This window comes from Macrotis lagotis, chromosome 2 (genome assembly GCF_037893015.1).
Source record: "Macrotis lagotis isolate mMagLag1 chromosome 2, bilby.v1.9.chrom.fasta, whole genome shotgun sequence".
Classification (NCBI taxonomy): Eukaryota; Metazoa; Chordata; class Mammalia; order Peramelemorphia; family Peramelidae; genus Macrotis; species Macrotis lagotis.
Window position 1 is genome coordinate 330,785,141 of NC_133659.1, and position 140,595 is coordinate 330,925,735.

Below are 140,595 nucleotides of genomic sequence, written 5' to 3' on the forward strand. Positions count from 1 at the left end.
GGAGTCAGTCATTTATGAATCGGGATGTTTGTCCTTCAATCTTGGGTTTCCCATTCCCCTCTTAATAGCACTGACCATGGTTCAGTAATCACAGCTTCCATTTCCTCCAGGACCCGAGGATGTCATTTATCTGGGCCAGGTGGTTTGCAGGCAGCAGGGGCAGCCGGGTGCTGGGTTTCCAAGGACCAGTCGAACAAACTCTTTATCCTGGAGCTGTGTGAATAGACTCAGAGACTTCCGGACCCTTTGAACCTCAGGCCCCTCACCTCCCAGGCCTCCATGGGGCATTCCTGCCTCCAGGCCTGAGGAGCCCCTCCCCTGCCAAGCTACCCCTCTGTCCTCTCCCTGGGTGTGGAAGTTGGAGCATAGGGTCTTCCCAACTTGATTATGTAAAGGGCAGGGATGGGAGAAGGGCATCGGTGGTACATGTAAAATGGAGATGTGAAATGTCCCCTAAAAAGAGTTGCATCTGACCTCACTCATAGCTGGGGGGGCAATGTGCCTGTGTATACCCGGGGGTGAGGGTGTACATGCATCCAGCTATACCCGCAGGAGGTTGGCTCTGCTGTCACTTCCCAACCTCCAACCCAGCTAGGTGATAGACACCCCCCCCCCCCCCCCCCGCCCCGGCCCCTTCCCTGCGGCTCCCAGAAGACTCCTAAACTTCTTTCCAGCTCTGCCATTCTGGGAGTCCAAGCTCTAAGTTCTGCCTTTTGTCCCACCCTATTCCCAACAGACAGACCAAGGCCAGGCCCAGGAGGCCAGTAACTGAAACCTTTAATTTTATTATTCTGGATTGCTTAATGCAGAGTTAATAGGGATTGGGCAGGGGACTGGGCAAGGGACTACTGAGATAAATAGGGGGAAAGGGAGCAATAATGCGTTACATGTGGCCGGTGGGCCTGAGGAGTTGGGAAGAGGGGGACAGACACAAGCTACATAGTTTATTCAAACACCATGGGTTGGGGTTGGGGCTGGGGGCTGGGTGGATAGGGTCAATGGCACAAGGGAGGAGAACGTACATATCGATATTTTGGTGTCTCAGGGAGGTCCTGGCTGCCAGGCCAAAGGGGCCTTTGCCTTCCCCGGGGCCTGGGAGCCAAACTCTGAAAGTAGGTTGGCCTGACCTCTCCCATCTGGGATTCTAGGGAACTGGGACGTGGTCAGGGAAGTGGGAACTATTGTGGGGAAAGACATGGGGATATAGGATGGGCACTTGGTTGGGTAGGCATGGCAGGAGGGGCAGGAGTCAGCAATCCCTCCCATTAGATGTTTCTAAATCCTTTCCCCACCTCCCTGGCAGCTCCCCTCCCCATCACTGCCTGGGGTGAACCCCCCCCCCCCCAGTTCATTTAGCAAAGAAAATAGCAGAACAGGAGTCTCTGATCCTTGCTTAGGCTGGCAGTGAAGGTCATGGAACCAAGCCTGTCCCAAGAGGTCCCTCTCTACTGCCCTCCTCTATGTAGAATCAGTTAGTGGTTGGGGGAGGCACCATGAACCTCCCCTCCATCCGCTTGCACACTTGGCTGACCCTCAGGGATCTCTACCTCCCCCACAGTGAGGTCGGGTCCTGAATCTTGGGCCGGTGTCCCAGGGCTTTGTGGGATCCAAGATAGGCTTCCTCCTTCCCCGATGGAGAAAAGCAAAGTCTGTGGGCTCCGAGGAAGGAAAAAGGGCTACCTTGAAGGAGCTGGGCTGCAGTGCCCACCCTCTCCCCAGAACAGTACCCCCCGAGGTCCTGGGTGGGTGAGGCCCCGCCTAGACCAGGACAGGCGAGTGGGGGCTGCTCTCGAGGTAAGAGGGAAGGAGACTCGACAGTCCTTGCCCTCCTCAGCCCCCTCCAGTTTTGTGGCTGACCGCAGAGAGGGGAGAAGGCTGGGGAGGGGGTGCGGCCTCCGGAGGGCCCCTCTAGGGTCTGGAGAGCGTCGTATACACAGGCTGCTCCCAGTGTGTGGGGCTGTGGGACTGAGGCCCCGAGGGACTGGGGTCAGAGATGGCGGTGTAGAGCGGCCGCTGAGAGGGCCCCATGTAGGAAAAGGCTGAGTAGAGGCCAGAGGCCTGACCTGAGTGGCCGTAGTAGGGTCCAGAGGGCTGGTGGTCGGAGTAGTCGAACTGGGGGCGAGAGATGGAAGGGAAGGCAGAGCCGTAGTGCGGCAGGCTGAGGGAGGTGTAAGCGATCTGGGAGGTGGACGGCTGGTCTGCATAGTGGGGAGGGCCTGGGGGGCCCGAGGCCTCCGTCTTCACCTGGGCCTTGGCATCCACACCGGCCGGCGAGGTGGCGGGCAGGGTCACACCAGGGGGCTTGGAGATCCAGGCCGAGTGTCCACTGGCCACTGCCAGGGCGCTGCCCAGCCCATAACCGGCCGTGGCATAGCCCCCCACGTGCCCGGGATGGCCAGCGTGTCCATTGGGGGGCAGATATTGGTCAAACTCGGCCACATCGAAGGTCTCCATGTTGGACATCACCTCGTGGCTGATCTCACCAATGTCCATGGTTCCGAAGTCAATGTGGGGCTTCCCGCTCTCCCCCAGCGAGCGCCCATCCCTCTTGGAGTCTGCCTTGCCCGACTGTAGTTCTGTCTTTGGGGTGGTTGGAGGGGTGGGGGGCCCATGGCTCTGGCCTGGGGTTTGGGGATAGGGGAGAGGAGAGAAAATAGCATTTGTGGGTTAGGAGCCTGTTGGCTCTTGTCCTCTGTTCGACATCCCCAGCCTTCACCCACCAGGCCCCCAAGCTCCTCTTCTCCCTCCACATATGCGGTGGGTCAACCAAACTGGCCCAGGCCCCCATCTCCTCCCTCCATGCCATTGCCCTGGCTGTCCCCGCCATGCCTGGAATGCTCTCCTTCCTCACCTGAATTCAAAGGATCTTTCTCTTTCTCCAAGACAAAGCTCCTTGACCTGAACTCTTGCCCCAAGATGCTAGAACCTTCTCTAAAGTCACCTTGAATTTATCAGGCCTAGATTTTGGATGTAAGGATACGATAGGCATGTCATCTTCCTTGGCTAGAGCCTAAGAGGGAAGGGATGATTTTTGTTTCTGTCTTAGCATCCCTAGCACCCAACATAGCCTTTTACACAGCAGGTGATTAATAAATGCTATTGAATGACAGACTGAGGGACCAGCAATAGAAAACATGTGTTTGTCACTCTTCTGGAGCTTCACTTTCCTCATCAGCCCTTGAACAAGTGAGCTCACAGGCCGCTGAGGCCCCGTGCCATCCTTCCTCTTGCCAGCCTCGCTGCACCATCCTGTGGAGTGACCTCCTGACTGACCTCCCTGCCTCCCATCCAGCCTTCCAGTTCTGGGGTGACCCTCCTTGACTCAAAAACCTCTCCTGGTTCCTCGAGGCCTCTGGTACTAACTATAATGCTGCCGCTCTTCTCAGCCTGGCTCCCACCAGCCTTATCTCCTATTCCCTCCCTTTGGGAGGTCAAAAGCATACAGTAAGCACTTAATGATTGCTGGCCCTTTGGTGGACTACTCTCCACCCTTCTGTTCATCCCAGACTTCTCTTGTTTTTGTGTCTTTGCTCAAACCATCCTCCAAGCAAGCAATTGATAAGCATTTATTTAGCACCTACTGTGGATACACAGAAATAAGTTCAACAATCCCTGCCCGCAAGGAGCTCACACCTAATGGGAGAAGACAGCTAGTGGGCCCTTCCTCACTCTCCTCCTCTACTTCCGATCCCAGCACAGGAATTTTTATCTTTGTAGTCCCAGGCCCTGGGTACAGGAGGTATTTAATAAATGCTCATTTGGACAGAGCTACCACTACTGATAGGCAGGACCTTTTCCTGAGTAACCATTCAGAGACTTCTGAGGTCATGGAGTCCAATTCTCTCATGTTACAGACCGAACAATGAATGTTTATTGAGCACCCGCTGTATGCAGGGCCCTCAGGGAAACAAGCATGGTCCCTGAAACCAAGGAATTGCTGCTTATAGTTCAGTGAGGAAACCGAGGCCAGAGGTAAAGCGGGAGGCCCAGGGTCTGCCATAAGCAAGATTAGAATTCCAGAGGTGTGGACTAGCCTGTAAAATGAGAGGCCCTCTGAGGTCCTTCCAGCTCTGGGCCTCAGTTTCCTGAGAGAGTGGGACTCAATGACCTCGGAGGTCTTTGTGTGATCAGCACCCTAGCAGGAGTCAGTTTGAGCTTCAAGCTGAGTGCTAAATGTTCAGAGTGAGCATTTACACATCAGCCATCCACCAAAGCCATAAATCTGGATGCACTTTACTATTTTGCACATGGCCTGGACTTAAGAAAGTGATGGAGAAAATGTTATCTTTCAGACTAAACTTGGATGTGTGAGCTGATTGTTAAACATTTACCCACACCTCACAGATCTCATGGCTCAGGTAGGAGTTCCCTTGAAGCCCCTGGAACTTTCCTGGCTAAAAACCCAATCAGTCAACACACCCACTGACTTGTCTGACTGTCCGTGACTTCCTTGACCAGAAAGTGTGACCCTCCTGGAGTGCCATGTCTGAGTCTTTCCTATGCTCTGGTCCCACTGGACCTCCAATTATAGATTCCTCTCTTTCCCTGCCCTACTCCACATTTGTTTGTTTGAATCCCCATTAGGAAGCAGAGAGTCCTGTATACAATTGGGGATCAATAAATAATCATTGACTTCTGCCCATTGATTTTTTTTTATTTTTGCAAGGCAATTGGGTTAAGTGACTTGCCCAAGGTCATACAGCTAGGTAGTTATGAAATGTCTGAGGTCAGATTTGAACTCAGGTCCTCCTGACTCCAGAGCCGGTGCTCTATCCACTGTGCCACCCAGCTGCCCCTGCCCATTGATTCTTCAAGTCCTTCTAACATTCACAGTCCTTGAGCTTGGACTCATTTTATCTCCTCTGAGATGTTCTTCTCTTCTACAGACCCTCCCTCCACTGGGGTGGGTCTCCTCCTGCCAGGCTGTTTCCCAGCTCACAAGTTTCCTTTTTTGTGTCCCTGGAGCCACATCCTTCCCCTCCTTGGAGCCCCAGGTAGGAGCGTCCACCCGTCTGCCCATGGCTGGCCCCAGTGAATCACCAGCTGCACAGTTCCTCCTGTCTCCAGGGCGGGGGGCCAACACTCTTCTATCTCTGCTTCTCCTTGCTCTCTCTGGGTCTGATTCTCAGTCTCGCCCTCAGCACTAGCTGGGAGTGAGGAACACTGGCCGAGCGGGCCTAACGCCATGTCTCTTCTTCTCTAACCTAGGTTGGCTTTTATCACCCTCACCTTGTTCAGGGTCTTGGGGATGTCTTTAGCTCAACACTAAAGCATCCAGGGGTTCCCCAGCTTGTCAGGGGGGGTGGGCCACCCTTTTAAGGAAGGGTGCAGGATCTAAGGAAAGGAGAATTGGTTTGGAGCATGTCTCTGCTCAGTATTGGTGTGACCTTGCCAACAATCACTTTGTTCATCTGTAAAATGGGTTGGGAGTAGGTAGTCCCCAAGCAAGGACCCATCTAACTCCCTTCCCCACTGCTTGAGTAGCTCATCAGAGACAGAAATGGGAACAGATGAATCACGAGTGGATTTTTAGAGCCGGGGGCACCCTGTATCTCCTTTATTGGAATGGGTACTCCCCTAAGGGCTGACTGGGAGCACCCTGAGAAGCTGGCTCCCTTCATGTGGGCATCTGCCTCAACCTTCTGGGAGACGACTGAGCTTCCCATTGTCTTGGATCCCCTTAGAACCATCTCGAGGGGGGTTGTTCCCCTCCCACACACACACTCCACCCTTCCAGATGAGTTGTCTAAGAGAGGAGAAGCTGTGGACTGGGCTAGGGGCAGCACCCACCAGACGGGGCTTGTATCTCCCTCATTGACCTAGGCTCCCCAGGACAGGGACTGTGTCCTCATCTTCATCTCATATCTGCCCAAGGGTGATGTTTTCTCCATCAAATCTGGGGTTCATAAAGTTCAGAGATGCTGTCCTATCAGACGGGCTGTCATGGATCCCGGATCTTCCCTCCACCCCCACCGATCCCTCCTTCCCCAGAAGCTCCCTGAGGAGCCAGGTATCCCCAAGCAAGCTGAGGAACCCAAGACCTCACTTCTTCCTCTCCTCGACCTGAAGGGCAAGATCAATCAGATCTTGCCCTTGTGGCTCCTGCACCCCCAATCCCTTCCCTGGGGTTCACTGTCATTCTCGCCCCTTCCCCCAGCCTGTGCCCCCCGCCCCCAGTTCATCACCTGCCCTCCCATCTGCACTCACCTGAGGAGTGCTCTGGGTTCCCATCAGACATGGGGGAGCCCTCGCCAGGGTGCCTGTGATCCAGGTGGGCATTCTTGTAGTGGGCCTGGATGGCGGCGGCCCCTCCGGGCTCTCCATCACCAGGAGCCTCCCCCTCCCCGGAGGTGGCCTTCCCGTTCTTCCTGCGTCGAGGTTGGTATTTATAGTCGGGATGGTCCTTCTTGTGCTGCATCCGCAACCGTTCAGCCTCCTCGATAAAGGGTCTCTTGTCACTCTCATTCAGCAGCCTGGGTGCCCCGGAGGGAGAGAGGAGGGAGAGGAGGAAGAGGAGAGAAAGAGGGGGCAGGAGGAAGAGGAGAGAAAGGGGGGACAGGAGGAAGAGGAGAGAAAGAAGGCAGGAGGAAGAGGAGAGGAGAGCAAAGGAGGAAGAGGAGAGAAAGGGGGCAGGAGGAAGAGGAGAGGAAAGGGGTGGAAGAACAGGGGGTGAGTTGTCCAATCTTGCAGGTTCTGCCTCAAAGGGTTGTGGGAATAAAAAGAAATCTAATGGGTGCCTGACAGTAGCACAAGCCATTGGAAACCAGAAGCCCTGGGTTCAAATCCTTCACGGGGCACCTGCCCCCATATGATCTTGGGCAAGTTTCTTAACCTCTTTTCCTCAGTTTCCTCATCTTCAAAGTGAGAAGGTCGACCTCTATGGTCCCTCAATCTAAAATCCTATATCAATGCTTTGCAAACTTTGGAGTGCTCTAGAGATGCCAGTTCTTGGTATTATCATATTATCATTGCCCCTACTGAGGGTCCGGCCCTCAGTCCTACACCTTGGAATCTGAGGGAATCAGACTCTTGGAGATCACCCCCCACACACACACACAGGGCTTCTCTCTCTAGAGCCTCTGGGGTCATCCAGCATGCATTTGAGGGCTTTGGGGGATGAGCATCACTAGTGACCACTGAGGCAGCCCATTTCCCTTCTAGCCGTTTCATTGTTGGGAAATCTGTCTTCACGGAAGGGAAATCTGTCTCTGTATCTTGTCTGTATTTTGGTATGACTCCTAATCTCCCCGTCGAATCCCTTCAGATCCTTGAAGTCATGGCCCCCAAGTCTTTTCTTGTCTTCTTTCTCCCCCACCCCCATCCCAGGCTGGAATGCTAGGAGGGGTGGGACTTGGCAGGATGTGGGATGAGGTGGCCAGAAACCTCCCAGCAGAGACTGAGAAGACCTGGCTGGGGGCCTTGGTGGGGAGGGCGTTAGGGTCCGGACCCCCGGTCATCTTCCCAGCTTCCAGAGCCTGGACCCATACAGCTCTAAGGAACCCTTCCTGCCTTGGCTTCTTTTCCTTGGAAAGGCAGACCCAAGATGCCCATGGGGACTAGGGCAGGGATCCTCTGGTCACTGCCATTCTCTAAGACAGTTTCATCCTCTGTGAAAGGATGGATCAGTGAGTCCTGAGATGCCTTCCAGCTTGAGACCCTGTGATTCTCAGGGGTCCCTCTCCTCAGCCTCTCTGTTGCCCTCAAATCTAGATTTCCTCTCAGAAAACTCCCATCCCATCTTGGACCCAGGAAGCAGAAATCTCTCTCTCTCTCTCTCTCTCTCTCTCTCTCTCTCTCTCTCTCTCTCTCTCTCTCTGTCTCTTTCTCTTTCTGTCTCTCTGTCTCTCTGTCTCTCTGTCTCTCTCTCTGTCTCTCTCTCTCTCTCTGTCTCTCTCTCTCTCTGTCTCTCTCTCTCTCTCTCTGTCTCTCTCCCACCCCCCAGGGACAGGCCAGGGCTTCCTAAGAACCCTTCGCACCTAGAGACCCCCAAACTCTTTTAACCCATCTCAGCTTTCAGGAGGGAAATCCACCCAAGGGCAAGGCTGCTTGCCCCAGATTTGTCCGGGTTTGGACAGAACTGGTCTTGTTTCTTGGATTCACTGAGCTCCATCCCAAGTGAGACATTCTCTGGCTCCGGTAAAGTGGGAGCCAGACATTGGACCTAGGTTCAAATCCTACCTCTGCTACTTCATGGACCTCAGAAAGTCATTTGCCTCCTTGAGCCTTGGCTTTCCCATTTGTGAAAGGAGGGCCTGACTGGATGATGTCCAGGGTCCTTTCCAGTTCTAGCTCTCTTCCTGTTATGGGGAGGGGAGTGGACTGTCCAAACCATCCAGGGGATCCGGCCCTGGAGTGTCCCGGACCCCCCTCCCCGCCCTGCCGGTATGTCAGCCACTGTCCCACACCGCTCACATCCAACTGAGGGGAGAGGAGGGCAGAGACAGAGGGAGCCGGGGGACTCCTTTCCTTCCCAAGGGAGGGATCTCTTGGGGAAGGGACCCTTCCCTAAGTCATTGGGCAGAGGCTGGGGGCCCCCAAGGAGCAAAGAAACAAACCAGTGGAGAAAATACTAAGCTCTCCTGGAAGGGGCCCACCAGGCAGCCAGGCCTCCCCCTCCCCCCTGGCTGGGTGTGAGGGAGTGGTCATGCCAGGCATCCCTGCCTGGCCAGCATTCCTAGGAGACTTTCATTCCTGAGCCTTAAACCTCTGAGCTGCCAGGAGCCACTCCTCCCCACCCCTGCCCGGCAGGCTGGAGGCAGGAGGGAGTGCCCGGAGGCCTGGGCCGTCAGCTCCAGCCTGCTCGTCTGCTACCTGTTTGACCTTGGACAAGTCGTTCTCCTCTATATGAGGGGGGAAGTGGGCTACAATATCTCTAAGGTCAGCCACTCTCCATCCCTGCTATCTGCTGCCCATCAAAGCCTGGGACTTGCCTTCTCTTCTGACCTGACATCCATGAGCTAAGGACCACCAGGATATAGGGAATGTGTATACAAAGCCTAGGTACCCTGGGGGAAGAGATGGAGCAATGGCATGGAGTCAGGAAGACCTGAGTTCAAATCCTTCCTCAGAAACCCTCTAATTCTGTGATCCTTGACATTTTGAGCCTCAACTTCCCCATCTGTAAAATGGGAGTGATAGAATTGTCAAGAGTAAAAAGGAGATAACGACTTTGTAAACCCCTAAAGTTCTGGATGCATCAACTATTATCAGTGTGACATTCGGATCCCTACTAGAATGGAAGTCTAAAATAATGCTACTATTGCTACCACCACCGCTACCACTACTACTACTACTACTACTACTACTACTACTACTACTACTACTACTACTAATAATAATAATAATAGCACTAACGTTTCTATGGAACTTCAAAGCTTACATATCTTAGCTCATTTGATTCTCACAACAACCCTGCAAAGTAGGGGCTATTACTTTCCACATTTTATAGATGAGGGTAAGGGACCTGCCCAGAGTCATCCAGCTAGTCTATGTCTGAATCAGGATTTGAACTCTGGTCTTCCTGACTCTAAATCCAGTGTTGTAACTCTATACCACCTGGCTGTAGAATTTGGGGGTGTTTATTATAGGAAAATCACAGTCCCAGCATTAAGCATGGTTAGGAGAGCCCCCTCTCACCAGAGACCTAAAGTCTGAGATTTCTTGGGCAGGGTTAGGTGGAAATAGATGGGGACATGAGTCTCCCAGATTGGGGGGGGTGTCCAACTTTGAGGAATGTAATGGGAGGAAAGGATGTCAGCTGGGGGGGGGTAGTTGGAGCATTGCCCTCCCTCCTCCCATACATCCAATCCCAACTCTGACTCCAATTTAACACTAACCTTAAAGCACAACCCCAAATCTCCTCCTTTCCCTGCCTAAACCCCAATGCCCAGCCTAAATCTGTCTGCTTGGTTGGCACCTAGTGGTTTCAGAAGGATCATGGAGTCATACAGCTGGAAGGGACTTTATAGATATATAGTCTGACTGTCCTCTCTTGAGGGCCAGAGAGCAAATGACTTGTCCACGTTCACACAGGACAAGTGGCCGAGCTGGGTTTTGAATTTCAGGAATGCTTGCCAAGTCCAGGCTTCTGGGACTGAACCAGTCTGCCTTGGATTCTCTTGCCCCCATTCTCTTGAACCCTGCCCTTGAGCAGAACAGTAGAAAAAAGGGACCCAAGTTTGGAATCAGGGACCTGGGTTTGTATCTCTGCTCCATCTCCTAGTTCCTTTAGGACCCTGGGCAAATCACTTAAGGAGCCTCATTCTGGGAAAGGAAGAAATTGGGCTAAAGGCCTTCCAGCTCTAGGTTCTCCCAGTTTGAGGTCCTCCTGGCTCTGGATTCTCTCAGCACTAGGTCCTAAAAATCCTCTTGACTCTAGATCCTCCCAGTTCTAGGTCCTCTCTCCCAATGGGTGCCAGCCCTGACTGCTAAGCAGCTAAGATCTCAGAAAATTTGGGGTTAAGAAGCAGAGGTACATCTGAGATCTCCTAGTGGGGTGGTGGGCTGGGAGTAGGGGAGGGAGGTGTCTTCTTTCATGGAAGCTCCCCCAGCCCCACTCCCCTAACAGCTGTCCCCCACTCCTGATGATCCCATCTCATCCTTCCGGGCAAAGGGAACGTTCTAGACAAGGGGATTGGGGTTATCGGGGAGGTTGGAGTCTCTTTCCTACCATTCTCCCCTCACTCCCAAAAAGCTCCCTGAAAGAAGTCTCTGCAGGAGATGTTCCAAGAGTCTCAGTGCTGTCCATCCCCTGGGGTCCTGAGCTAGCAAACCTCTTGGAAGACTCCCTGAGGTGGGGGGCTCCCAGGTGCTCTGGGAGGAACTGGCCAGCTTAGCCTTCCGACCTCCCCCTGAAGACACAGAGCTTTGGTGGGTTGGCCGTGTGTGTCCCCTACTCCCAACCTGATGCCCCAAACACCAAAAAGATTCGCTTCCCTGGGTGTCTGCCCAGTGAAGCCTGCCTGGCAGCCCCCCAGGCCCTGCCTGGGCTAGCAGCCACACCTAGTGCTCTCTCCTTCCTCATTCCCTACCCTTGCTTACCCCAGCCCATCTTCCGAGGCTGGTTAGCAATTGCAGTGTAAGAGACTGAGGCGGGGGAAGGCGTCTTGTGGCCCAATTGGGCCATCCAGGGTGGGGGAATCTGGTGGAGGAACGGCGGGGATGTTGGGACTTGGAATTTGGGGGGGTGGGCAAATCCTCCCCCAGGAAGGGCTGATTTCACAGGCCTGTGAGGGCTCCCCCAGCTGCCAGCGCCCTCCTTCCCCGACCCCAGCATCTATTATAGACTCCTAGCTATCCACAGAGTGGATTCCTTCCATACAGTATATGTTTTTTGAGGTCATTGTACCCCTTGGGTTTAGGACAACGGTTGACTCACAGCAGGCGCTTAGTAGATGTTTTGGGCATATCCTTTAGCATACAGTAGGTGCTCAATAAATGCTTGAAACTTGATAGAATAAGCCCCAGCGGTTTAGAAAGTATTTTCCTTCCAACCATCTGGTGAAGTAGGTAGTAGGTGATGCAAATAGATTATAGAATCCCCGCAACCATCCAGTCCTCATTTCACAGAGGAGGAAAATGCCCTACCCAAAGTCACACAGGTAGCAAGAAGCTGAGGTAGGATTTGACCCCAAGCCCTCTGACCCTCACACTGCCTGGTTAAGATGAAGAAAGAAACTGAGGTGAGATGTTAGTGAAGTGATGGGCTCAGGGTGTCACAGCTGGTGGGGTTCTTGTTTGCTCTGATTTCTGATTTCCTACCACACTTCCTCTGTCTCCCATTCTTCCTCGCCCTCCCCCATCTCAGCTCTCCACTCTCCCCGAAGCTAGTCTGCCATTCTCTCTTTCTCCTTGTCTCATACCCTTCCCTATTCTGGCACCCAACTTTCCTGACCAGCTACTTGGGATCCACCTACACCCAGATTTACATCAGACTCGGAAGCGGGGCCAAGGATCCCTGTCTCTCCAACTAGACTCTGCTATTCATCCCCAGCTTATCCCAAGGAAACTTGGGGCCACTAGGCTTGGCCCAGCATCTCTGAGGGGTCTTTGGATTCCCCTTCTTGTCCTGTATCCTCCAAGCCTTGGGGTTGCAATGGAGGGAAGCTCTCAGATCTGGGTGACTAGGGACAGGGCTCTCAAAAAACCGCCGCATAGAATGGGACCAAGAGACCAAGCCCTTCCAACTCATAACATTTTGGGACTGGCACCCCTGGACCCGGTCATTGGGCCAATTCAGAGGATCTGGTGCTGTGTGTGTGTGTGATGAACGACAGGGACAAGCTAGGGGCAAGAGTAGGGCAGGCTACACTGCGGGGGGGAGCTAGAGTAGGCGATGCTCTTATACTTGAGACCCTCAAAACCCCCCTTCCCTTCCACCTTTGCCAATCTGGGGGGCCTGTGTTTAAAAGCAGAGAGATCTGGTAGCTGGGGCGGGGGGCGAAGTTTGTTCTTATATCCATTCTATTTGGAATTCTAGAACACAGGGTGTTCAAAATTGGTCACAACATTAGAACACAGAATCCCAGAACTTAAAGGACCCTAGAATACGGAATATCTGAGTCTAGAACAGAGAACGTCAGAGCCAGGTCAGCACCTTGATGTTTACAAATGAGGAAACTGTGGTCCAGAGGGGAGGGGAGCTGCCCATGTCCTCAGCATGATGGGTCTGGGAACTGGGACCCCAATTTTCAACTCCAGTGTCCTTGCTCAGCCTTCTATCACTCTCTGAAAGTAAGGCGCATAGTTTCGAGACTGGAATGGAGGGAATAGAGGTGGGGAATTGTGGGACAGGGCATGGTGCCAGCAGGGACCCGCCCAGGTCCCCTGATCTGAAGACCTGCCCTTTTCTAGATACAGATTGGGGGATGGGGCAGATATTGTTTCCTTCTGGGCTGGAGTCCCCTGTTTGGGGAAAGGTGTCTAGAGGCTTGGTGGGATGAGGAGACATATGACCATCCTGGGCAGTGCTGCCCCTGGCCCAGACTTTGGGTAGGGGGGAGCCTGCCAGGAGGAGGAGGGTATTGGTAATCCCTGGGTAGAGTCTCAAGAGGGAAGATGGCGCCAGGAGGGAGGACAACCTGAGAGCGTCCTGGGGGCAGACTGGCTAGCCGGATGGTGGGAGGTCTTGGGGAGAGAGAGGTCAAGAGAGTAAAGCATTGGATGAGGGGATGCCCCATTGATACTGGAGGAACAGGGGCTCTTCCTCTTGGGGCTACTTTTTGGTTTAGTTCTTAAAAGAAAGAGACTGAGGAATACTAGAGAACAGAAGCAGAGATGGGACATGCCGGGAGATAAGGAAGATGGACTTGGGAAGCCTGTGCCAACTGGTGCCATGAGGGACCTGGAACTGGCCATTCTGAGGCCAGGCCTGGGGAAAGCAAAACATGGGGACCAGCGGTATGCAAGGATAGGTCTGACATTTCTCCTTACTGATTTCACTTTCTTTTCCCTGTTTTCTCCTCTCTTAACGCCTTGGTAGCCTGGGATTGGCTTTGGCTCTGAGGACTCAGATGGGAGAAAAGTTCACTCTTCTTCATCCTTCCTTCCCCTCTTCTCCAGGAAACACACACACACACACACACACACACACACACACACACACACACACACACACACACACACACACACACACACACACACACACACACACACACACACGGTTTTCAAATCATAGTCTGTCAGAACCAGTAGAGTTCTTAGAGTTCTCTAGTCCAGCCCTCCCCACAATTTGCAAATGAGGAAACTGAGACCCCAAAAGATTGGCGTTAAACCTCTTGTCCGATGTCCCACAGCTAGTAAATGGCAGAACTGGGCTTTGGGCCCAATTGTCCCCAGGGTTCTTGTTTTTTTCCTAGCTCTGTCTGGGCCCACGGCCCTCTTCTATTCTCAAGGCTGGGAAGTATGGAAGACGTGTCGGTTATGAGGACTCAGTTTCCTCATCTGTACAATGGTGGACTAGATGGATGGGTGGATGGACTGGATGGTTGCTTTCTAAAGGCCCTTCCAAGTTGCGGTCCTGGGATCCTGTATTCTTGTGTATCCACCCATGGTCCCTAACCCAACCCAACGCAAGCTCCTTGTCCCCTCCCTCCCCCCAACAGATACCAACCACCAGAGGGCGCTAGTGGCTCCATGGACTCTTCCCTTGAAGGGAGAAACTACTAAAGAGTCTTGGGTTCAAATATTCTGGGGTACATGTGAGAACGAGGCAAAGAAGGACCCCTTATCTTCTAGCCGTCCTGGGAGGGAGACAACTACATGGCCTAGCAGAGTATTGGATTGAGAGTCAGAGAGTCAGAGGACCAGAGTTCAAATTTGGGTCCTACCACCTTGTACCAATGTGACCTTGGACAAGTCCTTTCCTTTCTTTGGGCCTCAGTTTCCTCACCATTGGAAAAATGATTCCCAAAGTTCCTCCCTTCCAGCTCTAGAGCCCAGGACCCGAGTCAAGAATGGGTGATGGGTTGCCCCCACGTCCCCTGCCTGGCATCCCTTCCAGAGGATGGAGCCCCTGTTTTCCCTAGGTCTGCTTGCCCCCCACCCCCAAGGCACTCACCTCCACAGCTTCCCTAGGGTCTTGCTGAGCTCCGCATTGTGAAGGTGCGGGTACTGGTCGGCCAGCTTCCTCCGGGCAGCCTGTGCCCACACCATGAAGGCGTTCATGGGCCGCTTCACGTGAGGCTTGCTTTTGCTGCTGCCATTGACTCGGACGGGCATGGGCACCAGGGTCCAGTCATAGCCACTGAGCACCTGGCTGACGGCCTCTCGGATACACACGGGAAACTTGTCATCGTCCACCTCGGGGTCCTGCTGCTCCTTCTTTACCTTGCCCAGCTCTCCGGGCCCAGGGCTGGCGTGGAGGGCTGAGCCATCCGGCCCCATGGAGGGGCCTCCGGGGGACAGGCACCCAGGATCTTCGGAGCCCACGGGGCTCAGTTCAACCTCCGAAAGGTCCTGCTCCTCACTCATTATGGCTCCTTCCTCTTCGCCCTCCTCCTCTGGGCCCCTCTGCCAGGGATCCCTTTTGCCTCTGCTCTAGAAGGGGGAGAGAGAGAGATGGAGCCGAAGTGCGTCCCAATCTCCTGCTCCTGGGGAGCACCCACAGGTCCTCCCTTCCCCCAGCCCTGGCTCTCAGCCCAATTGGGTGGCAGAGGGGAGAGAGAGACAAGGCTGGAGCCGCAGGCCAGCCCCCCAGGTCCCCACCTTGGCAGAGAGTGAACACCAGCCCCAGCGGCCCAGGGGATCTGACTCCAACCCTGCAAGTCCCTCCCAGACAGGGAAAGACCTCCTCCCCCTTCCCCTCCCCCCCAACCCTGTCCCAACCGTTTCTTGGTGTGGGTGGATTTGAGGATTTTTTTTGTTTCTCTCTGCTTTCAGGTGGTGGGTTTGTGGAGAGAAAGAGAGAAAAACGGACTCCCTCAAGAACATAATCTCTCTTTGGGAATTTCCCAATTTCTCACCTTTCCCCCTGCCTTTCACTGGTGCCCCATCTGGGAAGAGGGGACCAGAGATGAGGGGAGGCAGGAGAGGGATTGAGGCTTCCATCAGCCTCCCCTTATCCCCCCCACCCCAAGGTTCAGAGACAAGAGCAGGGGCACCAGGCAGGTGGCAAAGAGAGGGAAAGGGCCAAACGCATGTAGCCTTCCGCTCACCCTGGTGCCCATCTGGGTGAAGAAGAATGGCCATGGGGGTGCCACAGAAGGGATGGTGGGGGCTCCCTTCAGCCTCTACCAGACTCCCTTTGCTGTCCACTAGCAGAAGAGAGAGTGGGGTGTGGGGGGGCCGGGAGAGGGGCAGAGGAGCAGGGAGGGAGCTCACCTCAGCTGGAGTCCCAAGGTGGGGCGGTGATGGCAGGGGGCTGGAGAGGCTGGGATCCCTTGGGTTCAGCTGGGGGGCCCAGGGGGCCTCAGGCTGCTGCCATAGCGCAGAGACACCAGCTCGCTGTGCTCACCACCACTCGGCTGGACGGCTCTGTCTGACTGTACGGCTGCTGAGGCTGGGGAGGAGGGAGGGGGAGGGAGGGAAGGAAGGGCAGAAGGTGGAGTCATTTGCTCTTTTGCTCTCCCCGACCCGTTGGGATCCTGCAGGTCTCCCCCAACTCCCCCCACTGCCTCAGACCGCCCTGCCTTCCTGGGGCCTCTTCTCCTTGTACATTCTGGGGAGACCACAGTTTGGGGGGCCAAGGCTGCAGAAGACATTCCACTGGGAAGGGTGACCCTGGAGCTTTGGGGATTGACAAGGGCCCTGTTGCCCTGCTCCCCCCTCCCCCAGTCCTCTTCTGAAAGTGAAGGCCCCTTGGGGCATGGGAATCATGGGGTGGAGGAGAAGGCAATTTCTTCCTGCGTTAAGACTGGGGGCATTGATGCTTCAAGTAGCCGTTGGGTTAAGTGATCACAGACTAAAGGGTGTTGAGTTGGGAAGGACTCAGAACCCCCCAGAATGCTGGTCCGGGGAGAACCCCTCGAACATGGGATGTCAGAGGCCTTAGAGATGGGGCCAATAGAAAAGGAAACTGAGGCCCCCGGGGGCAAGGTCTCCATCCTTGGCCTGTTGTAAGGACCAGGACAAGTGAAGCTAAGAGAAGGGAGCGTCTGACTACTTTAGAGGGTCCTCCCCAATCCTTGGGGATGTGATGTGGAGTGAGGGAGACTACAACTCCCAGGATGCCCCAGGGTAGGAGTGAAGATGGAGGTTTGGTGTGGGGAGGCCCTTCATTTGTGATGGGGTGTCTAAGGGTGCTCCAAATAGCCCAGAGCCCCTGTGAAAAGGGGCTGACCCCCTGCCGAGTCTGGGGTCTGCTGGGGTGGGGGGAGGGAGGAAGGAGGAGAAAGGAAGGGAAAGACCAAGGGCTCACTAAGATGTAGGGTGCAATAAGGAACCCCTCAATCCAATCTTGTACATTGACCATGTTCTCATCTTCCTCTCCAGCTCCGATGGGCTGTGTTCTAAGTTCTGACAAATTCTGGGCTTTTTCTGAGGGCCCCCCAGCTCTGACATTCCCTGTTCTGAGCCCCCCATCTCCGAATCCCCTTTGTTCTAAGTGCCCCCCAGCTCTGATGTTCTGTGTCTCCTATGCGCCTGCTCTGGGTGGGTGGAGGGGAGGCTGTTGAGAGTGGAGGTGGCTTGGAATGGGGGAGCCTATGTGAGACCTGCTCTTGGGGAGGTGGTCCCAGTCTGGGAACACTGAGTTGATTGTTTCTCCTCCTTCCCCCTCAGCTCCTAGCCCCAGTTCACTGGAGGAGCTAACCTGGGGCAAGGGGGACAGGATGGGAAGGATGGGGTGGGGGAGAGGGTGTGGCCACCGTGTCACCCTCAAATGTCTCTTTTCTGTCCGGCTAGGGAATTTAGAGGGGGGAGGGGAGGGGGGATAGAATATTCACCCTCCCCCCACGCTGACAGAATTTCCAGTACCTGGGCCTTGGAGGCAGGGATCCCTGCAAGCTCTGGAAGAGGAAGGGGAGAGAAGAGACAGTCCCCCCCGCCCCCCTAATTCCCTGCTTCTGACGGCCTCAGCCCTGACTCGGCCACGGCGAAGGTGAATGGGAGAAGGAGCATGGGTCCAGGGTGAGGGAGACCTAAGCAGAGAGCTTGGGGAACCTCAAATCCACTAGAATTTTCTTCAGTGTCCCTTCGCTCTAGCCCTGGGCCCTGGTACCGGGGTCTCTGCATGATCTTGGACACTTCATATGTCCAGTTGCCTTTGGGGACTCAAAGGGTCCTGAAATCCCAGATCCAGTGTCTCCATCCACTCGGCTTCCCCAGGGTGCACCAGCATCGTCTCCTGTCTGCTCTGCTTCCCCTCTCTCTTCCTGATTCTAGCCACCTTTCTGTCCTTAGAGCTTTCTCTTCTCATTCTGCCTCCATTTACCTTCCTCATGCCCCCCCCCCCCAATAAGATCCTGGAACCTGGGACTTCAGGGACCATTTAATCCCAAATCCTTTCTTTGACAGTTGAGAAAATGAGGCCCAGAGAGGCTGAGGTGCTTCGGGTCGCACCAGAGGAGGAGCTGAACCTGGATCTGGTGACCCCGGAGCACCTCTCTTCTTCTGTTCTGTCCATGTGATACCTGGCCCCTTCTGGGTTTTCAACGGTGGATCTTTGGGACCCCACCCCGCATCTCTCCCAAAGCCTGTCTCACTCTGGTCTCCCAGCCCAGGTCTTCAACTCTCCTTTCCTGTGGTCTTCAGGCTTGGTGTGGGGAAGAAGGTGGAGGCGGGGGAAGAAGGAGCAGAAGGAGGAAGGAGAAGTGGGGAGGCCCCTTTAAGCTGGAGTCCGGGGCAGGAGAGCAGGGATCCCGGACACCTGAGCCCCAGCAGCAGCTGGGTGAGATCAGATAGCTCTTGGTCCTGGGGTCCTGTCTGGGGTAAGGGGCATAGGCCAATCCATGGCCAGGGAAGGCCAGATTAAGGGGGGGTGGATCACAATGAAAGAGGCACATACAGAGAAGGCTGGGGGGTGTAGTGGAGGGGGGATGGACACTGTAAAGCCACACACACACACACACACACACACACACACACACACACACACACACCCCAGACCAGACAATCAGACCAGTGTGTCAAGGCTCAGGAGACCAATGAATTAGGAGTTTGATAAGAGTTTTTTCTCTTTCTCTCCCTCGCTGGACTCTGACAATCCCCCCCCAGTTTTCCTCGACACCACCCCCAGTGTGGCCAACCCCCACCCCTTCTACCCGCCCTTCTTCCCTGTGCCTGGGCTCGGGTTTGGGGCCTTGAAACAGTGAGCCGTCTTTGTTCGAAATACAGGTGAACGGCAATCATGTGATGTGCACCACACACACTCACACACACACACTCTCTCACATAAAAAGCTTTTTGAGAGCAGCCGGCGGGCCAGCCTCAGAACCGATGGGACAGGCGCCCCACTCAGAGGCAGCCTCCTGGCCTGGTCTGGCCTCCCTTCCTCCCTCCTTCCATCCCTCCTGCTGCTGACAGCCTCCAGCCCCGGCTTCTTGCTCTCGGTGGGTCCCCCTGTTTTCCGTTTCTTTTTCCCCGTAGCTCTTGGGGCCCCTCTGTCCCAGGGCCTTGGGACAGGACAGGAATAGAGATCCCTGTTTGGGGGAGGCTGAGGAAGGAGTGTGTATCTGTCCTCTCCTCCTTTGGGGAGTCCCATCTTCCCTCTCCAGGTCTGGAGATGTGATGGCTCAGGAGTGTCCAGAGCTGGGGGGACTCCCATCCCCGACCATCAGATTGAGTCCATACACTGCCAAAGGTTGGTCTATCTGTTCTCAAAAGGATTGTTGGTCAGTGGAGGTGTGGTGTGTGTGTTTGTGTGTGTGTGTGTGTGTATGTGTGTGTGAGCACATGCAAGTCAGTAGTCAGAGTGGGCTTAGGGAGCAGGGAGTAGACACTCCTTCCTACTCTGCCCCCCCATCCCCACCCCCATTCCTATGCTTCTTTCTCTGACTCCTCACATTTTGACTCTGGAGTTAGAGAATCTGTAAGATTTGGGGCAAATCACTTCACTTCCCTGGCCTCAGTTTCCCTCTCTGTAAAATGAAGGGAATAGAGTGGACATCCTCTAAGGCTTCTTGTGTTTCTAGGTCTTAGATTCTGTGATCTCAAAGTTGTCTGCAGCCCCCCCTATACTTCCCCTCCTGCCAAAATGTCAGGGGCCACTCTGAGGAGGAAGAAGTTATGGAGCTTCTCATTTCTCTTAGAGGCCAGAGTTTGAGAGGTACAGCCTTGGCTCTGTTTTGGGGGGGCAGCTTCAAACTGTGCATCTGTCCCTGGAGAGATCTGAGGTACAGAGGGAAGAGGAGTATGCAACCCAAGAGCATCTCTCTAGGGAGCCCCCACTCCTATTTCCATCAGGCCAACCCAGATCCCCCTCTTTTCTCAGCCCGCCTTTAGCACATGCTCCTAAAAAAGGGCCTGACACATTTATTCAGAGAGGTGTCAGTGGCCCATAAGAGTCTCATGCTCTCTTCCCCACCATTTTGCACTTTAACAGAACACAGGCTCTTAAGCCAAAGGGCTCAGTCTCTAAGGATGGGCTTCTCCTCACCTCCTCCCTGACTGGGAGATGAAAGGAAGCTTCTAGGACCCTCGAGGGAGGGCTCAAATCCCAGCTAACCACTGATTCCATCAAGGGAGCAAGTCATTCCTCCTTTCAGAGTCTGTAGAGTGAAAGTGGGAGACTAGCTGATTTCTATAGTCCCCTGATGTTCCATGATCCTTCCAGCTCTGACAGTCTGGTCTAAGGCTCTTGCTAATTCTGTTGTTCCCTGACCCTTCCAGCACTGCCATTCCGTGTTCTTAGGCCCCTCCCAGTCCTGACATTCCGTGTTCTAAGGTCCCTCCCAGTCCTGCCATTCCATGTTCTAAGGCCCCTCCCAGTCCTGCCATTCCGTGTTCTAAGGTCCCTCCCAGTCCTGCCATTCCATGTTCTAAGGTCCCTCCCAGTCCTGCCATTCCATGTTCTAAGGCCCCTCCCAGTCCTGCCATTCCGTGTTCTAAGGTCCCTCCCAGTCCTGCCATTCCATGTTCTAAGGTCCCTCCCAGTCCTGCCATTCCATGTTCTAAGGCCCCTCCCAGTCCTGCCATTCCGTGTTCTAAGGTCCCTCCCAGTCCTGCCATTCCATGTTCTAAGGTCCCTCTAAGTTTTGACATTGCACATTCTAAGATTTCTCCCAGGCCTGTCATTCCATATTCTCAGGTCTCTCCCAGGCCTATCATTCCATGTTATAAGGTCTCTCCCAGGCCTGTCATTGCATGTTCTTAGGTTCCCTCCCAGGCCTGTCATTCTATGTTCTAAGGTCCCTCCAAGTTTTGACATTCTATGTTCTAAGACCTTTCCCAGATCTGCCATTCCCTGATCTAAGGTCCTTCCTAGTCTTGTCTTTTCCTGATCTAAGGCTCTTCCTAGCTCTGCCATTCCATGTTCCAAGGTCCTTTCCAGTCCTGTCATTCCATGTTCTAAGGTCTCTTGCAGACCTGAATTCGTGTTTGTTTCTATGGTTCTTCTCCATTTACTCCTAAGGTTGGCCAGGCAAATCAAATGTCTGTAAATGGCCTCTCTCGCTTCTTTGGACTGCCTAGGTCAGTCCAGGCTGTTGTCTATCCCCATTCCTTGAGGCTCCTTGACTCTTAACCCTAGAGTTCCCAGCATTTCTCTCCCCCTCCCCTCCTCCCTTCCAAGTCTGTGAAGGAGCCTTTTGTAAATGAAGGATTAGCAAGCTATTGGTCCCCTCCCCTCTAATTTGTTTTTGCTGGGCTTGGCATGCTTAAAGGGAACCCCACCCTGATCCCCATGGACTCCCCTGGGTGTGCCCAGAGGCTGTGAATGGCCATCCTTCCCATCTCCCACTCCTAGAGCATGAGCGTCCCCCCAACCCAGCAAGGGCCCTTTCAGACTAGAGACATGGGGGAGGGGGGGAAATGGCTTCCCCAAGACCGGGTCAGAGCATGGAAGGGTTTTTTTCCAGAAGTTAGAGGAAAATGCAATGATGTTCTGGGGATCTTTTCTGTTTCAAGGAATATGTGGGGGGGAGGCTTGTCAGTTGAACCTGGAGGCATTGAATTAGGGAATACTGGGAAGTGGGGAGGCAGTGTTGTGGACTTTGGGAGTTGTCTAGTTGGGTGTTGGCAGCCTATGGGAGTATATTGTGTGTTCTGTTGCCATCTCCTGGGGTTTGTACATGAGACAGCCAATGGCATGATGAAGAGACCCTTGGAGTTGGCAAGACCTTTCTTCAGATCCTGCCTCAGACCCTAGCTTTGTGGTCCTGGGCAAGTCATTTAAGTTCACTCAGCCTTGGTTTCCTCATCTGTAAAATGGGCATAACAATAGCACCTCCCACCCTGGCTGTCATGAGCATCAAATGAGATAATGGGTGTGAAATGCTTGGCAAAGTTTAAACCACTATCAAAATGCTAGCTATTGTAGTGGCTGTTGTATGATTACTTGCAGGTGTGAGTAGTTAGGGTTTGTAGGAGAGTTTGAGGGCAGAGCCTTGGGGACTTTAGAACCCCAACCCCATGCACACATCGGATGGTGGCAGAAACAAAAGAGAAGCCTTGAATGACACGTTTTTAAGGAGGGTCCCTCCCACTGCATCTGGCACCATTGTACCTTTTGTAAAGTGGGCTTCTCGACTGAAGCAAACTCAATCCAGTTCTCTTCAGTCACTCCTCTGGGGCATGCCATCCTGGGCCCTGTGAGTGAGGCCAGAGAAGTCCTACAGCCTTCCAGGGGAGGCCACATGCCAGGTGCCAACTATAGGGTGAATGCAGCTCTTATTTCCATCATGATTGTAAACCACTTTCACCCAAATGCTCAGTGTGAATATTAGCCTCTTTTACCGATGACCAAAATGGACATGGCTTCCCTAGGGTCACTAAGTTGGGACTTGAACCATTATCTCCACATCTACATCAGTGGCTCTGAGAGACCACAGGATTTAGAGCTGGAAGGAATCTTAGGATTTGTTGAGTTCAACCCCCTTGGCTTTCCAAATAGGAATCTGAAACCCATCCAGGGTCACTCAGCTAGGAAGTGTCCAAGGCGGGACTTCCCCCTCCACTGCCCCTGGAAGAACTCCCTGACTCCTTCTCTGGTTCTCCTTGAGAACAAAGGATCAGCAACAATCTGTGAGTCTGCTCCCAGAGATCAGCTTCCTGGAGGAATGTTCTTGAAGGCCCGAGAGGGTTGGGATCCACAAGAGGAAGAGGCTGTTGACCTCGGCCAAAGGGTGGCAATCAAGTTGAACCTTCTGTGGGCCTGCCGTACCGTCCCCCAACTCTGCCCTTGTAGGGTCCAGGACAGGGACTTCTGGCTGTCCTGGATTCGGGCTGAACACAGACATGCCTGGGCAGGGGGAGGAGGGCTGACGTCTGCCTGTTCTTGGAAACTTGAGAACACGTTGCCACCTTCCTGGATCACACAGCCCTCTCTGTCTCACCTTCCTGTTGTCCCAACAGAATCCCCTTGACTATAATGTTGAGCTGTCCCTCTGCGGACCTTCTTGTCATGGGGGAGGGGATGGAAAACTGGTTCCTTCTCTCCCTGGGAACTCTAGACTTGGAGTCAAACAACTCTGATACCAACCTCCTGCCCTGCCATTTATTAGGTGTGTGACTGTGGACCAGTCATGGCCTCTCTGAATCTCAGTATCCTCTTCTGAACTGAATAATTATGTGCCAGTCAGAATGCTAGAGGCTAGGGTTATACATTTTAAAATTACATTCATGTTTTTTAATTATCAAGCATTTTCTCCTCCATTCCCAAACTGGGAAGAAAAACGCAAACCTCTTGAGCAAATCTAGTCAAACAACCCAAACTCCCATATTGATCATTTCCAAAAATGTGTCTCATTCTGCCTAGTGCTCCCTCTGCTCTCTGTTAGGAAGTGATTCAGGTTCACTTGGGAGTGACCAGTGTTCCTGCATCTTTCAGAGTTGTTTGTCTCCACCTTGTTGTTGTCTTGGTATGGAGTGTTCTTCTGATTCTACTCCCTTCACTCTGAATCAGTTTAGACAAGTCTTCCCTGAGTTTCTCTGAAAGCATCTCTTCATGGCCACAACCCGGAAGCCTTGCGCTTCATTAGACCCCCGCAGCTCCCAGTGGATGGGCTCCCCTTGAGTTTCCATTTCTTGACATTTTTCTGGTAGAGCATCTTCATCTCTCTTCCATCTCTTGGCCAGTGACTGCTAAGCAGCACTCAATATTTATGATGTTCGATTGAATTGGGGTAGAGTTCTGTTAATGACATTACTGGGAACGTGGGGATATCGATGAGAGAAGAACAAAAATAAGCCGGGCTCTGCCTGCATTACATTCTATTAGGTAAAGAGCCCCGGGTCAGAGATCTGTTACCTCATGTCATCTCTACAGGCTCCTCACCTTATTTTGGTGACCAGACCCCTCTGCCAATCAGTCTTATAGACTTCTCTGAATCATATTTTTAAATGTGTAAAATAAAATATAGGATTAAAAAGGAATTCAATTATATTAACATATAGCAATCAAAATATTTTTGAAAACAAGGTCATAGGGGAGGCTAGTTGGCATAGTGGATAGAGCCCTGGCCCTGGAGTCAGGAGGACCTGGGTTCAAATCCGGTCTCAGACACTTAATAAGGACCTAGCTGTGTGGCCTTGGGCAAGTCACTTAACCCCATCTGCCTTGCTAAAAACCAACAACAACAACAAAAAACCAAGGTCCTAGACTCCATCTGAAGAGCCTCTGTTTTAGCCCAGCCTCTTCATTTTACAGATAAGGGAACCAAGGCCCAGAGAGAGTGGTTTCCCTGAGGTCCTAGAGGTTAGGGGCGGCCAAGCTGAGATTTCAATCCAGGCCCAGTGATGTCCTCTTCCTACTGTGCCATACTGCCTCTACATATACACAGATGTACAGAATTTGTGCAAAGTAAGTATAAAGTGATATTTTTGCAAGGGAGGCAGGTACAGATCAGGAAAGGCCTTGGGTAGAAGACAGCATTGGAGCTGAGGGAAATTAGGGATTGTAAACATGGAAATGAGGAGGAGCATTTCAGACATGGGGGGGCTGCCAGTACAAAATCAGAGATGTAGGAGAAGCAGTATTCTCTTTGAAGAACAAGGAAATGGTCAGTTTAGTTGGATTGTAGAGAATATGGAAGACAAAGATATAGAATAAGTCTGGAAAGAGAAACCAGGTTGGGAAGATTTTTAAATGCCAAATGGTTATACTTGCTTTGGTTTCTTGAGCAGAGGAGTGACACATACTTTGTGAACCTCCCTTTAAAGGACTTGTAGGATCTCCTGATTTCCCACCCTTCCAGCTCCCAACACCTCCACTCTTTGGTGGATGATCTGCATGCACCACCTTGTTTAACCAAACTTAGTGCCCACCGGCCAAGCTTCTGGTCATGATCACTGCACCCTTGGCCAGGCTGGATTTGTCTGCAGACTCAGAGAACTGGATCTGGCAATTTGAAGTCTTTCCAGTTTTGGTAAGAGCGACTCCTATTTGTGCTCCCCTTTGAGAACCTAGAGTTGCCGCCATACTATGGAGCCAGACTTGAGTGGAGAGCCTCATCACTCAGTGAAGTCAGTGCATTGCTCACAATTTTTCTCTCTTCACCAACTCCAGCCCTCATTCTAGGGAAGATCTATCTATCTATCTATCTAATTATCTATCATCTATCTATCTATCTATCTATCTATCTATCTATCTATCTATCTATGTCTATCTGTCTGTCTGTCTGTCTAATTTATAGCCTCTCCCTCAAATACTCTATCCATTCAATACCCCAGCCTATTCATTTCTCATTAGCTGCTCCTCCTCATTCATTTCACCTCAACCACACACAAAAATGACTATACCTTTCATCACACAAATGTCCCATGCCTATGGTCAAGAAATCGGGAATTCCCTAATCCAGCCATAATCAACTGACTTTTTGACTTCTTTCTCTTCATCTGCACCGGGAGCACCCATCTCTTGACCACTTCAATTCTCTCCTGCACAGGTCATCTCCCCTCACACTAACCACTCTCTTTGTTTTTTCCCATAATGACTTCTTGGTGAACCATTTCAACTCTACTATCCTCCTCCCTTGAGTCCCTTACTCCCATATCATTTCATCAATTGAGTTATCAGACTTTTGTTCCAATATATGTACTGCTGAAAGAAGATGGAGAAAAATCACACAACTGTTTTAGTTGGGTCCAGTACAAATTTTGTTACCCAACCTCAACTGGGCCCTCAGTGCTGTTCAGCAATTCTACTATATGTACCTTCCTTATCCACTTACTCACCTGTTCTCCATGATGGCTCTTCCACTCTCCCATGGCTTCTCCTCCTCTCCCTCTCTCATCTGAGACCCTTGTCTCATAGTTTAAAGAAAAAGTGGAGGGTAGGTTAACCCCTCTACTTGTTCATGTGATCTATTCTATACCATTTCCTCCAACAGATTGCCCGCTCTGTCATCCCCACTATTTCACTTATTTTCATCCACTCTCTCTCTACTGGCTTATTCCCAACTGCCTACAAATACGGCCCATATCACTCCCATTCTGAAAAATCCTCACTTGATCCTTCTTTCCCCAATAACTATGGTCCTAGCTTTCTTCTGTCCTTTGTAGCTAAACTCCTTGGAAAATCCATCTACAAGAAGCGCCTCAACTTTCTCTCCTCTCCCTTTCTCTCTCTCTGTCTTTTCAAAAAATTGATATTTTTTTTTCCAGTTACATGCTATGGTAGTTTTTCAATATTCATCCATTTGCAAATTTATAAGTTACATATTTTTCTACTTACCCTCCCTTCTCTCCTCCCCTCCCCTTGGTGGTGAACAGTCTGATAAAAGTTGTCCATGTACATTTGTGTTAATATGTATTTACGTATTAGTCATTTTGTGTAAGAGGAATTAGGGCTGGACTAAGGGTAAAGAAAGAAAACTATGAGATAGGAGGGAAAAGCATATGTGAAGCTTTAAAAAAGTGAGCATAGTATGTACATTTAGATTCTGTGGCGGGGTTTCCTCTTCCGTGTGTAGACGGCATTGTCCATAGCCGGTTTCCTAGGACTGTCCCAGATCTCTCCTGCTGAGAGAAGCTGCATCCATCAAGCTTGATCAGCTCACAGTGTTGTGGTTAATGTGGACAGTGTTCTCTTGGTTCTGCTCCCGTCGCTCAGCATCAGATCCTGTAATTCATTCCATGCTTCTCTAGAGTCCAACCATTCATGGTTTCTTACAGAGCAATAATACTCCATAACATTCATATACCGTAAGTTGTTCAGCCATTCCCCAACTGATGGGCATCCCCTCAATCTCCAGTTCTTTGCCACTACCAAAAGAACTGCTATGAACATTTTGGAACATGTGGGACTTTTCCCATTTTTTTTTTTATGATTTCTTTTGGATATAGGCCTAGTGTTGGTATTGCTGGGTCAAAGGTATGAGCAGTTTCTTCCTTTCTCCCTTTCAATCTAGCTTCAAACCTTATCATTTCACTGAAACTCCTCTAAAGTGACCAGCAATCTCTTAGTTGCCAAATCCAGTGATCTTTTCTCCATCCTCATTCTCTCTTTTTTTTTTAATATTTTATTTTTTGCAAGGCAATGGGGTTAAGTGGCTTGTCCAAGGCCACACATCTAGGTAATTATTAAATGTCTGAGGCTGTATTTGAACTCAGGGACTCCTGACTCCAGGGCCAGTGCTCTATCCACTGCACCACCTAACCGCCCTCTATCCTCATTCTCCTTGACATCGCTGCGGCCTTTGACATTGCTGATCTTTTTCTCTTCCTTGATGCTCTATTTTCTCTAGGTTTTTGGGACCCCCTCCCACCACACCCCATCCAAGTTCTTCTCCTACTTACCTGCCGCTCCTCCTCAGTTTCCTTTTTTGGCTCTTCCACGTTACATCTGGTGTATCCTCCACTCAGGTCCTTCCCCTGGTGCCTCAACTTACCACAGAGCTGAACCTGAGTTCATAGAATCATGGTTCTAGGGAGGAAAGAGATGGTAGAGATAACCAATCTAGCCTCTTTTTAGAGAAGAGGATCACAAAATTAGAATGTCACCAGGGCTGGAATTTGAATCCAGGTCTTCCCAACTCCAAATCTGGAACTCTGATTGTCCCACTTTGTGAAGGTTGTGCCAACAGACCCCAAGTTTTGTTAGGGTCAACCAATTTGGAAAGACTTGGAACATGGTAGATTGTGTCTATCATCCTAGGACCAGCCTGTCTGTGTTCAGATAGCCTCATGACTTTGAATATTAATCCCCAGTTTGGGAGGGGGGGGGTGAGATAGGAGTAGTGGCTCCTAAGCCAAGGAGGAGTCACAATCTATGTCCTTTGGTGGAGGGCATACCCAAACAGACCAAGTCACAGATCCTTGATTTATTACTTCTTAATAAGATTTTTGCAGATTGTTTTTGTTTTGAGATGACCCAGATTCTCCCCTGTATTCCTTCCGCCTTCTTCCCAAAGATCCATCCTTTATAGCACAGACTTTGTAAAAAGTCAAAGAAGAGGAAAAAATTTGCTAAACTGATCAGCGTATCGAAAAAAATCTGATATTACATGTAATGTCCTGTGACTGTGGGCCCCTATCTCTGCAAAGGAGCAGGAAAAGGTATCATTCCCTATCTTTAAACTAAGTTTATTTATTACATTCCTTAAATATATTCGAATACATTGATTTGGATGCACCAGGGAACATGGTTCTGGCCTCAGTGGTGTGTGTGATGAAGAGAGCCCTGATTGGAGAGACCCCAAATCTGGATTCCAGTCCCAGCTCTGCTCATTCACTGTGACCCTGGACAACCCTTAGCTTTCTCCTATGTGAAATGAGGGGGTTGGACTCAATGATCCCAAAGGTTCTTTCCAGTCCCCCAGGATGATTATGGGAGTCCTTACCTCTGTATTTATAACTGTTAATGTTAACAGCAGGTTAATGTCTGTCATTAGCCAGAGGGGTTGGCCAATGTTCAAGAGTCAATGTACATGCAAATGGAAGAAAATCCTTCTTTCAAGTGTGGGGAGTTGAAGGCAATGTCAAAATTACAAACTCAGAATTGGAATTGGGCTCAGATTCTAGCCTGTAGGATTCCAGAGCTGGAAGGAGCCTTGGAAGCATCTGGTCCAGTGGGCTTCACCATCTTGTGTGGGTTCTAGATGCGTCCGGCGGTTAGTCTGCTCAGAATCCAGTTTTTAAAGGTATAAACTAAAAGGCAATTACAAAGAAAACGAATTCTATTAAAATAAGTTGTAATTCTTTTTCTACTCAAGTTCATGGACCCTCTTGGTCCATCTGACTGATGTGATTGGCTGAGGTGAACCCAGCTCTCTGACTGATGTGATTGGCTGAGGTGAACCCAGCTCAACACCCAGTGGAAACTCACCTTCACCTGTAGATGATGATGAGGTGGTTGGTAGACAGGGCTCTGAACTGAGAATCAGGAGACTGCTTTGGAGACCCAGCCTTGCTCCTAATTTACTCTGATCCCAGGCCAGCCCTTTCTCTCTGTGCCTCAGTTTCTCCTCTTTACAATAAAGAGCTGATTTCAGAGTCCCTTGTAGCCCAGCGTCAGAATCAGAGATGGCACTCCATAACAGCCAGGATCACTGACCCTCCACGAGCCCAGAGAACAACCATCTGTTTTAAAATATGATGCTCCCCACGGGGTGGAGACTGGCAAGGGAAATGAAAGAAAAACCCATGAAAAAGAGAATCTGGGACATAAAGCAAAAGAGAGAAACAAGAGCTTCCAAGGGCTTTGGAGGAAGGCAACAAGGATGGCTCACTTGAGCCTGAATCAAATCCTGCTTTCTCAGCAGAGGAAGGAAAAGGGGCAACAGAGACAAAGGGGCAGAAGAGGGGCCCAGAGATAGACCAGGAGCCCTCAGGTTTGGGTTCTGGGTTTCACGGTTCTGCTGGAGGCCATCTCTGGGCTGGACTTGGACCATGGAAAGTCGATGGAGTCTCCGAGCCAGAGCTCTCTTTATTATCTGGTGACTAAACAGCATTGAACACATTAAAGAACTGAAGAATGTCAGATCTGGGAGGAAGCTTAGAACTGGAATGTCAAACTAAGAAAAACTTTAGAACGGGAAAAGTCAGAGTGGAAGGGACCTTAGAACGGGACAAATTAGAACTTGGAAAGGTCTTAGAACAGGAAATATCAGAACTGGAAGGGGCCTTAGAATAGGAATGTCAGAGCTGGGAGGGGGCTTAGAACAGGAGGTGTTGGAGCTGGGAGGGGGCTTAGAACAGGGGATGTCAGAGCTGGGAGGGGGCTTAGAACAGGGGATGTTGGAGCTGGGAGCGGGCTTAGAACAGAGGATGTCAGAGCTGGGAGGGGGCTTAGAACAGGGGATGTTGGAGCTGGGAGCGGGCTTAGAACAGAGGATGTCAGAGCTGGGAGGGGGCTTAGAACAGGAGGTGTTAGAGCTGGGAGGGGGCTTAGAACAGGGGATGGCAGAGCTGGGAGGGGCTTAGAACAGGGGATGGCAGAGCTGGGAGGGGCTTAGAACAGGGGATGGCAGAGCTGGGAGGGGCTTAGAGCAGGGCATGGCAGAGCTGGGAGGGGCTTAGAACAGGGGATGGCAGAGCTGGGAGGGGTTTAGAACAGGGGATATTACAGCTACTGGTGAACTGAGAGATGATCTTTTCTGACCTTTTATTTCACATATGAGAAAGCTCGGCCTGTTAGTGGTGGGCCTGGAACAGAGGTCCCCTGGTGTCGGGCAGCTCTAATGTTGGGATGAGAACTGTCCTGGAACGACAGGGACAAAGCTTGGGGATCCAGGCTTGTCCTGGGCTCGACTCTCCCCACCTGGAGCAGACAGATGTTTTTGCTTCAGACAGCAGTGCCCGGGGGGGACCCAGCCCTGAGCACCTAGTGGGACCCAGCAGACAGGAAGCGCCCAGCCCCTCCTCCCTACCTTTGCCCCACCCTCCACCCCCACCTCTGGCTCAGAACACGAAGCCCTGGGGCCTTGGCGCAGACTTCTCCACATCAGCCGGAAGGTTAAGGGAAGAACAGGGGGTGGGAGTGGTGGGGGCGGGGGAGGGGGAGAGACAGGAATCCTGTCCCTGGGTCCTGGATCCTGACCTGGGCTGGGGCTGAACTGGGTGTCAAGGCCTGTTGTAGCCACTGCTCATACAGAACCTGAAATTTGGGGGGCGTCTGGATAAAGGGCCCCCCAAAGATCCGAGCATGTTCTAGATTGCTCGGGTTGATCTAACTCCATCATTGTCTGTTTGGGTGACCTCCCGGTATTGTCAGGGTGTGCCAAAGCGCTTCATGAAGTGCTGTGGGAAGGGGAGATCTCGGCCTTCAGGACCTGCCCTCCCCACTCCCTATGCACCCAATGTGCCCCACATGAATTTCTCTCCTGCTCCCTCTCCCGCTCCAGAAGAAGGATCCCTCATTTTACAGACAAGGATACTGAGGCACAGGGCACAGCCGAGTAGCAGAGATAGAATTTGAGGCAGGGTCCTCTCTCTCCCCACCCACCCATCTTTCTCTCCACTACACCTTTTTCCTTTATCTGTTGTTCTCTTCCTCTTTCAGCCTGTCTCTTCCTAGATCAAATGATCTTGGAAAAGCCTGTAAAGCACTTAGGCCAGGGCCTAGTCCCGAGGATATGGAACATGTGTGTGTTGAATGGAATGAAACTGGTCCTAATCTCATTATGAGATTCTTAGCTTCCTCTCCAGGGGACCCCAGTCCCTCCAGGCTGATTCCCAGTTTCCCATTCTCTAACTCCATTGTGCTGTGGCTCTACAAACTGGCCCAAGGGGGATTTTTCTGGGAGCCTGAGTCCAGGGAAAGTGTCAAAGGGAAAATGAGTTAGAGCCTTAGAGCTGATGGGCTGGCCTCCTCCTCTCTCCCTAGCCCCCAGAAGCCCTTGTGTGGGGGCAGCAGTCTGCCCCCAGGAGCTCTTGGGCTGCCCCATGGTTACTGGAGAGCTCCTGCCTCTGCCTTGCACCTTCCTGGACCCAGGCTTGGGGAGCCCAAGAGTCGAACACCAGCCACTCTTTTCTGGGTCATTTCTTTGATCAATCAACAAACATTGATTAGAGCTCACTTTGTGCAAAGTGCTGGGATGAAAACAACCCTTGCCCTCTATGGTGCTTCCTTTCTAAAAGGCCAGATTGGGGCGGCTAGGTGGTGCAGTGGATGGAGCACCAGCCCTGGAGTGAGGCGGACCTGAGTTCAAATTCGGCCTCAGACACTTAATAATTGCCTAGCTGTGTGACCTTAACCCCATTGCCTAAAATAAAAATAAAAAAGAATTAAATTTTTTTTTAAAAAATACGATCACTAAAAGGACAGATTATAAATAGAAGGAAGGAAACCTTTTTAGGGGAAGATCTGAGTGGTTGAGGAGGGTCCAGTGGGAAGGTGAGCATCCACTAGAGTAGGCAGGGATGTCCAAACTAAGAAATCTCATATTTCTCATGGGAGCTCAACAAAGACTTCAACAGATGCTGAGTATTTCTGGAATACTACTGTTTGCCAGTCTCATCTCAGGGAAGCAGCTCACAGTCTAGGCAGAGAGATGAGACACATCTGGAAGATCATGGTCAGGCTAAGGGATCCAAAAGGACCTCAGAGAAGGGCAGGGCTGAGGAGGGGGCTCCCTAGTCAGGTTGGACAGGAGCTGGGCCAGGGCCAGGCCAGACCAGAAGTGGATCCAAAGGATCTAGTTTGGCTCAGGCAGAGTAGTTGGATCCTAATATCTCTGCCCTCCAGAGGACTGGTGTGTGTGTGTGTGTGTGTGTGTGTGTGTGTATGTGTAGTGGGGGGGAGCAGGGTCTCTTGCACAGACTGAAGGAGAGAACTGGTTTTTGGAAACAGCTAGGAAACCATTTTGTCAAAGAGCCAAGGGTGTTCCTGTGGGAGCTTGAGGTGGGAACCAAATGGGGAAGGGCCTTGAGTGTGGTCAAGGATGACCCATTGCTAAATTTGATCTTCAGGATAGTATTTAGGTTCAGCATTCCTCATGCTGATCTCCATTTATAAAGAGGCTGAGGCCCATGAATCAGAGGATTATAGAGAACTATAAAGCTGGGGTCTTAGAACAGGGGATATCAGAATTTGGAGGACCTTAGAACAGGGGATGTCAGGGCTGGGAGGGAGTCTTAGAACAGGGAAGGTCAGCCCTAGGAAGTGACCATCTAGTCTCCCCATACAGTAAGTGAGGCAGCTGAAATAAGGAGCCCTAAGCTTCTGAAGTGACTTGCGTCCAGACTCTCCTAGAGGAATGTCCTCGAGGTGCCCCGCTCTCCCCCTCCTCCCAGCCTAGGCTCATCAGGCCACGGAAGAGGACTGCCCAGCAGTGGGGCTGAGCCAGGCGAAGACGGAAGTGGGCAGGGCAGGGGCCGATCCCCTGAACCGGGTCCAGGTCCAGTCAGATGGCTTGGCCGTGGTCCCCATGGCACTGTCCTTCAGGTCTCAGGGAGATGGTGGAAGGTCAGGAGAAAGGAGGGGAGAGTTCGTCCTGGACAGACCCATCTCCTCTTCATTGCGACCATGGAGGGGTCAAAGACTGCCTACTTCAAGGAGAGCCCATATTGGGTAGAATATCTGGAGATCCAGGGTTGGTCCTGGCTAGGTTTGGGGTGGGCAGCAGGGCCAGGAGCCAAGGGCTTCTTTGTAAGGGGAAATAGCAACATGTCATAGAAAGAACAAGGGATCCCGAGCCAGGCGACTCTGAGTCTAGTCTCTGTCTTGCCACTACCGTGTGACCTTGGGAAAGTCATTTCCCTTCTCTGGGTCGCAGCTGCCTCATCTGTAAAATAGGTAGACTATCTTGACTCCCACTCCAGTCCCCCCTCTGCTGGCTCTCCAGCCCTCTGTTGTATCCTGAAGTTTCTTGCAGTTCTAAGTTTTGTGGTTCTGCCCCTCTCTGAGCTAGGCAAAGACTGAGGAGGTGGTGGGGTGGGGCAGGGCTACAGAATTGAAAGGAAGGGGATTTTTTTTTTTTTTTTTTTTTTTTTTGCTAAATTGAGCAATTTCTCCTCTATTCTTGGGGGCCTTGGAGGATCCAAAGGAGCCAGTGGGCCCCAGTGTTTCTTCTCAGCTACCTGCCCTGGCAGGTGGTGTCCTGCCTCTGTCTGTGCTTTTAACCCCCTCTTGTATGAGAGTGAGAGTGGAGGACTGAGTTCAGTTCCTCTGCCCCACTTGTTTGTTCCCTAGAGGCCTGGGCGGTCTTGAGTGACACCCTAGGGTGTTAGGGGGCCATCAGTCTGGGGCCACGGTCCGAGCTCCTCGAGACCTCCTCTGAAGCCCCCTTGAAGGGAATGCTGGTGTGTCCCTTGTTCTTTTCTCTGTGGGACCTGGACTTCCAAAGAGTTGGTGGGGAGATTCTGGCTGGTGAGAGCTCCCCTATTTTGATCTGAACTTCCCCCATAAATCTCTGATCCTCTCTGGGACTCCTTCCATCCTTATCAGCCTTGGTGAAGGCACCAGGAAAGCCGGAGAAGGGTTAACTCTTGAGTTGGTGCTGGCCATTCTTCCCCAAGTGTAGGAACTGGAGAACAAGGGACCCATTCTGTCTGTGGGAATTAATAGTGAAGACTCATCTGGGGTGTCATTCAAGCCCTGATCAGCTCTCAGAGGAATGTGAGGGAGAGAGAGAGAGAGAGAGAGAGAGAGAGAGAGAGAGAGAGAGACGGGGGGGGGGAGTAGGAGAGGGCGGGGGGGGGGGAGGCCCAGAGTCCGGCTGGTAATTAGAGCCTTCCATGGCTGATGGGCCACAAGGACTTGAGACATTCCTACCTTTTCAGGTCAAATGCCACCCTTTCCGCCCCAACCCCAGCCCCCAGGATGGGGACCCTCACCAAGGCCTCATCTCTACCGTTCTACTGAGCCCTTACCAGGTGGTCTCTCAGGATTCTGCCTCCTGGACCCCATGTCTATATCGTATCTGTTTGATCAATCAACTCATGAATCAGCAGTGATTAAACTCTTTCTGAGAGTGGAACTCTGGTGCTCAATGGCTTTCTCCTTAGCATAAACCTAGTCTATTTGATAATTGTCCCCAGAGATTTTTCTGCCAGTTCACTGATTCCCTCTTCAATCCACCAATCAATCCACACTTATTAAGCACCTATTGTTTGCAGATCAAAGTGCAAACCTCAGTAATCCCCTGTATACTCCCTTGCTACTCATTACTTTCCCCTTGAGCTGGCTCTGTAGGTTCAGCCGTTGCTTCATCAATTAAGCAATATTTATTAAATATCAGTGATAACTCCAGTGGGCAGCTTGTCTGCCCCCTTCCATCCTTCCCAGCCACATGTCCTCCTCAGCCTCTATTAGTTACTGAGCTTAGTCTTCTTGGAGCCTGATAGAGGACTAGATATTCCTTACTTTCTGACAATTTTTTTATTCATTTAGAAGCTTAATATTCTCCCCTCCGTCCTTAGTGGGGAAAACGGGGAGCCAGAGGAAAAATGATTTGCCTAAGGTCACACAGCTAATATGAATCAATGGTGTGAAATGTTACAAACCAACAGTTATCCTTTGAGGCTTCATTCAGAGAGGTTTTCATGTCTAAAGCCTGGAAGTGGCCATGATTCCTTGTATTCTGGCTGGAAGACTGTGTTCGCTCTGGCCAGCTCACTTTCCGAAGGATATTACTGCACTGGAGTGTGTCTTAGGTAACTAGGGTAATGAGGTAGTTGTCTGCAGAAATTAGGGGGTTTTAATCTATAGAAGAAAAAGCCTGGGGGGCAGCTTACCAGTTCAAGTGTCTGGGGGCCTGGCTGAACCATGGGATAGTCAATTCAATGAATATTCCTTATGCCCAAATACAAAGGGGCAAAAGTAGCCCATGTCCTCAAGGAGGGACGAGGGACTAGCTTTGTTCTTGGCATCTACTGCAGAGGCAGCTTGAATCTTGAGCTCTTAAGGAGGAGCTGACCCAAAGCAGAATGAGCTGCCTAGGAAGGTCATGGGATTGTCATCACTGGAGGTAGAATGGCAGTGGGATAACCAATGACTGAGGAAGCTGTAGAAAAGTCCTCTGTTTAGGTCGGAGTTGGACCCATGAAGCGACAAAGCTAGGACTGGAATCCAGATCTCCTGCCTCAAAGCCCTGTTTTCTTTCCATTGCTCTCTGTTCTCTCTTTTTAAAAATTTATTGATTAAAAAAAATTAACAAACGAATTTCCTCCATTCCCTAGTGGTTGTTATTGGTCAGTAATTTCAGTCATGTCCAACTCTTTGTGACTCTATTTGGAAGTTTTCTTGACTAAGATACTGGAATGGTTTGCCGTTTCCTTTTTCGGTTCATATGACAAATGAGGAAACTGAGGCAAGCAGGGTGACGTGACTTGCCTAAGGTCACACAACTAGGAAGAGCCTGAGACCGGATTTGAATTCAGAAAGATGAGTCTTCCTGATTCCAGGTCTAGCAAGTGCCCACAATACCACCTGGCTATTCCAATTCCCTAGCAGCAAAGGGGGGGGGGGGGGGGGAAGATGGGGAAAATCATGATGTTCATTCACCGAGCTAAACAACACACTATCAAAGTTTGTTAAAATAAGCAACATTCCATGCCCATTGTTCTCCATCTCCATTCTCAGCCCTAAGCTGGGGTCCAATGTGAATCTCTCTCACCTCATTGGGAATCTATTTCTTTCTATCTTTTCTTGGTGACAGGGAATGTTCCTTTCTCCTCTCCTGTATTTTTTCTCTTTCCTCCCTTACCCCAAGGTTGAGAGGTCATTACAGAAGGCTTCCCTAAGGAGATGACATGCTCCTTGAATATCTCTGAGAACTATCAATGCATTCCACCCCCACCCCCTTTAGTTTGGAGGAACTTAGCCTGGCAATTCTCAAGTCTAGTTCAGGGTCATCACAGGGGTTAGGGGAAGGGGGGGCTAAGATCCTCATCAAATTCTCAAAGGGAAAATAATTTCAATGCATTTCCTTTGAAAATAGACAAAGGCCAGACAGAACATTTAGGTAGGGGGAGTAAGTGAGGCTGGGAATTGATGCTTGAGAGGAGGCTTGCCTGAAGGCAGGGCAAGGGGATGGTGGCCAGGTCAGCTCTGAACTCAGGAGAGACTCAGGATCACAGAGTCAGGAACATGGGGAACAAGCAGGATGGAGAGAGTTTGAAAACATCTATAGAAGAGCAAGTAACATAGCAAATGGGAGAGATAGAGGTAATAGAAGTGATTGATACAGAATTGGGTGGTAAAGTAAGGTCTGTGGACTGTGATTCTGTTCTCTGAGGACCAGCTTTGCTGAACTGGGAGAGGCAAGACATGGAAAGTAGGTGCAGGAAGGAATTGTTCATCACAGCTCTTCTTGAAGACTTGCTAAGTTATGGAGAGATTGTAGCTGATTGGCTACAACAGCAAAATTACAGATCCTTGAAGTATTTTTTATTTATTTATTTATTTTTAGGTTTTTGCAAGGCAAATGGGGTTAAGTGGCTTGCCCAAGGCCACACAGCTAGGTCATTATTAAGTGTCTGAGCTGGATTTGAACCCAGTTACTCCTGACTCCAGGGCCGGTGCTTTATCCACTGCACCACCTCGCCACCCCAGATCCTTGTATTAATGGAGCAAGAGAAACATAGAGAGACAGAGATGGGAAGAGGAAAAAAAGAAAGAAGAGATCAAAGAGTGAAAAAGAAAGATCAAAGCAGAGGAAGGAGACTGAGAGAGACAGGCAGGGAGAGACTAGTATAAATACAAAGAACACAGCGCAGTGGCAACAGAAGGAGGAGGAGGAAGGGAAGAAAGGAGGAGGAGGAGGAGGAGGAGGAAGGGAAGGAGGGGGAGAAGGGAAAAGGAGGAATGGAGAGGAAGAGTATTGGGTAAGGGAGGAGGAGGGGGAAAAGAAGAAGAGAGCAACAATGCAGAGGAGGGAGAGAGAGCAAGCCTAAGAGAGAAAGAATACTAAACTGACATTTCTCTAGACCTCTAAGATGTGCAAAGTACTTTGTCTACATTATCTCATTTGAAGCTCACTACATAATCCTCACCACAATGAAGGTGTTCTATGTATTATACTATCCCATTTTAAAGATGTGATAGTCCCCATTTTACTAGAAAGAAAACTGAGGCTTGTATTATTAATTTTCTTGGACCCAGACCTGTGATTTCTTTGGTGTTAGGGACCTCCCCAGTCAGAAATCCCTTCTTCCAATGCAGATAAATACCTTCTCTGCAAAATGGTCTTAGACTTATATTGGGGGTGGGTGGTAGAGGTTAAACAATCAATTGTCCAAAGTCACACAGCTGGAATATATCATAGACAGGATTTGAATTCAAATCTTCATGAGACTGGGAGGCCAGTTCTCTATCCAATGTACTGGCTGCCTCCTGGATTTCTTTAATTTGTTGATCTGATTAAATTATTGAATTGAATTGAATTGAATGGATAGTGTTCTCTCTGTTTTCTGCCCCTGAGGCTTTTCTCCTGGGACCTCCTTGGGGCCAGGGACTATGGAGAACATTATGTCGTTCTGTGCAGAACTGGATGGATGGATGGATGGATGGATGGATGGATGGATGGATGGATGGATAGATAAATGGATAGATGAATGAAAGATGGGTAGATAGGTAAAGAAATGAATGCTAGATGAATAGATGTATGGATGAACATAGTTGGATGAATATACAGATGGAGAGACAGATAAGACAACCTACAGAAACCAAGATCAATCCTGTGTTTGTGTTACATCTGAGCATGTGTGTTACATATTCTCTATGTCCTTTTATACACTTGAGTGTGCATATGCTTCTATGTATTCTTCATGGTGCAGTGGGAAGAACTCTGATTTTAGAGTTTGAGGCCTGTGATCCAAATCCCAGCTCGACTACTTACTTCCTCGGTGATCTTGGACAAGTCACTGTCCCTCATTGAATCTCAGTTTCCCCATTGTAAAAGGTATTGGACTAGATAATTTCTAGGGTTAAAGCAATAAGAATTTAGTAACTACTCACTGTGAGCTAATTGATGGGGATAGAAAGAAAAACAAGATAATAATCCCTGCCCTCAAGGAGCATAGGCAGACAGCATGCACACCTATACAAACAGGAAATGTACAGAACAAATTGGACATAATGTTCGAGGCAAGATCTTGGATTGTAGCTCCCTTGAGGGAAGGGATAGGTTTTTTTTGGCCCTTTTTTGCTATCATCAGCTCTTAGCATAGGGCCTGGAGCACAGTAGGTCTTTGATAAGTGCTTTTGCTCTAGAATTTAGAGTCTGGATGCTCTGGTGTCCTGCTTCACAGTGGAAAGCCTTTTCCTTGACCAGTGACTTCCTTTCTAATGACCTCTTAACTCCTTAATTGAGGCTCAAGCTGGTTAAATGATTTGATTTTGGTCACATAATAAGTAAGTGTGAGAGGCAGGATTCAAACTCAGGTCTCTCTGGCTTCTAGGTTCAGTGTCCTCTTCATTACCCTCTGCTGACACCATGCAAGATGCAGTCCTGGGCCTCAGGAGGCTTCCTTTCAAGTACAGGAGGCAAGACAAAGACCCAAAAGATTGCTTATGCCACCAGGCAGGCTATGAAAAGGTTGGAAGAGAAGACTGTAAAGGATTTTAAAAGCTCCAGAAATTCAGAGAAAATCCCTTAGGCTTGAGTGTTCTAGGAGAGAATGGAGGAGGACTGCTGAGCCTTGAAGGTGGGGCAAAGATATAGCAAGGAGAAGGAGCATTCTAGAAAAGGTGGCACCCACAGAGCATAATGGAGTAATTTAAAATATATGATGGGACAGGAGTGAGATGTTGGGAGCATTCCATGGAAGACTTCGATTGTTGGCCTGAAGAACAGAATGTAGATACACTAGGGAGCCACTAGAGATCATTGAGCAGGGAAGTCAGGGAATCAAAAGGAAGAGCTGTATGGTAGCATATGAAGACTGGATGAGAATGGGAAAAGTAGAAGCAAAGAGACTAATAGGAAGTTACTGGATAAATTGAATGAATTTGCTCACTGATTTATGGAGACCAAACTCCAGCCTAAAACCACTCCACTCCATCACTACCACCCCCATACCCACCCCATAAGAACCTAACCTAACCAATTGGCTTTCTTTCCCTATTGGAGGGATAGGCAGCCCTCCTCTGGGAACCTGCTTGATGAATGTTGTTGATTCAATTTGCCATCACCTTACCTTTCCAGCCCTAGATCATATTCGGGAACTAGAAGGTGGAGACAGATGTGAGAGACACTGTAAAGGAAAATTCAGCAAGGTTTGTTAGCTGAGTCATGAAGTGAGCTTGGGAGTCAGAAGATCTGGGTTCAAATCTCACCTTTGAAACTTTTTACCTATCTGATCTTGGACAGGTTCCTTCATCTTCCTGGGTTTCAGTTTCCTCATCTGTGAATTCAGGGTGGACTAGGTGACCTTTGGGACTCCTTTCTGTTTCAGCTTTAAAAGTCTAAAGGGAAGAGGAAGATGACTCGGACTTTGAACCAGGATGACTGGGAGTATTGGGGTGCTTCACAGGGAAGAAGCTATCTCAAATGATAGGGAACGATGAGCTAAGCTTTAGATACAGTCTGAGTGAGTGCATGTCTGGGAGGAGCTGCGTGAGTGTCTAAGGGTTTCTTGGTAGATCTAAATAAGGCAGATTCTTGGAATGGCAATGGCTTGAGGTCACCTTTTCTAACATCATCACTTCCGAGGTGACTAGAGCGGCCAAGTCTCAATTTGGGAGAAAGCCTCTCTCTATTCTTTGGAATTTATTTCAGTTCAGTCAATAGAATCATAAGATATCAAAATCTCACATTTGAAAGAGACTTTGTGGCTAACTTATTCCAACCCGCACCAATTTAGGAACCCCTCTGAAGTATTTCTGATACATGGTCATTCAGCTTTTGCTTGAAGACATTCAGTGATGGGGAACTCACTACCTATTGAGGGCCCCATATTCCAACTTTTGGAAAACTCTGATGAAAGAAAGCTAGAAAGGAAGAAAGAAAGCAAACAAGCAAGAAAGAGAAAGAAAGAAGGAAAGAAAGAAAGAAAAAAGAGAAAGAAGAAAGAAAGCTAGGTAGGAAAGAAAGAAAGGAAGGCAGGAAAGAAGGAAGGATGGAAGGAAGATAAAATAATAAAGGAAGGAAAATGGAAGGAAGGAAGAAAAAGAAAGGAAAAAAATCTTCCTATAAAATAAAAGAAGACCAAATCTTCCAAAGGTAACCCCTCAACTATGTATCTTGAATCTACCAATTTCTTTTTTTTTTAAGGTTTTTTTTTTTTGCAAGGTAATGAGGTTAAGTGGCTTGCCCAAGGCCACACAGCTAGGTAATTAATTATTAAGTGTCTGAGACCGGATTTGAACCCAGGTACTCCTGACTCCAGGGCTGGTGCTCTATCCACTGTGCCACCTAGCCACCCCGAGTCCACCATTTTCCAGACTGAAAGTCTCCATTCTTTCAACTTATTGATTGTCACAGTGATTACAGGATTTAGGGTTAGAAGAAACTTCTGGGATTCTTCTAATCTCCAGTCCCTTCAACATTCTAGCTGCCTTTCTTTCTCCTGGTTGCCAGGATCCTTCCTAAAATATTGTGTCCACACTGAACACAAACCTCAAGGTGGCACCTGACACAGGGAAGTCATACTTTGTTAATCCTGCTTCTCTCTCTCTCTCTCTCTCTCTCTCTCTCTCTCTCTCTCTCTCTCTCTCTCTCTCTTTTGGAGAGGGATAAGGTTTGCAAGGCAATGGGATTAAGTGACTTGCCCAAAGTCACTGAGTATTAAGTGTCTGAGGTTGGATTTGAATTCAGGACTTCCTGACTCCAGGACCAGGGCTCTATCCACTGTGCCATCTAACTGCCCCAGTCCTGCTTCTCTTAATGCAGCCTACACTTGCAGCAGTTTTTGAGGTCATTCTGTTGCATTATTTATTCATATTAAACTTGTAGTCCACTAAGACCTTCAGAGCTTTTCGCAGGCATTATTGTCTAACCATACCTCTACTACCATTCTTTGCTTGTATAGTTGATTTTTTGAACCCAGAGCTTGACATATATCCTTCTCAAATCTCTTCTTAGATTGGACCCATCATTTCCATCCCCCAAACTCTTTTGGGATCTCAATTTTCTTAGTCAATTCAATCAAAGGGGAGTATAAATAGAAACTTCACCCTGCCATCATTGGAGAGAGGGCAGGAGCAGATCTTTCTCCTCATGTGGTTTCTAGACCATTATCAATTGTTCTCTCTTTGACTCAAGGGCTCCTTGCAAGACTAAGCCATGCTGAGTGGGAGGAATGTAGAAATTGGGGTGGAGGACAGAAGAGGGAGAAGTAAGGGAGAAAGAGAAAAGAAAAGAAAGAGAATGAAGAGGAAGAGAGTTAGTCAGGGGCACACATTGTGTGATAAGCTAGCTACTGTGTGATATACAACGACCTTGGCACCAGGAAGATCTGGGTCCCAATCCTGCCTCTGACACATGGGATTATGGAAAGATCCTAGACTTTGAGCTAGAAGGAACCTCAGAGGTCATCTAGACCAGTCCTCCTCATTTTATAGAGGAGTAAACTGAGGCCCAGAAAGGAGTGATGATTTGTCTGAGATCACAACGTAGACTGAAAGAGGAGGAGGAGGAGGAGCAGGAGGAGGAGGAGAAGGAGAAGGAGGAGGAGGAGGAGGAAGAGGACAGACACTGGATTTGACCTCTACCTCCAAATCTCTTTCTTTCCTTCTATTGCATCACCACTTCCTTTTTTGGTTCTGTCTCTTACTCCATTGTGGTCTTGGGCCTTTCTGGACCTCAGTTTCCTCATGTATAAAATGAGGGAATTGGACTAGATCATCTCTAAGGCAATTCCTAGCTCTAAATCTTGTGATTCCTACCAGACAATAAGCTCTCTGAGGGTGAAATCGTGTCTTATTGCTTTTGCTATCTTCTCCAATGCTACATAGGTCAGTAATGTGTGATGCACGAATGAATGAATTTGCCCATTAATTAACTGAGGCCAGACTCCAGCCTAGAGTCTCACTCCCTGCACAACCAACCACTGACTTTTTGCTGATTTGTTTGTTTGCTTGTTTTTCACTCTTAATTGATCAGAGGGGTGGGCTGCCCTGAAGACCTGGAGCAAGTCAACTCTGTGAACCTATTGCATCTGCTGGAACCCAATTGACTGGAGAACAAAACATCGGTTTTAATTTATTCTACTCTGTTTTTCCAGTCTTATCTTATCTCACACATTCTCTGGTTCAACCAAACTAGATGATTCTGTCCCCAAACTACTGTTTTTCTCCAACTACCATGCCTTTTTTTGTTTATGACATACCTAGAAACCCTTCCCTTTTCTTCTTTATCTGCTGAATTTTGACTCATAACTTGTTCAGTCATTCCTCAGTTGATGGACATTCCCTCAGTTTCCAGTTCTTTGCCACTACAAAATATTTTTGAACATTATTTTGAGACTTTTCTCATTTTTAATGATTTCTTTGGGATACAGACCTCGTATTGGTAGTGCTGGGTTAAAGGGCATAATCAATTTTCCAGATCGACAACTCCATCAACAGTGCATTAATGTCCCAATTTTTCTTCTCCAACATAGATCATTTTCAGTTTTTGTCATTCTAGCCAACTTGAAACGTATAAGGTGGTATCTCACAGTTGTTTTAATGTGCATTTCTCTAATCAATAATGATTTGGAGCATTCTTTTCATATGATCATATATAGCTTTAATTCCTTCATCTGAAAACTGACTGTTCATTCCCTTTGACCATTTATCCATTGGAGAATGACATAACTTTATAAATTTGATTCATATTTTGTGATTGTTTCCCCAACTTAACCAACCCTTTTTCCAAATGCCTGCTGTGTCAGCTCTTTGGAGCCCCCCCTGGCCCTTACCCTCTGATGTCTGGCATTGTTGGCGATAGAATAAAAACTTTGTGAGGGCAGAGATTGTTTTGTGCCTTTACATTCCCAGTCTAACCCAGTCATTGGTACACTTAGCTCTAAATCACTGATTCTTGAATGAACCTCCTCAGGAGATCTCCTGCCTTATCAAGGAAGCCAAGGAAGGGATAGGAGATGGGAGACTGAGTAAATGTCTCAAATGTTAAAAACAGCTACCTTGTTTATATATCACCTTCATTTAGGAGTTTATTACCCCACCCAAAATCCTCCTTTATAACAGAAAGAGAGAAAGAGAGACAGAGACAGACAGACAGACAGAGAGATTGGGATGGGACAGAAACAGACAGACAGAGGAAGGAAGAGGCATTACCTCCTGATTTCATGGTCTTCTTCAAGAACAAAGGACAGGGACGGCTAGGGTGGTGCAGTGGATAGAGCACGGGGCCCTGGAGTCAGGAGTACCTGGGTTCAAATCCGACCTCAGACACTTGATAATCACCTAGCTGTGTGGCCTTGGGCAAGCCACTTAACCCCACTGCCTTGCAAAAAACAAAAAATAAAAAAAAGGAACAAAGGATACACAACATCAAATATGATATGCGATATACTATATAGTGATATGATGATAGAATTACTATATAATGCCACATCTTATAGCATATAAACATAACATAATCGATCAGATACAATGTACCACCATATTATGCACTTTAACAACGTAACTTTCTGTTTCCACATCTATCACATTGAGGTTGGCAAGGGCTCTTACCAGATGCCATTTCTCTTGAACCTCATAAAAGCCCTTGGGGATAGGTGCTTGGAGAAGGTGATATTATTTTGCTGATGAAGAAAGAGAGGTGAGAGACTTGCCCTGGGATTTCCCAGCTAGGATTCTGAGGGAAGGTTCGGATTCAGGCCACTCCTGCATTCCCAGGCCAGTCTGATCTCACCGTGCTCCTAGTACTTAATCTTTGTCAGCCTTAGTTTTCTCATCTGCAAAATGGGGATGATGCTACCTCACCTCTTATCACAGGATAATAGGAACCTTTTGGACTGTTCTAAGGGTGGTCAAATGAGAAAGTTAATATATGTGAGGTGTTTTGCAAACTTTAATCAGATGGAACTTGTCTTTGTTCCCTCTTCTTCCCATCCCATCCCACCCCTTCGACACCCCACTTTACCTGTGTGCCCTCACTTTACCTGTCAATGGGAATTATGCTCATTCATTCTTCACAGGTGCCATAAACTCCAATAGGGTGAGTGCTCCTTATGAACGGGAGTCCTTCTGTGGCTGTGCCTCTCATTGGGTGGGCTGTCGTGGAGAGGTCAAGGCAAGATGCCGGATCCCCAGCACTTGCCCATCTTGCCTGCCTGGTGACCAAGTGTGCTAAGAGGGGCTTTCTGGGGAAAGACTGGAACTCTCTTCATCATGGGAGGAGGCATCAGGGGCAGAGAGACCTTCAGTGATCAGTCATAGGTGATCAAGGGGTAATATGCCCTCAAGATGCTTCCTGACTGGCTGAGAGTGAGCTCAGCTTTATAGAATGGGGCAGTGCGTTTGATCCTGGATGAAAGGATGTTGAAATCACACAAAGGGAGCTGGGTTCAAATCCTACTTTGCTGGACCCCTGTGATCCACAACCCTCCCTCTTTAATCCTGAATTAGATTAAAATGTAGTGCCTTTCTTATTAAAATATGTTGATATATTAATAAAGAAGAAATATATAAATAGGTGTGGTTTGCTAAGTCAATATGTGGCCCACAGGGATCTTTGTATGCTTTAGTGACTCCTGACTCTATTTAAATTTGATACCACCAGTTTAGAGCATCTTGGTTTGGTGGAAAATTTGACATTTGAAACCTTTTAGGACGTGGCCCCAACCTACATTTCCAACTTTATTATGCGTTACTCAGACCGATCCCTTCATTCACCCCACAGTCCAGTCAGTTGACCTCCTTTACTCTGCCTCCACATTAGCCATTAGCTGTTTTCTGGGCCTGGAATCCACTCCCTTTGCTCCCCTAGACCCTCCTGGGTTTCCTTCAATTCAAACACAATCTCCTCCAGGAAGCCTTCCTTGATTTCTTCATTCATTATTCCCTTCCCCTTCCTCTAATTGCCTCATCCTCATTTTCTCATGCTTCCATATTGTCTCCCTGTTAGAATGTAGACTTCTTGAGGGCAGGGACTTTGTTTCACCTTTTTTTTTTGCAACCCCAGAGTATCACAGTATCTAGTACACAGTAGGCCCTTAATTAATGCTTATACCATCCACGGATGCAAGTAAAGTACTTTCTAAACTCTGCCTCTCACTAAAATTCTTGAGCAGCAGAGTAGATTTGGGAAGACCTGAATGCAGGTTTTGTCTGATATGCCCTGGCTGTGTGTCCCTGGGCAAGTCCCATCACCTCAAGAGCTCTCTAAGGTCATAGGTTAAAGACCAGGTGCTCACTGCTTTGACAGAGGACCTTTCCTCATTTGGAATTCCTTATTCCAGGGAAGTTACACTGAGGGTGGGAGCCAGAAGTAGGGAAGTGGGTGCGGGGTTAGCTTCCTTTTCAGTCACATACCTGCATACCTTGATCACTTTTGGAACAAATCCGTAAAAGCAAAACAAAACAAACCAAGTTCATTCTGTTGTTTTCCAGAGTGAGAGACTGAATCAGAATGGTCCAAGTAGAGCCCTAGAAACTGCTAAAAAAAAAAAACCCAAACCCCAAACTGTAGCATATGTCAGACCAGGTCTTCATATGGCATAGTGGAAAGTGTCTTGGCTCAGAAACCACAGAACTTGGATTCAAATCCTGAGGCCTCAGTTTTTAACATCTGTAAATGGTTAGGTTGGACTACCGGGTCTTTGAGGGCCCTTTTATCTCTAGGACTGTGATCTTCCTATGTTGGTCATTTTCTTCATGGGTGACCTTGGACAAACCACTTAATTTCTCTGTGTCAATCTTGGACTAGGTACCCTCTGAGATCACTCCAGTTTTATAGCTGTGGTTCTAGAATCCTACCTATCTGACTTGCCCTCCCCAGAACCTCTGAGATTCCTTTCAAGATGGGTCGTGTTCTTCTGCTCTGTACTCTGAATAGTCTCACCTTGTGGGGCCTCTTTCTACATTTCTTTATCCTTTCCCCCGGGAATACTGCTGGCACTCTGTGGTTTTCCCAGGGGATGCACTCATAGATAGAGGAACATACCATTGGGCACAGTTTGATTAGTGTCCCCAACCTTCATCCCCTGGTGGTTGGTCCTCTGGAGCCAGGCTTCTCAGAAGTTAGCCAGGCCATAGCTCAGGTGGCAGAGGCAGGCCTACACTTTCCAGGCCTGTGTTAGCTAGAAGACTCACAGACCTGGCCTTTAGGAACTCCTAGGCATTGGAAGATCCTCCAAAGGTAGATGGAAGAAGGAAGATGTGAGGTTGGAACTCAGAGATCAGGTAAGTCAATTCATTTTACAGATGGGGAAACTGAGGCCCAATATCACTTGCCCAAGGCCACACAGGACTATCAGAGTAAGGATTCAAATACAGAATTAGAGACCTAGTGCTAGAAGAGACCTCAAAGGCCATTTATTCTAACCTCACACAGTGGATCCAGAGAGTATGGTGATACAGGAAAGGGGGAGCAGAAACTGGAACCAGTCCAATGAGATGGCAGCAGTGGAAAGGGAAGAGTGACAAGAATGAGGGTCCAAAATGGCAGATCTGTGAAGCCAGGGAGCCACGCCAGCTCAGGGGGGGCATGGTGTTTCATGTTGGTAGTGCAATGATGAGGGAAAGCTAGGAAAGGGGTCAAATAATGTTAGGTAGCATTTATATGGCACTTTATATTTTACACTTTTACACTATGAAGTATTGTCCAATTTTATTCTGAAAACCACCCTACTATTATTCTACCCAATTTTCATATGGGGAAACTGAGGTTGTGACTAACCCAGGGCCATTTGAAGTTAGATTTGAACTCAGGTCTTCTTCCAAGTGCAGTGTGTTGTCCACTGTGCCATCTAATTGCCTGGAGCCAAAGGTTTCATCATTCCCATCTGATCTAACCAACATTTGTATATCAGGTGCGAATCAGCTATGTATCTGGCTCTGTGCTAGATGCTGGGGATAAGAAGACAAAACTGAGCCAATCTCTGTTCTCAAGAAGCTGACATTCTAATGCAAACAGACCCTCTGGTCTTAGAAGAGGACTAGGTTGGCATAAGGAGCAGCATCTGGGATGTCAGAGGATCACCTAGGTCCAGAGTTGGATAGGATCTTAAGGATCATCTAGTCTCCTCTTCCCCCTCAATTTTACAGTTGAGACCTATGTAGGAAAGTGACTTGCCCAAGGTAACTCAAGAGAAAAACATCAGAGTTGGGATTTAAACCCAGATACTCTCCTCCAAAGCCAGTGCTCTTTGCTGTCCCCTCTTCTTCTCTTTCCCACCCCAAGAATGCTCTCTATCCTCTCTAAATTTTAGCCCTTTAGATTCCTTTGTCTCTATCTCCTAGGAGAAACCTTCCCTGATTCTCCCGTTGTCCCACTTCAAATGAACCTATCTGTACTCATCTGTTTGAAGGAACTAATGGATAAAGTGCTGGTACTGGACTCAGGAAGACCTGTTTCAGACACTTATAAACTGTGTGATCCTGGGGAAGTCACTTAACCCTCTTTGCCTCAGTTTCCTTAATTGTAAAATGAGGATAATAATAGTGAAACAGTTACATGACTCAGAGCACCAGGCCTGGAGTCAGGAAGAACTGAAGTCAAATCTAGCGTCAGACTTACTAGCTGTGTGATCCTGGATAAATCACTTAAACTTATTTGCCTCAGTTTCCTCATCTGTAAAATGAGTTAGGGAAGGAAATGATAAGCCATCCCAGTATCTTTGCCAAGAAAATCCTAAATGGAGTGAAGAATTAGACACAACTGAAATGGCTGAATAGCAATAATATTTATCTACTTACATGAACAAACCAAGCCCTTAACTAGCTTTTCTTTTGTCTTTGTATCAACTATGCCTTATAAACAGTATGTGCTCAATAAATGCTCTTTGTGTTGAGCTAGGCAGCTAGATGGTGCAGAGAAGAAATTTCATTTATAGTAGGGGAGACAAGTTTGATTCCATCCTCAGACACTAACTAGCCACATAATTCTAGGTTAAATCAAGTAAACTTTCCCAGCCTCTATTTCTTCATTTATAAAATGGGGATGATAGCAATGGCAAAAGTCTTTCAAGGTCATTATGGGACTCAAATGAGATCAATTCTTGTATTTATCTGGATCCAATTTATTATTTCCCCCCCCTCACACTTTGTGAGCTGTTCCTCATACACCACACTCTCCCATCTCAGGGAAAAGTCTGGCTATCTCCCATTCCTAGGATGCACTTGCTCCTTACAGAGTCCCTTCTCTTCCTTCACAATCCAGTTTAAGCTTGATGTTTTGCATGAAACTTTTTCTGATCCCTCCTAAACTACCATTTGTCTAACTCTTTTATACATATGTATATTTTATTATACATTATATTATACATATATACAATATATACATGTATTATACATATCATAATTTCTTATCATATATATATATATATATATATATATATATATATATACATATATATATATATATATTTCTACACTAACTAGTCTCCCCAATTAGAAGGTAGATTCCTCACCAGTAGGGATTATTTCTTTGTGCTTCTAACACTTGTGCCTAGAACATAGGTGCTTAATAAAATACTTATTATTTGAAAATATTTGTAGTCTTTTGCAAATCTTAGATCACTATATATATATATATATATATATATATATATATATATTCATTTAGTCCAAGGTTCTGCATTCATAAATGAATAAACCATTATTTAGCACTCTGTACAAAGGACTTCTGACCAGTAGAATCCCCTGAGAGGGACTAGCTCTGACTCCTCCTTCTAGATGGGCTTGTGTTCTGTGCTGTTCCCTACCCCAGCGGTGGTATAGTGCTCAGTTTAGAGACAGAGATTCAGTTCAGTGGGTTTTCAGTTAGTCTGACTCAAATAACCCCATGTGGGTTTTTTGGGCAAAAATTTCTGGAGTGGGTTGCTATTTCCTTCTTTTGTTTATTTTACAGATGAGAAAACTGAGGAAAACAGGGTGAAGTGACTTGCCCAGCGTCACATAGTTCTGAAAGCCAAAGGGGGACTGGAACCAGTTCCTAGAGGCTTGAGAGCCAATAATTGAGAGCATTTCCATCTCAAAATGGGCAAACACTACAAACCAGGGCTTGAATTTATTATTAGTTAATTATTTGACACTTAAGAAAGCCATGGAGCAAATGGGACTATCTCAGATTAAACTTTAAAGGGTGTTGTGTGCCTTTTTGTGGCTAATTGGTTGGTAAACATTTACCACCTTTGCCCTCTCCTCATCCTTAAGGGACAATGTCAGGCACTGATGTGAGTACTAGATATATAAAAAGGCAGCTAGGTGGCACATTTGATAGAGCACTGACCTTGGAGCCAGTCAGGAGGTCAGGAGTTCAAATCCAGCCTCAGACACTTGACACTTACTAACATTATGACCCTGGGCAAGTCTCTTAACCCTGATTGCCTCCCATCCAAAGCCATCTCCAGATCCATATCTAACCATTGGATCTGGAGAAGAAAGTGTGACTGGTGACTTAGCACAACAACCCCTCACTCAAATCCAATTCATGTGCTTGTCATGGCATCACCCCCCAGATGTCATGGTCTTTGAGAATGAAGGACAAACAACAGAGAAACAACAATAGAGGGTATATAAAAACAGAAGTCAGTTTTTAGCTCCTGTCTTCTAGGAGCTGATTTTCTATCAGTATGTGTGTATTCAGATATATATATATATATATATATATATATATATATATATATATATATATATATATTACTATGCCATTGATATCCCAAGTAAATACAAGGTAATTTTTTAGGGGGGGAGGAGTAGAAGACTATCTAGCACAGCAGCTGGGGGAATCCAGAAAGACTTCATGTAGAAAGTAGTAATTGAGATAGGAATTGAAGGAGATGAGATGGAGAGAAAAAGGCAGAACAAGCCCAAAGTAGCTGATATGGGAAATGGAATGTTGTAAGATAAAGCTGTAAGAAGACCAATTTGGCTAGACTGGAAAGTACCTGAAAGGGTTATAATATGCAATTATATTGGAGAATGAGGGATGGACCATGCTCTAAGGAGTTTTGTATGTCCAACAGAGTTTCTTGAGAAAGGGAAGTGACACTATCTGAGACATATTTAGGAAAATCCCATTGGTAACTGGGTAGAGGATGGTGTGATGTGGGGAGAGACTTGGGTTCAGGAAAATCTATTGGGAAGTTAATGCAATAATCCAGGAAAGAGGAGATGAGAGTCTGTACCAGGGTCAATGATGCAGCTGGAAAGAAGGGCCAGATATCTAACCACTGGATCTGGAGAAGAAAGTGAGACTGGTGACTTAGCACAACAACCCCTCAGATATGAGTTTATAAAGGTAGAAATGCAAGAATTGACTCCTAATTAGAATCATGAGGTGAGGAAAATGGGGAACTGAGAATGACTCACCAAGCTTTAGAACCTGAATGATTGAAAAGAAAATAGTGTTTTTGACAAAAATTGCCAAGTTTGGAAGAGAGATGGGTTTGAATGAAGGAAGGGGAAGAGAATAAATTCCATTTTGGACATGTATTTGAGGTGCTTACACTTAACCAGTCTGAAATACCAAATAAGCAATTGGTGGTGCAGGAGAGGATGGAACTCATGAAGAGAGATTTGAGTTGGATTTGAAGATTCTGAGAGTCATTTTCATAAAGATGACTATTAAATTCATGGAAGTTGATTAGTTCATTGAGTGTAATGAGAGAAGAGAAAGCCCTGGCTAGATACTTGGGCTTATGATTAGGGACCATGATCTCAATGATGGATTAGTACAGAAGACTGATGAGAAGTTGTGGTCAGTCATGTAGGAGAAGAGCTAGAGGGAGCATTATTAAGACTGAGATGGGGAAAGAGTATTCAGGAGAAGACGGCTTTCAATGGTCCAAGGCTGCAGGGAGATCAAGACGGATGAGAACTGAGGAAATGCCTTTGGAGTTTGTGTCTAAGAGATCATTGGTAATTTGGAGAGCACTTCTGGTAAGAAGGAAGATTATAAAGAGTAAAGAAGTGAGTAGGAGGAGGAGAACATTGAACTGGACAGCTTTTTCTTTTTCATTTGTTTGGTTTTTTGGCAAGGCAAATGGGGTTAAGTGACTTGCCCAAGGTCACATAGCTAGGTAATTAATTGTCTGCGGCTTGATTTGAACTCAGGTCCTCCTGAATCCAGGGCCAGTGCTCTATCCACTGTGCCACCTAGCCACCCTTGGACAGCTTTTTTCTTGGAGCTTGGAATGTCAGAGAGTTTGAGGAAATGGTACAGTCTATTGAAGATTTTTTTTAATCTGGGAGACAGACATATTTCATGGGAAGCAGAGAAGGAAAGAGAATATGGGGAGAGATGAAAGACTATCAAAAGATGGGGATGGTTGAGGAACCAGTCTGCTGGAAGAGGCAGGAATGGACTGACAGGATCAAGGACACATGGAGAAGAGGGGTTATTTTGGCAAAAAGAAGTACCACATCATCAGAGACTGGAGTGAAAGAGAAGATGGAGAAGGATGTGAAGGGATTGTCAGAAAGAATGCTCTCAATCTTCTCTGTAAGGTATGAATCAAGATCCTCAGCTGTGAAGCTGAGTAAAGGAGACAGAGTGATATAAGGAGAAAATAGAAGTTTTGGAACAGACACTGTGAAGAGCGGAATAGACTCAACTGAGATGAGATAATATACCTTTCTAGTGGAATGGATGTAGATATTAGACAAGATTGCTTTGGGGTTCCTTTCAGCTTTGAGATACTATGCTTCCTCACTCCTATATGGGCAATAACAGTGATACACCTGCTGTGACCTTCAGGACTATGGCCATAGTAGCTCCTTGACCTGAAGCAATGGACCTAGTCTCCTTGTTTGTTTGGTTTTTTTTCTGAAATAACCTCTTCCATTAACAGTTAGATTTTCTTTACCTTGGGTGCTGTTCCATCATTGTCGGAGGGGAAGCTTATCCAAGTCACAACTGATGTTGTTATCAAATTCCCTTCTCTAGATCAAAATCAGATCAACAAGACTACTGTCATTACCAATGGCATTGCTCCTCATGCTCATGTCACTGCTTACCTGTGGGTGTCACTAGCATTGTCTCAACCTCATTGGTGTTAAAACCATTACTAGCCTTTTTCAGATATCCACTAATCTCACCACCATAATCACTGACTTTGTCATATCCCCATTATTATCACTACCATCATCAATGGCCTGGTCTAGACACTCACTGTCTTTTCATTATTGATCTTATCTAGGTGCCTACTGATGTCAACATTCAAGACTTTGTCCAGGCACTAATGACATTCATCATTGTTCTTGTCTATACCCTATTGTTATCACCATCATCATCACTGGCCATGTCTAGATACCCTCTGACATCGATACCCTCATCATTGGCCTTATCTTGGTGCCCACTAATGTCAACATTCTCGACCCTGGCCTTGTCCAGGCACTAATGACATCATTACCATCATCACTGACCTTGACTAGACTCCATTGTTATCATCTCCATCATCACTGCTCTCGTCTAGACTCCATTGTTATCACCACAATCACCATTGGCCTTGTCTAGACTCCATTGTTAATCCCTGCCATCATCACTGACCTTGTCTTGACTTCACTGTTATCCCCCAAGACCCCACCCTCATCTCTGGTCTTCGCTGACACCATTGCTGTCACCGCTCACTGGTTGACCGTGCTCACCGAGACGGCCTTGGCGGGGGAGAAGAGGAGACCAGCCGCGGCATGGCCTCCACTCTCACCTCTGTGAAGATCCCTGAGGCCAGTTCCTCCCTTTGGGCTTGAAGTCATTGCCTCTATGCCATGCCCCAGTGAGTCCCATGATCCTCCAGGAAGTACCATCATTCACGTTACCTCTTTTCCCCATCTCAAAGAAGGAGGCATTGTCCCAGAAGGGTTAATAAGCAAGGCAAGGAAGGGGCCCCTTAAAATGTGATGCACTCTGACCTTTCGTAAATCACAGTGGCAGGGTTGGGAATGGGGGGGTAAAGAGGAGGAGGAGAGATTGGTGAGCCTTTTGGGGGGGGGGCGGTTGGCCCGAAGCAGCTGGGCCGACATTGACATTGTTTCCACCATCTATAAGGCCAACAAATCCCTCTATTGTGTTCCCGGTTTATCTGGTTCCTCTTGTTTATTAGCTGAGGTTGTTTGGCAGAGATTTCAGCCCTGGGCGGGTGGAAAAAATTCTGGCACGCACCATGGGGGGGGAGGAGGCAACGGGGGGGGGGGGCTCCCCCTCATCAATGCCTGTATTGTCCCATCCCTTTCTGTTTCTACTGTAATGATATGCTCCAGGGAAAAAAAGAGGGGGGTGGAATCAAAAGAAAGAGAATGGCGGAGGGGACTCGGTGGGGATTGTTGTCTGGGCCCTGAGCGGATGTGTCCGCAGCTGGGGAAGGACGGGCCTGAACGGAGCCGGGCCAGGGTGCCCCGAGGGACGGGGGCGGAGGGGAGCCAGCTCCTTTCCCAGCCTCACCTCCTGATGCCTGGCACCAGGTCCCCCCACCATCCTCCCACTAAGGCTGGGGACATCCGCAGGGTCCCCATCTCTCCATCTTCTCATCTATCCCCTTAGTCAGGCTGGTCCTAAATAAGGATAATACTAAATATAATCATAATTCATTAGTGATGAATTCCAGAGTACTTTTGTCAGAAAACATACAATGAGGAAGATTGCTTCTGATTTAGGATTCCCCTCTTTTGCAGATGGGAAAACCGAGGCATGAAATGAGGAAGTGATTAGCATAAAGTCATAGGGCAATGTAACAGAATGAGTTCTGGACCCAGAACCCCTGACTCCAAGTCCAATATGCTTTCAACAATACTAGGTTATTTCCAGGTTCAAGGAGGCCCCAAATTAGAGTCATGGGACAGAGGCCTGGGTGTTGTTATGTTGCAAGGGATGGGATACAACCGACAACAGACTGAGACATATCTAGTTCTTGGTTATTCGTAAACTGATTATTTGACTATTTGACTTGAGCAGCGTTCAGAGAACCAAGAGACCCTGGACAAGTCCCATCCTTAATCTGGTTTCCTTTCTAATGTAAAGGATTTAGATGATTTCTCAGGTCCCTTCCAGCACTGCTGCTCTGTGGGTCATCTAGAAAGGGAGTGTGAATCATTTTATGGAAAGAATCTTGGGCTTACTTTAAGAAAACCCAGTTTCTCCCTCTGGCTCTGTCATTCCCTTTCTAAGTGACTCTGGGAATGCTCAAAGCCTCAGCTCCCTCATCTTTTAAGTGGGGAAAATCACCCCTGCCCTACTGTGGGTGGCTCCAATGAAGGGGCCAACATACAGAAAGACTGAAGAAAAGTGACAGGTGTCTTAAAAAACAAATACAGTGAAAAGAACACTTGGATTTAGTCCTCTTTAGCTGTGGGTCCTTAGATAAGTCATTTCACCTCTCTCGGTGAGCCTCATTTTTTTTTCATTTGTAAAAAAATTAGGAAGTTAGGCTAGAGAGCCTCTAAGGTGGGTCCTTTTCCACCCCATCTTCTAGGACCAATTCTCTGATCAGTTTGAAGAGTTTCTTGGCATTTTCCTTCCAATATCCAAGGAACCTGTACAGGTCCTGTTATCCCATCTTCTAGAGGAGAAAGACCACTAGCCAAAAGGTCACACAGAACCAGAGACCAGGGCCTCTCTCCTCCTTCCCTCTGACCACGACTTCCCTGGCTTCCTTTGAGTTCCAACTAAAATCCCGCCTTCTCCAGGAAGTCTTCCCCAACTCCTCTTTATTCCAGCGCCTCCCTTTTGTAATTCTGGCCCATTTATCTCACACACACACACACACACACAAATACATGACACACAAACATGCATATCACACACACCTGTGCATACATACATATATAATACATACAGATAAACACACGTGCACACATAATACAAGCATTCAGACATATAGATATATATGTATGTATATTCAGATTTGTTTACATGTCATCTCCCCTATTCCATTGTTCCCACTTTCAAGACAAGGACTGTCTTTGACCTCTTTGGTATGACCATCACTTAGCCCAGTGCTGGTATACAGTTCCTTACTAGATGGTTACTGAATTGAATTGAACCCCTACTGACCTTTTCATCTTTCTGACTTTTTTCTTTGCCGTGATACCTTTCTAGTGTAACCATCACTGGAGAGTTGGGTGGCTACAACAAGAAGCTGAGTCTTGGACAGAGCTGGGACTCTCCTGGGGTGACTTGGATTTTTCTGAGTCCTTCCTTGGGAGGTGTAGGGGACACATGTTCCCTCTTGCAGCAGCCCTCTTGATTCTGGGCCCAGGCCAGGGGGTTGTTAGCACCTCAGACACAGAATGGGACTAGGGACAAGAGACCACACTTCCATCTGTCCTTTTTAAAAAGTTGGGAGGAGGAGAATGTGTAGCTTTTGGCTGAAAGCCCATTTGGACTCCTGAGAAGCCATTTGTGACCTTGTGGCCTTCATGTGCACAGGGGGTCTCCTGATACTTGTCTGGAGGAACCCCTCATCAACTGAGCAAATATCTATAAAATACTTATATAGTAGGCACTTAAACATTTGTTCCTTTCCTCCCCGCCCCCTCTCCTTCTGAACAGTTAGGTAGCAAAGTAGATAGAGGCCTGGAATCATGAAGACTTCTCTTCCTGAGTTCAAATCTAGCCCCAGATACTCCCTAACTGTGTGACCCGGGCAAGTCACTTCACCCTGTTTGCCTCAGTTTCCTCATCTGCAAAACAAGCTGGAGAAGGAAATGGCAAGCCCCTCTTGTATCATTGCCAAGTGATCACAACTGAAAAATGATTGAATAGCACAGACATATTTCATATGAGAATGGGGCTTCAGTGAGCTGTCCTTAGCCTCCTTGCCTGTTCATCTTGTTGGCCAAGGTCCAGATTTTGGGAGATGGTTGACCAGAATCAGAACTCAGTCCCTGATGGGAATTCAAGGATGTGCTTTGAGGTTGACAATAGCATGAAGGGAGATGGGATTGGGAGAGTGGTTTGGGAGAGGAAGAGATCCTTTCTTTTTTTTTTTTTTTTTGTATTAACAACCCTAGGATCAAGCTGGGCCTAAAGGAGGCGGCTGAAGAAATCCTTATTGAAAACAGATCATACCCTTTGACCCAACAATTCCAATACTAGGCCTATATTCAGAAGAAATCATAAAAAATGGGAAATGTTCCCACATGGTCCAAAATGTTCATAGCAGCTCTTTTTGTAGTGGTAAAGAAGTGGAAATTGAGGGAATGCCCATCCATTGGGGAATGGCTGACCAAGTTATGGTACATGAATATTATGGAATACTATTGTTCTGTAAGAAACCTTGAATGGTTGGACTCTAGAGAAGCATGGAATGAATTATAGGAAGTGATGCTGAGTGACGGGAGCAGAACCAAGAGAACACTGTCCACATTAACCACAACACTGTGAGCTGATCAAGCTTGATGGATGCAGCTCCTCTCAGCAGCTCAGAGAGCTAGGACAACCCTATTAAACAGGCTATGGACAGTGCTAACCCCATCCAGAGGAAGAAAAAGAAAATAAAAGAAAATAAAGCAAAAAACAAACTCCTTCAAGATCAAATTTCTCTTCTGTATTTCTTTCCTATCTCATGGTTTTTTTTCCTTTTCCCTTAATCCTAATTTCTCATACCAAAAATGACTCATCTGTTAAACTAACACATTAAACACAAATGTGCATGTATAATATTAACCTGACCGCTTGCCACAGAGGGGAGTAGGGTGAGAAGGGAGGGGGGATTCTGATTAAATGCTGACCACCATTCTTTTATTCAATTTAATTCAGTATAAATACTAATATCTTTTATACATATATCCCCATCATTTCCAAATATATAATCCTCTCCTTCCCAGAGAACTCTCTGTTATAAGAAATAAGAGAGAGGAGTGAAGAAAAATCAGTTTACAAATACATACATACATATATATATATATATATATATACATATGTATATATATATATGCATGTGGATGAATATTGAAAAACTTTCATAATCTGTAACTGGAAAAATAAAATATCAATTGGAAAAAAAGAAACACTTATTGATTGCAGAGGTGGGGGGCCAGGGGTGTGAAATGGCAAATGTATGACTGGACTCAGTATATCTTTGTTAGTTTTATCAAACTGATTTTTCTTCTCTTCTTTCTTTTATTATTTGTTATAATGGAGAGCTCTCTGGGAAGGAGAGGATTATACATTTGGAAATGATGGGGATATCAGCATAAAAGATATCAGTACTTTGAATAAGAGAATGGGCAGGGGTGGCTAGGTGGTGCAGTGGATAGAGCACCGGCCCTGGAGTCAGGAGGACCTGGGTTCAAATCTGGTCTCAGACACTTAATAATGACCTAGCTGTGTGGCCTTGGGTAAGTCACTTAAGCCCATTGCCTTGCCAAAAAATCTAAAAATAAATTAAGAAAAAGAGAATGGGGGCCCCCTTTTAACCAGAATCAGGCATCAAAGATCATTTGTTGTTCAGTCTATTCAGTCACTCTTCACGACCCCATTTGGGGTTTTTCTTGGCAAAGATACTGGAGTGATTTGCCAATTCAGTCCCCAGTTCCTTTTATAGATGAAGAAACTGAAGCCAACAGGGTAAAGTGACTTTCTCAGCATCACCTAACCAGTAAGTGACTGAGGCTGGATTTGAACTTGAGTCTTCTTGACTAGGCCTGACACTTTATCTACTTTATTCACCCTACTGCCTATCAAGGCTCATAGGACCATGACTTCTGAAACTAGAAGAAAACTCAGAGGCCATCTCATCCAACCTCATCATTTTACATAGGGGGAAACTGAGGTTGTCAAAAGTGAAATGACTTTCTCCATTCTGTGGTCCAGGTTTTTGTTTGATTTTTGGAAGGGGGCTAGTCAGTGTTTGGGGTTAGAACCACTCTATTCACATGGCCTGTTTTAGGAATCTGTTTGAGGTTAGGTCAGTCTATGACCAAAATCAGACAACAGTTTGTGGTCCTAGGTAGGAGGGCCATTTGTGAAACAGAATCATTGTTACCTCCCATGGAAGGGATCGCCATGGTCATGGATTCTTTGAGCTCTAATCACCAAGTTCACCAATAGGAGTAGGTCATTGGTGGCATCCTTTGCTTCTCAATATCCAGAGAATGCCATCCCTTGCTACTAGTGGAAGCTCTAAGAGACAGATGAGGCTTCCTTCTAATGGGAGTGTCTGTCTGTATAGCCAGGGAAAGAGACAGAGGCTTGGAGCCTGTGCGTGAAGGAAGGTGGAAAACTTGGGGTGGAAATCCATGTTTGTTGTCTCCTGAAAGGCATAGGTGGGGGATTTCCAAAGTGAGATCTTGCCCCTGGGGATTAGGGATCCTAATTATGGAAAGAAGGGTGAAGACCTCTGGTGGAGAAGAGAAGAGAAGAGAGGAGAGGAGAGGAGAGGAAAATGAAGGGAAGGGAGTGGAGAGAAGAGATGAGACCAGAATGGGGGAGAGACCTGAGAGCAGGAGGTGTCAGAGCTGGGAAGGAGCTTAGAATAGGGAAGAGCAGAATTTAGAATGGAAAGTCATAACTGGGAGGGAGTTTAGAACAGGGAAGGTCAGAACTAGTACTCTGATTTCAAAGCTAACACTTTTCCCATGTCACTACTGTTAACTTTTCTAAGCCTCAGTTTTTTCCATTTTTTTCTATAAAATGGGGATAATAATGCCTGTGATACCTGCCTCACATGGTTATGGTAAAAAATCCCGCCAGATCCTGAATGTAAAGGACTCTGCCTGCCTGGTCTAAGCCCCCTCCCAGCTCTGACCTTCCCTGTTCTAAAGCTCCCTCCTAGCTCTGGTCTTTCCAGTTTGAAGCTCCTGCCACCTCTGACTTTCCTGTTCTAAGCCTGCTCTAAAGCCCCAAAGAGACATCATCAGAGCAAGGCAAAGCCTGCCCAGAAGCCTAAGGAAGGTCTGTATTGACCAAGAAGAGCTCTGGGAGCCGCCCCCAGGGTGCCACTGTTGGTGAGCCGGGCTCCTGGGCTGCCATCATCACCTATGTGGCACACTGCCCAGGGGGCGGGTGGGGGTGGGCATGTCTTCTTACCCCCATTGTGACAGCTGCTGGGGGGGGAGTGCACTAATATTCATTTCCTGTGGCTTTGATTAATTTTGGTTAGATTTCAGTTATTGAGCAATGTGAGCAGGCCTGGCATCAACAGAAAACCTCACTAAGAACAGACATCATTAGTACATCTACTATGAATAAACATACGCTATCCATTAGACTGGGAGATTCTGGAGGGCAGGCTCTGTCTCTTGTCTTGTCTTTCTTTGCCCAGTTCTTAGCTTTGCCAGGCACCTAATGGTGCCTAGTAAATGCTGGTGGCATTTCTTTTACTTTCCTGCATATCCAACCCCACTTTCAGCTTTATTGGTTGGAAAGACAAGAAGGGACTAACCCAGGGATCCCCAGATTTTCTCTCTTCCAAGGCTCCTCTCAGCTCTGACATTCCAAGTTCTAAAGTCCCTCTCAGGTCTACCAGTCTGTTCTATACTGTTAAGTATTAAGTGGGTGGGTGACCAGACACTGATGTGAGTATGTATGTTTTATTGGGAAAGGGCTATGTGTGGGTTTCTTGGTTTTTGCATGGCAATGGGATTATGTGACTTACCCAAGGTCACACAGCTAAGTAAATATTAAGTTCTGGACTTGAACTCAGGTCCTCCTGACTCCAAGGTTGGTGATCTATCCATTGCCTCACCTAGCTGCCCCCAGCTATGTGTGTTGGAAAATTGATGAGCACAGGAGCAGAGAGAGCTGTGACCAGACTGGGTGTGCACATTTGTCTATGTGAATAGGTACATGAACCTGTATATGGGAGAGTGGATGGATATATGTGTGGATGTGGAAGGTTGAGCAGGTCTATCAGTGTGTGTTTTTGTATTAAGACCCAAATCAAGTCCTAAATCTCTGAATTCTCAAAGCTTCTAAGACCCTTTATTCAAACCCTTGAAACTAGGGAAGGTGCTCTAGGAAGGGATCCTCCCTGGCCTCGATACTTTGGGGACCTGGCCTGTCTATCACATGACTTGAGACCTGGTGCCAAATAGAGTCTGACCTCTGGGGGATGCTTCATCAGCTGAGAGCCCGTGACCTACTCCTGCTTGGAGCTGGACAGCGTCCAAGAGTCCCTTGGGGAGAAATCACAGGATCTCCTCTCAGCCTGTTGAGGGATGGCTGGGTGGGGAGAACAGACCTCAAGATTACCAGATACTGTCACCAAAACCACTCACCAAGCCTCAAAGACTCAGAAAATGTCAGGACTGGGAGGGACTTCGGAGTATGGAACATCAAAGCCAAGAGAAGGAAATTAGAGACCAACTAATCCAATGCTTTTATTTGACAAATGGAGAAACTGAGAACAAGAGAGATGAGGTTTGTTTAAGTCACAAGCTCGTCTGTTGACTTTCAAATACTTCTTCCACTATAGACTCTCTAACTTGGGAAAGGTCAATCCTTTTGAAGTTAACTCAACCTCTGTAGTGACTCCCCAAATGCTCTAGGCCTTCATCTGTCCAGGGATGGAAAGAGAACAGGTCAAAGGGAAGGACTACCAAGTTTTATGAAAAGGAGAGACTGAGGTGGTGAAACCTTTCCCTGTAAAAGGTGATAGAATAGACCTGTGCAAAGGACAAAGATGGCACCCATCTCAAGGTGAATGGCAGGCCATTCAGTCCCTTGCCCCTGGTCTCTCTTCTCTGGCAGGATTTTCAGTTGATCTTATAGGAGAGGATCCTTAATCCTACCCGAAGGAATGAATACGTATTTATCAATTTGCTAGATACTGTTTTAAGGACTAGGGTTGCAAATCGAAAAAGTGAAGCTCACATTCTAACTGAGAGAGTTAAGATATAAGAGAGTAAAGGAGCAGGGCTGATGGAGAGCAGCAGGACAGATGGCAAGGCCCATGCGTCCTTAGGGTGGGTTTTCTTAACTTAAGTCAAACAATAAGTTAATGATGCTGGTGTCTTGTCAGACAGTATGTGCTTGCTATGAGTCTGGCACTATGCAATGAGAAAGAGAGAAAAGTCAGTCTCTCCCCTCAAGAAACAATGATCTGATTGGGGTGGGGGGGTGGGGGGAGAGACAAAAAACAACAAATAGGTACAATTCAGTTCAATTCAATAAATGTTGTAGCCTACAATGAGCCAGGTTGTGCTAAGATACAAAAAGAAGCCAAAACCAGGCCCTGCCTTCAAGGGGCTTGCAATCTAATGGGAGAGACAAGAAGGTGAGATTTTAGAGGGGCCTACAGGAAGTCAAAGAGGTCAGTACTGCGATTGGAGCATGAGAGCATTCCAGGACTGGGGGGGGGGGGATTACCAGAGAGGATGCCCAGAGCCAAGTGATGGAGGGTCTTGTTCCTGGACCAGCCGGTCACTGGATGGAGCCCGGCATCACTGGATGGAAGAGTCCATGTTAGAGAATAATTGTAAAAAGCCTGGAAAGGTAAAAAGGGTCTTAGATTATAAAAGGCTCTGAATAACAAGCAGCATTTTTATATTTGCTTTTGGAGACAATAGGGACACACTGGAGTTTATTGAGTAGGGAGGTGACATTATCAAACCTGTATTTTAAGAAATCTCTTTAGTGATTGAATGGAGGCTAGATTGCAGAGGGGAGAGAATTGAGGCAGGTAGAATCCCAACAGGGAGAAGGTTTAGGAGGAAAGATAATGGGTTTTGATTTGTATAAAGTGAATTTAAGATGTATATAGTGAGTTTAAGATTCATTTTGAGATGTCTGAAAGAGAGTTGAGGATGTGAGATTGGAGGTCAGCAGAGAGTTTGAGGCAGAACAGGTAGCTCTGAGAAGCATCAGCACAGATATGGTAACGAATCCAGGGGAAATCAATGAAATGATCACCAGGTGATGTAATCTAGAAGGAGAAGAGCAGGGAGCCCAGGACGGAACCCTGAGGGACACCTATGGTTATACAGCATGATCTAAAAGAGCTTTCAGCAGAGGAGACCAAAAAGGATCAGTCAGAGAGAGGTAGGAGAACCAGGAGAGAGAACCTAGAGAGAAGGTACAATATTGGGGCTGGAATGAGAACCCAGGACCTTTGATTTCTAGCCTCCACCCCTTGACTTTGGCCCATTGGAAGGGTGCAGCTTTAGGGCAGAGGGATGACCAGAGGATTGGCTGTCCTCTCACTGGGCCTCCCTGGAACCCCATATCAAGGAGGAGATGGATCATGCTATCCTAGAACCACTTCTTCATGGAAAAGCACAGAAAAACTGTCAGCATTGGGAAGGACCTTGGAACGGGATGTTAGGACTGGGAGGGGCCTTAGAACAAGGGATGTCAGGGCTGGAAGGGGCCTTAGAACAGGGGTGGCAGAATTGGGGGGGAACCTTAAAATAGGGGATGTCAGAGTTGGGAGGGACCTTAGAACAGGGTATGTCAGAGCTGAGATTGAAATCATAGAATGTCAGAACTGGAAAGAAGCTTAGAACCCAAAATGCTTGCACTAGAAGGGGCCTTAGAACAGAGAATGTTGGATCCTAGGTGAGATCTTAGCACATCAAATCTCTGCATTGGGATGGCCCTTAGTTTAGGGGTCTGTGAGCCCCTTTCCCTCCTAATTTGAATGAGACTTTGTATAAAAAGGCTTGAGACAATAGCTTAAAAGCGAAGCTCTGAGCTCGGGCCCCAGGGCTGCCATTCCACACATGTGTTTGACCTTGGCCAAGTCCCTTCCCCAGGCCTGGCCTCCTTTTCCTCCTCTGTGGGGTGGGGGTAGCCCAGGGGCCTCCGAGCTGCTTCCAGCTCCTCAATTCTCGAATTGTCTGCTTCTCTGGAGGGAGGTGGGAAGATGAAATGGCCCCATTTCCAGCCCCCATCCCCCGATCACCCCAAAGCCACCCCCTCCCCTCTTCTCCCTGGAACTTCCCTGCAGCTGCAGGCCTAGTGAGACAATTGGGTGTTTTAGAGAAATCCATTTGGGGGCTAATTTGCCATGCATAAGTGTTTCTCTTAGCCTTTAAAGCTTGGGAACAAAGAGGGCATTCTCCACCAGGGCAGCCCACTGGGGAGCAGGCCTGCAGCTGTACAACACCGGGGCAGCCCGGCCCCTACCCTCCTTAGATCCCCTTCATTTCCCAGCCCCCCACCCTCCCTGAAGCCCCCTCTCATCTTCTCTACTTGTTCTCTCTGTTCCCTTGCTGGCTCGCCACCCCTCCTAGCCCCCGGGTCACCCCCTTCTCCAGGGAGTCCAAGTCAGTTTGGGCAGGTCATGTGCCCAGATGGGGCTGCCAGTGAGGTTTAGATGGGTCATATGAGAAGTGTGTGAACTAAGTGGGCTGCAAGTCCATGACAGTCAGGGTTCCATGTGAGGACGTCGCTGGGGGCTCGGGGGCTCGACAAGGGTGGTCAAGAGAGTTTAGATTCAGTGCTGGGAGCCATCACCCAGATCGCCTAGTTTAACCCCCTCCCCACTTTATTTTACAGAAGAGGAAGGGGGCATATCTTGCCGAAAAGCAAACCTAGGTTAACACAATGGATAGAGCTCTGGACCTGGAGTCGGGAAGACCTGAATTCGAATCCAGTCTCAAATATTTACTAGCTGTGTGACCCTGTGTAAGTCACTTCCCCTCAGTCTGGCTCAGTTTCTTCAACTGTAAAAGAGAAGTAATAATAAAACCTACCTCCCAAGGTGGTTTGAAGGATCAAATGAGTTCATAGTTGTGAAGTGCTATGCAAAGTTTAAAGAGATATAGCTACTCTTATTATTGTAAGTCACAGGGAGGTGAATTTGAACCCAGACCCTCCAACTGATTGGGAAGGACCTTGAATTCCAGAATCCTTGGCCTCAGTCAACACGGATCACCCACAGTGGGTAGGACCCTGGACGGGACACCGCAGGAGAGACAGCGCTGAATGAGTCCCAGCTCCCACTCCAATGGAGCTAATAGCCTACTTCGAAGAGATGGGAGAAGCGAATGGAAGTTAACGGTCCCAGGGGCTTCGTCCAGAGAAGCAGAGGCAGCCAGAGAAAGGGAGACAGATTGCTGTGGGTTGCAGAAGTCTGAGAAGCTGCCCCTCGAGCTGGACCATGAGCAAAGGGAAGGAGTTGTATAAGAAACGGGAGAAATGAGGCAGCTGAATGGCTCGATGGGGTGAGTGCCAGGTCAGGCATCGGGGAGAGCTGAGTTCAAAATCAGCCTCAGCCATTTAGGAGCCGCGTGGTCCTAAGCGAGTTATTTTTCCCTGTTTACTTCAGTTGCCTTACCTTTAAAACAAGCTGAAGAAGGAAATGGCAAACCTCACCGGTGTCTTTCCCTAGAAAACAAGACAATGTGGTCCTGCAGAGTCCGACCGACATCAACAACAGAAAAGGAATGAAGGTCTTTGGGTGAGGAAGGAGAAATGAGCATGTCTATGCTGCATGTGGCAGGGTCTGCTTGGGTGGGGTCCCAAGGGGGTTCCCCCTCCTTGTAGACCTTTAAGCATAGGTTGGATGACCTCTTGGGAGGTATGTTAAGGGTTTCTCTTGGGTACGGGTTGGCTGAGGAGACCACTGAGGCTATAGGTATTCTGTGATTCTGTGAAAGGTAAAAACTACATGGAGGCCTCTGAGTGTTGTCATAAATGGGAGAGGGCAGAGATAGACAGACACACAGAGGGAGGCAGAGGGAGACAGGGAGGGAAGATGGGGAGAGAGAGAGAGAGAGAGAGAGAGAGAGAGAGAGAGAGAGAGAGAGAGAGAGAGAATGAAGAAAGAGGGGGTTTTGGAAAGAGGATGCTGGTTACCATCCCATAACATCACTGTTCATCCTAATCCTCCATCCTAATCCTCTGCGTGGGCTGCAGAGAAACCAGCCACAATCTCCTCCCCTCTCCACACGGGCACAGACAGCCTTCTTGTGGGTGAGGCCATTCCAGGGATAAGAAGGGGATATGGCAGTTTGGCCCCCGGGGGTGCTGAGGGAGCAGGGGGTGGAGGAAGACTGACTAAAGAGAGGGAATGCTGTGTTAAGCAGAAAAGGGGGACCGAAGAGAGAGTGGGATACTCCCCAGAAAATCAACACAACCTCTAGTCTCTCTCAGATAGGCCTTCCCTGTACCTGACTGGGGGAATTCAGGAGGGGGGGGACGTCCAGCCCTCGATCTCAAGTCACTCGTGGTTTAGGTCAGAGTGAGGAAAGAAAGAAACAAATAGATGAAAAGATAATCAATGGTCTAGCAGCAAGTGTGATAAAAACTCAGTGAGTGGTATAGATAAGCAAGGGTCCACAGTAAGATGAAACTATGGGCTGAGCTGGGCTGAACTGGGGGTGTAGAGTGGGGGCTAGGGCTTTGTTAGGTCATTGAGATGGGAAGGAGTCAAATGGAGCAGATTCAGGATGGAGGGGTGATGGGTTGTGGGGTCCACACCTAGAAGCCTAGAATCTTAGCAAATGCAGACTATTGGGACCCTCCTAGCGCTGGCATTCTGTGACCCTACTCTCTTGGCCATCTTTGGGCAGATCTGACCTTGGAATTTCCTCTACGTCCTCTTAAAATGGAATCTCTCAAAGGGCAGGCACGGCTTCATTCTTGTCTTTGTATCAGCAGCACAGCATAGTATTTCTTCTTCATGCAGCCTGCCTAATACTTGCAGGGTGGTTTTCATGACCCTCTGAGACATCTCTTCTCAAAACTGAACATCTCTAGATCCCTAGACTGATCCTCCTAAGGTAGGATTCATACTCTGCTCACCCTCCTGGTCACCCCCCCCCCCCACTAAATGGATTCCTGTTGGTCAAGGTCCTTCCTAAAACATAAATGCCAGAACTCTGGTCAGACCAGGACAAGAAGAATAGTGATTCTGCGCTGGGGGTGTCACCCTCACTCTAGACCCTCTCTAGCACATTGGTGCCTTTGGTGATCCAGGGGTCACGGAGTGGGGACTGCAAAGAGAGGGGAACGGGACAGGAAGTGTAGGGTAACTGCTAAGGGGTAAGGGGAAGACTTAAATCCAGCCTCAGACACTCACTAGCTGTGTGACCTCGGGCAAGTCACTTTACCCTGACTGCCTCACATCCAGGGCCATCTCCAGTCATCCTGAGTTATCTTTGACCCCTGGACCCAGACGGTTCTGGAGGAGAAAGTGCGACTGGAGACCCAGCACAGCCCCCCTCATTCACCCAATTCACGTGCTTGTCATGGCATCACCTCCCTGATGCCAGGGTCTTCTTCAAGAATGAAGGACATTCATTATTGTTGTTATTATTATTATTATTATTAGGAAGGGCTAAATGGAGAGTCAAATTGGGGGACCTGAATAATGCATGTGTGTGGGAGTGTGTGTATGTAAATGTGAGAGTGTATGTCTGTGTGTGTATATGAAAGTGTGTGTGTGTGTATGTGTGTGTGCACACGTGCATGTGTGTAAGGACTGATACAATAACAAGAGGGTCCCAGGGAGAGGTGGGGGTCACTAAGTGCCATTGCAGAGCTCTTCCCTAGATGTCCAACCTAATCTATGCCAAAGACAGTGACCTAATAGTTACCAGGCCAAGCTCCTCATCCCAGCTGTGTCTCCACACGGGCACAGACAGCCTTCTGGTTTACAGGTTGAGGTTTCAAGGGGAAGGTGCAGAGTCATAGGGGCTGGAAAGGACCTTTGTGCCCAACTACTCCACCCCATCCCTATCCTCTCATTTTACAAGTGAGGAAAATGAGGCTTAGCACAGGGTCTGCAACTTGCTTCATAAAATGCTTCATAAAAATTTATTGATTGAGGTTCAGATAATTGAAAGGATAGATCCCAGAAGTAGTAAGCGAGAGAGATGGGATTTGAACCCAGACCCCCTGAGTCTAGGACAAGTGCTTCCTTCTGATCACTATAGTTCCTGCCAGCTCTAGGATTCCAGGACTCCATGTACAAAACCAAAAAAAGCTTCCAGTAGCTCCCCCTCCCAGTCTTCCTGTTCCCATCAATGGCACCACTGTTCTCCCGGTCACCCAGGCCTCAAACCTTGGAGTCATCTTTGACTCATCCCAATCCTTCATCTCCCGTAACCAGGCGGTCACCAAGTCCCATCCATTTTTCTTACAAAAAACCCTTCTCCCTTTCCCTCTCCTCTCTGTTCTGATGTCTGATGTCACCATGGTAGCCCGAGCCACCCCCCCACCCCCCTGTCAGACCTTTTGTCAGGCCAGGATATGAGTGCTATTGTGTGTTCCCACACATCTACTCCCATGTCTGAGACGTCCACCATTACTCTCTCTTATGGGTAAAGGTTTAATGTTTAATGACGTACCATTTTTATGTTTAATATTTAGTGATGTACCATGTTTAATGATGTACTAAAATGATCCCTTGGGAGAAGTGTGTTAAACCCATTAACACTTAATAACTGTCAATAGGGTTAAGTAGCTCAGCCAAGAGAGAGAGGATAAACTAGAAGTTTTGGGGCAGAGAATCTAAGGGTGGAATGGAAAGGTAGAATTCTGTTGTGAAAACAATCTGGATTTGGCACCAGAGGACTTGGGTTGGAAAGCTGATCCAGCTCACTGCACCCTACCTGTGCAAATGGGCCAGTCATTTTACCTAAAGAGACAGATATGTGGTATAGAGAACTATGTGAATCAGGAAGAACAGCATTCAAATCCAGTCTAAGTCACTTATGACCAAGCTGGGTGAACTTGGGCAAATCAAGTCAAATCCACAGCCATTTATTAAACTCTATGTGCTGGGGACTGTGAAGAAAAGGCAAAGAAAAGTCCCTTGATAGCTAGAACCAAAATGGTGGAGTAGAAGCAGCAACCCAGCTGAATCCTCTCAATTTCTCCTCCAAATAACTTTAAAATATTTCCTCAAATCAAATTTTGTAGTGTTAGCACCATCAAAAGGTCAAAATGAGACATTTTTTTCAGCCCAAGTCAGCTTAGGAAACTGGCAGGAGAGGTCTATGACACTGGGTAATGACCAGTCAGGAGTGAGTCAGCAGCCCCAGTGGAAGGTCTTCTTGGAAGAGGCCATCTCAATAATGGATTCAGAGATGATAATGGGGTCAGACAACTTCTCAGAAAGGGATTATGGGGGACCCTTTGCTAGCACGGGGAGTAGCTGGCACTGATTGGCACCTCTATAGTGCATATGCAGTTCTGGACCTCAGTTTTGGGTAGAGAGGATCACTGATGGTCAATCACAAGAGAGCAGAGACCCTGGTAACTGTTCCAAGGCAAAGAAGAGTGCTAGTCCGTGCAGCTATAAGGACTCTTCCTTGGCAAAGACCACAGTAAAGACCAGGAAGGCAGCGACCATACCTCGCCCATTATCATATCACCTTGGAAGCATTAATAATTTGCAGATTCCCAAAATTAACTCAGAAAACAAAGGTTGGTACAGTGCCTCCTCACACTCAGGTGAACAGAATTCAACTTTAACAAAGTTCAAAGTTAAGACATAGGCTCGAAAAATGAACAAATAATGCAAAAAGAATTTGACCATAAAAAGCTGTTATGGTGTTAGGGAAGACCAAGACAGAAACTTAGAGGAAAACAATAACAGTGTGAAAACAACTAAAACCAAAAACCTAAAAAACTTGCTAATTGGATTCAAGTTAAACAAAAATTCCTAGAAAAGTTAGAGATGAAAACGGCAAAACTAATTTTGGAGAAAGGAATGAGAGTAATGCAAAACCATTTTGAAACAAGAATTAGGGGCAGCTAGGTGGCGCAGTGGATAGAGCACGGGCCCTGGAGTCAAGAGTACCTGAGTTCAAATCCAGTTTCAGACATTTAATGATTACCTAGCTGTGTGGCCTTGGGCAAGCCACTTAACCCCATTGCCTTGCAAAAAGCCTTGAGAGAGAGAGAGAGAGAGAGAATTAACATGGAAGCTAGGTGCCACAGTGGATAGAGCACCAGTCCTGGAGTCAGGAGGGTCTGAGTTCAAATCAAGCCTCAGAAAATTAATAATTACCTAGCAAGTCACTTAACCCCATTGCCTTAAATAAATAAAAACATTTATGGAGCGGCTAGGTGGTGCAGTGGATAAAGCACCAGCCCTGGAGTCAGGAGTACCTGGGTTCAACTCCGGTCTCAGACACTTAATAATGACCTAGCCGTGTGGCCTTGGGCAAGCCACTTAACCCTATTTGCCTTGCAAAAATCTAAAAAAAAAATTTTTAAAAGAAAAGAGAATTAACAGTTTAGTTTAAAAACCAAACCACAAAAATACTGAAGGAAATAATACCCTAAATAACATTGGTAAAATCATTGATAAAAGAGGCACAAAAATTCATGAAAAAAGAACTCCTTAAAAAGCAGAATTGGCCAAATAGGAAAAAAAAAAGTACAAAAGGTTGCTGAAGATAATAATTCCTTAAAAATTAGAATTGGGCAAGTAGAAGTTAATGACTTCATGAGACATCTAGAAATAATAAAACAAAGTAAAAAAAATAGAAGAAAATGTGAACTATCTCATTGGAAAAACAGCTAACCTGGGAAAAATTGAGAAGAGATAATTTAAAAATTATCAGACTACCTAAATCTCATGATTAAAGCAAAAGCATATTTCAAGAAATTACACAGGAAAACTGACCTGATATCTTAGATCCAGAAGATAAAATAGAAATTGAAAGAATCTACCAATCATCTCCCGGAAGAGATCCCCAAATGAAAACACACAAGAATATTAGTTAAATTCTAAAACTCTCAGAACAAGGAAAAACTATTACAAATAGTCAGAAAGAAGCAATTCAAATATTTAGGAGCCACTGTCATGCTCACACAACATTTGGCATCTTCCACATTAAAGGAGTAGAGGGCTTAGAGGTTGATATTCTGGAGGGCAAAGGAGCTAGGATGGCAGTCAAGAATACCCGTTCCAGCAAAATTGAGTATATCTTTTTAAAATTAATTTTTATTAAAGATATTATTTGAGTTTTACAATTTTACCCCCAATCTTACTCCCCCCCCCAAGGAAAGCAATCTGTCAGTCTTTACTTTGTTTCCATGTTGTACATTGATCCAAATTGGGTGTGATGAGAGAGAAAACATATCCTTAGAGGAGAGACAAGAACTCTAAGAGGTAACAAGATAAGACAATACGATATCTGTTTTTTTCTAAATTAAAGGGAATAGTCCTTGAATTTTGTTCAAACTCCACAGCTCCTTATCTGGATACAGATGGCACTCTCCTTTGCAGACAGCCCAAAATTGCTCCTGATTGTTGCACTGATAAAATGAGCGAGTCCTTCAAGGCTGAACATCACTCCCATGTTGCTGTTAGGGTGTACAGTGTTTTTCTGGTTCTGCTCATCTCACTCAGCATCAGTTCATGCAAATCCCTCCAGGCTTCCCTGAAATCCCGTCCCTCCTGGTTTCTAATAGAACAATAGTGTTCCATGACATACATAGACCACAGTTTGCTAAGCCATTCCCCAATTGAAGGACATTTACTTGATTTCCAATTCTTTGCCACCACAAACAGGGCTGCTATAAATATTTTTGTACAAGTAACATTTTTACCCTTTTTCATCATCTCTTCAGGATATAGACCCAGTAGTGGTATTGCTGGATCAAAAGGTATGCACATTTTTCTTGCCCTTTGGGTGTAGTTCCAAATAGCTCTCCAGAAGGGTTGGATGAGTTCACAGCTCCACCAACAGTGTAATAGTGTCCCAGATTTCCCACAACCCTTCCAACAATGATCATTATCCTTTCTGGTCATATTGGCCAATCTGAGAGGTGTGAGGTGGTACCTCAGAGAAGCTTTAATTTGCATTTCTCTAATAATTAATGATTTAGAGCATTTTTTCATATGGCTATGAATTGCTTTGATCTCCTCATCTGTAAATTGCCTTTGCATATCCTTTGACCATTTGTCAATTGGGGAATGGCTTTTTGTTTTAAAAATATGACTCAGTTCTCTGTATATTTTAGAAATGAGTCCTTTGTCAGAATCATTAGTTGTAAGGATTGTTTCCCAATTTACTACATTTCTTTTGATCTTGGTTACAGTGGTTTTATCTGTGCAAAAGCTTTTTAATTTAATGTTATCAAAATCATCTAATTGGTTTTTGGTGATGTTCTCCAACTCTTCCTTAGTCATAAACTGCTCCCCTTTCCATAGATCTGACAGGTAGACTAGTCCTTGATCTTCTAATTTGCTTATAGTATTGTTTTTTATGTCTATGTCCTGTAACCATTTGGATCTTATCTTGGTAAAGGGTGGGAGGTGTTGGTCTAATCTAAGTTTCTTCCATACTAACATCCAATTATCCCAGCAGTTTTTATCAAAGAGGGAGTTTTTATCCCATTGGCTGGACTCTTTGGGTTTATCGAACAGCAGATTACTATAATCATCTCCTGCTTTTACACCTAGTCTATTTCACTGGTCCACCACTCTATTTCTTAGCCAATACCAAACAGTTTTGATGACTGATGCTTTATAAATATAATTTTAGATCAGGTAGTGCTAAGCCACCTTCTTTTGCACTTTTTTTCGTTAAGCTCCTGGCAATTCTTGACTTTTTATTTCACCATATGAATTTACTTACAATTTTTTCTAACTCCTTAAAGTAATTTTTTGGAATTTTGATTGGTAGGGCACTAAACAGATAGTTTAGTTTTGGTAGAATTGTCATTTTTATTATATTAGCTCTACCTATCCACGAGCAGTTTATATTTGTCCAGTTATTTACATCTGATTTAATTTGTGTGAGAAGTGTTTTATAATTGTTTTCTAAAAGACTCTGAGTCTGTCTTGGCAAATAGACTCCCAATTGTCTGAGGTTACTTTGAATGGGATTTCTCTTTCTAGTTCTTCCTGCTGTATCTTGCTAGACATACATAGAAAAGTTGAGGATTTCTGAGGGTTTATTTTATAACCTGCAACTTTGCTAAAATTGCTAATTGTTTCCAGTAGTTTTTTGGATGATTTCTTGGGATTCTCTAGGTAGACCATCATGTCATCTGCAAAGAGTGAGAGTTTTGTCTCTTCCTTCCCAATTCTAATTCCTTCAATTTCTTTTTTGTTCTCTAATTGCTGATGATAACATTTCTAATACATTATTAAATAGTAAAACTGAGTATATCTTTAAAGGGAAAAATGAAAATTTAATAAAGTAGAGGACATTCAAGCATTCCTGATGAAAAACATGAGCTAAATAGAAGGACATTCAAACAGAAGACTCAAGAGAGAGATATAAAAAAAGACAAACATGAAAGAATAATCATGAAATTCAGTAAAGTTGAATTATTTACATTTCCATTGGGAATGTACTTTGTTATTATTAGAGAAGTTAGAAGGAAGCTACATAGAGAACATGTTGTGAGTCTATTATGTTAGGATGATGCAGTGAAAAAGAAGGATGCACTGGGAAAAATTGGAAGGGAGGTGTAGAATGGGAGAAATTTTCTCATACTAAAGCAGTGCACAAAGGAATAACTTTAAAGTCAAGGAATAAATGGGAGACTGAATTAATACTTGAACCTCACTCTCATCAGAATTGGTTCAACGAAGAAAGAATACACACACACACATATACACACACACACTGAATACAATACATTATTTACAAGAAACAGAAAGATATACCCAGAGTTAAAAGAAAGGACTGGAGCAGCATCTCTTGTGCTTCAGCTGAAGTAAAAAAAAAAAAAAAAAAGCAAGCATGATCAAAAAGAAAGCAAAAGCAAAAATAGAAGTAATTAAACTAAACTAAATTAAATTAAAAGATAATTAATTAAAAGAGACAATCAAGAAAACCACCATAGACAATGAAATAATATAAAAAATGTTTACAGCTAGTTCCTCCAATAAAGATCTTATTTCTCAAATATATGTGGAATAATTCAAATTGATAAAAATAAAAGCTATCCCACAGCCATAGGATATGAACAGGTAGCTTTCAAAAAGAAGAAATAAAAAATATCTATAGTCATTTTTAAAATGTTCTAAATCACTATTGATTAGAGAAATGCAAATTAAAATAACTCTGAGGGACCATTTGTCACCTATCAGAAATGACAAATACTGAAGGGAAAGGAAAAATAGGTACATAAAGATTTGATGGGGTAGTGAACTGGTCTAATCATTCTGGAGAACAATTTGGAACCATGCTTTAAAACTGTACCTACTCTTTGATCTAGCAGTACTACTACCAGGGTTGTACCTTAAAGAGATCAAAGAAAAAGAAAAAGGACCTATATGTACAAAATACTTTTTGCAGCTCTTTTTGTGATAGAAAAGACTTAGAAGTTGAGGAGACATCTTTTAGTTGAATAATGACCGAATAAGTTGTGGCTTATACATGCAATGTATAAGAAATGATGATGGAAGTAATTTCAGAAAAAAACTTGGAGGAATTATATGAACTGATACAAAGTGAATGAGAAGAACCAGGAGATCTTTGTGCACAGTGACAGCAATGTTATAATGATAACCAATTGTCAACTACTTGGCTACTCTGACCAATACAGGGATCCAGACAATTCCAAAAGACTCATGATGAAAATTACTATCTACCTCTAGAGAGAGAACGAATGAACTCTGAGTGTAAATAGAACTATAATTTTTTCACTTTATTTTTTAGAAATGTTTCTATTTATATTATTATATTTTATATTATAAGGCACCTCTCTGGACATTAGTTTCCTCTTCTATAAAATGAGAGGGTTGGGCTAGTTCCCTTCCAACGCTAAACCTGTGATTTTATGAGCTCTCTGAGCCTCAGTTTCCCCATCTGTAAAATAGAGGTAGTGACATTTTATACTACTCCCCTTACAGTATTGTGGGGAGTTTTTGTAACCATCAAAAATCTATAGAAATGGGAGCTGTTATTTTTTTCTTGGTCTTTGAAACACACTTCATAAATAGCATTTCCAGAGGAAGGTTGGTGTAGTTGACCCAATGGAGTAGAATGGAAAGAACTCTTGTTTAGAAGTTGGAGGACCTGGGTTCAAATAGGAAGTGGTTGGGTTGGGAGAGCCCTTGGAAGGTGAATGTTTGTTCAAGAATGTTCAGAGCTGGAAGAAAACTTGGAACAGGGAATGTCGGAGTTGGGAGAGAGCTTAGTGTATGAACTGAAGGGGACTGTTGGCCCAGAGGCCTTATTTTATTATTGATTGATTACTGTTTTTCATAATCAAGGAAAGCCATGATATCAAATGAATGGTGATACAAATGTACATTATGTTGATTATAGGGAGGGGAATGTTGTACAAAGACATCCTTCTCATTGCCTTTTCCAGAACTGTTAAGCCCCCATGGCCTGATAAGGATCATTGATAAATTGTTTAGGGCAGCTAGGTGACTCCAAAGAGGTATGGACTTGAAATCAGGAAGACTCATCCTCATGAGTTCAAATCCGGCCTCAGACACTAACTAGCTGAGGGACCTGAACAAGTCACTTCATCCTGGTTGCCTCAGTTTCCTCAGCTGTAAAATGAGCTGGAGCAGAACATGGCAAACTGCTTTAACAACTTTATTGAGAAAGTCCCAACGGGGTCGTGAAGAGTCAGACATGACTGGAATGACTGAACAAGAAAAAGATGACAATAAATTACTTAAAAAAATAAAAACCAGCAGCTAAACCACACCAAAGCTCTTACCTGGAGCTTCAGGGGAACTAGACCCTGCTCCTTGTGCCTTAGGGTCAGCACCAAGAGATTCATGTAGAACTGGAAGGGGCCTTGAAGATCACTTAGTCTGACCTGAATATAATTGGGTTCTTCTTCTTCTTCTTCTTCTTCTTTTTTTTTTTTTTTAGGTTTTTGCAAGGCAATGGGGTTAAATGACTTGCCCAAGGCCACACGGCTAGGTAAAAATTAAGTGTCTGAGGTCAGATTTGAGCTCAGGTCCTCCTGACTCCAGGGCCGGTGCACTATCCACTGCACCACCTAGCCACCCCCTCTGATTGGTTTCTGAATGAAGAAACTGAAGGCCCTCTCCCCAAAAGCAATAAGAATATTAATAACAACAATAATAATGATAAATACCATTTATATAGTGCCTACTATGTGTCAATCACTAGGCTAAAATTTTTACAATTATTATCTCATTTCATCCTCACAATAACACTGCAATGGAGATACACTTATCATCCCCATTTTACATTTGGGGGAACTGAGGCAAACAGGTGAAATGACTTGTCTAGGGTCACCTAGTTAGTAAGACTGGGAGGGTGAATTTTTTTTTTGGTTTTGAAGGAGGTGCTTTATTTATTTTATTCTTATTTTGTACAAATGATGTTTTTTTAATACATTACTAAAATATTCTTGTTTAAGAGTAAACATAAAACCCCCTCCCCCCCAAAAATATAGACCGGCATGGGCAATAAAGTAAAAGGGAGAGAAAAAAATTAAAATTAAAAGAAAAGAAAAATAATAGTAATAATTGTAGGTATGGCCAGGTGACGCAGTAGATGGAGCACCAGCCCTGGAGCCAGGAGCACCCAAGCCCAAATCCAGCTCCAGACACCCGACCATCACCCAGCCATGTGACATGCAAGCCACCCCAACCCCACTGCCCTGCAAAAACCAAAAAAAAAGACCCAAAATAAAATAAAATAGTAATAATAATAATAGTAGGGGTGGCCGGGTAGTGGACAGAGCACTGGCCCTTGAGCCAGGAGCACCCGGGTCCAAATCTGGCCTCAGACACTCAACGATAACCCAGCTGTGTGGCCCCAGGCAGGCCACCCAGCCTCATTTGCCCTGCAACCCCCCCAAAAAATAATAGTAATAAAATTGTTCTTCAGTCTGTGTTCCAACACCACCAGCTCTGTCGCGGGTGGATCACATTCTTTATGATAAGTCCATCGCAACAGTTCCATATTTTCCCAACGTTGCCATTGCTGATCGCAACTCCCTCCTTTCTTATTTCTCCACTACCATGTACTCTATTTTCTCTCTCCTTTCACTCTGACTCTGCTGTAGGGTCGCTGAGTGGCACAGCAGACAGATCCCTGGTCCTGGGGCCAAGAAGCCCTGAGCCCCCATACCACCCTTTACGCCCAGAATCCACCTGGCCCTATGGTCCTGGACAGGCCTTCCAATCCCAGCCCCTTGCAAGAAGTGAAAAAGAAAATGTGTTATATGTGACCACTCTCCCCCCATGGTCCATCCTCTCCTCCTTTATTCACATCCCACCCCTTCCCCTTGCTCCCCCCCCTCCTTCTTACTCCAGATGTCTATACCCCATTGAGTATATTTGCTGTTTCCTCTCCTAGCCATCTCTGATGAGAGCAAAGGTTCCCTCATTGCCCCTCACCTTCCCCCCTTCCATATCATTGCAATAGCTCATTGGAATAAAGAAAAATCTTATATGAAATAACTTGTCCTATTCCCCCTCTCCTTTTTCTTTCTGGGAGGGTGAGTTTGAACTCAGTCTTCCCAGCTCCAGGCCTAGCACCCTTCTACTTTCGAAAGTTAATAAATCAACATTATTTATTCAATGCCATTGTGGTAGGCTCTGGAAATACAGACGAAAATCAGCCGGCCCCTGCCCTTCAGGTGCTTGACTTCTTTGTTCTGCCAGCCCTCCCAGCCCTCCTATCCTCTGCTCTGAGCTCCCTTCTCCTGACATTCTATGGTTCTGCCCTGGGGTCCCTCTTCCAGAGCCCTGACTGATGAATCTGCAACGTCCCCCTTCCCCTAGAGCGAGAAACAGCCAAAGAAAACATCTGGCTTGTCACATTTTGTTCCAATCATCAGGGCCTGGTGACGAAAATGTCAGACAGCCAGGCTGATGATGGAGCCAGTGAGCCCTTAGAGATGGGGAATATGGATCTGAATCTAGGCTCTGTCACTTAGAGCCTTGTGACCCTGGGTAAGTCACACACCACCTGGGCTTCTGTTCTCTCTTCTCTGGAACAAGGGCATTAGATTAGCTGGCTCCTGGGGTCCCTTCCAACTGAAGAACAATAATCCTGGAGACCTCGGTTTCCTGATCTGTAAATCTGGGAGCATTGGATCAGACGACCTCCAAGAGATCAAAAGGCAGGGGGCTCTCCAGTCTCGGGTTGGACCATCCTGAGCATGTAGCTACAGCTGGGAGAGAATCATGGGGATGATAATCATAATATTGTTGACATTGTATTTTAAAGCTTGCAAAATGCTTCCCCTTCATTATCCCATTTGATCCTCACACTGCCCCTGGGAGATGTCATTACTCCCACTTTATAAATGAGGAAATTGAAGCCAACAGAGGTTAGGCGACTTGCTCAGGGTCACACACCTAGCCATTGTATGAATCCTAGTCCAGCTCTCTATTTGCTGTGCTACTGTGTTGGGGTGGGGGGCACCCAACGTGGGGGCTTCCTCGAGGCTCCTCATGGCTCAGGAAGTGTTCTCCAGGGTCCTCATCCTCTGAAGGGGACGGACCAAGAAGAACACACAACTGGGGAATTGGCTAAGGGACTGGGGAAGGGAGTTTAGGACCCTGTTGGGAGCCTGGGTGAAGACCCCCACCCCCATCCTAGGCTCAGCCTGCTCTAGAGGACCTCTTGGCATGGGCTGATTCTTCTGGATCCTGCCCTGGGGTAATGGGCTAGCTGCCAGCCCCACATAGCCTGAGTGGCCCAGGTGAAGTCCGGTGCCAGCAGGGCCTTGCCAACCCAAACAGCCCGGAGCTGGGGGCTGGGCCAAGAGGCTACGGAACACCACTGGGGTGTTTGCGGTTACATCTCCTCTCCCCCTCCCCAACCAGGTACCCAAGGAAGGGGGTGCGGAGAACAAGGTAGGAAAGCCCCAGGGGAGGGGAGAGGGGCCACGGGTTTGGGTTTCCACATGATTTCCTCTCTTGTTTTTGAAGAACTGATGAAGGAAAAGCAGAGGGATGGGGGCAGGGGTGGGGCGGGAGGTACCACTCCTACCCCATGTGACTTCCCACTTGGCTGGCTTGGTCCTGGCATGACTAGGGTACCATCAGATGCCAAGAGAAGCAAGACTGCCCCTCGACTCAAAACTCCCCATGCCCTCACAGCAGCCTGGGCCTCTACTTCCTCATCCGTAAAAGGGGTGCTGGGGTTCTAGATTTAGAGGTGGAAGTAAGGGAGAGAGATTCTCTAGTTCAGCTGAGTCGGTGAGTATCCTGGACAAGCTCACATCAGGCGGGGCTGGAACTCAGGTCCATCAGCCCACTTTTGATAATTCCACACTACTTTTGGAACCAGACTACATCTCAGGGTTCTAGGAAAGCAATGGCTGTGAAGATAGGGCTGCCCCCCACCCCGCTTTCTTACTGGGACCAAAAACTGTATCCTCTGAAACCAATCTGTAGACAATCCTTGAGTCCGACCTATCCATGCTCAGTCTTCCTTCCCTCCCTCCCTTCCTTCCTTCCCCCTTCCTCCCTCCCTCCCTCCTTCCTTCCCTCCCTCCCTCCCTCCTTCCTTCCCCCCTTCCTCCCTTCCTTCCTCCCTCCCTTCCTTCTCTATTTCTATTCTCCCTTCCTTCTTTTTTTTCTTCCTTCCTTCCTTCTTTCCAACCAAGAAAATGACAAGGAAATCCAAGCTCCTCCATCTCTCACCTAATTAAGGCTTGTGGGGTTACTGAGCTGCCCCTCACCCCAATGCTTCTTGGTTGCTCTCTGGAGCCAAGCAGAGAAAGGTCAGCAGCTCTCAGGTAACCCTGAGACTCCTCTGACCCCCATCTTCCCTCCTCCTTATCTTCCCTTCAGGCTCAACAGTCCTAGGTCCTTCCTAGTCTCAGTTTACCTCCCTTCTATTCATAGGTTGCTTTGAGGCACTTTCCTGAGTCTCCTTTACTTTGATTCTCATAACAAATAACCTCTTTAGTGTAGGTAGAGAAGTATCAGACCTATTTTACAGATGAGAAAACTGAGGGTCAGAGAAATGGAGTTCTAGTTAGTGGTAGATCCTCCAGTTCCCAATTGAGGGCTCTGCCCACTGCCCTTACCAGCCCCTCTTCACTAGCATCCAGGTCAGCATTCATTTATGGATGCCGTGCCACAACTCTGCACAAAGCATATTCATGAAGCACATTCCTATGGAATCGGATTGTGGGAAATAGACTGTAGGGGAAGAGGGAACTCAGTGACCAGCACAGCAAGTGTGACCAAGATCCCACACACTCACATACATACCATTTGATAAGTGGTCACCCAGATTTTGCTTGAATACCTCCGGTAATGGGGGACTCCCTACCTGACAAAGTAACCCAGCTTGCGCTCAAGTGTCAATGCACTGAAGAAATTTTAGTGATTTTCAAAGAAGAGGACTTGATTCTCTCCCTCCCTATCTTTACAGTCCACATTCAAAATACATATGTCAAGCCAAGTAAGGCAGATCTCCAACTCCAACTGGTCATTGTAATTCCCAAGCACCACTTAAATAACTAGACAGGCAGAAGCCCAGCTTCGCCTCTTATACCTATGCCACCTTTCCTCTCAGAGACTTGGTTTCTTTATTTATATATTTTTATTTTTATTTTTTGGCTTTTGCAAGGCAATGGAGTTCAGTGGGTTTCTTCATTTATAAAAAAAGAATGGACGATTCTCATTCATGGACCTTCCATTGACTAGATGGAAGTTTCCTTCCACCTCAACCTCCAAGTTATGATCCATAAATATACACATTGGAAAGAATACTAACTCTGGGGTGATTGTGAGCAAGTTGCTTAATTTACCTCAGCCTCAACTTCCTTCTCTGTAGAATGAGAGGATTAAATTTCCCATCTAGAGCTGTTATCTTACGCTTCTAGTCATTTAGTCTTTAGGGTCGTGTCTGATTCTCCATGACCCCCCCCCCCCCTTTTTGCATAGATATTGAACTGGTTTGCCATGTCATTCTCTAGCTCATTTTACAGATGAGGAAACTGAGGCAAATGGGGGAAGGGACTTGCCCAGGGTCACACAGGAAATATCTGAGATCAGATTTCCGCTCAGGAAGATGAGTCTTTAACTCCCCTACTTCACCACCTAGCTCTAAGGATCTGCTTGGGTGATATTTTCCTTTGGCCCTTGAAGAATCCAACACTTGGCTGGGTGCGTCTTCTCATGTCCAGAGTAGATCCTCAAACTCTCTGCACTTTAGGAGGTAAGCTGCTGTGGCTGGGGAGCTAGCGTTGGACCAAGCCTCTGTCTGACTTTGGGCAGCTTCTGGTCCTATCTACCCTGGTCCTTGGACAGCAGCCGCCTCCATCTTGGGGGGGGTGGATTTCCATGAGCTTGCGTTTCTCTGGTAGGACCTTCTCTAGTCCAGGGTCACCCCTAGACTGTGCTGAAGTCCAAGAGGAGGATGTTGTTCTTCCTAATGTGAAAGGGAAATTGTGGAGTCGGAGGGGAGAACGTGGCCAAATAAGGTTTTCAGTGTGAGTGAGGGTGGGTCCAGGAAGAGCGAGAAGGTTAACTCTCTGGTTTCCTAACCCACGACCTGCCCAGTCCTTCAAAGCCTTCTTGAAAGAAGCTAAAGGGCCCTTGGTGGAGAGCAGGGTCCCACCCTAGAACTGTCCCACTGTCTCCATCAGCCCATGCGACACACCTTTCTCTCAGCAGATCCATTTCCAGTCCCCTGTGTCTGCGCCCATAGAGTTAAATCATCCAGCTTTTCTGTCTCCTCTTCGTCCTCCTCCCCCCTTCTCTTTCCTCTCCTCTTCTTTCTATCTCTGTCTCTGTCTCTCTACCTCTGCCCGTGTCTCTCTCTCTTCCTCTGTCTCTGTCTCTCTTCCATCTCTCTCTGTCTCTGTCTCTCTCCCCTCCAAGTTGTTTTCTAAGCGATGGGAGAGAATAGCTCTCTTGTTACAAATATGGCTTCTGGGCATTTGGTAATGCTGCTCTTTTCTCCCTCTCCCCTCCATCCTACAAAGGAACCTTTTGTTCCTTCCCCTGCCTTTCTCTGTCTCTGCACTTCCCCCCCAGCCCCCACTAGCCTCAACTCCCTCCTCCTGGCTCCCCCCATGCTCCTTAACTGCCAACCGACTGAGGTGGCACAAGAAATGACCATGGCTCGGTCACGGTGCCCTCTCCCCAAGCCGGGCTGATGGAGCTGGCGCCATTTTGAATCATTTTCCTTCCCTGCCACTTGAGTCCCTTTCTCTCTGCCTGTTTGTGACACACACACACACAGACACACAGACACATACACACACACACACACACACACACACACACACACACTGTGAATGGGCTGGGGTGGAGGAGGACTGAGGAGTCGGCAGGGCCTTGGCATTGGCAGAGGCCTAGGAGGAATGTTGATGATGACTTGGAAATTTAGAGATGCAGGTTTTTTCCCTTCCATTACCGAATGAGATTGGGATTGGGATTGTTTAACTATATACATATAGATGTGTGTGTGTGTGTGTGTGTGTGTGTGTGTGTGTGTGTGTGTGTGTGTTTGTGGTAGGTACACCTAAAGCCCCAGGTGTTTTTAGGAAAGGTAGAAAACAGATCCAGGGCTCCATCTCTCTCTAGGCCAGAGTTAGACTTTTTCTCTCTCCTCTGTGCGCTGACCCAGTCCCAGAGGCTCCACACCTCCTCCCTCCAAAACTCTCCCTCTGTCATCTACTGATATACGACCTGAGGACATCCAAGACAGGGGCGGGCTGCTCTGCGAATGGCCCAGGAGGAATCCTCTTTTTTTGTTTCCATCGGGAAATATTTATACTGATACCATGTCTACACACCAATGAGTTTTGCAACCCTTGTCCCCAGGGTGTCTTCAGTGATCTCAGGAGATGTTGAGAAATGTCTGGAAACCAAATTGTCTTTAGTTACGTGAATTAAAAAAGAAAGATATGAACATGGTGGAGTGCTCCCAGGGAGGGGTGTCTGTCACATTCCCCACACATGCAGATTTAGCCACTTAGCCACTTCTGTCTAAATATCCCAATAACTGAAGCCAGGTGTGTTTTTTCCTCTTAAATTGTCTCGAAAACACTTTGCTTTTCCATTTCAGTCAGTGACCATGGGTATAATCCAGAGGCGTCTCTTGCTTAGCTCATCATGACCAGAAGAGATGGGGGACTATGGATGTGGCGCAACAAATGAATCACTTCATCAACCAGCATTTATTTAGCAACAGGCACTACAAAGTTTTTTTTAAAAAAAAGAAATGAAGCCATCCTTGTTCTGGGGAGTTTGTGTTCTATACAGGCAATGGCCTGGCTTGGCAGTCAAGACCCAGGAAATGGATTGGTTACTTGGGCTGAATTTCTCTCTCCTCTCAATCTCCTTGTCTCTCTGACTCTGTCTCTCTCTCTCTCCCCTCTCTTTCTACATCTGTTTCTCTTCCCCCTCCCCCCCTCTGTCATTTTCTTTTTCTCTCTCTTTCCTCTTTTTCTTTCTCTCTCATTCTTTCTCTCCTCTCTACTTCTTTCTGTGTCTTTCTCCCCTTCTCTGTTTTAATTCTGCCTCTCTCTTTTCTGTTTCTCTCTGTACTCCCCATCTCTCTGTCTCTGTCTCTCGCTATCTTGCTGTCTCTCTCTCTGTCTGTCTCTCTCTCTCTCTCTCTGTCTCTGTCCCTCTCTCTTCTCCTCTCTTTTCTTGTTTCTAATTGTCTCTCTCTCCTCTCCATTTCTCTCTTTCTCCCCTCTCTGTTTTTAATTATGTCTCTCTCTTCCTCTTTCTCCTATCTCTCTCTGCTCTTTACTGTTCCCAATTCTGTCTCTCTCCCCCTCTCTCAGTCTCTCTCAGTCTCTCTTACTCTCTTTATTCCTTCTCTCACTTTCTCTCACTTTCTCTCTTTTCCCTCTCTCCTGTCTCTTGATCTCTTTCTTTTTTTTTCTCTTTCCCTCCACCCTCTCTTTTTCTCCCCCTTCTCTCTTTTCCCCTTCCTCTTCTGTATTACAAAGGATCAAAGGATGGTTCCTTGAGGGGAAGTGGGAGGAAGATATTTGGAAATTAAGGTTATGTTAAAACCTTAAAAAAATAATCAATCAATTGATTTTCCAAGCTTGTTCTAGGTGTTGGTACACACTTACTCAAAATCCATCTATGTGCTTTTTGGAAGCTAGAAACATAGGACCCTGGGATCACCAGCAGGTTTAGAGCTGGGAAGGACCTTAGAGGCCTCCAATCCAACCCCTTAATTTTACAGAGAACTGAAGTTGTTAAGGGAGGCTCAGGGATATTAAGTGATTTGCCCAAGGTCTCATAGGTATTGACAGAGGCTAAAATTGAACCTGTTTGCTTTCATTTACTTTAAAATAATTATTTCTTAGTTTAAAAAGACACATTTTTATGTATCTCTTTCGTCTCAGCCTTCCCTTTCCCTTTTCCCATTTATATTTTCTCTGCCTCCTTTCTGGGACTGAGTATCTTCAGCCCTCCTTACCTTAGTTGGATAGAGCAGGCACTGTGCATGGTCAGGTGTGACTCTAGCTCACAACCAGGACTCCTTCATTGTTTATCCTTAGTTCTCCAAGAGGACCATAGCATCAGGAAAGTGAATTGAACTTAAGGGAGGGGACCTATGCAAAGTCACCAGCCTTAGTTTCTCCTCCAGAGCCATCTGGGTCCAATGGCCAGATGTGGATCAGAATGTATGGAGATGTTCCCAGATGCAGTGGGAGACCCTGAACTTTTTAAGCTCTGGTCTTTCCCAGGTTTCAGTTTATCTGAGGCAATGTCCCTTCAGTGATTACAGCTAACTAAGAAAACAGACAAAATAATGACTTCTTTTGCTTAGTCAAAAGAAGAAATCAATCTGGAAAGGGAAGATCCTCAGGGTTTCTGGTCAAAGCAGAAACAGTTATATTTATCCTCATTTTGAGTCATCAGAACCCCAACAATGACCAAGTGAGGTTGGGTTAGGACATACTGTTGACCAATAAGAACCAGAGTGATTTGGGTTTAAGGCATTATCCCTAGAAAAGAAATCTAGGGCGGCTAGGTGGTGTAGTGGATAAAGCATCGGCCTTGGAGTCAGGAGTACCTGGGTTCAAATCTGGTCTCAGACACTTAATAATGACCTAGCTTTGTGGCCTTGGGCAAGCCACTTAACCCCATTGCCTTGCAAAAAAAAGAAAAGAAAAGAAAAGAAATCTAGCTCATAAACCCCATATCTTGCAAGGTTTCAATAATCAACATTTATATTCCTTTGGACAGAGCTGGTAAGGATATGATATCCTGTGTGGACAAAAGGGAAAGAGGGAGGTGAGGAGGGTAGGAAGGAGGAAAAGAGGGAAGGAAGAAGGGGAAAAGAGGAGGAGGAAGGAAGGAAGGAAGGAAGGAAGGAAGGAAGGAAGGAAGGAAGGAAGGAAGGAGTGGCATGACTCAACTGGGGCGCTTCTACTAGTCATAGATGGTTTAGAAATCTCCTCTTGGGGCGGCTAGGTGGCGCAGTGGATAAAGCACCGGCCCTGGAGTCAGGAGGACCTGGGTTCAAATCCAGTCTCAGACACTTAATAATTACCTAACTGTGTGGCCTTGGGAAGGCCACTTAACCCCATTTGCCTTGCAAAAACCTAAAAAACATCTCCGCTCTTGCCTTCTTCACCACCACATCAGTGGAGAATCAACAAGCCACATCTGTTTTTGAGAGATGGTGGGATACCTGTGGGCTATTTACAGACTGAGAGTTGAGGAATGAATGGATTCTTCCTCAGAATCCACATGGAGCTTCTTTTCCTTGCCTTAGGCATGGTTCCCTTTCCATTGAGGCCAAGGTCCCTCTGTCATCCCCTAAGACTCCCCAGGCTGCTAAGGTTGAAGGCTATCTTTCTGACCTTGCCATAAGCAGAGAATGGGTTTGGAGAAGTGGTGATTCGAGGCTTGGGACTCAGTTGAGAGGCACCCCTTCTCTCCCCCTCCTTGTACCATATTATCCAAAGTTCTCCCACGACTCTGCAAACCAGAATTGGCATTTCTTTGCTTTCCCATAGCACAGACCATCAACAAGAGTTCACTGAGGGTCACCTCATCTCTGGCCTTTCTCTCTGGGGACGGGGTGGGGCTATGGCCGGCAACAACGGTTCCAAGGCTCCACTTGGGCAGGCATTGGGTTGGCTCCTTCCCCCCCTTCCATTCCCACTTTCACTGAGTGGTAAGGAGTTGACAACCCAGGGCAAAGGAGAGGTGGGGGGTGGGCTGAGGGGAGGAGATCTGGAAAGCAGCTAAATAAAGTCCTTGGGATCACATGTCCTGTCTCTCTCATTTGCTCTTCTCGTTCCCTCTTCTGGACAACAAGGCGCCCATTGATGGAGTGGGGAGAGGCGGGGATGGGGGTGGTGGGTTGGGGAGAAGGGGCTCTCATGGTCAGTGGGATTGCCCCCATACATACGCTTCTTGGCGCTCCTTATTAACATGGTGTTCCCACTGAAGGAGGAAAAGGCAAGGGCACCTCACACCACCCAGTGATCTAAGGAGACATCAGCTGACTCATGCCAATGGGAGAAGGTGGGGGGGGTAGAGATTGGAGGGTGGTAATGTTCTAGACATGGGTGTAGGGAGTGCCAAGGGAAGATGCGCCCAAGGCAAGGAGTAGGCAGCATGTGATCCCTAGAGGATCATGGATTCCAATGCCTTCCGAGACCCTCCCTTCTCTTTTCCAATGTCCTTTTACCCTCTCCCCTCCCCCCACTCATACATGCACATTTTGTTTTTTTCTGTTTCCATCTTCTCCCTTTCCTCTCAAGCCTCCAGACATGATCTCTTCCTTCCTTTGCCTCTCCCTTCCCCACCTTCTTCTCGTTTCTCTCCCAGAATCCTTCTCTTTGAGACCAGCCCTCTGTTTCCTATTTGTTCCATTGAATTCTCTTTGTCATCTTCTAGGCTCATGGCTTGGTTACCTCCTCCTTCCTCTGGCTTTGCTCCCAGTGCCCCACTCATAAGACCCATTTTTGACCAGGGACAGGTCCCATTGTCCCCTTTTGGTGCCTCTTTCTCCCTATCTGCCCTCCCTCCCTGGTCCCTTGGCACTCAGATGCCCACTCACTCCGGGACCCAGCCCAGACTCCAGGGCAGGGTCATTGGACCTTGAAGAACTTTGCCAACTTCTGCCCTGGCTAGAGAGCTAAGAAGAGCTGGTTCTTTCTGGATCTCCGAGGCCTCGCCCACCCCACTTTGATACACTACCCCACATCCTTCCCATGGGGGGGGGGGGCTGAATTCTCACTCAGGACTCAGGATTCCAAGATATGGCCCAAAGTCTCTCTTGGGCCATACCAAGATAGCACCTTCCCTCTGGGACAACCTTCCATCTCCTTTGAATTTTGTATCTACCTAATTTTCATATGATGTCTCCCTCATAAAAGCTGTTTGGGGCAGAAACTGTTTTTACCTTTCCTTGTGTCTTCATTGTTTGGTACAAAGTAAGGGACAGACATAGGGACTAGACCTGTGATTTTACCGGGAGAGGGAATTCTTGGGTGAGGAGTCTCCCTCTACCAATGTTGGGCCAGGACCTTAGAGAACTTTCTAGATCACTGAGAAGGTTACTAGCTGAAGGTCATGCAACCTCTGTATGCACTCAGAGGTGAGATTGGAACCTGGCTTTGAGGACAGCTCAGACCCTCAGATCATTTTTGTTATTGAGCTGTTTTAGTCTTGTCTCTTTGTGACCCTATTTTGGGTAATTTTTTTTTAGGTTTTTGTAAGGCAAATGGGGTTAAGTGGCTTGCCCAAGGCCACACAACTAGGTAATTATTAAGTGTCTGATATCAGATTTGAACTCAGGTCCTCCTGACTCCAAGACTGGTGCTTTATCCACTGCGCCACCTAGCTGCCCCTTATTTTGGGTATTTTCTCGGCAAAGATACTAGAGTGGTTTGCCATTTCCTTCTCCAGTTCATTTTGAAGGTGAGGAAGCTGAGTCAAACAGGATGAAGTGACTTGCCCAGGGTCATCAGATTTGAACTCAGATCTTCCTGATTCCAGGCTTTGTGCTCTATCCACTGCACCACCTAGCTGCCTACTCATAGCATGCTTGTCAACTGACTAGATAAATAGGGAGAGAAATAGGATGTGGGCAAAAGTAAGAGAGAAGAAAAAAGATTGGGGGTGGCTAGGTGGCTCAGTGGATAGAGCACCGGCCCTGGAGTCAGGAGTACCTGAGTTCAAATCCAGACTCAGACACTTAATAATTACCTAGCTGTGTGGTCTTGGGCAAGCCACTTAATCCCATTACCTTACAAAAGAAAAAAGATCCATGAGAAGCTCATGGAAGTGGCAGCCTAGAAAAGATGGCTCCCAAGGGCTGACCAGAGTGAGGAGAGCCATGGAAGAAATGGAGCTCAAGTCATCTCCTCACTAGAATTCTTTATTTCTGGGCATTCGTGACCACGTGTGTAGGACAACTGGCTGAAAAGGAGTCCCCGGTTAGTGACTGCAGCAGCTGAGATGATACCCCAAGGTAGGGAGACAGAGGACCCATTTATCAGCCTCTGCTTGAAGGGAGCCTGTGGGACAGGCCAGAAGAGAAGAAGGAGCTCACTCCTGTTCTGTCAGTAGGTGATAAGCGCTCTTGTTCCTATACTGCCAAAATGCTGTCAAAGCCCTCTAAATTCAGCACCCTGGGTCAGAGCTTCCCCTGCCCCTCCTTGGTTATGTCTCTGATAGGGGAGGAAGGGTTAAATGGATGGGAAGATGAGAGCAGGAGGTCATGCAGCGTGAGAGGGAGGCAGACACTTCAGTTGAATGAAGTTTCTAGAGGGCAGGGACTGTTCTGTCTTCACATTCCCATGCCTAACATAGCAATTAGCAATTTAACAAATGTCTCTTTTTGTCTCTGTGTATCTGTCTGCCTGTCTCTTTCTCTGTCTCTGTCTCTGTCTGTCTCTCTCTGTCTCCCTCTGTATCTCTGTCTCTCTGTCTTTCTAATTTCTCTTATTTGACATCATTTCAGTGGACTTGACAGTATAAGGTCCCTTAGAAGCTGAAGCATTCTCTTTGAATTTCTGCCCCTCCCCCCCCCAACTTGCCCCCGCTCACCTGTAAGTGGCATTAACCCCCAATTCTGCTGGGAACTTGAGACTAGAAAGTGGGGACCTCAGGACTCATGGCAAACAGGATCCGATGTTCAACTCAGTTCAAAAACAAACATTTCTTAACAGAATTTATCCACAAGAAGCTTACATTCCACTGGGAGGAATAGCACATTCATCCAATAAGAGGCAGAGGGAGAAACAAGGGGAATAATCATTGTTGTTCCTGGAGTCTTTGGGGGGCACCACAGAGCTGGGCCTTGAGCCTAAAAGACTTGAGTTCAAATTCAATTTTAATGGATTCCTAGCTGTGTGAACCTGGGCAAATCACTTCATCCTGTTGACCTCAGTTTCCTCATCTGGAAAATGAGGGCAATAATAGCCCCTACCTTACAGAATTATTGAAAGGATTGAAGGAGATACTATTTGTAAAGTTCCTGGCACCATATGATTATTTCCCCGATTTCTATGGTAACTTGATATTTAAATATTCCATTGATTTGTTTATCATTCAATTCCTTGCCTCTTCCCTACCTAGGGAACCATCCCTCCAATAAAGTATAAAAGATACAATGGGGAGAAAAGCCAAAGGAGCCAATACAGCAGGCTGGGTGCAGTGATCCACCTCTACAAAGAAGAAAGAGGTGTATTCGCTCATCTCTGCCCCAGGTCAAGTTTGTTTATTTTTAATGATAAGGTGTATGGTGTTCTTTTGGTCATAATGACCCTGTGTACTAGGGAACACAAACATGATGGTTCCTGTTTTACAGATAAGGAAACTGAGGCTCAGAGAACTTAGGTGAGGCAATCTCTATACTGCATAGAGCCCTAGATTTGGCAGCAGAAGACAGTTCTGAATCCTTGTTTCACTACTGCCTGCTTGTATGACCCTGGACAAATCATACTCTCAAGCCTCGGTTTCCCTATCTGTTACATGAAGAACCTGGTTGTCAGCTATTTGGCTTCAATGACCTCTCCAAGGACACACAACCCAAATGTGACAGGGGACAAAGGCTGCTTCCCTCGTCCTCACCAGGCAGAAAGACCCAAGGATCTGCTCCTGTTCTCTCACAAATGGCCTTTGTCACCCCACTCACCCACGGGACTGAGCCTCTCAAGAGGAATCAAAGGAGCCCGCAGCCATTCCCCCAAAGGCAAAGGGGATTCCTAGTGCTTCTGACCCTCTTTGGGGAGCCTGCTAATAGCTCCCCCAGTGACAGCCTCTGTCCATCCATCAGCCTGAGGTCCAATGGCCTCATTAACCCCTTGACCCTGCCTTCTTTTCATCCACTTCCTTCACTGTGGGCTGGGGTTGGGGGTAGGGACAAGAGGTAAATGAAGGAAAGAAATGTGGAACAGCCTTTCTGAAATAGAGACAGAATAAAAGGCAGGAAGTAGGGAGTGCAAGGGAAGGACAGAGGGACGGATGTGTCCAAGACATGGAACAATCCATGCCCACGACAGCCATTCCTGTGGGTTGCATGACAGAACCCCTGTGCCCCGGTTCTCTCTCCAGACTGAGCCAAGGGAATTTCTGAGAAGCTCTCTCCTAGCAGGCCTGTTGAGAAAAGATCCTTGGATTTAGGATTTACAGAGCTGGGTTCCTTACTAGCTGGGCGGGGGGGGGGAAATCTCTAAACCTTGCTCAGTCTCAGTTTCCTCATCTGTCAAATGATGGTGTTGAGCTTTCTTCTCTTTCCTCAATTTGAAATCCTATAATATATTCTCTGCTGTCCTTGGAGTCTGAGCTGGGAAAGGGGTGGGGGCACAGCTGAGAGAAGGGTGAGTCCCTGAACAATGGGATAGTGTCCCCTTAGCAAATTTCCCCTGGGGACAGAGCTCAAATACCACTCTTCCCCATCCAAGCTCCCATCCCTCACTGGGAGGCTTCCATCCGCTTTCATCACTGACCTTCAGGGCAGTGGGTTGGGAGGAGGGAAGGGATCAAGGGGTCAAGCCTCTGACATGCCAAGCTCAGCCAGAAATAGAGAGGGGGATAGAGGACAGTAAAGGATAAAACCACTGGTCTCATCGACTCTCCCATCTTTGAAATTCAGTGGGGGGCGCCGGGCAATCATGGCAATTGTGAAGGGAGGACCATCTGAAGAGGCCACACTGGAAGCAGGTAAATTCCCAGGTCCAGTGTGCAGTGCCTTCCATGTGGTAGGAACTTAATGTTTATTGTGTGACAGCTGACTGACCTACAATGAATGAAGGCACAACTCTTTATTAAATACCTTCCATGTGCAGGAACGATAGGGGCTGAGACTAGAAACAATGGAAACCCACTTGAGTCCCTTTTCTGAAACTCTGACAGCTTCCAGGGACAAGGACACAACATGGACACAAAGAATTCTAATGGAAACTTATTCTAGATTTTAGGCTGGGAGGGATATTCAAGGTTATTTGTAAAATTTCCAAATTTTACAGTTGAAGAAACTGAGGCCCAGAGATTTCAAGTGGCTTCCCACCTGTGTCCTAAGTGGAGATCCAGGTGAAGTGTTCTGAGGTTGGAAGGGAGGGAGTTCATTTTCACTCAGAGGAATCAGAGAAACTATATAGAGAGAAGGTGCCCCTGAACTAGCCCTTGAAGGGAAGAAAAGCCCTCATCAGACAGAAATGAGGAGGAGGGACCCAATACTAGGAATAGAGGAATTAACAGGGCTGCACTCCTTCTGGACTTCTCCCTCTTTCAGCCTCTTCATCCTTGGTTCTCATTTTAGCCTTGGAACTAACATCTCAGAAATACCCACTGCCCCTAGGGCTGCGCTTTATTTAAATGGGACATCCATATTATCATTTCCCAGCTGTTGCAGTCATCTGGATCTCTCCATCAGCTCTCCCCTGCTCCCTCCTCCCCACACACAGTACCTTCCCCTCTCCCTTCTCCTTTAGAATGTAAACTTCTTGAGGCTTGGGTCATAGTAAACACTTAATGTTTTTTAATTGGCAAGTGAGGGATATTGTGAACAAGAAGTGATGAGAATGGCAATGAATGAGCCAAGAAGTCAACCTACTGGACAGTTTCCAGGGCTAAGAACCCTGTATCACTTGCCAATGGCCACTTCGCCCCAACCTACTGTTTTCTACCTGTCCATGGTTCTGAGGCTGCAAACCTGAGCGACTATAGACACTAGCAATCTTTATAAGAATGAAATTAGGGAAACAGGACAGGTTTGGGATTTTATAATAATATAGCTTTGTTTGTTCTCATGCACTTAGCTTGCTCTGCCTTAAATCTAAGAAAATGTATTACCTGTCCCATTACACTGAAAACTTCATAAGCTCATATCTACTTTTTCTTTTATCTACATTTTCTATCTCTTGGAACAGGCCTCTCCCAGGTACTTAAGGATTTCACTGAATTGATTAGAAAGGACCTGAGAACTTGGAAAGATGTCAGTGTACAATCTTTTTCCTGTTCTTTTTGAGTACACAAATTCCAGTGGTAATGTTGACAAGTGTAGGATAACAAAAAATAAAATTTAAAGTCATTTAAAAACTAAAAGTTTCCCTCCCTTACCCCTTCAAAAAAAGGGGTATATGCAAAGGATTTAGTTAGCTTTCTGGGCTTTTTTCGAGGTCACCTTGGTGGGAAAGATCAGAGAATCACGGTCTAAAAGGGCAAGAGGAGAACACCGAGGCCATTTAGCCAAAGTTCCAATGTTACAAAGGAAGAAACAGGTCTAAGGAGGGAAACAATTTGCCAAGGTCACACAGGCTACAGATTGGATTGAAACTAGGCTCCTTTGATGCCATACCACCCTGATACTAATTAGCTTCTCTCACATTTCACTATGCAAATCACCCTTCTGGTGACTGTCAATCCACCCTGGGGAAGTGGTTCTCTCCGAACCCAACTCAGAATCATGTGCTGGTGAAGTGATTCCAGCTATGACATTTCCCCCAGTTCCCACAAGGTGGCAGCACTTCCCCAAAATTAAATTAAAGGGGCTCCTGCGCCCCTTTGCTTACCTCCCTAAGGAAGTCAGTCCTATCTCTGAGACCTGGGCGAGTGCAAGTTTTTTCATCCCAGCTTTCACGAAGGAGTGGGCCTCAAAGACGGAGAGCAGAGCACTGATAATTCCTTCAGATTAGCAAATTAAACAGGAGTGGCAGTGCCAGCCTCAGCCAGGAAGATCTGGGTTCAAAGGCTGCCTCTGACACATACTGGCTGTGTGACCTTGGGCCTAGGAAGCTCTCCAAGATAAGTTGTAGAGCAGGTGTGCTACCTGCATTGCAGAGGGAACTTCCTCATACTTTATATTAAAAAAGCAAACTCTTCAGTGCTCACTCTGTAGGAGTGAAGTATGGTATAAATCCTGATATCAGGGTGATTGCCACTAGGTGGCATCATAGCTTACAAAAACCAGTTTGCCTCAGTTTCCTCATCTATAAAATGAACTAGAGAAGTGAATGGCAAACCACTCCAGTATTTTTGCCAAGGAAATTCCAAAATGGGGTCATGAATAGTTGGATGCCACTACGGATGCACAGAAAGGGATGGTGGTTTTCTTTTTATTTCTCATATGTATACGTCTCCATCTTCAGTTCCTGTGACTGTACTAGTACTCGGAATACACTTTCTCTTTTGCCTTCTGAAGACTCAGCTGAAGCATCACTTATATAGGAAGCATTTTGAGGAAGTGCCTAAGCCATCCTTCATTTCCCATACTTTAACAGCTTTCCTCTTTCCCCTTTTTTCTCAGCTCCCCTTGTTTCCCCCCATTAGAATGGAATTTGTATGGTGCCTGGCATGTGGTGAATATCTGTTGATGTGACACAAATGAGTTGGACTCAGAACTAAATAGTTAAAAAAAAGAGAGAAAGAGAGAGATCCGTCTTTTCTGGAGTGTAGTTTGAAGTTGGCAGAGCATTTTCTATCAGCTATCTCACTTAAGACTCACTACTATCTTGTGTAGAGCAGAAATTAGATCATGAATATATGGGTGATTGTACTGTTTACTAACAAGCATTTAAGAGAAAACAAAGGGATATTTGCATATTTTCTTGTATTCAAAAGAATCTCAAGTCCCCCGATAAACTCAAGGTCTTGAGTTGTCTTTAAGCATAGGCTCATTCAGAATGGCACCAATTACAATCTGAATTGGTGGAATCTTGTCAACATTTTTTCTCATATCCTCTCTTTCCTGGGAGTACACTGCCCAAAAGAATGGAACTTTTTGTAGCTGAAACCTAAACCAGGTATCTTGGGGTTTACCAGCTAGATTTTTTTTTTTAAGTACCATGCTTAAACTCATTCCCCTGGCTCTCATTGATTGGTCAACAAGGAGTCCCATGCTAAACTTCACCTGGGCTCTGAGTCTAGAAAATCTTTTTTTTCTTTTTGGGCCTGAGGGCCTTCTTTTCCCAGAGTGAATTTTTTTTACTAGATAAAAGGGGTCACTCTGTCTCATTCCTTATCTAGCCTTAAACACAGAATCAACATTGCTGCAGTCAACTGAGACCTGTTAAAAGAGGCCAAGGTGGTCTTTTTTTGTTTTTACAAGGCAATGGGGTTAAGTGACTTAACCAAGGTCACCCAGCTAAGTATTAAGTATCTGAGGCCAAATTTGAACTCTGGTCCTCCTGACTCCAGGGTCAGGGTTCTATCCACTGTACCACCTAGCTGCCCCCAAAAAGGGCCAAGGTCTTCCACTGAATGCAGGGGTAATTTCTAATTTTCTTGATCTATATCTTGCAACTGAACCCAGATGTTCCAGAGATTGAGGCTGGTGACTGACCAATTACCCTGCTTCATTTAAATCCAATTCACTTGGGTCACCTTCCTTGATGTCATGACCCTCTTTGAGAACAAATAATGATCTTTCTCAATGAGGAAAGCTTTCATAACCCTAGCTGCAGTAGAGAAGTCAACTCCTTGGGCCTTTCCATTTCTTTTGTTCTGCCATGCATTTCCTTTCTAAGGTTCCCTTAAACAGCTTCATAAACTAGTATTTCATTGAGATGTAAATTGTTACTGAGGTGAAGCTTTTTTGGGGGGGAGGGAAGCTATTGAAGAAGATGGGTAGGTTTTAGTTGACTGCAAGCAGAACATCAGTGTAGTGTGACATGGCACCTGAGAAAGTCAATGTGATCATAGGCTTTACTGAGAGACAGTGTTCAGAAGGGAGGTGACCATCCTGCTGTATCTTGCTCAATCACACCACCTCTGAAATGTTGTGCTTAGTTCTATGTACCACATTGAGCCGCCAGAATTGGGTGACCAGAAGATGAGACCTGGAGTTCATACCGTATTTAGATGAAGAAACTGAGAAAATTTAGATGAAAGAAGACTTAAATGGGACAATAATCTTCTAAGGCATGTAGAAAAGGATTTTGATTTTTTTCTGCTTGGCCCCAGATGCAATCTACAGTTCAGTCAAACTGGACTTCTTGGCTTTTCCTCATACAAGTTTTATTGCCTTCAGTCTCAACAGCTATCATTTTATTAGTTCAGACACACACTACACTACATGGGCACCTTGCAGTAGTCTTTGCAGTCTGTACAGCCACTATCTGCATATGTTTGGGTGGTCAGGCCAGCCCCACCCTCAGTTGTGATCAGACTCATCCTGTCCTCACACAGTCACATGAAGAAGGCGGTGACAGATTTGAGGCCCATGCCCATGAACTGCTGCTCTCCCAGATATAGGCTTCCTCTTTGATCACATCATCACAGAGCGAGTTGAAGAACAGGCAAAGTAGGTTGGCTGGCTGCTCCAATGACCACAGCACTCTCTCCCTCACTTAAAATCTTAGAATCCCTAATATCTTTCAAATTCCAGTTCAGGGGCTTTTTCTGATTCCCTTTCCCCGACCTGGTACCAACGCCTACCTCTGTAAAAATTATCTTCTATAAACTAATTTGTGGAAAGACATCCTGTCATAGTGGATGGGGACTTGGTCTTGAAATCAGAAGACCTGGATTCACTCCTCTCTGACAGAAATTGGTTCTCCAACTCTTGAGATTTTAAGTTTCAGAAAAGGTGCCGCCTACATTAGAAGGAGTTTCCCAAAGGAGAGCTGCCAATGAAACTTCCAGGTTAAAATGTAATTGGAAACTGTTTAATAAAAATGACAATGTTAATTTTGGGTTTTCTAAATCATTAGGTTTCTATGTTTGACGGTAATGAAATCACCAGTCATGCTGGGTCCCCCCAGGAGAACATAAGCTCCTGGAGATTTTTTTCCATTTGTCTTTGTACCTCCAGAGCCGGGGGTTTGGTGCCTGCGCATCCGTTGGCAGGAGCTCCAAAGAAGCGGGGCAAACTAACAATTACAATTAGCCCCGGGAAGGCTCTTTGGCAGGTGGGGAGTGTCTCCTTTCCGGACGTCTTCAAGTGCAAGCTGGAGAGAACAGAGACGCTCCGTTGGGCCGCACCGGCGGCTCTGCCCCTTCCCAGATCTCTTTTTGGGGGGGTTAGAGACGGCCAGATTCAAAGTTCCATGAGATGAGGAAGCTGAGAAGAAAAATGACTCGTCCAGAAGAGAAACTGGGCTAAATCGGGCCGTGCTGCGCCGAGGAGCCTGCAGGCCCGGGCCGGTCCGCGGCTGCTCTTGGGCCTGGAGCCTCTTCTCTTTGGGGCCGCGGCTCCCTGACGTGTCTTCCGGCACCCCCAATCTAGAACCAGGGCCTCTCCCTTCACCTCCCTTCCTTTATCTCGGGCTGGGGTCACTTCCTGCGCCCCCCAACCTCGGGCCGGAGCCACTTCCTGTGACCCCTACTCGGGCCGGGGTCACTTCCTGTGCCCCCTCACCTCGGGGCCGGGTCACTTCCTGTGCCCCCTCACCTCGGGCCGGGCCTCTCCCTGCACCCCCACCCCCGCCGGCCGCCCCGCGGCTGCACAATGGAGGGCGCGCCGGGTGACCCGGCGCTCGCTCCCGCGCCGAGGCCGCACAAGGCCCGGGCCGCAGCGGCCCGCAGGCAGCCTCATGGAGCCCGCGGCCACGGGCGGGGGGCGGGGCAAAACCTTCCTCAGCCTATCATTTGCTCCCACGTTCGGCCGGTTTCCACGGCGACGGAGAATTCCCGCCCCCACTTCCGTTCCCTTCGACTCTCCGGGAGCTCCGGAGGAAACCGGAAATGAGGCGTGTCGGCGGTGGAGGAAGTGCGGGCGCGAAGGGGCCGGGACTTCCGGCCCCGCCCGGGAAGTGACGCCACAGTCGCGGCCTCAGGCAGGTAGAGCGGCCGGTGACTCCGAGCGCCGACGCGGCCCGAACCCGGCCCGGGCCCCGGGGCGGCCGCCGCTTCCGGGGACAGGCCCCCGGGGGCGGGCGGCGGGGGCGGTGAGCTTCCTGTTCGGCGAGAGGAGGCAGAGGTCCGAGCTCATCGTCTCCGAGGAGGTGAGAAGAGCGGCTCCGCCCCCGCGCGCTGCCGGGAAGGGGGCGGGGCCTCCGTGCAGGCGGGGGCGGGGCCGGAGGGAGGGGCGGGGCTGTGTGGGCGGGGCCTGGGTGAGGGGCTCTATAGGCTTCCGAGCCGGGGGCGGGGCCTGGGTGGGCGGGGCCTGAGGGGCGAGGGCTTGGATTGGTCGGGTGGGTGGAGCTAAAGAAGGGGCAGGGCACGGAGGACCGCCCCTCGCCCACCACCCCCTCCTCAGACCCACCTCCTGCCCTCTGACCCCTATGGGGGGGCGCCCCAGCCTCGGCCCCACGGGGGACCCCTCCCCCGGCGGTTACTAGGCGCCCTTGGCCCTTGACGCCAGCCCTCACTCCGGGCCTGCCAAGGGGAGGGTCTCCAGGGTCCCCGCAGCCCAGCAGCGTGCCACGGGAGGTCCTGGCTGCGGCCTCGTCTGTGCCTCCGTCCCCTCTGCCAGGCGGGGGCATCCGGAGGTCCGGCCTTCCTGCCCGGCCCCTGAAGAGCCTCCGCCCGCGGGAGCCCGTGAAGCTTTGGGGTCCAGTCACGCAGATGGGAAGCTGGGTCCCCGGGGCCCCGGGCCCGGCCAGCGCGGGGTCGGGCCCTCTCAGGCGTCCTCACGGACCTGCTCGCTGCCTGCGTCGCTTGACGAGTCATTTACCCACTTCCAGACTCATCAGTAAAAAGTGGGGCTTGAAGATGTCTGAGTTGCATTTCCACTAGAAATCACCCCAAATAGTTACATGGGAAGGAAGGGGCTGAAATGGGCCTCAGGCACACAGGTGTGGGCTGATGGAAAGAGAAGGGGGCTGTGACATCTCTCCTCCTGGGGTACATCGCGGGGATGATCGGGGTGTATCTCCTTCCCCACCTGGCCCTCCATGGAGGGTGAGGAGCCGGGAGCAAGCAGGTACAGGGGAGACAAAAGGGATGGAAGCACAGGAACCTCTTCCAGCCTCAGCCCCCCTGAGACCTCTGCCCTCCTTCCCCTACAGAACTGGACCATCGGCCTTCGAGGCCAGCTCGTCCCAAACCTGGGAATCATGTTTGCTGACATGGATTATGACATTGAGGAGGATAAACTGTGAGTATCCCCCAAAGGCACTTTCTTCTAGGATTTGCGAGGTGACGGAAGGTGCCACCTCACTCTGAGAGGTTCTCAGTTTGAGAAGGACATTGACAAACTGGAAGTATACAGGAGGGCGAGCTGGATGGGAAGGGGTTTGTAGCTCATTTTACCAAGGACCTGGTTTAAGGACCAGCAAGTGCAGCCTGGAGACCAGAAGACCCGGGAGCCAGGACAGCTTTCTTCACATTTGAAGGGTTACTGTTCAGAGGAGGCTTTGGATTGGTTTTGTTTGACCCAGGGGGCAGAGCCAGCCGCAGTGCGGGGAGGCTCAGGAGGAGTCGCTGCTCACGTGCAGACCCATCCAGAAGTGGGCACTCACTCCTTGGAGGTTGCCTACAAGAGGTTGCAAGAGCTTCGGGGTAGAGCTTCTGCACACTCTTTTGGGGTATGGCTTAGGTGAGGGTGTTCCACTCTGGGCCAGGGCTCTGTATAATACAGTCCTCCCAGAAACCCCAGTGTTCCTTGTGGCTTTGGACTTGAACAGATTTCATGTGGAATACCTGAAGGGGAAGGGCAGAGTGCTCTAAGGGGACGAGGGTGGTGTTGCCTAAAAATCCAAGGAGGTAGCAGTGGCTCTCCCTTGCTGTTGTTGCCCTTGTTGTTCAGTTATTTCCAGCTGGGTCTGACTCTCCCTGACCCCATTTGGGATCTTCTTGGCAGATTCTGGACTAGTCTGTCATTTTCTCATTTCTCAGATGAGAAAACTGAGGCAGACGAGGTGAAGTGACTTGCTCAGGGTCACCAGCTAGTGAGTGTTTGAAGTCAGATCAGAACTCAGGATGATGGGTCTTCTGCACTCTGGGCCTGACACTCTGTACAGTGGTCCCTCTAGATACTCTCTTCAATTATATGATAGATTAAAAAACTGAGACTGGGGGGAGGTCCCATATTCAGACTCCCCAAAGTCCCACCCTTCCCTTCTGTGTTGTTATAAGGCAGGATTTCCCTTGATCTCTCCTGCCTCCCAGTGCCAGACATTTGTCCTTGGCACTACCTCCTTACCAACTTAGCTCAGCTGAAGGGCAGTATTTGGAGGCTGAAGCCCTGGCCTGGACTCTTAAGCAGGCCTTCTCTAGGCCTCATCTTCTTCCTCTGTAAATCGGGGAACAGATCATCTCTACAGTCTTTGCTAGCACTAAATCTTTTTTAAAAACAACTTTTATTTCATTAAATATTTTCTAATACGGAAAAAATTTTAACATTTATTTAAAAAACATTTTTGACTTACAACTTTTCTTCCTCCCATCCCCCCTTGGGAAGGCAAGCACCTTATTCATTGACCTGTGAACTCATGCAAAAACGTATTGCGATTTTATCCATGTTGTAGAAGAAAACACACACAGTAGGAAAAATAAAGAAAGACAAGTCAACTTTAGGTCACACTCTGGAGGTGGAGAGCATCCTTCATCTTGGATGGAGTAGTCTGGGCCCCTTGTCCTGCTCAAAGTCTGCTCTTGCCCCAGAAGAGCCAGGGTCTGCTAGGGTCTGCCCCCAGGAGGTACCCACCATGTCTCAGGGGCAGCTTCCAGCTTTGCCCCTGAGACCTGCTTCCTTCCTGGTCTGAGGGGATTGTGATTGGAGAGTTGGGGCCCCAAAGAATGGAAACTCCCAGAGGGCTCAGAGCCTACTTTTTTAATTCTTAGTCATGACTAGTAGTGTTATTGAACATTCCCAGTGTAATAGTCTGAGGAGAGCAAAGCAGGAAGCGTTTTCCCTATTTTATCCCTTGCGTTGTACCTTCGGAATTGAGCCTTGAACCCGGGATTCGTGAGACCTGAGGCCTCAGCCCTGTCCTCAGACAAGCCAGGATCTTTACCCATTGGTTTTGAAACCTTACCTGGGCAGCTGGACTTGGAATTGGGAAACTCTGAATCTGACTCCTTCCTCAGGCCCTTACCAGTTGTGTTTGTAACCCCAGGCAAGTCACTTCACCTCTGCCAGCCTCAGTTGCCTCATCTGTAAGATGGGGATAGCCCTTTAGCCACTCCCCCAAGATTCAGAAGGAAGTCCTTCTAAGGAAGACCTCAATTCCAACATCCCTACCTCCCCCCTCCCCACTTCCTTGCCTCCATCATCAGCATCTTGGATTCTCAGCCCCTTCCTCATGAGATTTAGGTGTAGTCCTCAAATCTTGTCTTAACCCCCTGAACTAGCCAGAGCTCCTTGAGGCAGGCACTGCCTCTGTGGCCTTAGTATGTTACCAAGTAGCGTATTTATTGAACCAGGAAAAGGATGTGGCTTCATGTCTCTTGTAGCTTAGGTGTAGAACCAGGAGATGGAGGGTTGGGGCTGGCACGGTGACCAGATGGGCCTCAGGCACCACTCGTAACCCTGCCCCCCCACCCCGCTCCCATCTGGAATGTTCCCCCTCCCTGCCCCTCAGCCACTGGTGCCCTGCCTGGCCTCTCCTTTGGGCCACTCACCCTGGTTCTGGGCAGGGCTAGGGGCCCTGTTGCCTTCCCTGTGAACAGGCAAGCTTTGTGAGGTCGAGGCCAGTTTCATTTTAGGGTTTGTATTCCCAGGGGAGACACTTCACAAATGCTTGGTGATTGACGGATGAAGTTGGCCGACCCTCACCAAGTATTTATTTGGCACTTACTCTGGACCTGGAGGGGCAGAGAGGACCAAGATGAATCATAATGACATCTTACCTTGCTATAGGATTTTAAGATTTGCAAAGACTTTTGTTCACAGCAACCTTTTGAGGTGGGTAGTACAGGTTCATCACCTCCATTTCAGAGTAGGCCTCTGAGGTTCAGAAATAAGGAACTGGCCCAAGATCACCTCAGCGTCAGAGGGAGGACGTGAAGCCAGCTCTGCCAACTTCCCAACCCAAAGCTCCTGCTGTTGGGCTTCATCCCTGGCGGCAGGGCATGGAGTGGGCTCTTGTTTTACCATTGGCTCTGTGGGGCCCCGCGATAGGAGGCCCACTCTGCCAGGAGCTGTCTGGGGCATAAAGAGGCCTGGGCCTGGTAACCTCTCGGGCTCCTTGAGAAGCCTTCGAACAGCCTCTGGGTCAGTGGAAGTGAGGAGGCCGGCAAGAAGCTGGCACACAGGGGCCATTTTCCTCTCCACACCATGAGATTTTTTTCATCTCTAAAATGGGGCTTAGAACTAAATCTCTTCCCCAGCCGTGTGTGTCCTATGGCCTGGCACTTAGGAAAGCCCTTTGTCACCTGAACCATCTCATAGAGACATGTGGTATTGTCTTCACCTAGGTCATGGAGGGCTGTGACGTCATGGAAGAGGGTTTGGATTTGGGTTTGAAGAGAGGAGGTTCTGAGCAGGGGGAGTCTCTCTCCTTGGCAGGGCTTTCTCTGCCCCCTGCTCTCTCTCCTCTCCTCTGCTGTTAGGGGGAGAGCCTTGGGCCTTAGAATGGTTTGGTGCATTATTCCCCATCATTTGGCTTCTGGTCTCTTCCTGCCCTCATCACCTTCTCCGTTCCTGTGTTCTAGGGGCATCCCCACAGTTCCTGGCACCGTGACACTGCAGAAGGATTCCCAGAACCTGATTGGGATCAGCATTGGTGGAGGGGCTTTGTACTGCCCCTGCCTCTACATTGTCCAGGTAAGGGGGCTTGGGAGACTTCTTGGGGAGACTTCCTCCAAGGAGATGAGCCATTCCCAACTTTGGATAACTGTGAAGGAGGACTCATTCCATCTTGGGAATGATTCTTTATTGGTCAGGACCTTTTTCTGATCTAAGATTTCCAATCCTTCCAAGCATTTTGTAGAGACGGATTTATAGTGGGCTACCCATACTCTCTTTCCTTGTTCTCCCCCTGACCAAGGCCTTGTGCTGGCAACTGGCCTCCCCTTGAGGAAGGTCTCTGGACTTTGGTAGTGGCACTGTGGTGGGCATTGTTGGTAGGCAGTAGATGAAGGCGTAGATGACACGCTGGTGAGATTCGAAGAGGGCAAAACTGAATGACTGAATGGGGTGGGGCCTTGGACATGTGGAGGCTGGGTGAGCAGATATTCCTCTTTAAGACAGGCTTGGACTGGGTGACTCCTGGAGTTCTGGGGTCCCAAAGCTTTTCCCACTCTAGCAGCTGGCTGAATCAAACCTTGGGACCTACATAGGGACAAATGGAAAGATGTATATGTGGGGTCCAAACAGTCCAGGACTGGGGGAGAGGTTCATCACCTGACCCAGCCACATGACAGGGAGGATGAGCCCAGGCGGGGGGAGGGCATATTCCCTTAGCCTTGGTCAGGTGAATGAACAGGCATTTATTTGGCACTTGGTAGAACCATGCAAAACACGCCATGTCCTCAAGGAAGGAGCTCTTGTATTAGTGGGGGAGGGGGGCAGGGAGGAGTCTGGGATCACTGGTTGTGTTGACTGGGTGGCTGTTCCCCTGGGGGAGTGGAAAAGGAGAGTTGGGTGAGGAGGGAGGGGATGGCGATGACCTAGGAGCAGAGACTTCCTGGTGACTGACGAGCCAGAGTTATAGATGAGATTTGAGGAAGGCCATTGAGTGTAGAAGGGTGGATGAGGATCAGGGACAGAATTCAGAATCAGAGTCATGCAGAATGGAGGCTGATGGTAGCCCCATAGAAGGGAAATGTCCAGTGACCTTCCTTGGGGAGCCGGGAGGACCTTGTCTACGGTGGGGGGGCCTCAGGTGGGCCAGAGATCACAAACAGGGAAAGGCCCCCCCCCCCACAAGACCATGCAGACAACCCTGCCCCCACCTCCAAGGCTCCCTCTGCTTGACCTCCAAGGCTCCCTCTGCTTGACCGATGCCTCCTTCCATTGACCTCCAGAGCCAGGTTCCTCTCTCTGCCCCAGGTCTCCCCTGCACCTCTTGGAAGACAGCCAGTCTTCTCTCCCCACCCTTGGGTCTCCTTTTTTCCAAAGTAAAAGCATCTCTAGTTTCTTTGCTGTTGTGGGAACTAGCCTCTGGACTTAGAATAGCTTCCCAGGGTGCTTGAAATATGGTACCCAGACTGGACACAGTATTGGTGGGGTGGCCTCCAGGGAGCTACAGTGAAGCTCTCACTTCCTCATCGTGGGCCCTGTTCTCTGGCCCCCTCCTGTAGGCATCGGCAGGCAGGGGTGAACCAGACCCTGCCTCAGATGGTGATCAGCTTGGGGGGGGGCAGCCCTGGGCTGATCACGTGACTGCTGGCTGCCTCAGTTTCCCTCTCTGTAAAATGGGACTGAGAACAGCATCTAGCTGGTGTGAGTTGCTGTGAGGATTAAATGAGATGATAACTCCAAATCACTTGGCCCGGCCTACTCATAAACGTTAGCCTTTATTAGTCATTATTACTACTTTGTCCTCATGGTCTGTTATCCTAGACTGAGCTTGTAATCCAATGAAAACATCCCCTGTCCTTATCACATGGATGGTGGCCTCTCCCAGCCCCCCTCATCCTGTTCACCTGCTAATGGTGCTTCGGTGAGGCCCAAGGCAGGACTTGACCTTTCTCCCTTCCTTAGGGTTGGGATTCTGAGTTTGTGTCATGCCCACTGGGGGGACTTTGCAGCTCCTCTCTGCCCCTCTCAGGAACTCCCAGATAGGGGGTGGTGCACGGCTGCCTGAAATGGGTGACGAAGAGTGACCAGGTCTCCCCTCCTCCTCCTCAGGTGTTTGATAATACCCCTGCAGCCATCGATGGCACTGTTGCAGCTGGCGATGAGATCACTGGTGTTAATGGCAAGTCAGTCAAGGGGAAGACCAAGGTGGAGGTTGCCAAGATGATCCAGGTGGTAAAGGTAAGCAAAGATGGCCAGGGTCTGGGTGTGACGTCCGAGACACGTTCCCAAGAGGCGCTCTCACAGAGTGCTGTGCTCACAGTTATCCCTCAGCCAACGGCCCCAAATGGACGAACGGCCAGGAATCGTAACTCGGCCGGCCTGACTCCTGGCAGTGCTGGGCGAGGATGGGCTTTGGGCACGTGCAAGGGATGATCAGGACCCAAAAAGAATTGAGAGCATCCTTGCAGACCTCCAAGAGGTGCAGGCCTCTCGAGAGCACCCAGAGCAGCCCATTGTCAGCACAGCCTGGATACTGGTCTTGTGGCTTCTCTGTTCTGTGTTCTCCCTTGGTCAGTTGGCAAGCCCTTGGGGGGCACCGATTCATGTGTCTCTGTATCAACACATACGCTGCTGCTTGACCGGGCTGGGTGGGGAGGGAGAGCAGATTCCAATGTCTCCCCTCCCTCACACCCCTTCCCTTTTGGGCTCACCACAGGTTTTTACTGCCAGGCCCTCTCTGGGCTGATCTCTTCACTCCTCCCTGTCCCCGTCCCAAAGGACTCCTGAGGCCTCTGCTCCTGGTGCCCCCTCACCTCCCCTCTCACTAGCTGACTTTGGTGCAGCAAGGGAGGATGCTCCATTTCCATTTCACAGATTTTCTGGCTTCTACAGAAGCCAAACCAAGTAAACAAGGGGCTGAGAGGAGAGAAGAGAAGATGAGGGCATTGTGTAGAAAGGTGCCCTGGAATCCAGGGGAATCAGCAACCATTATAAGGACCCACTGTGGGGGGAGGGGATACAGAGAGAGATACTGTAGGCCCTGGCCCCCTGAAATTCCCTGTCTGATGGGGGGACAGCCTGCAAACAGCTCTAAACAGGCAGGATAGACAGGAGAAAGGGGAATTAGGAAGCTGGCTCTTTGGGCTGCTCTGGCAGCAGCTTGGGGTGACCCCATCAGCCATCCTTCCATCTTGTTCTTCCCAGGGAGAAGTAACGATTCACTACAACAAGCTCCAAGCTGACCCCAAGCAGGGCAAGTCCTTGGACATTGGTGAGCAGACTCACTCTGCTTCTTACTCCTTGACCCATGGCAAGGGTCCCCTGCCCGAGACTTGAGCCCCCTGCTCTCCCCCCAGAGGTGCTCACAGTTCTGAAAGCCGCCTGGGGAGGAAGCAGGGGGCTTAGTAGACCCCCAGCCCCTCTCCCCCTTGGAGCATGACTCCTCCTACCTCAATGTTCCCTTTGGCAGCCTCCCTTCCTTCTCTTCTTTTAGTCATCCTACGCTAGAATGGCCTGTTTCCTACTGTCCCCTTAGTTGGTCAGTCTCAAGGCCACTGACCTCAGACCCATCCTAAAGGTGGATTCTGTTTCAGTTACAGGCCAATCTAGTGGCGACGAGCCCTGGCCTTTTCCTCCCCAACTGCCCAGGGTGGGCATGGATGAGATGGAGACCTTGTGACAGGCCTTGTGCCCTCCTTGGGCAAAGCTGTCGGGGGTGGGGGGAAGCTTGTTGTGTCCCTTACCCTTGATGGCTACCGGGAAATGAGAGAGCTGGGAGAGGTGTGTTCACTCCCTGTTTTGACAGAGGAAGTGGCGGAACCTTGAGTTAGGGCAGAACCTGAGTCTTGGACTGCCGAGGTGAAGACGCCTGGCCAGCCCAGCCTGTGTCCCGGCTCTGCCTTCCATTAGTGAGACCTTGGACAAGTCCCTCCCTCTCTGGGTCCTTATCAGTTGGCCCAGATGTTACGCTTGGGTCCCCCTCCCCCAATCACACTGTCCACTTGAGGGAGGGGTGTCCAGGTGCTGACCACCTTCTTCCCGTCTCTAGTATTGAAGAAGGTAAAACATCGACTGGTGGAGAACATGAGCTCGGGGACGGCAGATGCACTGGGCCTGAGCCGAGCCATCTTGTGCAATGGTGAGTTCTGGGCCTGGAGGTGCATAGGTGCAGGGTCCCCTCCTGGTTTGGAGTCTGGTCCCAGGCCACTGGGGACCTGGGCCAGGCCCGACACCCCTTTCTCAGGCTTCTCCTCCACAGCTGGAGCTGAAGATCCCGAGCCTGCCACTTAGTCTCCCGGCCCCAGATTGATCATCAGCAAATGGGACTCTGCCCATCTCTAGCGAAGTTGTAAAGTGTCAGCCAAGATAATGTGCAGCAATCCCTTCAGGGCCTTGGGCCTGTTCCCCTCAAGAAGACCTGGTGTCTTTGACCCCAGGCCCCGGGGACCTCCTAACCTGTGGCATCTGGGCCTCCTGGTCTTGCTCCCTAAGGCCTCAGGTTCTTAAGCCTGGGCTGAGTTCTACCTGGAGCACCAGCCAGGCCCACACCTGACCGCCTCAAGGGAGAAGGGGGGAGAACATCACTCATGCTCACTCTGTCTCTGCCTCGAATATGTTTATGTAATATTGCCAGCATGGCCCCCGCCACCGGCCACAGCCTGAGTTTTCCGTAGCCCAGCCCACATCGATCCGTGGCTGGGTGGGCTCCGATAGAAATCCTCTGAGTAGTCAGAAGCTGGGCCAGCCAAGCCAGGCGCTGTCTTGGATGGGCTGATGGCGGGGGCCTGTCCAAGTGCTGTCTAAATGGGAACCTGCTATTTTTGCTTCTTCTGGCTATAAATCCTTGTTGCTGTAGTTACCATTAAGTCGGGGTGAAATTAGAACTGGTTGTTGTGGGCTGGTTTTTGTTGGGTTTTTTTTTTAAAACTTGCCAGCTCTCCCTCTGCCTGCCCCCCAAAATAGAGTTTCTAAAATGAGACAGTCATGATGTCCCGTGACCCAGCAGAGCTAAAAACAGCTTTGAGCACATTCCCAGCCCCCCGGCCCCTTGTTTTGTGCTGCTGGGGAGCCTGGGGTAGGGGAACATCAACTGTTTCCCTTAGGCCCCTGAGGCCCAGGACACCCCTCTCTCCCCACCTCCCTAGGCCAGAGGGAGAGCCCAAGAGCTCTGCCATTGGGCCTTCACTTGCCCTGCCAGGGACCACAGGTCACAGGCATTTTACAGAGGAGGAAACCGAGACCTGGGTTGCCCAGGGGGAAGGACTCCCAACTCCAGGCCCAGTTTCTTCTCTCTGTCACCCAGCAAACACCTATCAGGCTACGGCGTGCCGGGGCTGCACTTCCAGGAGGTGTGGAAGTGAAGAGGGAGAGGCCCTGCATTGAGTGTCATTGATTTGGAAGGCTAGACTAGTGCGCAGGAGTGCCATGCTTAGAATGGGGCATTTGTGTCTTGTCCTGGAGGTGAGAGAGCCGTGGGAAAGATGCCGTCCAGCCTGTTTGATGAGGGGAGTGGCATCCCAGAGGAAGGCAATGTAGGCAGGAAGCAAGGCCCAAGCTGGCATGGGGCCCTGGCGGCGGGGAGAAGACGTGGCAGACGTGAGGGTGAAGGAGAGTCCAGGATGGAGAAGCTGCCTGGCCGGTCAGATGAGGGGCAGTGTCCTTCTGAGGGAAGGCAGAGGGGAGGAGAGATTCGTGGGGTGGGGGAGGGGGACACAGGGACCAGCAGTGAGCTAGAGACGTCCCTCCCCTCCTGGATGACCAGATGACCAGCCCATGCCCGAGTAGGGCAGAAGGAAGCTCACCTTCTAGGACACACGCTCACCATCCAGCTGCTGGCACACTTGGGAGAAAGTAGGGGATGGAGGATGTGCAGAACAAGCCCTGAGGTTCTGTCACAAATGTTTAGAAGCAGAGGTCTGCCTCGGAGGGTCTCACTCAGCACTTCTGAACTGACAGACGGACTCCTCCGAAGCAGGAGATGGAGCGGGGTCTCAGGGACCAGCGAGTGGTTGGTCTGGTTTGGTGTGGACTCCAGAGAGTGTCCAAGCAGGGTCTGCAGAAACCTTCCAGCAAAGAGCCCATGGGTGTTTACAAACCTGTGGGCAATGGAGAGCCACAGTGTGCCCTGAGAAGATGCCGGGGCAGTTGTGGGGGAGCCGGACGGCAGGAGGGAGTGGTCCAGGGCAGGGGTGGCAGAGATGCCTGGCTGGCCATAACCTCCTGACCAGATGGTTACCCAATTCTTCCCCGAGTCCCGGGTGTAGATGTCCTGAGAGGGAAGAGGGGAGCGAGGCCATGGTTCTGGGCTCACACCGATGGCCCTGCTGGACTCTCTTTCCTCTCAGATGGTCTGGTGAAGAGACTGGAAGAGCTGGAACGGACCGCTGAGCTGTACAAGGGTGAGTGCCTGGCCTGCTAACTCTCGTGCCTGTGGCCTCCACGCTCCCTTGGGGTCTCCTCATCAGAGCCTCCACTTCCTCTTTGGTTAATGGCATTTGCATGACTCTCTTCCCAGCAAGAAAAGAGTAGTTGCTCTTGGGCTTGATCTGGGGGCTTCTGCAAGCCGAGCTCAGTTCAGCCAGGTGACAGCTCCCTCCACTCGCATTCCGGGTGTTTGGGTGAAAGGAGCAAGGAGGCCCTGGACACTGCGCCCACTCCTGGGTGACCTCGGCCAAGGTGTTCCTCTCCATTTCCTTCTGTCTCCACCAGTAGAGGGAAAGCCTTAAGACCATTGTAATGTCAGTGGAAAAGGAGGGACTTCCCCCATGCCCACACAGAAAACAGTGTCTGTGCCCGTTGAAGCAAGGACATGGCCCTGGATCCAGTGGAAAAGGTCTGGTAGAGACCCTGGGCCTCGTGGACACAAAGCACCTCTCGGAAGAGATCTGGCTTTGACCCTGGGAAGAGGGGGAGTGAGGATGAGACAACAGCTTGGGAGGGTTCTGGGCAATGACATCCCTTCCTTCCCTGGGCGTCAGCTTCCTCTGTACAACAAGGGGTTTGGCTGTGATGGCCCATGAGGAGGGGTCCAGCTCTCAGGGTGGGGTTCCCAGAGATGATTCCGTGCGCTGCCGTCCATTCAGAGGCCTGGTGCCTTCTGGAAAGTACCAGATGACTGGGAGAGCCTGGTCACATGGGGGCCTTCCGCTCTGGGCCCCCATGAGTGTCCCCAGTTCAAGCTCTCCATGCCCCTTTCTGGCTCTCAGTGGATAGAATGGGCTCTGGCTGCCCCAGCCCCTGGTCAGACAGTGGCTACCCAGGATTGCTGTGGGCTTCTGGGTAATTTCTGCAAGTGGAGGGGTCACCCAGCCCGTCCTTCCCCAGGTATGACCGAGCACACCAAGAGTCTGCTGCGAGCCTTCTTTGACTTGTCCCAGACACACCGAGGTAAAGACGGATGGACCCTTGGGGAGGAGGGGGGGTGGGCAGCGTTTCACAAGCTTAGCAGGACCCTCCCCCCAGTCAGGCCAGTTCAGGTGGGTGGTCAGTGCAAGTGTCCTTGTTGATGTCGCCTCCCCCCAGTGCTGGTGCACAACTGTGTCCTTGGCTCCGTCCTGACCCAGGGGACAAGGGGCCTTATTTTACCACCCCCACCCCATCCCTTGCTGGAGGCTCTGAGAGGAGCTTCTCCCACGGCATTCCTGTCACGCAGCCTTTGGAGATGTCTTTTCGGTGATTGGGGTCCGTGAGCCCCAGCCAGCAGCCAGTGAGGCCTTCGTGAAGTTTGCTGAAGCCCACCGCAACATCGAGAAGTTTGGAATCCGGCTCTTGAAAACCATCAAACCTGTAGGTTTGACCTGGCTTCGGGTCACTGAGAGAGAGAGAGAGAGAGAGAGAGAGCGCGTGTGTGTGTGTGCGCGCGCATGCGCATGCACGTGTGTGAGTGAGTGGTGTGTCTGAGAGGAGGGGGAGTAAAAGTGTGAGTGAGTGTGGGGGGGGCAGGCGGTCAGGGCTCCCCGGCATGTCCTGATGACCCAAGGGAGGACCCGTTGTGTGATACCTCAGGTGAGCTGAGGCTGAGGGAACACCAAGACTCGGGGTCTGGTCGGCCTGGGTCTCTTCTTGGGGCAGCCTCAACTTCCCCAGCTTCTGTGAGCCCTGAGTCACTGACTGATGGTTTTGCTCCCTCTCAGAGCCTTGATTCCCATTTCTGGCTGAGGCCCCCCCCCCCCCCCCCAACGCTGCTCCCAGCGATTAGCAAAAATCTGGAAGTCCTGAGTGGGCTTTTGCCTCTGATGACTCCTGGGACAGGGTGACCTTGGCCAGGTTAAGTGCTCTGGGGACTCCTTTATTTTTCCTATTATATATAAAGAGAGTGTCCTTCACTCATTTTTCTACAAGGCTTTGAGTTTCACGATTTCTCCCTTCCCTTCCCCCTCCCTCTGACAAAATGCAATTCAACATATGTCATACATGTAACTGTGTTCAACGTCCATATTAATCATGTTGTGAAAGAAGAATCACAAAGGAGAGACAAAAACACGAGAGGAGAAGCACCATAACACAGAAAACAAATTTCAAGAAGAAAATAGGAAGCTTTGGTCCTCTGGGTGGGGCTGGCACTGCCCATCACAGGTCCTTTAGAATTGCCTTGACCTCTGACCTGCTGAGAGCAGCAGTGTCTCTCCTACGTGACCATCACCCATTGCTGCTGGTAGTGTGTACAATGCTCCCATCACTCGGTGCCAGCCCATGCCAGTTCATGCCAGTCTTCCTAAGACTAGAAGTTGGAGAGGAGAAATGTCCCCCAGGAGCTCCCCACACCAAGCAGCTCCCAAGGCTAGCACTCGGCACCTCTTAGGGGGCCTCATGGACCTCCAGTCTGGCCTCTGGCCTGGGCCACCCCCCAACCTCTCGGGGGCCCCGGCAGCTCTGGAAGCCAGGGCGTTGCCCACACAAGTGTGACCACAGCCCCGGGTTCCCCCGGCAGGATCTGCCGCTCAGGTGACACCCCTGCTTCCCTGCAGATGCTGACAGATCTGAACACATACCTCAACAAAGCCATCCCTGACACCCGCCTCACCATTAAGAAATATCTGGATGTGAAGTTTGAATACCTGGTGAGTGCCTGCGCACAAGGAGACCCCGGGGTCTGCCCCAGAGAGACCCCACTGTGCTGGTGATCAGCCCCTGGGCCAGAGCGATCCTTGGGTGATGGGGGGGCACAGGAGAGGCAACTTCTAGACACGAGGTTTTGTGGCCTGTGGTCACCTCTCCCCCTGGGCCCGTGTCTGCCCATCTAGAATGAAAGATAAACGTCTTTGGAGCAGCTCTGAGGAGCCTGTCCTCTTGCCCAGTCAGTGCCTGGGGGCCCTCCTGCAGTGAGGGAGCGGGCAGAGGCGTGCCCCTCACCCCGCCCCGGCTTCCTCTTTCCCTGCAGTCGTACTGCCTGAAGGTGAAAGAGATGGACGACGAGGAGTACAGCTGCATTGTGAGTGCCAGGATGCGTCCACTCCTCGGGCCCCTCCCCATCTCCCCCACCAGTGCTGCCCCGCTGCCCAGCCCTGCTCCCCACCCACGGCATCACGGGCTGCTGGCCTTGGAGACTGGGCCTGGCCTAGATGACCGGGGACAGTCTCTTCCCTGCTCAGGCTCCATCTGCCCCCTGGTCCTTGCCCCAGACCTTGATCTCTTGAGACTGTAAGTGGTCTGCCTAGGACAGAGGGTCTCTGAGGTCCAAGATCCCAGATGGGAGGGGCTGTGGGGGGAGGGGGATCACATCAGTGATGGACCAAGTGGCAGGGTCACCAGACCAGAGGAGCCACAGGCCTGGGCCCAGCAGAAGCCCCTGAAGGTGGGCTTGAGGCTGTTGTCCCCCGCTCCTGGACCACCTCCTTTCTCTGAGGCTTTGGGGGGAGGTTCTGGGATCCCTGACTTGTTTTTCCCTTGACTTCATTCCCCTCAGGCCCTTGGGGAGCCCCTGTACCGGGTCAGCACCGGCAACTATGAGTACCGCCTCATTCTGCGATGCCGTCAGGAGGCCCGGACACGTTTTGCCAAAATGAGGAAGGATGTGCTGGAGAAGATCGAGTTGTTGGACCAGAAACATGGTGAGTGGAGTTGGGAGAAGTGGGCAGGCGCTTGGGCATTGCCCCTCCTCCTTCACTTCATTCTGCCTCCCCCCAGGCACACTTCCTCTGGCCAAAGGTCACCAGGTGTCTGAGCCCAAGACAACTGGGGGAGTGCCGGGGATCTCAACTCTATCTTGGGAAAACTTTGTGCTGATTCAGGCTGCCCCATAAGGGAGTGGGCTTGCTTGTGTTGAAAGAACCAACAGAGCCCCTGGACTTGACGTTGGGGGTCCTAGGTGTGAATGCTTCCTCTGTGGCCATGGGCAGCATTGACCTTCCTTGGACCTCGGTTTCTTCATCTAGGTCCTATTGGGTTGTTGGGGGGGTGGACCCTAGGCACCACTGGGAGCTTCTTCCTCCATCCCTGGACTGTTGGCCAGGAAGGGAAGAGGGGACGGGACCGGGAGTGGTGCAGGGTCGCAGCCAAAATGCTGACTTCCTCATCCCCCTCCCCACAGTCCAGGACATCGTGTTCCAGCTACAGCGTTTCGTCTCCACCATGTCCAAGTACTACGATGACTGCTATGCGGCATTACGGGATGCAGACGTTTTCCCCATTGAAGTGGACCTGGCCCGGACCACCCTGGCCTATGGCCAGAAAGACCTCTACACAGAGGAGGAGGAGGAGGAGGGGGCAGCAGCTTCAGGGGAGCCCCAGGGGCCCCGAGGCTCCCAAGAAGAGAACGGCGAGAAACTCATAGACATGCCAGAGTGACTTCCACACCCCCAGGTGGGGTGCAGGGCTGGTGACGGGTGGGGACGCCAGGAGGGGAGACCTGGACCAACTGCCCGAGGTGACTGATAAAGACCCGCTGGTGTGGGGGCTGACGTCTCATCTCTGCTCCTCTGTCCCAGGCCAGTTGGGGAGCCCAGCCTCAGTTCCCGCTCCTGCCAGACAGCTTAGCTGTGGCTTCCCCATTCAGTGTCTCCTGCCCAGCTTGGGGGGGGGGGAGAGGGAAGGAGAGGAAAAGACCCCTCCCCAAGAGTGAGGGTGGGCTTGGGGCCGTGCCCTCATTCCACTTTAATCTCCCGAACTTCACTCAGGGAGGGGCCTCCTTCCTTCTTCCTGCCCTGATCTGCCCTCCACTCTAATGCTCTCTGGCAGGACTGGGGGAGGAGGAAGAGGCTAGACCCCTCGCCCACTGCCAGGGGCCAGGGCTGCCTTTGCCACTCTGGGTTCCTTAGCCCCTAAAGCAGCTGGGCATTGGAGGAGGCAGCTTCACTTAGCTTCTCCCCTCCTCTGAAGTGGGCCAGCTCCCCCAGGTTCTACTGTGGTATGGGGGTGACCAGACCTCTCACTCAGGGGCGTCCCTTATTTATTAAGCTCTCCCTGCCCCTCTGCTTGTGCTCTGGGGCTCTGGTGCCTTGGGCTGGGGCTGGGGGGAAGGATCCTAATCGGGTGGGGGTGGGGGAAGGGCTCCTGTACTTTAATAAAGAGAAACTGGATTGTGACTTTTCAGTGCCTGCCCTCCCGCCCCGGGCTGAGTGAGGGGAGCTGGAAGCTGGGGCCCCAAACCCCCCTTAACCCATCTTTCTTGACCTGGTCTCTGCCCCACTTACTTCCATGCTCCCCCCAGGGCGCTCATTCTGGAACTAACTCTAGACTCGGGTCTGCCTCTGCCCTCCTCCTCACCCACTCTGCCTGCTGACGCATGCACAGTGGCCCCCCACCCCCATGGGCCAGGTCAGGCTCTTGAAAGAAGAAGTGATTTTTCTTTATGCCTTTGGTTTTGGGGTGTCAGTCCCCTTGTCGCCCACCCCTCGAGCTGTGTTTAAAGTAGATGCTTTGTTCCCACCCTCAGTGCCCCACGGGCATCTCTGGGCAAGGAGGGGGGTGTGTTTTCTCCACTCTCAGGACCAAAATTGCCCCCCCTTTTGGTTTTATACTTTTTAAAAGTTTTATCAGTATTTTGGTCTTGTCATACTTTACCCTAGTTTCCCCTCCCAGAGAGCCGTTCTTTCTTCTAACAAAAGAGAACTTTTGAAAGACAAAAAAGCAGAGCAGTTGATCTGAAAATCTCCCCCCACCTGTGGACCCTCCACCTCCATACCCCACTGGCTCTTCTTAGTTTACTTATAATTTTGCAACATTTACTTTTGATTTTTTTGTGTTCTTTGGATTTGCACCATTGGAGTCATCGTGCGACTTGCTCTCTTGGCCCTGCTGACTTCCCTCTGCTTTGCTTTGTTGAGACCTTCCTGGCTTCTTGGTGTCTGTTGCCCATGTTTCCTAGAGTGCGGTCATATTTCATTCCACTCATTTAGCAGTTAAATGTTGGCCGCTCCTCATTTTGAGGGGCATGTAATTGTCTCTGATTCTTAACTGCCACCCCCTTAGTGTATCTGGGGACTTCCCTTCTTATTACTCAACCTACGAGTGGAGTCTCTGGGTCAGAGGGGGTAGACATGCCGTTGCTTTTGTTGCCTGATTCCACATTATTTTCCAAAGTGGTTCTGATTGGCAGCTCCCAGAGCACTGGGCTTTGATGAGCCCCATCTCCTCTCAGTTCTACCAGTGTTCTGGGTCTGAGGTTAAAACCTGTGTGGTTTTAATTTGCATTTCTCTTCTTAGTGATTTGGAGCATTCTTTCATCCAGTTGTTGAGAGTTGGCAACTTTTTGGAGAATTTTATTCTCACCCTCTGATGACCCATCTTTTGGGGGATAGCTTTGGGTTTTATATACACATAACAGATTTTAGATACAAAGTGCTTATTGATAAAATTTGATGTAAAGATTTTTTTCTCTTTTTTGCAGTTTTTCTTCCTGTCTTAGTTACCTTAGTTTAGTTTTTCCAGAAGTTGTCTTTCATAATTGCCTCTGTCTTTTGATTGGTTAAAAATACAATCTCCCTTCCATCACACACACACAAAAATTCCATCACAAAAAACCCCACAAAAAAAACAAACAAAAAAATACAATCTCCCTCCTAGTTAAGAAAGGCACATGATCTGTTTCCCTTCTGATTTTGTAATAACACAATCCTTAATATATCAGGTCATATTGTTATAAACATCTTGTGAATATGTAGTCTAGAGTGATTAAAATATTTTTTTTTTTCCCTCAAGGGGAGAGAGGCGAGGAATCCCAGAAATGCAAGTCTTACATGCACTTTGAAAGGCCTTGTTCCTGCCCCTTCATGCCAATCATTGGCTGGGGTCACAATCTAATGGCTGCATTGTCCCCAGCCCTGTTCATTATACTAATGAGCAAGAGCAGCTGCCTCCTTGAGCCTGTGCAAAGACTTTAGGTGGAGCAGACCTGGCCTCTGTCTTTGATCAGGTGAGGCTAAGTCTTTTGTCTTGACCCACTTACCTATCCATAGGCAACAATACAGGCAGACCCCAGTCTTTGTAATGTAAACTATTAATCCTCCCTTCACATTCTCCTGGAACCCAAACACCCACATTTTCCTCACAATTTCCCCTTTTATAATAAGAATTTGGGGTTCCACATCTTATTAGTGATTTCTTTCTTGAATCGCAATCCTTGTTATGACATGACTACTGACTTTTTCTCCAATCAAGATTTTTACTTCCTCGTTATCAGAGATAGGGACCCATCCTATTTTCCAGGTTTGTGCAGGAGCACAAGCCCACTTTCGGATGTTTTTTTCTATTTGCTTATTGTCATCTCTCTTTAGGCAGTAACTTCATAGATTCAATTTACCTCAGACTCCTTCTTCTCCAGCCAACAGACTGTCTAATGCAACTCTATGTTGAATAACTCTTCTGTTTTCATGGCTTAGCCAGCCAGCAAGTCCAGGGTCCTAGCTGTGTAACTGGCAGTTGTTTTCACTACAGCTTAGAATCTAATCAGCATATAAATTGGGGCTCCATAGCCCTGACTCCCATTCTCTGCCCAGGTAGCAGACCCTTAAGTCTGGATAACAGCTCCCTGACCAACCCTTGGAAGATGGGTAAATGCAATGGTAATCACAATTTTCTTTACCATAATGGATCCTGACAAGGGATCCAGGTATCAGTATTACATCTCACATGGGTCTCAGTTCACCTCTCTCTAAGTTGTACAGTCCAGAATATATGTACTGTGCTTCTGGACACAGCCATTTGCTGCTCCCCAGGACAATATCCTGGCCACACTGGCATAAACAACATCACCCTGACTGACTCGATCATATGCCACTGGTGTTTCACTCCTCTAGTTAAGAATCCTGTTGGGCAGCTAGGTGGCACAGTGGTTAGAGCACTGGCACTGGAGTCAGGAGTGCCTGAGTTCAAATCTGGCCTCAGACACTTAATAATGACCTAGCTGTGTGGCCTTGGGCAAGCCACTTAACCCCATTGCCTAGCAAAAACTTAAAAAAAAAAAAAAAGAATCCTGTGCCACAGTGCACCGCTGACCAGGAACTGAGAATCTAGACCATACCCAGGGGGACTGGCACCCAAACTTCTCAAACTTCTGTGGAGCACCTCTAATACCAACAGTTAGCCCCACCATGAGACTGGGCAATGACTAATGTCATTTAGATTCTCCTCCCACCATTACTAATACCCCGTTGTCTAAATCAGAGATAGGACTCTCCCTAGTTGGGATATACAGATTCATGTAGCATGTAATCATGCCACTCAATAATCTTGACCTTCATTTCTCTCAGTGGAGAACATCTTCACCCTGCCTCTCCTCTCCATAAGGACAGAGGCATAAGTAGGGGTATCACACTTACAGAATCAAAGGGAAGTTACAGGTATGGAAGGGACAGATCCCCTGACTACACAATGTACACATAGGTGAGAGATGGTGGAGATGAACTGGTCCAGTGTCTCTCATCTCTTCTCCCTTGGAGGCGTCCAATGTCCTTCTGTATCTTCTGAGTCTATTCCAAAGTCTTCTCCAACTGAGGTGATTTGTTGAGACTGTCTTCTGGTAAAGAAACTGCTGAATGTTTTACTCAGATCAAAACACATGTTTTCATAAGAAGACAATGAGATTCTGGAGCTTATGACAATTTACATGATGCCTTACTGTCATATTGACACACATACTTCATGTTTAACACAATAGTCTTTCTAATGTTTCACAACATGAGCAAACTCCACTGAGAATTACATTAACTTAAGCTTGTAGCATATACATTTCTTAACCTTCTGCTTTATGACTCAAACATCCCGAACCAAAATGAATTTTTCCCCAAATATTCCCAAATATACCATAGATTTTCCTTTTCCTGATGTACTTAAGTCACATTTCTTTCCTTAAAATAGACCTTGAAACTAATTATCCTAGGAATTTTCCTTTCTTCTGACCTTAAAAATCCCCTCTAACATAAAAATTAAGTAATCTTAATTCCTGTCTTAATGCAGCTGTTAGCAGGTCTCAGAGTTGCACCCCTAACCTATCTGACTATTAAATCCAATTCACCTAAAACTTTTTCTGGTTTGCTTAGTTACTATAAAGATCCAGGACATCAAAGGAAAATTGCTTTATAGACATAATTATTGAATGTCAGTGTCCAGGCAGAGATTATGTAGGTAGTCAGACATCTTAGGCCAGATTTATTCTACCAGGTGAGACATTATCCAAATGTCACTTTTGGGGAAATCAAGTCAAAAATGTCCAGCTTCGGGCCATACTGAAAAGCTGCTCCTTCACCTGTACATCCTGTCACCTGACATCTCCAGCCCATTGGCTTGAGTCCAAGAACAACACATTGACCCAGTAACACTTCCTTTTTGCTGACCTCTGGTATCTGATAGAAGAGAAAATTGATTAAAAGTCCCATGATCTAAAATAGTAGTTTTACCTAATTAGAACGTCACATGAGTCCAATTCACTAAATTCCAATTATAGTCCTAATGGGGTCCCAATTAATCAACCCCCTGCCTAAAGCTCTGAATGTCCTCAAGTCCTAGGACCTTCCTGGATTGAGTCTCCCTTGACTGGGCTGATCAATTCATCCCCCTCAGCTTTTGCTTTTATCTGTTTGGTTTCTGTTTCTTTTCACATCCATTGTAGCTGTGGATAATCTTCTCTTGGTTCTACTCTCTTCCCTCAGCAGCAGTTAGTACAACTTTTTCCATGCTTCTTTAAATTCAGATTTGCCCTTTCTAATGGCGTGGTCATGTTCCATTTCATTTGCATCCCACAATTTACCAGACGTCCCTCTTCAAGGGAAACCTAACAATGAAAGTCTCCCCATCTTCTCATTCGTAACCCACAACCCACCATTCCCACAATGGCTCAGAAGAGTTTATTGAGAAGAACCTGAGAAAAGCACTGACTTTTCCCACGGATTTTGGAGTCCTAGGACTTGAGTCCAATTTGCCACTTCTTCTCTCTGTGGCCTTGGGCAAGTTACTTGGCCTCTCTGGACCTTAGGTTCTTTATCTGTGAAATGAGAGGGTTTAGACCAGATAACCCCTGAGGCCCCAACTCTAGGTCTGTGGTCTTACAGTTGGGTTTAGGCATCAGGTCCATTCTGTCACTTGATAGAGAAGGAACCAGGCCTGGGGTGGTGGGGACTTGCCTCAGCCCACCCAGCTCCCAGGCTCTCGTGACTCTTCCAGGCTGCTGCAGGACAGAAATCTAGAACTAGAACCCAGACTTGGGGCTCCTGGCAGCTGTGGAAGGAGAGGAGGAGGGGAGCAGAGACCTCGAGCCAGCTAAGCACTCCAGCTCAAACCTCCCCCTGACCACCACCCCCCCAACAGCAGCTCCAAGTAGTTAAGGGTTTGGGATGGTGGAAAGAGCCTGGAGATGAGGCTTCCAATGAGAGAAGCATGTGGGGAGAACTTTGTTAGCAGATTTGGGTGAAGGCATGCTGTCTAGGCAATCACGATGGAAAGATGGCAACCAAGAGATCACTCAATAGGGAATTCAGAATGGATAGAATTATTGGACCTAAACTGTGGTTTTATTTTATTCATTTTGTTTAGGTTTTGTTTTGCAAGACAATGGGTTAAGTGACTTGCCCAAGGCCACACAGCTAGGTCATTATGAAGTGCCTGAGTACAGATTTGAACTCAGGTCCTCCTGACTCCAGGGCCAGTGCTCTATCCACTGCTCCACCTAGCTGCCTCCCCCAAACTTTGCTTGATGGCCAAATATCATTGGGAGTAGGGGTGGGGATGGGGGGAATCTTCACTGGAAGGTCTCAGGGAATATAGTGTCTTTCATAATAAAGTGATTGGTGTTTTAACCCCTGTTGATGGGTGACAAGACTGGGAGAGGTATCTAAAATTCTGAATGATAGCATTGAAAAACTAAAAAAAGACTAAAAAAATAAACTAAGTCTAATCAAGTGAAATTTAATAGCCATTATTAAAATCTGATTTTATTTATTATATAGAATTCTAGACTTGGGTTCAAAAATCAACCCTATTAGTACTGAGTGGGGGATATATAATTCGCAAATGATACTATAAGAGCAGAAATCTAGAACGGGCTGGGACCGTAGACTTCAGCTAATTGCCTCTTTTTAAGCTAAATTTTTATGGGGTTTTTTCCTGGTTACACATATACATTTCTCTTTTCAAATAAGAATCCAGCTCTCCACTCCCTTTGAGAAAGCAAGAAAAACAAAACTTTCTATAAACACATATAAAGCAAAATAAATTTCCATTTTAACCACATCCCCCCACCTCCCCGCCAAGTCCCGATCCACGCTCCTTAGTCCATCCCTTCTCTTTGTAGGTCGTCAGGGGTTCGGGTGCATCATGAACCTTGTGGAATTGTGACTGATCACATGGGGGGCACTGGGTTAATTGATCAGCGTCCGGAGTCTTTAGCTCTTGTTGACTTTGACAGGTTTCCAGCTCACTCTTCTCTGCATCGGCTTCCTCAGGTCCCCCTTGGTTTCTCTTTATGCTTAGTCCGTTTCCTGGCATATCGTCTGTAATTTGTCCAGCCATTCGCTGCTTGATGAGCATCCCTCAGTTTTATCTTTGCCAGTTAAAACAGTCCCGTGGCAGGAAGGTCAAAATATGGTCCTTTTCCCCTCTTTGGCATCTTTGGCCTCGATGTATGCACACTTTAATGGCACCAGAGGCACACTTGCAGATGACTTTTTAAAATTTATTTAAGGCAGTGATGTTAAGTGGCTTGTCCAAGGCCGCACAGCTAGGTCATCAGGAAGTGTCTGAGGTCAGATTTGAAGTCAGGTCCCCCTGACTCCAGGGCCGGTGCTCTACCCACTGCGCCACCCAGAGCCAAATTACTTTGCAGAATAACTGGCTCAGCCCGCTCTCCACCAGCAGTGTATTGAATATTCCTGTTTTCCCACTTGGCCAATTTTCCTTACAGATGTTGATAGTTTGGTTTTCTCCCCTCTGAACACTGCCTGTTCCTAACCTTTGACCATTTATCATTGGGGGATGCAATAACCCATTTTACCCATTTGCTCCCTTGGCCAAGGAAAGTCAGTGATTTGCCCAAGGCTGTAGAGTCGCCCTCTTTAGAAGTGGCATCACTGGTGACAGAACCAAGGCTGCCCCGGGGTGTGTGTGGGGGGGAGATAAGTGGACTTTGAGTAAACTGCAGGGGAAGAGCATGAAGGTCCAAACTCGAGTCCCAAGGACTCCTGGGAGCTTGTCCAATTGGAGCTTGAGAATTGTCTTCAGTTCCGGACATCGCAGTTTGGTAAGGACAGGAATGAGAACCAATGAGCCTCAGGTTTGCCCAGATATGAGCCTGTCTGAACCTCAAGAGATGTCCTTATGAAGGACCCAGGAGGCCGTTTGGCCAAGCTGGAGGTGAGACTGCAGTAAGTGGTCCCCACCCCCACCCACTGAGGATAGGGCCAGGCATTAAGGATGGCAGAGTCATCTTCATGGCAGGAGAACTCTTCTGTTTAGATCCCAAGGGGCAATGTGGGGCAGTTAGGGAGGCAGACCTAGGCTTCATGCAAGAAAAACTTCCCCAAGAGCTGTCCAAGAGTGGAGGAACTGCAAGGCCGGCCTCTGTCCTTGTCTCTGAGGCCGGCTGGCCATGTGTTGGGCCAGTGGCATCATAGAAGTGGGTCCATAAGAATGCCTACTGGCAGCCTGTTGACTTGGAAGACCACAGACCAACGTTAGCCATGTTCTATTGTATTTTACTGTTAAATATTTTCCAATTACATTTCAATCTGGTTCAGGCAGCCGTGTCAAGGGTTTTGACACCTTTAGAGGATTCTTGAGCTCTGAGGCTTGGGGTGGACAACCCCAAGGTCTATTTGTCCAAGGTCACAGGGTGAGCTAGTGTCCTGTCAATGTTATTTCCACTGGGGTGGGGGGGTGGAAAGAAAATGGTTCTCCTTTCTCCCACATTGGCCCTTTCATTCCACTAGGAGGAACACTGAGGTGAAGCTGCCCCTCATCTAGACCCGAGAGGTGCAAGGACCAGCCTTAGAGTCCATCCCAGGGCTTCAAATAATTTCTTGGTGGACAGAAGAGTGGAATGACCAGTCAACATGTCTTTGCGGTCCCATGGTTGTCATTAATATGGATTGTCCCCCCCCCGTCTTTTATCACTCAGTCCATAGAGGAATCCTTAGAGGAAGAGACAGTGGAGGAAAGCCACATTCCAAATTGTAGTGTGGAGTTGAACGGGCAGCTCATTGCCTTAGTCCACCAAGTTGTACTGATCCTGGGATGGGCACCGCAGATGGACAATAAGCTAGCTGTGATGAGGAGGAGAGCAGATTGGAGCATCCAGAACAAGTCTGCCCTGCTAGCCAGCATCCTACTGATATGGGGGGGGCTCTGACTGGACAGCGTGGAGCATGAGGCCCCCAGACCTACAGGGGCAGGCGACCCTCCGAGCAGTGGCAGCAATGACGGTCCCGTGGAGACCCCTGAGCTCAGGAGAGTTGTGCTGCTCCTGCATCAAGAGCAGAGCCTGGCCACCACGCTGGCCTGCCACCCACAGGATGGGCACAGGACAAGTCAGGCCTCTGAGGCTCCCCTTGGGACATGGAGGGCGTATCATCGTGGCCTCCCTCCCTGCCCATCCTCCGGATCTTTGAGGCTAGAATCCACCTTTGCCCAGAGTCTCTGCAGAGCCTCCCAGGACAGGTTTTCTCTCTGTCTCCCCCTCCTCTTCCTCGTCCTCTTCCTCTTCAGTCTGTTTCACCTCGGAGACCATGTGGTTCTCAGCCTCCTGGGGGGCTGTCACAGTGGAGGGGGGGCCAGGGTCACTGGGGTACTCGACCTCCCCGGGGTCCCCAGCCTCAGTGGGAGGGGCTGGGGCACGTCTTGGGCCTCGGGGCTTTCTCAGACAGCAGTAGGTGGCCACGGAGAGGAAGAGAGCCGCCAGCAGCACCTCAGAGCCAGCCAGATAGAAGATGAGTTCATAGTTCTTGAGGGTGTCCACCAGGTGACCTGCAGGAAGAGGGATGGCATTGATGACGTGACCCAAGCAGACAGGGGGCCACCCCCCAGCCCCTTCATTTACAGTCTGGAAGAGCTCGAGGCCATTGAGTCATCATCTTATGGATGTGGAAGCTGAGACCTGATGAAGGACCCCTGCCCCCGTGAAGGTCCCCCCACCCCCCATGAAGACATACCTGGCTCCAGACAATACATCTGCTCCTTGGGAGTTGGCTCAAGTGGCCAGGATGGAGCCGGCGGGGGGCAAGAGGTCAAAGGGAGACAAGGACCCCAGCCCTAGGGACTGAGAATCATCCTGAGGAACAGGGGGCCAGGCCTTGGGGAGTCATGGGGCCCCAGGGACAGTGAAGGCAATCTGATTCCTTCATTTAAAACCAGCCCAACAGGCTCCAGAGGGGAAGCCGTGGCTCATCTGGTAGATGTGGAACCAGGATCCTACCCCCAAACGTGTCCTGGGGCCGCGGGGACCACGTACCGGCTGAGGGTGGTCCAATGAGCACCGCCACGGCCTCCACCAGCAGCACCAGGCCGATGGCACTGGGGAAGCGCTGGGCTCCAACTGTGGCCATGAGCACCTCGAACTGCAGGGCACCCACCATGCCATAAGAAAGGCCAAAAGCCACACAGAAGCCCACCAGGGCACCGTAGGAGCGGGCCCGGGCACTGCATAGATCGGTTAGCCCGTTGGCCAGCATGGCCAGACTGAAGAGATAGGTCACATGGGGTCGGACCTTGGCCAGTCCAGCCAGGGCCCCACAGGCTGGCCGGGCCACGATGTCCACAAAGCCGATCACCGACAGGAGGAAGGCGGCGTCGGCGTCGGGCACGCCCGCATCCTTGGCGTAGTTGACCAGCATGATGGTTGGCACAAATAGCCCCAACACCAGGATGAACTTGGCAATGGCATACACCACGAAGCCCTGGTCAGTGAAGACAGAGAAGTCCAGCAGCTGCTTTTTTTGCCGCCGTCGCTGCCCCCCTGGACCATCTGCCAGCTTCTTCTTCCCCTGCTCCAGAGGCAGCATCTCCCTAGCTTCTTCCTCAGGCCCAGCCCCTCCCCGGCCCCTGGGGCTGCCGGCCAAGGGCCTCATGACTGCTCCACAGGTGCAACAGTTAAGAAGCAGCCCCCCCATGAGGAGGAAGCCCCCTCGCCAGCCAAAGTGCTCCAGCAGGATCTGGCCCAGAGGAGACAGGGCAGACAGGAAGACGGGGCTGCCAGCTGCTGCCAGTCCATTGGCCAGGGGCCGCCGGCGGTCAAAGTACAGGCCCAACATGATGAGCGAAGGTTGGAAGTTCAGGGCCATGCCCAGGCCTGAGGGGTCAGAGGGGGGATCATGGTCAGTCAAGGGAGTAAGGGAGGGGTTCCAGGAAGCCAAGGAGACCCTCCCCCCAGACCCAGGGCTCCTTGGGAGCTGACCTCCTGGGCCATTGGGCAGGTGTGAGAAGCCAGGTCGGGGACAGGCCACCTCCATTTGTCTGTACCCAGAGGCTTGGGAAAGGGAGTGAAGTGACCGGTGCAGAGGGCAGAAGGGAGAGGTGGGGGGGGATGCCATGGAATGCAAGGATACCTGTGCATTTATTAAGCCCCTTCAGTTTACCAGGTCTGTGCTCAGCTCTCATGGGAGATCATATAACTCCAGCCGCCCATTTTAAAAATGAGGAAAGAAAAGCTCAGAAGTTCAGATGAGAGTGGCCAGTGAGTGGACCCCAGGGCTCCTGACCCCCAGCTTAGCACTGGTTTGGCACTGGGTCACCTTGTCCTCCTCCTTCTTGCCCCTGGTCACACAGCGAGGAGGCCGCCCAAGTCAGCCGCACCGGGAGAGCCTTTCGCCTTGGATGGGAATGACTGGTGGGAAGGGGCTCTCTGGCCAGGGGCCCCAGGGAGGACGGGGCAGGGGCTGACCTGTGAGCACGCCGGCCGTGAGATACAGCTCCACCAGGCGGGTGGTGAAGGAGGCCAGGACCATCCCGGAGGAGGCCAGCAGGCCCCCTGCCAGCATCACGGGGCGGCAGCCAAACTGGTTCACCAGGATACTGGACACGGGCCCTGGGGGGAGAAGGGAGGGCAGGGGAGGGCTGTGAGGTGACTTGGACAGCGTCACACGGGAGCATCAGAAGCAGAACCAGAACTCGGGACTTCCTGCCTCCAAATCCAAGTCTAGATGATTACAAGGAATGGAAGTCTGGGTGAAGGTGGCCCAAGGGTGAGCTCCTGTACCCCCTTCCTGGAGAGCCTGAGGGGGGCTCCCTCGTGGCTGATTGTGAGCACCCCTAGATGGGGATGGTTAGGAGAGGGGTGAAGAGATGCCAGCTTAGGTGACACAGACACCTGGAAGGGAGGATCAGGATTAGGAGGGTAGTCTTGAGGGGTGAGCAACGATTCCCTGACTTTGCATCTGAGGAGTGGGGGTCCCTAGGAGGGTCATGGGGGGCTAGAGGGTGTCTTCCCATGTTCAGAGTTTAGGGTTCTAGCAGAGGAAAAGGAGACATGGGTAGGGGAGCTTAGGGAAGGAAGGAGAGAGATCCTCAGGTTGGGACAGAAAGCATGAGGAGCTTCCCCCGAGGAAGTTGGGGGGAAGGGATCCCCAGGATCAGGTACAGGGCAGACACAGCAGGAAGCATTTCCAGAGTTGGGTTCAGGTTTCTGGGGTCCCCAGGAGGACACTGTGGGGGCAGGGGGCCCTGGGACAGACAGGGCTGTGGGAGGGAGGGAGGCATGGACAGGCCGCCCCCAACCCCCTCCCTGACCTGTGCCGTAGAGCATGGCCAGCATGATGGAGGAGATCCAGGCGGTGTCACTGTAGCCCACTCCGAAGTCCCGCATGAGCGCCTTGAAGTACACGCTGACCGCCTTAGGGAAGGCGTAGGAGAAGCCCGTCACCACGAAGCAGCCGAGCAGGACCACCCAGCCCCAGCCACCGTCGGGGGCTGGCCCCGGGGGACCACCGGCCCCCATCGCCGGCCAGCCAGCCGGGGGCTGCGGGTAGAGAGGATACCGGGGAGTCAGGGAAACTGAGGCAGGAGACCCAGGAACAGGTAGGGAGAGAGAGCCGTAGAGAAGAGAAGCCTTCAGTTTGGGGGAGCCCAGGATGAGTGGGGGAGATCTGCTGAGATCCCATCTCCACCCACTCTCATCTCCCCCAATTACTTTGGGGGTACAGATAAGCTGAGAACACCCCCCCCCCCAGCCCTGCTCTAGTCCCTTCCTCATCAGAAGCTGGCTCTGAGGTCATCGTCAGGACCCAGAAGGGGGCTTGGGGCTGGGGCTGACAGACCGCAGGGGCGTGACCTTGGCGAGGTCATTCCCCCTTAACCTTTATTCTCCTCCACAAAGGAGGGGGTTTATAGGTGGGCTCGGCTTCTCCGCCCGGGCTCCTCTAGAAAGGGTTTCCGGTTAGACCCTGGAGAGCCGAGCCCTGCTCATGACTCTGCCTGGAGCCTGCTGCTCTCTGGCCTCAGTTTCCCCATGTGTAACCCGAGGGGCTTGGCCTCGGGGGTCTCTGGGGTGGGATTCTCTCTAGCTCTACTACAGTCCGTCCGCTCACACAGTCCAAGTCGCTCCCAAGTCTGGCTCCTGGTTCTAGAATGTTTTCAAGTTTCTAAACCCCCTCCTTCCAAATGTGAACCCTAAGGGGAGCCTTGTCTCCGGGTGCTGCTCTCCGGGCTGGGGGTCAAGGGGTCCAGAGATGGCCCCTCGGGGGCCTCCGGGTCTGGCTGAAAAGGGGGGTCACTGGCAGGGACTGGGGTCCTCCCCAAGATGAGGGAGGGCGGGGGGACTGGGGGGGGAAGGACAAGGGAGCGGGGCTAGGGAAGCAGGGTCACCCCTCGCCACCCACAACTGCTCCCAAGGTAGGACTCGGGCTGGGGAGCCCCGTCTACACACTCGGTCTTTGCCTTGCTATGGTCCCTTGGGCCCCCGCCCCTCATCATACAGCCCCCATCTTGCTTTCCTTCCTCCCTGGGCTTCTCCTGAAGACCCCGCCTCTTCAAAGGCCCCTTCTCCAAAGCCAGCTGCTCCTTCCACACCTGGACGCCCGTCCTCCGCCATGGCCCTCAGCAATGCCCTCTCCTCCCTCGGGGCATTCTGATTTCTGCCTCCTTTGGACCTCCGAGTCACTTGCCATCCTCTCCAGTTGGTGCCCGAGCCCTTGCCCCCTTTGGACTCCCGACCCCCACCCCCGGCCCCTCCACCTTCCCCATCCCATCGGCTGAGTTTGTCCCGGACTTCAGAGCTGCCCTCTCTACATTTGGAACAAAATGCAAGATATTTCCATTTTACAGACGTGGGAATTGAGGCTCAAGGAAAGAAGAGAGGGTGCGGGAGGCCGGGTGCCTTTGGTGCAATGGGGAGAAGAGGCCAGAAAGAGGAGCCGCCAGGCAGGACGGGCACCGAGCTGCCGACCCTCGGGGCCGGGGGCCTGGGGCTGCCATCTTTGAAGCTCACTTTATATTTGCACATATTTATAAATACATGAACACACACAGGCTGCATATATGTTCTAGAAGCGTTAGAGCCTTTCTGGTTACACTACAGGCCAACCCGGCGGCAGAGGCAGAGCGGCCGGAGAGCCCAGCGGCTCCAGGAACACCCCCCTTTTCTTAGATAGCTCGCCAGGACTGTTTGAGTTGATACTTGTCAAGTTCAGAATTAAAATTAAAATCACTTTTTAAAAATCTCTGCCCTTGGGTCTCGGGGTGGTAGGGACTTGCCCAGGGTCACGCCATTAGCCAGGGTGGGAGGTGTTCAAAGCTGGTCTCCCAGCCCCAGGTCAGCCTCCGTCCTTCCTCTGGCTCGCCGCCTGCCCTGGTGATGGGACTCAGTTTACCCAGGCATTCCCAAGCCTCCCCCCCACTCCAGAATGTCCAGAGGGTCCCCGACAGGTTCAGGGGTTACTGACCTGAGCCCCTCGGGATACTCCCACAACGGAGCTTCCGATGCGCCTGGGGTCGGACCCTCCAGGCTCCCCACAACCCGCTGGACCGGAGGGATTAGCTGCCTGATCCAGCTTTAAACCGCCCCTCCCCATCCCGACTCTGGGGCTGGGGCCAGGAATGGGGGGGGTGGAGACCAGGCCCCTCTACACGGGCCCTAAGAGGCTTTAGTGGGAAGGGGAGGTGGGCATAGCCAGCCCCTACCACAGTCCTCGGCACTTTGTGTGTTTGAGGGGGCACAGCTTTTGCTTGCGGTCAGTGTCATTGTTTCATTCATGTCCGACTCTCTGTGACCCTCTGTGGGGTTTTCTTGGCAGAGATACTGGGCTTCATTTTACAAATGAGGAAACTGAGGCGGAGTAGGTCACTTGCCAGGGCCTCACAGCTAGTGAACATCTGAGGGCAGATTTGAACCCAGATCTTCCTGATTCTGGGTCCATCATCGCCCTGGCCCCTGCGTCTCTTATGACACCACCCAGGCGGGCCAAACAAAACAATTTTAGGTTTCCCTAAAAGTGGGCAAGGATGATGCCTGGGAGTAGTGGAAAGAAGACTGGCATCTGGTGGCACAGGATCTGAGTTCAAATCTAGACTGGTGTTTGGATTACTGTAGGCAAGTTTCTCCTTTGCCTTTTTATGCCTCAGTTTCCTCCTCCGTGCAACCTAGAAGGTGGACTCATTCTCTAAGGTTCCTTTCAGCTTCTAATCCTATCCACTGTAGATGGTCTACAGCTGGGCCCTGGAGGGGAGGCGCCCCTAATCTCCTAAGCACCTTAGCCCCCCTGGCCCTTGGGTGGCATTCCTGATGTGGGGGCACATCCGGGAGGAGCCTGGCCCAGCCTGGTCCGGGGGGAGGCATTCCTCTGCAGCTCAGTCCCAGAGGCCTATTGGGGGGGCCCTCTGGAACAAAACTGGCCTTGTCCTAAGCTCTGGGCATTCAGGGACCCCTTCCTCAACCCAGCAGGAATGGGGGTATGGACCCATAAAGCAGGGGAGGGGCCACACAGCCTCTGTGGAGTGACCAGTCCATTGGCCCAAGTTCGGAAGAACAAGAAGAGATGGGGATTGGGGAGGGGCAGAGATACAGTAGCAGGATTCAGCTGAGAATGACCTTGTCTGGAAAATCCAAGGGAGCTCTCTGTCTGATCAGGGCCCCCCGGGACCCCACCTCAATCCCAGCAAACACACAGGTGCCTTCTGTCTTCGATCCATCTGCTTTAATTCATATCCATTTACACAATCAACAATGGGCTGGGGGGAGGGAGGGGAGGGGGAACTTCTCAGGTCTCTGGGGAGACAGTGGGGGAAGGAGCAGGAATGGGAGGGTCCCTCCTTGTGCTGATTCTGGCCCTCTAGGATGGACGGACGGACAGATGATGGATGGATGGATGGACGGATGGACAGATGGACTGGTGGTTGGCTGCTTGGCTGGCTGGCTGGCTGAATGGATGGACAGATGGATGGATGGAGGGAGGGTTGGATGGATGGATGGATGGAGAGAGGGAAGGATAGATGACTGGCTGGAGGGACAGATGGATGGATGGATGAATGGATGGACAGATGGTTGGCTGGCTGGCTGGCTGGCTGAATGGATGGACAGATGGCTGGCTGGCTAGACAGATGGATGGATGATGGATGAATGGTTGGATGGATGGATAGATGGCTGGCTGGCTGGATAAATGAATGGATGGATGGATGGATGGATGGATGGATGGATGGATGGATGGATGGAGAGGGCCACCACTGTCCTTTCCCCCATAATGCAACCCTGACCCCTGGCCCTGGAGTCACCCTTTCTCATTCAGGAAGCAGAGTTTTCCTTGCTTCAAAACCTCTGTCTTGGCTGGGAAGTGAGCTCATGCCCCGGATCCTGAATGTCCCTGGAATCTTCCATTCAGGTGCCCACAAGAGGCTTCCAGGTGCTTTTTGGGAGAGGCTGGTTCTGCCCCTGGGTGATGGGGGCACCCCCCCAGACCAGGGGGCCTCAGCGGATGAGGGGGGCCGAGCGGTCATTGGTGATGGTGGGCCGAAGTTTCACAGTGGCAAAGGGATTGGTGCCTCTGAATGGAGAGAAAGGCAGTGAGAGGAAGAGGAAAAATGAGGGGCGACCCCCCATAATCCTAGAGAGAAAGTGGCTCCCCACAGATTCACCCAGGGCTTGGGGGTGGGGTTTGGACCATCTCTCCAAAAGGGGAGGGAGATCTAGAGAAGGCATGTGGTCCCTCATACATGGACCCTGGTTCCAGAATCTTCTGAGTTCATCCCTCCCTCCCGTGCCAGCGGCTCCCATCAGGGTAGAGCTAGGAGAAATGTGAGTCCAGCCACCCCCACCCCCACCCCAGGGATCTGCAGGGCCCACCTCAGCTGCCCTCGTCCGGCTGGTTTCACACTCACCGGGGGAAGAGCTCTGGGGGGTGCTGCTCCCAGGACATCAGCTTCTGCAAAGGAGGGCCCGGTCAGTGTGAGAGAGACGGACTGGTGCCTGGGAGCCGGCCCTTCTCCCCACTGATCCCTCCCCACAAAATAATCAAAGCTAGCATTTTTACAGACGTCTCGTGATCCTCAGAACAGCTCTGTGGGGTGGGAACTAATAAGACCCCCATTTAACTTAAAAGGAAACTGAGGCAAGCAGAGGGTAAGTGACTTAGTCAGGATCCTACATCTATTAAGTGTCTGAGGCAAGATTTGAACCCCGGCCCCACTGACTCCTCCGGCATTCTGTGTACTAAACTGGTCAACAGGCCTCTGCCCCCAGAAAAGTGTGAAAATGGAGCAGGAGCTGTCTGCCCAAAGGAGGCCTTGCACATGCCCTTCCTTCTAGGGGGCTGTGTGGGCTGGGGAGCAGAGAGGGGAAACTGAGGCTCAGGGAGGATGAGTGACCTGTCCAGAGTCACGAGGCTGAGAAGTAGCAAAGCCATGGCTCAGAATTCAAGGACTTCAGAGATTGGGGAGACCTTAGATCAGGGGAGGTTGGGGCTGGGGGGGGTGCTTAGAACGGGGGAGGTGAGGGCTAGAAAGACAAGGGGACAGGGTTACCCAGGGAAAAGAACACTTGTTCTAGAGTCAAGAACCTCTGCCCATCCTGCCTCTGCCTCTTACATTTGGTCTTGGACAAGTCACTTCTCTGTGCCTCAGTTTCCTCCTCTGTCAAATAAAGGGGTTGGAGGGCATGGCTTCTGAGACTCCTCCAGCCCCAGGATCGATGGTCCTTCGGATGTCTGGCGGGGGTGGGGGGTGGGAGAGCACTAGATTCTCCTTTTGGAGGAGGTCAGAGAGGTCAGCTGGCTGCCGGGCATGGGGAGCTCACCTTGGCATCGCTGGCCACCCCCATGCTGCCCATGCTGCTTCGGCGGCTGCTGTTGGGGGGCAGCGGGGGTGGCGTGGGGGCTCGGCTGGTGGCCCTACTGGTCGCCCTGCTGGGGGTATGGGGCCGCGAGTGGCTGTCCCAGTATTCCGAGGGTGCCGAGGTGCCCACTGGGCGATCGAGGAGGTTGTCCAGGCTGTGAGTGCCCCGAAGCGGATAGGACCTGAATGGGGGTGGGGGGATCAGAGATCAGCCCCGGCCCCTGGCAGCCCTGAACATTGACCAGAGGAGCCAGGCCTGGGCCAACCTGACCAGAGGCAGAGGCTGGACGTGTTGACCTTGGTGGGTAGCTCACAGGGGGTAGGGAAGCGGGTTGCCCAGCTCCCTCAGTAACTGGGGGGGTTGGGGCTCTTCTCCCCATGGGCATGTGTCCTGTCCCGGGGGGCCTTGCCACCCTTACCTAGAGGGTAGCTCATTCAGGGGCAGATCATCCAGGAGCTTCACGTAGGTCTCTGGGAACCAGCCGCTCCTGGGGGGAGGGGGGCACGGTCAGAGGCTGCCAAAGCTGAAGTCCCCTCCTCCCAGGCAAGGGAACTGTCTGGGCTGGGCAGGAGTGTCACTCATCAAGGATGCACCAGCCACCCCAGAGTTCCTCATCACTATGACCATGGCAGACTTTCAGGGTGTCAGTCTGACCTCCTCATTTTACAGATGGGGAAACTGAGGCCCAAAGAGAAAAAGTGATTTGCCAAGTCAAACTGTGTGAGACAGCTGGTCTTTTTGAGCCTCAGTTTCCTTCTGTGTAAAAATGAAGGCGCTGGGTCTGACAGCCCCGGAGCTGCACCCAGTCAGTGCTCGATGACTCCTAATGACCTTAATGTCAGGGGGCAGAGGGGGGTGGCGTGGGGGCTTGGCTGGTCACCTTGCTGGGGCTGTGGGGTGGTCTCCTCCTGCCCGCCCCCAACTCACGCGGATGAGCCCTCCAGCTTGCCATACAGCCAGCCATTGTGGGCTTCAGGCACCAGCACCAGGATGATGTCACCGGCTGAGAAGGGCAGCAAGGTGTGGTTGGCACCGTCTGAATGGGAGACTAAGGCCTGAGCTCTCCGAGGGGGCGCGCCACCGCCCTGCCGCTCCCCGAATGAGTTGGAGCGTGACCGCTGGGCACTGCTGGTGTACAAGGAGGCTGGGGGGGGAAGGTCAGTCCATGCACCCAGGCCTTTGCCCCTCCTCCCCACATGCCTCCTGTTTGCTCTCTCTCTGCCTCAGTGGACAGATCTGGCCCCAGTGAGGAGGCTTCAAGACTGGTGAAATGGGAACTAGGGTCAAGACCCTGGACCTCTCCCCATGGAGGGCACAGGGGGACGGTGCAGAAGGCTGGGAGGGGAGAGGGGGCAAGCGGTGGGGTGCTGGGACTCCCAGGGAGAAGGAATCTGGCCTGGCCTTGTGGGGGGGACAAAGAGGGCCTGTCTCTGGGTTGCCCTGCGACATCTTGAGGATTCCCCCAGCCAGCTCTAACATCCTCATTTACCACCTAAGCCCCCTCCCAGCCCTGACATGACGAATTCTAATGGATAGAGCCCAAGTTTTCTTGGGGAAGGAAAAGAATGATTTTTCAGTGGGGGAGGGTCTATGTCGACTAGGGGCCAGGACAGGGGTCCGGCCTTGTGACTCACTGGAAGATGGCGTCCGGGGCAGGGACATGCGATCCGGCTCCAGCTGGGCCAACGGTCTCCCCTCGCTGGGCTCCTGGCTGTAGGAGCCCGAGCTGTGCCGGCTCCGGGGAGAGCTAAAGTCTCCCAGAGACCTCTGGGGCTGCGAGGGGAGATGGGCAGGGGAGGGTGGGGAGGGGAGGGGAGAGGCAGGGCTGCCCCCACTCTATTCTACCCCCCACCCCCAGTCCCAGGGCTCCCCATAGGGATTCAGTGCCCTCCTCCCAAGCCACAGAGGAGGTGGGGGGGAGACCCCAGGGGGGAGGTAGGGGGAGGACAGGGTGTTTCGGAAGCTTGAGGTTCTAGGGGGGAGGATAGTCCAGGGTGGGGGCCTCAGGTCCCAAAGAGAGGGGGACAGGGCAGGGGGTGGGTATAGGGGGGGTGAGAAAGGTGGCGCCCGTAGCTCCCAGGGGCTCACCATCTCCAAGCGGGTGGGGGTCAGGCGGCCTGACGGGTAGGCTGACCCGAGGCTGGGGCCCAGTAAGCCTGGGGAATGGGCACGAGATGAGTTTCTGCTGGCTTCAGACTGTTCCTTCCACAAGAGAACTCGGCTCTGGAGGATGCCCCGGGCCTAGGAGGAGAGGAGGAGAGTCCTTGTTCTGACTGGTCCTCACTGTTGTGTGACCATCAGTGAACCAGGAACCCAGGAGGAGCCTTAGGGTCCTCGTCAGTAAAATGAGGGTGTGGAATTAGATGCCTTCATAGCTTCTCTCCCAATAGAATTCCCTCTTCTAAGGCCCCCCCAGCCCTGACACCCCTATTCTGAATACCAGCTCTCCTGGAGCCTCTCTTCTCCCACAGTTTCTGGGACAATCCCTCCTGGCCCACTTCTGTTCTTCCTTCAACTCTCTATCATGGTCCCCTATCTGGAACACCTTTCATCGCTTAGAATCCCTGGATTAGTTCAAGCTCAGTTCAAGCAGCACCTTCCTACCTTTGGCTTCTTTCTCTTCCAGCCCACCCTCATCTCCTGGCTTCCCTCTAAGATCAGTTTGGAGGACGTTTCGATAAAGATCATGCCATCTACCCCCATTAGAAGGTTAGCTCCTTGAGGGCATATCTCTTCATATCCCAAAGAATGAAGACCCTTCCAATTGATGGTGGATGGACCATCCACCTTTACAGAAACAAATCATGTGTTGAGGCAGAAATACATTAGAAATAAATGTTAAAAGGCACAAACGGGAAGCATAATGTAATAAAGATTGTCATTTAGAAAGAGAATAACTAGAAGGATGCCTTGTAAGGCAACTGTGAGAGCTCAGACTGGGGTCAGCGAAGGTCCTGGACGTGAAGATATTGTCAGGTAGACTTGCCATACAGATTACTCCCCAAACACACTCAGCCCTCATTTCTCTCCTGGGCTCTGCTCCTATCAATCCAGAAGCCAGGGTGCCCCACAGGCATCCCAAGTCAGATATGTCTAAAACAGATTTTGTTCTTCTCCCCCTTCCTAACCCCTCTACTTCTTTGGAAGCCCCCATCATCCTTCCAGCCACCAGGTGCCCCATCATGGGGTTCTTCCTGACTCATCTCTCTCTCTCTCTCTCTCCCTCCATGTTGCCAAATCTTGTTATTTCTACTTCCTCTCTTTCCTGCCGCCTTTCATTACCTCTCATCTAGACCATCAAACTCATTACGGTAAATACCAGGAGGCAAGGTCTGGACATGGATCTCCCTCACTCTGATTTAAGCGCTCACCACTACGGAAATGGTCTGTGCAGATAAAGACACAGTTTGCACATATCGATATATTCAAGTGTGCACACATATCCACTAGACATATAGAACGGTGTGCATGCAAATATGTGAACATACATGTACATGTGTGAACATCAAAGCTTCAGACTACACTCATATTCTTGGGATACTCCAGGTCCATCTGTGTTTTAATTACTAGAGGGATCTATAATCACTCCTAATGGGGAAATTCTCTCTGCCTGGTGAGGTCAGTTCTCGGGGAAGGGGGAAGGGGGGACATTGAAAAGTTAGAGGTAGCACACTGCATTCTCTACTTCAAGCTTCCCCAATTCTTCCTCCAACTCAGGTCTGAACATGATGCATAGATGGAAGGATGGATGGATGGATGGGTGGATGGGTAGATAGGTCAGTAGATGGATGAATGGATGGATACATGGATAGATGGATGGATAGATGTAGATAGATAGATAGATAGATAGATGTATAGATATAGATATAGATATAGGTATAGATATAGATATAGGTATAGATATAGATGATATAGATAGATATAGATATAGATATAGATATAGATGATAGATATAGATATAGATATAGATATAGATATAGATATAGATATAGATATAGATGGATAGGTAGCTGGATGGATGGGTGGATGGATGGATAGATATTCACTATCTTTATCTTGTGTTGTTTGTCCTTCAATGTGAAGATGACCAATGTCATTAGGGGCAATGTCTTGACTTGTGAATGAATTAGATTTTTTTTTATGTTAGATTTTTCAAGGCAATGGGGTTAAGTGGCTTGCCCAAGGCCACACAGCTAGGTAATTATTAAGTGTCTGAGGTCGGATTTGAACCCAGGTACTCCTGACTCCAAGGCCGGTGCTCTATTCATTGCACACACATAGCCACCCCAAATGAATTAGATTTAAGTGAGGCAGAGTTACACAAAGTCATTAGCCTCACTCTGTTTTCTGGAGGCATCCAAGTCCAGTGGTAGGACAAAAGTCAAGATGACTTGTAATGGTCCAGGATGCAGTGGATGCCACTGCATCTTTAATGTCCAATCAAGTTTTAAGTGCTCCACAACTCCTACTTCAGCCACCTTCTTCTCCTGTTGGAACAAATTGTTCTCATGCTCTCATTCTGTGAGGGGAAGTCTTCACATACTTGGAGAAACTATCCCCCCAACTCACTGACAGTTATGAGGTCAGTCGGTTACCCCTGACCTGGTTTAGCCTGAGAGATGGTTTACTGGGGTGTGGCTGCTGTGTGTGCTAGTTTCTTGGAGTCACAGGTGAAAGTTGGGTGAGAGGTAGATGCTAAAAATGGATGAGTAGTCCTCAGATCAGAGGTGCCAGTGCTTGCTGAACACCCCACACACCCTGATCTACATCTGTTTACCTGAGAAAATAAGGAAGAAAGGAAGGAGGGAAGGAGGGAAGGAGGAAAGGAAGGAAGGAAGGAAGGAAGGAAGGAAGGAAGGAAGGAAGGAAGGAAGGAAGGAAGGAAGGAAGGAAGCTTTGGATTCAGAATGGAAAGCCCTAGGGTCAAGCAGTGGCTAGCATTTACTAGCTGGTCAATAACAGACAACTGGACATAAGACTCACAATTCCTGAGTTCAAATCTGGACTTGGCCACTTACTATCACTGTGACCTTTAGCAAGTATCTCACCCTCTCTAGACCTTAGTTTTCTCATCTGTAAAATAGAGGCATAGACCTCGGTGACTTCTGGAATCCCGACAAGTCTATTCCTAGGATTTCTGGGGTTAAGGTGGGATAAAAGGGGAAAGCCTTCTCTGACCCACACCCCAGTCCGGGCCCTTGCCTCACCCGGCCGAAGAACTGCAAGAAGGTGTTGGAGAACAGCAGGTGCTTTTCAGCCAGGAATCGATAGCGCCTCTTCTCCTCCAGCTCGGCAGCCTTCTGGCTTTCTGAGACGAAGGCGTGCATCTGGGCATGCAGCCTGTTCACACTCTCCTGAAGGGGGGCAGAGAGGATGAGTGAGGGGGCTCCACCAGAGATGGGGAGCTCAGGTGTCCTGCATCCCAGAATCATAAAGTGCATCTCCTACAGTCAATACTGCCTTCATCCCTAGGTATGGATGAGGAACTCAAGAGTCCACAAATTAAAGAGTATTTATTAAGTGCCTACTCCATACCAGGTTGGGGATACAAAGAAAAGGCAAAACAGGCCCTACCCTCAGGGCCTTTGAAATCTAAGGAGGAAACAACAGGCCACAATTATATATGTGGATGGTATAGATAGGCAGCCAATCCTACTTTGAGACTGCTCAATGGTTGGCAAGGTTCCTTTCTTGGTCACAGTGAGATCACCACCCAGTTCTCCCAGTTCTGACCACAGAGGGTCAAGTAGCACCAAGTATGAGCCTTGTTTGGCTCCATGAAGACAACTGCCATGTTTCTCTGGGCTTCCTCTTCCCCATGGTGTGACCTCAAGGTCTGTCCAACCTGAACGCCTCCCTTTGGACACTTTCCCATGTATCAAGTTCCCTTTGAAAACATGGCACCCAGAGTTGAACACAATCCCACCCAAGGAGCCAATCATGGCAGCCAACAGCGGGAAGATTCCTTCCTTGGCTCTTGCCTCTCACACATAGCATTATCCCCCTGCTCCTTCAAACCCCCAGATCTTTTTAAAATGACCTAAGTCCCTTTCCCTCTCCCTCTTTCCAGTTCTCCTTCAACTGTAGAGGGCAAGGGCAATCCAAGACAGTGGCACTTAATAATTTCCAGTCATATCCCCTCCTCTATCCCCACCATTGATTGATTGTTTGAACCTAAATTTAAGATCTTACATTTATTTCTCTTCAATTTCCTCCGTCTTTCATTGGGCCCATCATCTTAATTCTTTCACCAGCCTCTCCACAGTAGGGGAATGGCCAGCTCCAGAAAGTCCCGGAAAGCAACAACTTCCTCATTTTCCCCCATACTATCCCCCTCATTCCCTGCTTCAGACATTTTTAGCTGGGTGACCCTGATCAAATCAGCCTCAGATCCCTCATTTGTAAAATGAGGACAATAATAGGACTTACCTCCCTATTGTGAGATCATAGACATAAAATAATTTGCAAACCAAACCATACTATCATTATTAATGTTAATTATTATGAAATACCCCTCCATCTTGAAGTCTTCCCTATCAGAGGTGGCTCTCTAGGCAGACTGTGAGACCCCTGAGACCAAATACTGAGTCTTTTAAAGCCTCCCAAGGCCCGAGCCAGCACAAGGAAGGCTTTCACTGAATATCTGCCTCCCTCTGCTGATGGATGACCTCTGGTTTTGGTGGATGAACTTTGAGTAGAGCCATACAGGTGTGATAAGGAAGGAAGGATCAAAGATTGAGAGCTGGGATGGACCTTAGAGGCCAATGAATCTAAGTCCCCTCATTTTAAAGATAAAGAAATGGAAGCAAAGAGAGTAGAAGGGACTTGCCCAGGGTCACACAGCTGGTAAATGTTTGAAGTAGGATTTGAACTCAGCTCTTCTTGTTGACAGATCCAGTGGTCCACAACATTCCCTAGCTGCATAGGACAGTCTGAGTGAGAGTAGGGCTATGGGTAAGGTTGAGTTTGGGCTCCCTGAGGAATCCACCCCTTCCCCTCTGCCCACCTCACTCACCTTCATCTCCCGCGCGTTCTTGTCCCTCTTTCTCTCCATCCGCCACAGTTCCGACATGCATTTCTCTAGATTGGCAGCACGGTGTCGATATTCTATCTCATAGTGTTGGCGGCTGTCCTAGATGTTGGAAGGGGTTGAGGGGGGGGGGAGGAGAAAAGGATCCTCATGACAACGAGACCCTCTCCACCACAGCAGAAGTCAAGAAACCTAGTCAAACTATTTGTTGACTGTGTGAGACCATTGGTGACTTACTGCCTCTCTCTGATCCTCAGTGGAAGAGACCTTAGACATCTTCTGGTTCCACTGCCTCGTTTCACAGATGAGGAAACTGAGGCCCAAAGGACACAATGTGGGAAAGTGACTTGTAAATGGCAAGGGAAGCTAAGTATGCCACCATCCAAGGCTCATATGACTTCAAGGTTCATAAAAGATTCCATAGACATTATCTCCTTTGATAATCCATAAGCTAGGTTCTCCAGGCATTATTCCCATTTTACAAGGAAGGAAACTGAGGCTCAGGATGTTAAAGAACTGTCTAAAATTTCACAGCTAGTATGTGTCAGAGACAGAATTTGGACCCAGATTTCTCTTGATTCCAGCTTCACGGTCCAGTGTTCTTTTCACTATAACATGCCATCTTTCAAATTATGATTCTCTACAGTCCTAGACAGAGGCCACTACAATGGGGACAGAGGTCAGTTTGTTTCTATGCCTTTGAGGAGCCTGGGGAAACATTTTACTAAAGAATCTCTCCCTTTTCCTCAGGGAGAGGAATCAGGAATAGGAAGACCCCCAGGATTGGAGAAGCCAACAGAATGAAATCCTATGAGTATGAGGAGTTGTCCAGTCAGTACTTCAGAGATCTACATAGAGGGGGCAGGGAGGTGTGGGAACCTGGCTCACTTTAATAAACTGCATGTCCAGCTTGGTGTTCTTCTCCATGTGCTGCAGAAGGTCTCCGTGGAAAGTCTGCACCTGAGAAGGAAGGGAAAGATCAACAAATGTCTCTTCTGTCCTCTCATGACTATGCCTGAGTCTGTATTGCTATGCAGATAGAGCAGGAGCTGGGAGGGACCTCAGAACAGAGAATGTCCAAGCTGGGAGGAAGCTCAGAATAGAGAATGTTAGAGCTTGGAGGAACCTTAGAACAGGGAATATCCAAGCTGGAAGGAACCTTAGAACAGAGAATGTTAGTGCTTGGAGAAGCCTTTGAAGAGGGAATGTCCAACCTGGAAGGGACCTTAGAATAGAGAATGTCAGAGCTGGGATGAGCCTTAGAACAGGGAGGAAGGGGCCTTGGAACAGAGAATGTTAGAGTTTGGAGGAACCTTGGAACAGGGAATGTCCAAGCTGGAAGGGACTTTAGAACAAAGAATGTTAGAGCTGGGAGAAATCTTAGAACAAGGAATGTTGACAAGAGAATATTCAAATTTGGAGGGATTTCAAAGATAGAATCATTTTGCAGGTAAAGAAACTGAGGACTAGAGGAAGAAGGACCTGTCTCCAAAGTCCCAGCCCTAACTCTCAGCACAATAAGAGTCATAAAACTGGTTGTGCCCTTGGATCCTTGAATGGTTCCTTAGGACTTTACTCCACAGGCAGAACTCCAAATGGAAAACAAAACCTTGTTTGTATCAAGGTATTGATGAAGGTACTGGGCAGGTAAACCACGCCAAGTGTTTCAGGGTCAGGGAGTGGCCAGGGACCCCGTGGTACTTCCTGCAATGAAGGATTCAGGTGAGACAGAGGCCAAAAGGAGAGTTGGTCACAACTATGGGAAAGTCAATGAGAAAGACCATGACAAAGAATGTTGGGCATTTTAGTCCTGAGACAAGAGATTGAGAGGCAGTATCATCAAGTGGATAGCATAGTGGGCCTGTAATCAGGAGAATCTAGATCTGAGTCTCACTGCTGACCCCAGTTCTTTGACCCTGGGTGAATCATGTAAGCCTCGGACAGCTCTCTAAGAGTTTTCTAGTAAGTTATAGCTGGATTTCAATCTGCATTTGTGGAGGGAGTAGCCATGACATCACCGTTTCTTGCCCCGTGACTGGAGCAGAAAGGAGACATGAGTGGGGAACACCAGCTAGTATCCTGTAGCTGTTGGCGTTTCATCATGTTAATGGATGTCCTAGCCCTCACTATCAGGAGGGATGGCTCCTGGGCATGGCTAAGAGGATGAGAGGCCTGGAGATTGTGCCATATCAGAACTGATCATAGAAAGGACCTCAGAAACCTCAGCACTCAACCCCCTCATTTTCCTGATAAAGAAACTGAGACCCAGATGGTAAAGCGACTTGCCCTAGCTCATCAGACCAGAGTTCCATTTGAACCATCTTGATTCCAAATGTGTGGCCTGGAGAAAAGGAAACTAAATCAACCAGGATTTATTAAGCACCTACTGCATACCAGACCGTCTCCTAGGCTGGTGCTGGCCTGAACTGTGAAAGGCAGTCAAGTGAGATATGTGCTCCAGTTAGTTAGGGAGAGGGATGTCCAGCAGGGGAATGGGCTGAGCTCCCTGTCCTTGGACAGGTGCCCCTTGGTTGCGTCCCTGGATCCTTGAATGGTTCCTTAGGACTTTATTCCATAGGCAAAACTCCAAATGGAAAACAAAGCCAAGCTGTGAAAGGGCTGACATGGGTATTATGAGAAAATTCTCATTCTTGGGTGAGGCTAGAAGCCTGCCCAGGTCCCTTCCAGCTCTGGCATTCTGAGCTCCTGGGTAGTTCCTCACCACAGGCTTCACCCAAAGCTACCTCAGGACCTCTGCTTGTTCCAAAACAACCTTCCTTGAACTCAGAGCTCTGGAATCCTCCCAACCATCACCTGGGCACAAGTTGCTCCTTCAGACTTTGCTTTTTTAAAACCTCTGCCCCACCTGGGCTAATCAAGAAACCTCCCACTAGGCTGCCTGGCAGATCAGGGGCATCCAAGCCCACAGCTTCAGTTAATCTCAAAGGAACAGCAACTTAACCCTCAGCCAGAGGGAAGATTCTCTCTCCAACACATCCTAGGGTTCTAATCAGCTCCTTATCTCCCATCAAGGGAATGTTTTTTTCTAGCTTCTGATCCCATCCCCAAACCAAAGTCCAATCCAGCTGGATGGGAGGGCATATAGTCTAACCTCACCCCAAAGAGGGAGTCCTGGGTACAGAGGCCCTCCCAGCCCTGCAGACATTCTAACACACTGTCATGAATCCCAACCCCAACCCAGAGGAAACAGCCCCAGTTCCTTCCACCAATTCTCTCCTGGCATAGAGAATAAAACCATTAGCTAGCGTGATGGAGCCCTTTCAGATTTGCTGATGACTCTAGAATGATCATCTCATTTGATCCTTATAACTAACCCGGGATGGAGGGGCTAGTATTATCTCCATTTTTACAGCTAACAATTTATAATAGCAATAATATTTAGAGGCACACTATTTACTCATTTATTACAAATTAACTCCATTTATTACTGACCAACTCAATTTACTTATTACTAACCAACTGCATTTATTAATTAATTACTAATGAATGTATTAATTTATAGGTACATTGTTTACAATTAATGTTTACTAGAAATGCCAAGTTCCTTACAATGTCAACCCATTT

General features: G+C 49.1%; 4 protein-coding genes and 2 long non-coding RNA genes across 9 annotated transcripts in view; 2 read left to right on the top strand and 4 right to left on the bottom strand.

Annotated features, from left to right (window-relative positions):
• Positions 1-733: 733 nt before the first annotated feature.
• Positions 734-15,967, bottom strand: SOX10 (SRY-box transcription factor 10). 2 transcript variants are annotated; one of them, XM_074226905.1, is made up of 4 exons: positions 15,820-15,967; positions 14,558-15,031; positions 6,208-6,473; positions 734-2,621 (listed from the first exon to the last, which is right to left on the bottom strand). In XM_074226905.1, the coding sequence occupies exons 2-4, from the start codon at positions 14,968-14,970 to the stop codon at positions 1,909-1,911; spliced, it is 1,392 nt and encodes a 463-aa protein (XP_074083006.1). In that variant the 5' UTR covers positions 14,971-15,031; positions 15,820-15,967; the 3' UTR covers positions 734-1,908. The 2 variants fall into 2 exon arrangements, with proteins under 2 accessions (XP_074083006.1, XP_074083005.1); XM_074226904.1 differs by having other exon boundaries at positions 14,558-15,036.
• Positions 15,968-18,863: 2,896 nt separating this feature from the next.
• Positions 18,864-71,108, top strand: LOC141515391 (uncharacterized). 2 transcript variants are annotated; one of them, XR_012476318.1, is made up of 3 exons: positions 18,864-18,986; positions 63,966-64,633; positions 64,738-71,108. It is a non-coding gene; the product is annotated as an uncharacterized LOC141515391 (long non-coding RNA). The 2 variants fall into 2 exon arrangements; XR_012476319.1 differs by having other exon boundaries at positions 63,966-64,094; positions 64,316-71,108.
• Positions 26,362-29,226, bottom strand: LOC141515393 (uncharacterized). Its single transcript, XR_012476320.1, has 4 exons — positions 28,859-29,226; positions 28,374-28,680; positions 27,331-27,457; positions 26,362-26,653 (listed from the first exon to the last, which is right to left on the bottom strand). It is a non-coding gene; the product is annotated as an uncharacterized LOC141515393 (long non-coding RNA).
• Positions 71,109-96,073: 24,965 nt separating the features above from the next.
• PICK1 (protein interacting with PRKCA 1) lies at positions 96,074-112,745 on the top strand. 2 transcript variants are annotated; one of them, XM_074226906.1, is made up of 13 exons: positions 96,074-96,680; positions 97,686-97,774; positions 101,275-101,386; positions 103,415-103,543; positions 104,510-104,576; positions 105,354-105,443; positions 107,650-107,703; positions 108,629-108,691; positions 108,957-109,090; positions 110,272-110,364; positions 110,685-110,735; positions 111,210-111,354; positions 111,834-112,745. In XM_074226906.1, the coding sequence occupies exons 1-13, from the start codon at positions 96,270-96,272 to the stop codon at positions 112,088-112,090; spliced, it is 1,695 nt and encodes a 564-aa protein (XP_074083007.1). In that variant the 5' UTR covers positions 96,074-96,269; the 3' UTR covers positions 112,091-112,745. The 2 variants fall into 2 exon arrangements, with proteins under 2 accessions (XP_074083007.1, XP_074083008.1); XM_074226907.1 differs by lacking the exon at positions 96,074-96,680 and adding an exon at positions 96,944-97,600.
• An 8,595-nt stretch (positions 112,746-121,340) lies between these two features.
• Positions 121,341-124,658, bottom strand: SLC16A8 (solute carrier family 16 member 8). Its single transcript, XM_074221078.1, has 4 exons — positions 124,451-124,658; positions 123,606-123,749; positions 122,178-123,014; positions 121,341-121,693 (listed from the first exon to the last, which is right to left on the bottom strand). The coding sequence occupies exons 1-4, from the start codon at positions 124,656-124,658 to the stop codon at positions 121,341-121,343; spliced, it is 1,542 nt and encodes a 513-aa protein (XP_074077179.1).
• Positions 124,659-127,854: 3,196 nt separating this feature from the next.
• The window catches only part of BAIAP2L2 (BAR/IMD domain containing adaptor protein 2 like 2), a 19,777-nt gene continuing 7,036 nt past the window's right edge, over positions 127,855-140,595 (bottom strand). Inside the window, exons 5-14 of the mRNA XM_074226908.1 lie at positions 137,899-137,970; positions 136,996-137,112; positions 135,188-135,334; positions 132,069-132,221; positions 131,615-131,753; positions 130,908-131,124; positions 130,399-130,467; positions 129,942-130,161; positions 129,029-129,072; positions 127,855-128,694 (exon numbers count right to left, since the gene is read on the bottom strand). Coding sequence (XP_074083009.1) covers positions 128,619-128,694; positions 129,029-129,072; positions 129,942-130,161; positions 130,399-130,467; positions 130,908-131,124; positions 131,615-131,753; positions 132,069-132,221; positions 135,188-135,334; positions 136,996-137,112; positions 137,899-137,970 — 1,254 coding nt within the window. The 3' untranslated portion in view covers positions 127,855-128,618. The remainder of the gene's footprint in view (positions 128,695-129,028; positions 129,073-129,941; positions 130,162-130,398; positions 130,468-130,907; positions 131,125-131,614; positions 131,754-132,068; positions 132,222-135,187; positions 135,335-136,995; positions 137,113-137,898; positions 137,971-140,595) is intronic.

Excerpts from the sequence above, each read along its gene's own strand:
- SOX10 (XM_074226905.1), bottom strand. The coding sequence starts at position 14,970 with ATGAGTGAGGAGCAGGACCTTTCGGAGGTTGAACTGAGCCCCGTGGGC. Across the intron at positions 6,474-14,557 it reads ACCCTAGGGAAGCTGTGGAG|GCTGCTGAATGAGAGTGACA; the intron begins GTGAGTGCCTTG and ends CGGGGCACCCAG. Across the intron at positions 2,622-6,207 it reads GAACCCAGAGCACTCCTCAG|GCCAGAGCCATGGGCCCCCC; the intron begins GTGAGTGCAGAT and ends CCCAAACCCCAG.
- PICK1 (XM_074226906.1), top strand. The coding sequence starts at position 96,270 with ATGGAGCCCGCGGCCACGGGCGGGGGGCGGGGCAAAACCTTCCTCAGC. Across the intron at positions 108,692-108,956 it reads CTTGTCCCAGACACACCGAG|CCTTTGGAGATGTCTTTTCG; the intron begins GTAAAGACGGAT and ends CCTGTCACGCAG. Across the intron at positions 110,736-111,209 it reads ACGAGGAGTACAGCTGCATT|GCCCTTGGGGAGCCCCTGTA; the intron begins GTGAGTGCCAGG and ends CATTCCCCTCAG.
- SLC16A8 (XM_074221078.1), bottom strand. The coding sequence starts at position 124,658 with ATGGGGGCCGGTGGTCCCCCGGGGCCAGCCCCCGACGGTGGCTGGGGC. Across the intron at positions 123,750-124,450 it reads GGCCATGCTCTACGGCACAG|GGCCCGTGTCCAGTATCCTG; the intron begins GTCAGGGAGGGG and ends TTCTCCCCCCAG. Across the intron at positions 123,015-123,605 it reads CACGGCCGGCGTGCTCACAG|GCCTGGGCATGGCCCTGAAC; the intron begins GTCAGCCCCTGC and ends CTGACCCCTCAG.